The following is a 130930-nucleotide window of genomic DNA, read 5'->3' on the forward strand; positions in this document are numbered from 1 at the left end:
TTCTTAAATGCATGGTATTTTCCTTCTCTATTTCTTACACATATGCTGAAAAAAATCTCCTGTACCTAAAAAAAAGGAAAAAATCACAAGACCTTGTTTCATCTTATAATTGTCTCCCCTCCCTTGAACCAACTCCCTGAAAAAAATCTGTCTATACCTAATGCTTCCATTCCTTCAATTCTTATCATTTAACCTTGCTTTTTGCAGTTACCACTAATTGCCAAATATCAGCTCTTTTTAAAATATATATTCCTTTCATTATTTCTCAATTACTTGCCAAAAAAGTAATAAACATTTTTTTTAAATTTTGAGTTATGAACTGATGCATTCATTCTGGAGAGCAATTTAGAACTGTGCCTAAGGGTTATCAAACTGTGCATACTCTTTGATCCAGCAGTGTCTCTACTAGATCTGTATCCCAAAGAGATTATGAAAAGGACCCACATGTGGAAAACTGTTTGTAGTAGCTCTTTTTGTAATGACAACAAACTGGAAATTGAGTGAAATATCTGAATAAATTAAAGTATATGAATGCAATGGAAGATTATTGTTCTATAAGAAATGATGAGCAGCCTGATTTCTGAAAAGCTTGGAAAGACTTACATAAACTGATGCTGAGTGAAGTGAGCAGAAGAACACAGGAACAAAATTATGTTGATCAACTGTGATGGATATGGCTCTTTTCAACAATGTGGTGATTCAAGGCAATTCCAAGAGATTTGGGATGGGAAATGCCATCTGCAAACAGAGAGATAATTTAGAGAGACTGAAGGTGGATCAAAGTATAGTATTTTCAGCTTTTTTGTTGTTTATTTTCTTGTTTTTTCTTTCTCATTTTTTCCCTTTTGATCTTATTTTTCTTACACAAAATGACAAATATGAAAATATGTTTAAAATAACCACATATTTAACCTATATCAGATTACATGCTAGGGGGGATGGGGAGGTAAGAGAGGGAGGGAGAAAAATTTGCAACACAAAGTCTTATAAAAATGGATATTGAAAACTAATCTACATGTATTTGGAAAAATAAAATACTATTGAAAATTTTAAAATTTTTGAGTTCCAAATTCTCCTTCTCCCTTCTATCCCTCCCTCATCCTTGAGAAGGCAAGCAATGTGATTATTAATTACACATGTAAAGTCATGCAAAATATATTTCAATATTAACCATGTTATAAAAGAAAAAAACACAAAACATAAAAGTATCTTTCTCTTCAATTTGAACACTGTTCCATTATTTTTAAAAAATCTATTATATGATTATTAGAGTACATATTTTTTTTAAAAACTAGTAAACAATAATAATAGTTAAAATCCTTTTAGGACATCTTTGTTTGTGAGGTTCCTTGGGATGAGCCCTGAGACAGATATTGAGAAACCCTGAAGCACTGCCGTTTGAGGAACTAGGGCCTTTCCCCTCTCAAAACAGAGAAATGATACTTTTGAACAGTAAAGTAGATGTCATTTAGATCATCTGAAAACTCATGGATCTTTTAATGCTATTATTGAAATTCATTGCATATGAGGTTGTAGTGAAGAAGTAGAAATAGCAGTACAATGCTAAACAGGTCTCTTGGGTCTGGGCATCTCAGGAAGGTAAAACACTCCATTCCAGAACTTCAATTACCAGGATGGAAGTTCTTAGTTTATAAAGGGAAGTGTTTTTGTATCACATATAGAATAACAGATTTAATTAAGCAAGACTGAATTACTTCAGACACAATCCCCAATGACAATTTTGAAAGCCATTTGTCCAATTTCTATAGCTTTTAATCAGCTTGCCTTTCAAGTGACATTGACTATCTGCTAGTTTTCACCCCTCTTTGAGCATTTACAGATTATTATTGTGCCCAAGTCAGTCCTTGACCAAGGTTGAACAATTCACTAGTTCTAAGGTCAGAGCTCTCTTTGATATCATAAGGAAATGGTGCCTATCTGTCAACATAGACTCTGGAGGGAATATCATTTCATTCTCTTCCCACTGTATTCTAGAAATAGTTTGATGTTCTCTCTTTGGCTTATCTACAGAACAAGGAAGGGAATGATAATTGGAATGATGGTTGCAAATAGATGAAATTTAAGAACAGGTTTTTTTATTATAGCTTTTTATTTACAATTCCATATCCATGGGTAATTTTTCATCATCAACAATTGCAAAACCTTTTGTTCCAATTTTTCCCCTATTTCCCTCCACCCCCTCCCCCAGATGGCAAGTTGGCCAATATATGTTAAATATGTTAAAGTATAAGTTAAATACAATATATGTATACATGTCCATACAGTTATTTTGTTATAAAAAAAGAATCGGACTTTGAAATAGTGTACAATTAACCTGTGAAGGAAATCAAAAATGCATGCGGACAAAAATAGAGGGACTGGGAATTCTATGTAGTGGTTCATACTCATCCCCCAGAGTTCTTTCACTGGGTGTAGCTGGTTCAATTCATTACTGCTCTATTGGAACTGATTTGGTTCATCTCATTGTTGAAGAAGGCCACGTACATCAGAATTGATCATCATATAGTATGGCTGTTGAGGTAAGTAATGATCTCATGGTCCTGCTCATTTCACTCAGCATCAGTTCATGTAAGTCTCTCCAGGCTTTTCTAAAATCATCCTGCTGGTCATTTCTTAGAGAACAATAATATTCCATAACATTTATGAACAGTTTTAAAAAAAATTCTATTGCATATATTTAACCTGAATCAGATTATCTGCTGTGTTGGGGAGAAGGGAGGTTAGAGAAGAAGGGAGAAAAATCAGCAATCAAGGCAGCTCAGCAGGCTAATAAAACAATAGGCAGATGGTGAGGCCTCCAGCCTTAGTGCAGCAGGCTAGTGGCAGGCCTGGCAGACCCAGAGGCAGCACTGGCCACTGGACCAGATCAGGTAAGCCCATCCCAACTTAAAATCACCAGTCCTAGGAAAGGAAATTGGTGTAATCTGAAAACAGTCCGTGACCAGGTCAGACTCTGTTTTCTTCCCCTACCATTCCCCTACTCCATCATGTGCACAAAAAGTTTGGTTACAGTATTCCCTGTACCTCAGGAATGGACTTCAATTTTTAAAGTCACAAAATAGGCTGGAAAATGAGAAAAATAAAACAAAATCCCTGATCATAAAAAGCTACTATGGAGACAGGGAAGATCAAAACACAAAACTCAGAAGATAACAATGCAAAAACACTACATGTGAAGCCTTCAATAGAAATACAAATTAGTCTCAAGTTCAAAAAGTCACTCTGGAAAAGCTCAAAAAGGATTTTTAAAGTCATTTGATTTTTAGGTAGAAAAGTAAGAGAAAAACTGACAAAAGAAATGAGAGTTGTATAGAGAATCATGAAACAGACAACAGCTTAAAAAAACAAACCTTAAAAAGTAGAATTGACCAAATGGAAAATGAGGTTCAAAAGCTAACTGAAGAAAATAATTTCTTGAAAATTTGAATTGAGCAAGTAGAAGCTAATGACTCTATGAGACATCAAGAATCAATCAAACAAAATCAAAATAATGAAAAAATAGAAGAAAATGTAAAATATCTCTTTGGAAAAACAACTGACCTGAAAAATAGATCCATGAGAGAGAATTTAAGAATTTCTGGACTACTTGAAAGTCATGATCAAAAAAAAGAACCTGTACAGCAATTATCAAGGAAAACTTCGTTGATATCCTAGAATCAAAGGGTAATATAATAATCAAAAGGAATACCTATCACCTACTGAAAGAGATCCCAAAACGAAAACTCCTGCAATATTATAGCCATATTCCAAAACTCTCATGCCAAGGAGAAAATCCTGCAAACAGACAGAAAGAAACAATTCAAATATCAAAGAATCAAAGTAAGGATTACACAGGATTTAGCAGTTTCTACACTAAAGGATTTGTGGGCTTAGAAAATGAGATTCCAGAAGGAAAAGGAGCTTAGATGACAACCAAGAATCAACTACCTCCCAAAATTGAGCATAATCTTTGGGCACTCAATGAAATAGACTTTCAAACATTCCTGATAAAAAGATCAGAATTAAACAGAAGATTCAATTTTCAAATACAAGACTTAGGAGAAGCCCAAAAAGGTAAATGGGAAAGAGAAAACATGTTATTTAATAAGAGAAAATTATTTACATACCTACCTAGGAAGATGATACTTATAACTATTAACTCTGTCTTTCTCAGCTCAACAATGTAATTCAGAGAAATTCCAGTGTGCTTGTGATGGAAAGTGCCATCCACATCCAGAGAGAGAACTATGCAGATTAAATGTGGATCCAAGTACCTTTGTTGTTGTTGTTATTTGATTAGTTTTTTCCCTTTCTTATGTTTTTTTCCCTTTTGATTGGATTTTTTTGGGAACATATGAAAATATGTTTAGAAGAATTGCACATATTTAACATATCAGATTACTTGCTGTCGGGGAGGAAAGAGGGGAAAGAGAAAAGAAAAATTAGAAACACAAGGTTTTACAAAGGTAAATCTTGAAAACTATCTTTGCCTGTATTGGAAAAATAAAATACTATTAATTAAAAAAAAAATATAACTCTGTCTTGGGGCAGCTAGGTGGCACAGTGAATACAGCACCAGCCCTGAAGTCAGGAGGACCTGAGTTCAAATTTGATCTCAGACACTTAACACTTCTTAATTGTGTGATCCTGGCCAAGTCACCTAAACCTAACTGCCCCAGCAAAAAAATAAAATAAAATAACTATGTCTTTATTAGTGCAATAAGAAAGAGTATACAAAGAGGATACAGATATAAGTTGACTTTTATGGGATGAAAAAAAATTAAAGGGTATTAAAATGTACTGCACTGGGAGAATAGGAAAGGAAAGAGAATAGGCAGAATGGAGCAAATTATACCACATGAAGAGATGTGAAAAATCTATTTCAATAGAGGGGAAGAAAGGAGGAGTATGAAATTGCTTAACTCTTACTCTCATCAGATTTGGTTCAAAGAGGGAAAAAGATACACATTCAGTTGGGCACTAATCTATTTTACCCTGTAAGGAAACAGAAGGGAAGAAAAGGTGAGATAAAGAGAAAGAGGGGGAGAGGGAAAGGAAAAAAAAAGGAGAGGGAGAGGGAGTAGAGGGATAAGGAGAAAAGTATAAACAAAGAAAGAATAGGATGGAGAGAAATATACAGTTAGTAATCATAACTGTGAATGTGAATAGGATGAATTCACCCATAAAATTAAAGCTGATAGCAGAGTGGATTAAAAACTAGATTCCTCCAATATGCTATTTACAAGAAACACATTGAGAGAGAGAGAGAGAGAGAGAGAGAGAGACAGACAGACAGACAGACACAGACAGACAAGGTAAAAGACCAGAGCAGAATTTATTATGCTGCAACTGAATTTAAAAAAAAAAAAGTAGGAATAGAAATCATGAACTCAGAAAAAAGCAAAAGCAAAAATAGATCTAATCTTGCTAAAAAGTACCATAAACAATGAAGTAATATCAGTATTAAACAAGTATGTACCAAATGGTATAACATCTAAATTTCTAAAGAAGCTAAATGACTTACAGGAAAAAATAGACAGTAAAATTATACTTATGGGGGATCTCAACTTTCCTCTCTCAGAACAAGATAAATCTAACCAAAATATAAATAAGAAAGAAGGTGAGGAAGTGAATAAAATTTTAGAAAAATTAGATACCATTAGACTTTTGAGAAAACTGAATGGGTAGAGAAAGGAATCTATCTTTTTCTTAGCATTAAATGGCACCTACACAAAAACTGACCATGGATTAAACTTTGCCATAAAAAAAGCAGAAAGGCAGAAAATATTATATGGAGCTTTTTCAGACCTTGATGCAAGAAACACATACATTTAACAAGGGGCTATTGAAGGACAGATTAAAAGTTATTCAGAAACTAATCTAATCTTTTTTTTTTTTTTTTTTGCTGAGTCGATTGGGGTTAAATGAGTTGTTCAGGATCCCATAGCCAGGAAGTGTTAAGTGTCTGATGCCAGATTTGAACTCAAGTCCTCCTGACTTCAGGGCTGGTACTTTATCCATTGCACCACCTCGCTGCCCCCAAATAATCTAATCTTAAAAAATATGTGCAGAAGTCAAAATAGCATAGAGTACCTAAGCTGGTATTGGCTTCCTGGCTAGAATCAACACCAGATCAAGCCTCTGAATGGATTTTGAAGTCACAGGAAACAAAACAAACAAATACAGGAGTGTAATAAATTTCTAATAGAAGATATCTTGGAAGGACTTCAGGAAAAATGCATCTCAATTGGGCAGGAGGGGATGCAGTCCAGGACAGGCGCAAGGCAGGGAGGCCCCATATAGGGAATCTAGTGGGAGGCTGTTAGCCTAAATGCAGTAGCATTGGCTAGTCTTTCCTGGCTCAGAAGCCAGTGGATCGGCAGTCCAATTGTCCAACCACAGAAGGCAAATAACAAAACCTCTTAACCCCAGCATAACAGATGGGACTGGTTACACCCACTCAGCTCAGGAAGGAAACCCGAGGCATCAGCCCCAGAACAGCATAAAACTCCTGTTGCCAGTCCTGTAGAGGAGGCTTGGGACAATTTCCCCTTTATCCTAGGAGTAGACCTCAATATTTAAAGATGAGCAAAAAAGCAAAAAGAAGCCTGACCATGGATAGCTTTATGGAGACAGGAAAAAACAGAACTCAAACCCTTAGGACATTAAAGCCAAAACGTCTCCAAATGAAACCTCAAAGGACCTCCAATTCAAAAGGCTCTCTTGGAAGAATTCAATAAGAATCTTAAAAGAGAATTAGAAGAAAAATGGGGAAAGGAAATTAGAGCTTTGCACAAGAGTTTAGAAAAGAAAACAGAAATTTACTGAAGAAAACAACTCCTTAAAAATATATTTGATGAAATGGAAAAAAAAAATATATATATATATATTATATATATGCTGAAGAAAATCATTTCTTAAAAATATATTTGGTGAAATAGAAAAATAAAATAACTCCTTGAAAAATAGAATTGGTGAAATGGAAAAAGAACAACTACTTAAAATTAGAATTTGTAAATGAAAAAAAAATTCAATGAACAAAATAATTCCTCTAAAAGTACAACTGGACAAATTCAAAAGGAGATTTTTAAAGAGCTAACTGAAGAAAATAATTCACTAAAAATGAGAATTGGACGAATGAAAGTGAATGGCTCAATAAGGCAGTAAGAATCAGTCAGATAAAATTTTAAAAATGAAAAAAAAAAGAAAATGTAAAATACTTCATTAGAAAAAATGGAAAACAGATCCAGGAGAGACAATCTAAGAATTATTATTGGACAACCTGAAAACCAGGATGAAAGAAAGGGCTTGGACAGCATCTTTTAAGAAATCATCAAGAAAAACTGCCCTGATATCCTAGGACAAGAGGGAAAATAGCCATTGAAAGAATCCACCAATAGCCCCCTGAAAGAGATCCCAAAATGAAAACTCCAAGGACTATTGTAACTAAATTCCAGAATTATCAGATCAAAGAGAAAATATTGCAAGCAGCCAGAAAAAAAATCCAATGTCTAGGATCCACAATCAAGATTACCCAGGACCTAGCAGCTTCTACTTTAAAGCATTGAAGGAGGTAGCATATAATATTTCAAAGGGCAAAGAAGCTTGTACTTCAGCCAAGAATCAACTACCCAGCAAAACTAAGCATTATCTTTCAAGGTGAAAAGATGGACATTCATATATAATTTTCTATTATTTTTGATGGAAAAACCAGTGCTGAAGAGAATAATTTGGTCTTTAAACACAAAACTCAAGAGAAATATAAGGTAAAAAGGGAAGGGAAAAAAAACAACAAATCACATAAACAATATAATTTTATCAAAGAGAATTACAACCATGAAACAACATATCAAAACTTAGGAAATGCAGTCAAAGCAGTACTTAAGGGAAAACTTATATCTCTAAATATTTACTACAATAAAATAGAGAAAAAGCAGATAAATCAATTGGGCATGCAACTGAAAAAGCTTTAAAAAAAAAATTAAATACCAAATTAGAAATCCTGAAAAATCAAAGGAGAGATTAATGAAACTGAAAGTAAGAAAACCATCAAATAATAAAACCAAGATGATTTTATAGGGAGAAAAATCAATAAACTATTGGTTACTTTGATTAAAAAAAATTACCAATATCAAAAATGAAATGAGCAAATTCACCACTACTGAAAAAGAAATTAAAGCAATAATTGGGAGCTATTTTACTCAATTGAATACCAATAAATTTGACAATCTAAATAAAACAAATGTGCAAAAATATAAATTGATCAAATTAACAGAAGAGGAAATATAATATTTAACCTCATTGAAGAAGCCATCAATGAACTCCCCAAAAAAATCTTCAGGGCCAAATGGATTCACAAGTGAATTCTACTAAACAGTTAAAAAATGATTAATTCCAATATTATATAAATTATTTGAGAAAATAGACAAAGAAGGAGCCTAGTCGAGTTCTTTTCATAACATAAATGTGGTGTTGATACCTAAATCAGAAAGAGCCAAAACTGAGAAGTGAATGGGATCAGGTGAAGATTTCTCAAAAAGTCTATGAGATGGGGTGGGTCAGTCCCTAGGCTTAAGCTTCAGGAAGTCAGGTGATGCCTATTTTCAGAGGGCAGTAGGGCAGAAGAGATCAAATGGGCCTCTTTTGAGGCCTAATGTTCAGGAAGTTGTGTGACCTACAAGAAGTAGACATCATTGCTGACCATCAGTCAATGGTTACTTCCTTTTCAGTCTATCCAATAAACCCACATCTTTTGCTATTTAACTAATTCACTATTTCCAGCTCACTAGGCCAGGCACCATGCTGGGAGATGGGAGCTGAGAGGCTCTAAATCTGCTCTAAATCAGCTCAGCTGCTGTGCTTGGGCCTCTCCTTGTAAGGATCGAATAAATGCTTCCTCTTTGTATCTGAAGATGCCTCTGAGTAGTCACTTTGGGTAAGAGGGTCTAACTCCCATCCCTCACAGCTTATGAGGGGCTCATCTGGGATCTGTGATTTCCCAGAGAGATGACTGGGGTTCTGATAAAGGACATCCTTAAGATCAGACTCTCAGCCTCCCTCTCTGTGGACTATGGACTATGAAGAGGAGCATTCAAATACAAATAGGAGCACAAATCTCCAAAGAAGAAGAAGCTGGAGGTCAAGTAGCCAATCAGGTAATTTATGCAAACATAATTCAGGGGGAAAAGGAAGAAGCAGTTCAGAGACTGGAGCTGTTCTCCCCAGGATTGGCACTACCTATGTCCTTGGGCTGCCCTTAGGCTGAAGAGGACTCTGGAATCGTCAAGGCTTGGTGATCCAAGGTTAAGGGGTACTGCCTAGTAAGCCAGAAGGAAATCCTGATAAATAGCACAGAGCAAGAGCGCTCTGGATAACTGCTAGATGGGGGCGACCCTTTTGGGCCTGGAGATCCGAGTCGAGAGAGATCAATTCTGTCTGTTATTGGATCTCAAGCCATGAGATTGGATGCTCTCCCCAAAGGGAGAGGGGAAGAAGTAGTCCAAACCTAATCTTTGGACCAAAAGTGCACCTGATGAGATATTACTGCCTTACACAGGGAAGGAATGGTTCTCTTCCAATTTTTGTCTTTGTCTGTGTTTGTATCTTTGTACAAAATGTCTGTCATGTCTGTTCTGTGAGGTAGATTTTAGTTAAAAAAAAGAGGGGGAGGGAGGAAGGGCTGACTTTTTCCTATGGATTTTAGTTCTGGCTAAGCTGGGACAGAAATAGAAATAAAAGCAGCTAATTTTTGAGACCAATGAGTGGGGAGTTTGGCAATTGGTCATTTCAAGATTGCAAAAGTGCTTAGCATAAAACAAATGCTATATGAGTGTTAACTACTTTATTGGATTTAATTGTTTCATATTTGGAAACGATATGCGTTTTTAGATGTAAACAAAATATAACACCAATATTGAGATAAATAAATTTTGTGTGTATGTAATTTGAAAGGAAATTCAACTAAATTAAGGCTTCCAGGAGGAGCATTCTGGAGGAGGATAGTGCAAAGGATAAAGGAATACATGGAGGAAGAAAGAGAGAGAAGAAGGAAGGAAGGAAAAAAATTTTAAATACTAGCAAGGAGATTACAGGACTATATCACAAGGATCATATACTATTGATGAAGTCTAGTTTTCGGGGTTCCTGGTAAGGGAACCAAAATATGTTGAGGTCTAGATTTAGGGTGGTCAGGGAACCAAATGATGAGATTAGGGTTCCTGGTGGTCAGGGATTTAAATGAGATCTAGGGGCAAGTTTGGGGTTCAGGGAACCAAATGGAAAGGTTTGGCATCCCTTGTGATTTGGCACATGGGTAGGGAATTTTGGGGACCCCCTTTCTGGCGGTTCTGGCGGAAATTCTTCGTAAAGGAATTTACGAACCCGAAAAAGCTAGACAGATAAAAAAGTTTATTATTGGCATTGGGAAGTCAGCCTTTGCTATGTATGAATAGAAAGACTGAAACCCTTAGTGGCAAAGTCCCAGCAGAGAAGTTAAGTTTCTAGTAGAGAAATTCTGATAGAGAGGCATAAAGTCTCATTAGGGAAATAGATGAGGGTGATAAAGACAGGGTAGCACTGAAAGAGAATATTATTCCAGTGAGCAGAGGTTTCCTTGACCTAGCATGGCATAGCATGGCATCGCATGGCATATTAGGACCTCTGCAAAGAAATAAGTTTAAAATTGCCCTTTTTATAAGGAAGTTTTTGACTACAAGCCAAGACCTGCTCCCCCCCTCCCATTGAGGCTGGTGGGTGAAGTTTGAACTAGAATTGAAAAGAAAATCTTCAATTGCATGGGATTGGAATTCTCTAGCCCAGGACTCAACCAGCCCCACCTAGATAATAGAATGAAACTGTGTGTCCTTGGGTGGGGTCTTTACAGTGGTAGGATTTAAGGAGAAAGTCTCCTTGAAGGAGTTTTAGAGAGTTTCGGGGTCCCTTCACTATGACCAAATAGGATTTAAACCAGGAATTCAGGGCAGGTTCAACATTAAGAACATTCTCAGTATAATTTTTTAACATGTCTTAAGTTTACCTGTCTGTATATGTTGCTTTCCCCCAAAATAATGTATGTTCTTTAAAGATAGAGACAATTTTTTATTTTCCCCCTTTTTATTCCTAAAGCACCAGCACAAAGCCTGGTACATAGAAATCCTTTATGAAATAGTTATTGAATTGAGAAACCAAAAGCATTATGAAAATCTTAAGGCACAGAATTGTTGTTGTTATTTTAATACTTCTCTTGCCAGTGAAGGCTCACACACTCTACATTATGGAATGAATAAGCTTAGGTTTTCATGAATAGCAGATTTGCTTTCACCTATTTGTAAACTGTAAAGGACCTAAGAGATTGCCAGTCCAAGTCCTCATTTGATAAATGAGGAAAGGGAGTAACAAGTAGTATATTATAGAGCTAGATAATTTTAATCCAAATTCAGTGCTATCTCGACCACAATGGCACTCTTTTTCATGGAATCAGATGGGGCCCACAGTTAGTCTTTTTGTGTTGTTTCATCTTTACTCTGTCACTTCCTCTGTGTAGGACCTACAAAGCCCACTTCCTCCATACCCAAATATAGCCCACATCTCCTTCCTGGTCTCCTTTTCTTCAAGCCTAGCAGGGGCTGTGTTCATTTGACCAATCTTTGACTCTGCTCTCCTAGGAGCAGCAGCAGCGGCAGAAAAGGCTCCGCAATGGAATCAAATAACCTAGATGGGCTTATGCCTGTTTCCTCCCCTGGAAGGAGGAGGGGAAGTTTAAGAAAAGGATGCCACAGGATACAAAGCCCCTAGAACACCCCTAATGTTCTTTTTAAAAGAAACAGAAACTCCAATACAGAAGGATAGAATTACATCTCAAAAAGACTAGATTCGCATTGAATTGAACCCTATCGTTTTATAGATGAGAACTATAGAAATTAAGTAACAATTCAAATACACAGAAGCATTAATTTTTGAACCCAAGTCTGCTGACTCCTTCTACTTGTTTCTTCCATTGTATCATTTTAAGTCTTATTTTTTGTTAACTGGGAGTTTGTGAACTTAAAAAAAAATCCTTTGTGTTTTAATAGAATTTTCTTTATAATCCTACATATTTTATGTTGATATCAATCTGACTTTTCTTGCACAGCATACCAAAACACTTTGTGTTTTAATAGAATTTTCTTTACATATTTTACTTTATATACTTTATATACTTACTTTACTATATAATCCTACATATTTTACTTTAAGATAGTAATTTGATTTTTCTTGCACAGCATACCAAATGTGGAAATATGTTTAGAAGAATAGCACGTGTTTAACCTATATCAAATTGTTTGTTTTCTTGGTGAAGCGGGAAAGTGAGAGAAAAAATGTGGAACACAAGGTTTTGCAAAGATGAATGTTGAAAAACTACATTTGCATGTATTTCGAAAAATAAAATACTATTTAAAAATCTTTTAAAAGTAAAAAAAAAAAAAAAAGACATTAATCTGAGAAAGGGTTCATAGACTTCACCACATTGCTAGTGGGATCCATGATACAAAGTTTTAGAACCTCTGCTTTTGAGTTAGACAAAATAATAACACCCAACAACAACGAAAAACATTTGGAGTAATTAAATGTCTAAAAGTTTCTTTACCCGGGGTTTGTGAACTTTAAAAAGTTTTTTTGTTGTTTTTGTTTTTATTTTTTTATATATATATATTTTATTTAATAGCCTTTTATTTACAGGATATATGCATGGGTAACTTTACAGCATTAACAATTGCCAAACCTCTTGTTCCAATTTTTCACCTCTTACCCCCCACCCCCTCCCCTAGATGGCAGGATGACCAGTAGATGTTAAATATATTAAAATATAAATTAGATACACAATAGAACTTTTAAAAGTTGATAATAACTGGATTTCAGTATAATTGGTTTCCTTTGAATTTTATTTTATCCATAAGTTGATAATTTTCATCAGATAGCAAAAAAAAAAAAAAAAAAAAGTTAAGCTCACATTTTAGAAGTACCAAAATTACATAACAAAGGGAAATGGCATTTTTGCCCATTTTATGCCCCGGGCTGAGCAACTTTACAATGCTGCAAAGGTAACAGAAGCAGAAGGCTTTCCTCTTTTCTTAGTTTGACAAAGCCTCTCCCAAACAAGCGGCTTCTAGCAAGGATGCTCGTTACTGACAATCCAAGCCCAGGGCTTAAGCGTCAAACCTACAATTACCGGCACCGCTCAGGTCACGTCCAGATCTCTTATTTAAGGATCCAGGGTCCTGGAGATAAAAGGTGGAAAGCGAGTTGCCGGGGGGTAGAGGGGCAAGTGGAGGGGGCAGGGAGGAGGAAAAGAGGGCGACGAGTCCCCATCAGGCGAAAAGGAGTCCGATCCAAACGCCCCGAAGACTTCGAGTCGGCAGGACTTTAAGGATCATCCCCCAGAATCTGGAAACGCAATGGCTCGGCATATACCGTGCGCTAATAAAGCCTGCCCCGCAGCGAGCGAGTCCAGGCAAACTTTCCTGCCGGAGGGTCTCGGCGGGAACCGCATTTCTGAGGAGATACTCAAAAAGGGCCTTCTCTCTACCGACGCGGGACGAGATTCGGGGTTTGCGGCTTCTCAGGGGCCGTTCCCCAACCTGCAAGCATCTCCCTCACGCACAGCTAGGGGAGGGGAAAAGGACGGGATCGCCCGCCAGCGCCCCCTCGGCACACCCCCGGCACACCCCCGGCAAACTCCGTCTCTCCCCCCTTTCCCCTCCCCCTCCCCCGCCTCCGCGGCAAATCCACCCTGAAGTGCGCAGGCGCGCCTCGGAGCCGCCTGTCATTGGACGCGGTAGAGGCGCCATTTGCTCTCTGACCCTTCTCGGCCCCTTTCCCCGCCCTCTGGGGGCACGTAGTGCGCCTGCGTAGTTGCGACCGGAGCGGGCTGGTAGGCGCGGGTTGAAAGTCTCGTTCCAAGTTTGGATAGAAAGAGGGAAGCGATTGGGGTCCGAGCTGCCCCCGCGGCCCGACTGCCAGGCAGGGGACGGTGGGGGGGACGAGGAGCAGGAGGAGGAGAAAGGCGGGCGGCGGCGGAAGCGTCCGGGACTTCTGGTCCTGGGAGCGGGGTGACGCGGCAGGCTGGTGGGGCCCCGGCGGGCTGGAGTCGCGCGGCTAGGCGGGGGAGAGCGAGACGGCGCCCGAGGGGCCTGACGGCCGGCGGGGCGCGCTGCCCGACCCAAGATGGCGAATAAAGAGAGTAAGCGGGGCCGCGGCGGGGAGGCTGTGGGCTGAGAGCTTAGTCTTGGAGGAGCCCGCGCACACGTGCACGCGCGGGTCGGGGAAGGGGAGGGGGAGAGGGCAGCGCGTCGGCCCCTGAAAGGCGCGAGTAGTTCTCGCGGAGGTGCGGAGAGTAGGAGGGGGCTTTGGGGGGAAGCGGGGCGGGGACACCGGCCGGAGGTCCCTGGGCCCTTCCGAGGGGCTGGGAAATAGACAAGTGCTCGCTCCCCGTGTCTCGCCCCCACCCTCGTCCTTCTGCTCCTGTGTCCTTGGTCCTGCGGCACTCTAACACCCTTCCTGAGCCTGGGGTGCAGCCCCTGATCTCGTAGTGCCCTAGTTTTCATTTTGTTCCTGCGGGTTAGCAAAGAAGGAAGATGCATGTATTGTTTAATTAAATTTGGTTTTTAAAACTTATCATTATAAATACAACCGTATTTTCCTCTCTCCCACTCCTTCCCATTGGGAAATAAAAAACCCTTGACTCACGGTCAGGGAGGGAGGTGCGTGTCCACTCATTTGGGATAGCGCAGGGAAATATGGAAATGTCACCGAAATCTGGATTCCCCTTATCTTGTCAGAAAGCTGCTTTCTCGAAACATCAGGGCCCTACTGTGTAATTAGAGATCATCTTGCACTGCTAGGTTCCTGAGACCCAAAGATGAAATAGCAGATTTCAGCCTTTACTAAACTTGAAATCATTAACCTTGAATTATTATTGAAATTGTTAGCACTGAATCATTGCTTACATAGAGGCCAAACCATATATTTGCAAAATACTGGCTTCTTTTATGTAATAAATAAATTACTTAATATTAAAACTGCCAGGAAAGTTTTTGGGGCTATTCATCTGTAATAATTATGCAGAACTAAAAGGGCCAGAATAGGACAGATATGGTAAAAAAAAAATTTTAATCTTAAAACATTTCTCCAATAAAGTAATCTCTGTAAATTAGTACTGACTAAATATATCATTCAATAAGTAACTGTCGTAGACCTTGTATTGTGCTAAATGCTGGGGGTGAAGCTCACATTCTATCTATATTTCCCTGTTCTGAGGGTTTAGCTTCTTTGAATTCCTAGAACAGTTAAACATTTTAATTAGTGTTCTCTCCTTTTCAGTGTTTGAAGATACAGTGGAAGAACGGGTTATCAATGAAGAATATAAAATCTGGAAAAAGAATACCCCATTTTTGTATGACTTGGTTATGACACATGCTCTTGAATGGCCCAGTCTTACTGTTCAGTGGCTTCCTGATGTAACTAGGTAACTAAATTTTAAACAGTTCAATTAAATTACAAAGAGTAAAGTTACTTTTACAAAACAGATATTGGCATGAGGGGAAAGGTAATTCTTAATTTCTCATGCAAAAAATTGCATGTATTTTGTTTTAAGAATAGGGGTTAGCAGAGTTAACTAAAATTTTAGAATAAATTGGAATTGTTTCATGAGCTTATGGTTTCTTTGAGTTGTAGAGGGCAAGGTATAATATTAAACCTAGTAAGTTAGACTGTAGCATTGCATATTTTTTCAAGATGAAAGTAATTTACGAAAGAAATAGACAAAGGTGTTAAGGTTAGAGTATAAAGACAGTGTGAATAAAGATACTTTTGTAGGAAATATTTCTTAGGCAATATTTCAAAACTCCAGGTAGATGTTTTTTGGTAGGAAGCATAGAAAGAAAAGGACAAAGGTGAAGGTAAAAGTAAAGAAGAGAGGTTGCTGTTCAATGCCTTTGTAAGTAATTCAGTACTGAATATTTTAAAGTAGAATTTTTAGTTTCCTTTTAAATGCATATGAGTGTTCTTTTCAGCTAGTTCTAAAATAAGCTGAAGTACTATATATATATATATATATATATATATAAAATTGTATTATAGGTTTAGAGTTTTAGGTACTTAATCAAAATGACTAAAATTAGACCAAGGAGACTTATAATGTATTTCATAATCTAACCATTAATTTTTACTTACAGATATCTTAAATTGGTTGTTTAACATGTCAACGTGATATAAAGCTTAGATTCTTCATAGATTGTGGTTCCTTCTTATCTCCCTACCCATATTTGATTTTAAGAATATCTTGTACTTGAATATATTGTACAAACATGAAAATTGGTTCCAGAGAAAAGAATTAAATAGCATGGTATTTTTAACAAATTGTTGGATAGATGAGATTAAATCTTGAAAGTGAATTGTGATGAGTAGATTATTATTTTCAGGTTCTGCATTGGTTTATTCTACATAAGAAAATTCTGGATAGTCTTCATTGTCTTCCAGTTAATTGGTAGGAGTTTATGATATTCTTTAGCAAATAACTTGCTCTTTCCCTCTTGGAATTATTTTTCTCATTTCTTGTAGAAGTGACTCATTGTGAAAGATAAAGTGGAAGTGCCTGTGGTTTTATTTTTCAGATTTGAATAGTAAACATTTAGGAGCAGTTTTGGTGAAAGAATTCAGTATGTTTGGATGAAAGACATCTGAATATAGTCAATCCTCATATAACCATTCCCTAAGAATAATAATGATAGTCAATATTTACATAACACTTAATATTTCCCAGGTACTTTACTAATATTATCGCATCAGATCCTTATTACAACCTTGGAAGATAAGTGCTATTGTTATCCCCTTTTAAATTGAAAAGTGACTTGTCCAGAGGCACAAATGTAATGAGTGAGGCCAGATTTAAATTCAGATCTTCCTGACTCCAGGCCCAGAACTCCATCTAGTATACCATCTAGTGGATAAATGAGTTGTTATATTAATGTTTTAAAACCTAATAGAAAAATTATTTCATTCGGCTTGTTCCTTGTTTTTTCTTTACAGACAGAACTGACAAAGTAGCAAAAATCTGCTTGCTGGTAGTAAAGAGATTGTTGAGGTTATTATTTATCCATTTTAGATAATTAAGGAGATGATTGGATGGTTGATAGATAACATTGTGTGAACTATTTCTGTTACCCCCATTGACATATAATACTAGAGGTTAATTTCATACCTTTTTTCCAGCCCTAAGGAGTCTAGTTAATTTATGAGTAATTTTGAAAACAATAGCTGTCTAAAAATATCTACTAGTTCAGTGCTTGGCTAAATTAAATTTTAACAAATATTCTGTTTCAGTTTTGCCAGGTTCATTTCCTAGTATGGGGGGGGGGAGCATAATTATAAAGATAATTAGCATATATATATATATATAAAAAACCTTATTTTTTCCCTACGGACTCTTCTTGCTATTGAATACCTCCATAAAGTTTTAAGGATTGAACTGAGAGTTCAAAATACTTTGCTATCACTTTTAATCTGTTTTTATTTTTTTTAACGTCATTCTCATAAATGCAATTCAGTAGGTAGGTTATATCTTTTACCCTGGCTTAGTTACTAGGAAATTATTTTAAAACAAAAACTATTACTTTTTCATTATCCTCTTCAATGAATGTGTTTGCCAAGAAAGTCTGTTTCACTTAGGATTGGTGCTTTTCGATTAATTTCATAAGCTATATCAAATGGAGTTGGGAGCAGAGAAGAATCGTGAAGCAAGGAATGATGACCCCCTTTCTTCTTCCAGTTAGAAACTTTATGGCACCTTCATTTTTGTTTGAAGTCTTGTAAATTCCCACAATGTTAGGATGATCTGCAGTCACACAGAGAAGTAGAGTATGCTCTGTGAAGATTATCTGCTCTATTCATCGTTAAAATGACATAGAATCAACTTTTCAAAGTCATTTTCAGAAATCAATGATTAATGATATATGCTTCATTTTTTAAGATTCTTGTTAAAAATATGGGTTCTCCAATATATTTTAATATAATTTTATTCTCTTCTTTACCTGCTTCATGGTCCATTACTGGTAGTTTTTCACTTAATGGAATGGAGGGTAATGGATTTGGAAAAAATAGAAAAAACCTAGAATATTTTGAGGGGTAACTTCTTAGAACTCCACATTTTTCCTCGACATAACTCTTTAACTTATGTGTTCTGTTAATAATATCTGGGTTTGCTAAAAGTGTAGGGAAATCCTTCCTTTATCAGTACAAAACACAGCCAGGTAGCACAAGCCCTGGGGGGCTGCCAGAAACACAAAAAAATTAAAAACTTCTCTTGGGTCACATGGTTAATCATGTGAGAGGCAGGATTTGAATTCATGTCCTTTGAATAAAAGCCCAAAGTTCTGTGAGCTTGCTACAGGACCTCTTTCTGTTCATTTTTTAAGTTAAGTCGTCTGTTTCATAGTTTTGTATATCTTTAGATTTGATTTGGGGTTTTTTAAGAAATTTGGGTTTCTTGAGCCCTTATTGTGTTGTTGTACCAAAAAATAATTTTGTGACATAATCCTTGTAGGATTTTAATCTATAATGTGGTTCAGAGTATAAATTTTATAGAAGCTGCTGGGCTACCTTTATAGAAGTTTCTCACTGACAACTTTCTTCACCACTGAAATCATAGATCCATTCTCTAATGCTCTCTATTATGTGGTTAAAAAAACCTCTTAAATAAAAGAACCATGATTTCATCAGTGTCCACATTATTACATAAAAACAAAAGAAATCTTTTATCAGAGCTTTGGATATTTCAAGATTTTATGCAGTGTTTGAAAAATCACCTGCAAAGTCCAATGTTGGACTTTAAGCTTTCCTTAATGAATAGTCACAGAAAAGCCAAGAGGAAATGTTTTTTAGAAAGTAGAAGTTAATTCTTTTTAGTTCTCTACTTCTCAGGCATTGCATTGGTTAGACTTGGCATTTAAGAAGAAGTTTATTATTAATTGGCCAAATAAGTTCATATCTGTGTTATATTGAAGAAATCTTTTTTTCTTAAATCAGGGAAAATGTTTAAAAGCCTAAATATTTATAGCTAATTCTTGAAGGAACCCAATATTTTGTTATATTTCTAAAATACTGAACAACTACCTAAATGGCATTCTGTTGTCCATTGTTAAATGGGTCATGATTACTACTTTTTCACATATTGCCCTTTAACTCTTTGAAGTCATTCCCTTTAAATATTTTTCTCCCAAAATTATAAACATAAGAGAGATTGTATGCATTTTTTCACCTAAAAGTTGGAGCAAAACTTTAATTTCAACAAATCGTTTTTTAGTTTATTGCATATCATTTAATGACAGTACTAGTGGCTGCATTGATGTGGGGCATGAAGTAATTGAGTTCCCTGCACGTCTTTGCTTTTTATCCTCATCAAGATTTTTGACAGCTATCACTTAGAGAACATTAGTGCTTGATAGGATGGTCCAACTTGAAGGGAAGAGTTCCAGGTTAACTAATTTACTTTGTAATCATAAATAGCAACATTTCTCTAGATAATACAATTGTACAAACATTGTTACTATATAATGTTACAGATTTGCTTCTTGGGGAGAGAAGTACCCTTAAGTACTAGCAACATCAAAAAATGCTTCTAAATGAAACCTGTGCCACGCAACATCTTATGTGGAGTGAAATCTTACACCAGTATTACTCAAATCTTCACATCACTGCAGTGTTTTCTCATCACTGAGTTATCTCCCTTGAATTTTCAGGGTTTCTTGCTGATCTTGAAGCAAATTTAACATAAGGTTCTGTATGATACCACTGTGGGAGACAAAGGAAGTCTTGCATATATATATATGGCTTTAGCCTCCATTTTTAGAGCTAAATTGCATTTGTCAGTAATTAGATACTAGGATTTCTGTGATTTTTACTTTGCTTTTTTTTTTTTTTTTTTTTTTTAAACAGACCAGAAGGAAAAGATTATGCCCTTCATTGGCTAGTACTGGGGACTCATACTTCTGATGAGCAGAACCATTTAGTCGTTGCACGAGTACAGATTCCTAATGATGATGCACAGTTTGATGCTTCCCATTATGATAGTGAAAAAGGAGGTAGGTATCCTATAAACTTATCATAGGTATTAAAGGGATTTTCTATTTCCTGAGCACATGCTTTTGAGAGTCAAAATAGACTCTCATAAAATAAATAAACTCATAAAAACTATAAAAAATAAATAAAAACATAAAAAATAAATAACTCATAAAAATAAACTGAAGACTCTGAATTTATATAATCATCATAGTGAATGGTAATAATGATGTGATAATGTAATATAACTTAATGCTTAGACAATTGTAAGTGAATTAAAATAATATGGACAGGTTCTCTTTGTTTCCAAATAAAATCACACTATTTTATGTACTACTGTAATCCTCTATTTTGGTATTAAGTAAAAATAACTAATTTTCCAAGAAATAACAATCTTTAGCTGGAACCTGTGTGAAGCAAAACAGAGCTGAGTTTGATGATGAAAAGCAGGGCTGGGACACGGGCACCCATACAGAGGATCTTGTCTTTACATAATGTGAGTGGAAAAACACCTGAGGCTTCTATTCAGGGAACATTGCCAAGTAAATAACAAGAATATTTTTTGATATCTATAGGACAGACAGAAAGAAGCATAGTATCAGTGGAGAATCAGTATCAGATGAATGGTGAAGGGCAGTTGTAGAACTTTAAAAGGAAATAAATAAATGTGGCAAAGTGCATGAAGAATTTGGTTTTGGTTTTTGGCTCTAGTACCAGCAGAGAAAAGCTTTTAAATGAATGAAAAAGTGATGATAGTCTTATTATTTCTTAGCAAACCAAATAATCTTGTATTTGGTATATTCTAGCAGAGTAAAGCCATTTAAGATATTTTAAGTCAGGTCGACATATTACTTGTTATTCCTTAGGAAGTCACATGTTTTGTCCCTGGATTCTTCTGACAAAATCTTTTCAAATGGAATGTTTTGAGGACATAGTGAAAATTAGGATGATAGCTGTAGAAATCATTAAATTCAATTCCATTTTTAGATGGTTAAACTAAGACCTGGCATCATAGTAAGTGTTGGAAGCAAGATCTGAGCTCAGGTCTTCCTGACCACTAATTCGTCACTATACTATGCCACAAGAAAAGTTATATGAAGTTACTGTATGGAAATGAGAATTTTACTCTGATTTCCTCTACTTTCCTAAAATTAATCAGGAACTTGAATAGAAGTTATTTTGTGATTTTTTTTTCCCCCCCCATAGCTGGCCTTTAAGTTCTAGCCACTTTCTCATATCAATATTAAATTGAGATCACTTTTAAAATCTGTGCATGGGTGCACTCTTCACCATTACAGATTATATAAGTTTATCTTTTTTGATAGAGTGAGAGTTGTAATAATAAAAATGAAGAATTTACATTTTAATTGAAAGAAATTTCTCAATACACAATGATTTGTGATGTGATTTTGTATTATCTTCTTCAATGTGTACTTTTTTCTTCCCATAGATATTTTTGTTTTAGAAGTGTACTTTAAAAGGACATAATTGAAGTATGTTTCCTCTCTTCATCCCTTAGCTGCTTACTAAAGCAATATCTCACTTAGCCAGGAAACTGAACTATTTGGGGGAAAAAAAGTAAAGAACTCCAACTGAATTCTTACTTTTTTTTTTCTTTTTTTTTTTTTTTTTAAAGGTACATATATAGTTATGTTTATCAACTCACAGTGGCTTCTACAAGCATGGAATTATAGAGGTGATAGATTTTTAGAAGCAGGTTCCTTAATAGCAACAAAAACTGAGAGCTATAAGGACAGGGCAAAAACCCAAGCAAATGTAAATGATGAAGCCATTTAGTACTAATGTACAATGCTAAACTAATAACTATAAACCACATTAGCTTTGGAGAACATCAGGATATTATAGCACAGCAAAATTATGTAATCATATTGATTGCAGTAAAAAGAAGGTAAAATATATTCCTTACGCTTTGGATGAATAAAGAAGCATTGCAGTGGACCCAGTTAAAGATGGTTGCAATAAAAGGTTCTTTACATCCTGTTTCTGTATATCAGTTTGTAATTAAGAATTATGTGGCAAATGTATTCTTTGATACCTTTCACGTGCTAGACATTCACTCTAACAAAAATCCCTGACTCTACGTATCCTTGTACTGCAGGGAGAGAGAGAGGAGACTTAAAATGTAGATGAACCATGCTTTGCTCTGCCATCAAACCAAAATTGTCCTTCAGACATTGAAGTCATCTCTTCCCGCAAAAGCTGTAGAGTCCCAAAATATGCACACACAGAGGAAGAACCTTTAGGCAAGTGATTAAAGGTGTACATATAACAATCCATCATCATGTTTTGATCTTTTTCATTCAGCAAGTATTAGAGTAAATGTATTAGGCACATATCACTGTGCCAGACTGCTATAGGGGATGCAAAAGAAGTAGTATAATTAACATTGGCCTTGACAATAAAACGTGGTCTGTTTGAAAGAAAAAATAAATAATTGTACATCATTGCCATGGTAAAGATATGCTTACTGCAAGGTTTTTTTAATATTCGATTCAAACCTGTTTTCTCTATCTATAAAAGTGGCATTATAACTGTAATATGTGTCGGGGGGGGGGGGTACATGTGTACGTATATATAAACACATACATATATAAGGTTTGGGGAAAAAGTATGTTATATATTCTAATTAATATGAAATAAGATTGACTTCTGACCTCAAGGAACTGGTGTGCAAAACAAGTAATGAGTATTGCAAGACAATATATTCTAAAATGCTAAAATTTATAAAAGTAATTACTTTCTGATTTCAGAGCAAAAAAAGTTAGTGAGCATTGAATTACTTTGGGAGATTTAGATGCTATTAGGAACAAAAAGAAGAGGAATGTAAAACTTTACTAGGTTAAAACTGTACTGAAACTTCTGGGACATTCTGTATAGGACTTTAAGTAGAACTTTGATCAAAAGCAACTTTGTTAGATAGTGGGCAAAAGTAATGGCATTCCTATTTTGCAACTAGGAAAATCAAGACATAGAAGAGTAAGGACTTAGACAAGTCTTACACTTAGCAAGTATTCAAGTCAAGAATTAACCCTGTTCTAAAAATAGCATAGCAGTCCAAATTGAGCCAATTTTCATGTAAGACTTAAACTCTTGAGTTTTTAAAAAAAAAAAAAACACCGTGGCAAATAGAAGTTGAAGAGTCATGGTTAGACAGCAGTTTATGCTTAAAAAAAAAAAAAAAAAAAAAAAAAAAGATTTGTAGGTTTGTGATAAGGTGTCATAAAAAGTTAAAGCATTTCTGGGTTGAATTAAGAGACTAAAGGAGTTGATAGTCCCATTTTATTCTGCCTTGTTCAGACCACATTTGAGCACTATATGTTGGGAAGGATATTGATAAACTAGAGAGCATTCTGAGAGAGGTGGCCATAGTGGTAAAGGTCATGGAGTTCTGCTTCAGAATCATTTGAAGAAGTGGTAGGTGTTTTACTTGGGCAATAGACATGGGGATGAGGATGGAAGAAAGGTCATCATAGCTTTCATCAAATAATTGAAGACCCATTACACAAAACAGGGATCAAACTTGTCTTTCAGAAGGTAGAAATAAGAGCAGTGGTTGGAAGTCGCAAAGCAGCAATTGTAAGCTTTCTGTTGATGAGTATTGTCCAGAAGTGATTGGGATGCCTTGGACTCTGTTGAGTTTTCCTTTATTGGAAGGATGCATATAAAAGCTAATGGGCCTTGTCTAAGGTCTGTTGTAGAGAATATTCTTGTCCAGAAGAAGTGTGAGAATAGATGACTGCCAATATGCCTTCATTCTTAGACATTCTGGTGAAATAACAGTCCCTTTATTTTAGCATTAGTACTTATTAAGTTGCTATTAAGCAACTTGATCATCTATAATATATATAATTTTCACTGGGCAAAAGAGGCCCTTCTCTGCCTCATTTCTTCTCTAACTTTATTCATTGATTGGGCATTGCCTTCAAACCAAGACCTGTTAAAAGACCTTAGTTTAAAAAAAGCCACTGCATCCAGAGCCATCTCCAATCATTCTGAACTACGTCTTGCCACTGGACCAGATGGCTCCAATGGAATAAAAGGCTGATGACCTTGCACAATCCCACTTCACTTGTTTGTCGTGACAATCACCTCCCTTATGTCATAGTTATCTTCAAGAATGATGGACATACAACAGTTACAGCAACATCATCTATAATGCCCAGAAACAGGACTAAATCCTGACTGAATTTAAGAATAGATCTAGGGAATTAACGTATATATCCCTTGCTGTGGTGAAACCTTATAAATATCCCACAGACTTGAAACTTATTTATTAAGGAGCTCAACACCTGATCCTGTGTCTTCCTCTTTTGCTTACCTCCTACCCTTATATTAGGGGATTTCAAAATATATCTTCTCAAACTTCCTAAATTTTATAACCTTTGCTTCCCAGCTATCTCCATACCATGCTACCTGCATTCTAGTCATCCCTACACCTCCTCTCTTCAGAATCCTGGACACTGGGTGAGCTTTCACCTCAAATTGTATAATATTCTAAGTGTTAACTGACAAGGAAGGACAGAGAAGTCACTCTCATAAAAGGAAATCAAACATGTATGACTTGTTCCTGATGAAGCTGTACTGGCTCTTGGATGACTACATTCTTTTATCTTTTTATTTTTTTATATTTTTTCCAATCTTTTGTAAAAACAAATTTTAACATTCATTTTTTAAAGTCTTGACTCAAAATTTCTCCCTCTCCCCTACAGACAATAAGTAGTTTATAGGTTATACACATACAGTCATGTAAAACATTTACATATTAGTCAAGTAGTGAATAAAAATACAGATAAAAAAAAACCAATACCACAAAAATAAAGAAATTGAAAATTTTCTTTTTTTCAATATGATTCAGACTCCCTCAGTTCTTTCTTCAAAAGTGCGATAGTTTTTTTTTTTTTTTTTTTTATCACCACATTCTTTTTATTCCAGATGTTTACTAACTATTCTTAAATTATGGCAAGAATCAATTGTGTTTGTTGACCTGTAGTTTGCAGGGTCCATTCTTTGTCCTACTCTAGCCCTTTACTTTCTCTCCAGTATTCTCTATGACCTTTCAAAAGTGATTGCCATCATATTTGCTAGTAATTTCATTATCCCAGAATGTAATTAACTGGATTTGATACTTTAAATTCATCAAAGGCAACTGGGCAGCTAACTGCTTTCCTGCCATGCCTATTTTTCTTGAGGGTCAAGTCTTTTAGCTATTTTTGTTCTGTCCTTTCCATTTTGGGGCAAGGAAAACAAAATAAGCTACTTATTCTTCAATTGAATATTAATGTCATCCACCTCAAACATTAGTTCTGTCCCTTTTTGTTCTCAGCTTAAGTTTTTTTTTTTTTAATTTTAAGTTCCAAATGACCTTTCTCCTTTGCTCTCCTCATTAAGAACATAAGCAATTTTTGACATAATATTTTACATGATTACACATGTATAGCTTGTCATAATAGTTATGTTGTAAGAGGAAACACAAAAAAGGAAAACAGTAGTGTACTTTGATTTGCATTTACATTTCATCAGTTCTTTCTCTGGAGTTGATTCCATATTTAATTATACCTCATGTACATGCCTTTTAAAAACCTATATTTTCAGAATTTTATTCTTGAGAGCTTCCCAATCTTCCTATGCTGATTTCCTCTGTAAATTGTTAGTCTATGGCTCCAGGTTAAAAATCTTTGGGGGAAGGGGACAGCTAGGTGGCATAGTGAATAGAGCACCAGCCCTGAAACCAGGAGGACCCGAGTTCAAATCAGACCTCAGATACTTAACAATACCTAACTGTATGATCCTGAGCAAGTCGCTTAACCCCAGTTGCTTTAGGAGAATTTTTTTTTTTTTTAACAAAATTTTAAATGAAATTTAAATTATTCCTTACTTTCACAATGATGATTTCTCAAGCTTCCTAGCATTTCTACCCCAGCAGCCAGTTCCTTCTTGGTGAGAATAAAGTCCTTGAAGTTGGCATACATGAAATATCCATCAGTGATATTTTTAGTGCTAATTGGTTCAAATAATTTTGGTACATAGCACCAGATAAAATTTAAGGCAGACACAAATTAAATATTTATTTTTGAAATGTCAGTTGTGTCCTGGTTTGAGTTACTAAAGTTAAAATCTGTTGGTTGAGCTAATTGGTTTTCATCTGTTAATTCTCAGTATATTTTTCCCATTAAAAATTAGAATTTGGGGGCTTTGGATCTGTAACTGGAAAAATTGAAACTGAAATAAAAATAAATCACGAAGGAGAAGTAAATCGTGCACGTTACATGCCCCAGAATCCTTGTATTATTGCTACAAAAACACCATCTTCTGATGTATTGGTTTTTGATTATACAAAACACCCCTCTAAACCAGGTAAGTAATAATTGTTGTGTCTATACTTGTAGTGGTTTATTTGTTTTGTTTCATTTTATTTATATCCAATGCTGAATTTTTGACTATTTAAAAGGAAATTCAAATGAACATTTCTAAAAGTTAAAAAGGGGGAATGGGACAGTGTTCTTTTAAAAAATAATAATAAAAGCTATTAAATTAAATTTATGGAATTTTAGAAAATAATACTTTCAAAAGATAAATATAAGCTTATCTTACCCTCTGCCACTCAAACAACACTTGGATTATTTTGTTAGTAAAACTAGAGTGGCCCAAAGGTGGGTGATCAAGGATAGTGAAAAGACTTGAAACTTTGACGTAGGATGTATGACTGAAAGAATTGGAGACAGCTTCAAGGAGATTGGACAGACTTAGGATAACAGAATTTTAGGAATAGAAGGGATCTCAGAGGTTATTTTGTTCAGCCTCTTCCTTTGTAGAATGAAATAAACTCGGGGCCCTGGAAATTGAACTGAATTTCCTTTAGTCACATAGTAAGTTAGTGGTAGAAGCCAAACAAAATCTTCAGATATTTAAATTGTTTTGCTTTGTTTTGTTTTAAGAGGCATGTTCTTAGACAAAAATAGCCAATTTTTTTTTTTTTTTTAATACAAGCAAGGTTGTTCAGAGATGAAATAGACTGCTTTGTGAAATAATGACCTTATTTATCTGGCAGTAAGTCTCAAGTAGAGGACTACTTGACAAGGATTTTGTGGCTGGTATCTCTTGAATTGGTTAGAACATTGGACCAGATGACCTCTAAAGTCCTTGGTAACTTTTTAAAAATTCCATATAAGAGGTCTATAAGCATACTTATTTTGAAGGTTTCTGAAGTACCTGAATTTTTATTTTTGATAATAGGTGATTTCCACTAAATATTGGCAAAATAAAGTTTAAATGGGAGTGGGGAAGAAAAACAATGCTATTAAAGCATATCGCATTCAATTATAATCTGTAGTTTTTTCTTTAAACTGGTTTGTTTTGTTTTGTTTTCAAAAAGGGCACATAATTCTATTTCAATATATATCTTTTTGTTGCTGAGTTTTTTGTTTTTGTTTTTTTAATTTCAAAAAGATTTTATTTTAGGAGATTTAACCTGTATTCAGATTTGTTCAGAATGTCTTTTTTTTTTTTTTTTTTTTAATCAGTTTTCCTTCTAGGTATTAGAATAAGAATTATACATGGTCCCTATTGGAACCAGATGCAACTTTTTTTGGTGCTAGTAAGAAAGTTAATTTCAAGTCATTATTCTCACATACTTATGTAACAGGTACAATTTAATGTTTGTTTTTGTTTTTTTTTTTTTTTTTAAAGACCCAAGTGGAGAATGTAATCCTGATCTTAGATTAAGAGGTCATCAAAAGGAAGGTTATGGTCTTTCCTGGAACTCTAACTTGAGTGGACATCTCCTAAGTGCATCTGATGACCATGTGAGAAATTTGTTCTTCAAATGTTATGTTCAAATGGTTGTCTAAAGTGTTCCCTATTATAATAAATATGGGAAACATAAATGAATGATTTTTCAGGATGTACACTTAAAAATTTTTGTTGATTATCTTTAAAAAAAAAATAAATAAATAAATAAATCATTCATGCACCAGCCCTGAAGTCAGGAGGACCCGAGTTCAAAGGTGGTCTCGAACACTTCCTAACTTCCTGATTCTGGGCAAGACTGTGACTCTATGTGACTCTGGGCAAGTCACTTAACCCCAATTGCCTCGGGGGAAAAAATCATTCCTGCTGAAATCTTTATTAATAAAGGAATTGGGAAATAATTGGGGAAATTATTACATAAATTTGAAAAAAAAAATTACTGAAATGCTATTTTCTTATCAGTGGATCCTCTAGCTAAGGAATTTCTTAATCTTCTGACTGCCTAGTAAATCCTATGGACCTCTTTACAGAATGTTTTTAAGTGCAAACAATTTATAAGATTACACAAAGGAAACTGATTATAATAAAATAACATTATGTTTGACACATTATAACCATGCCTTTATCACATTTCAAAAGAAAAAAAAAAACTTTTATAACTCTGTTGCAGAATTGTGGCCATCTTCCAGATCCTGCTCTAGGAACCTTTCTGACATGTGATTGGTAGAAAGCCTTGAATTTGATACCCTAGAAATCTTAAGTGATTCCCTTTTGCCTCTAAGAGAAATATAAACTTGTCATTTAAAGCCCTCTGCAGAATGATTTCAATGTATCTTTTATTTCTGTTGGATAAATTGGGCTTCTAGACATGCTTTGAATTCAGCATTCTGTTTCGCCAAGCCCTCCTAGAGTTGTTGCTTGTTTTTGGCTGGCAAGGAGTTTCCTCCCAGAAAAAGATAAATGGCCTTCAAAGCCCAATTATGTAGTAAATTTTTAGGGATTTTTTTTTTTGAATATTTTTACTCATTTCTTGTGGATGTGTATTGTTTTCTTTTCAGACTGTCTGTTTATGGGATATAAATGCAGGCCCAAAGGAAGGGAAAATTGTTGATGCCAAAGCAATCTTTACTGGTCATTCTGCTGTTGTAGAAGATGTGGCATGGCATCTACTCCATGAATCATTGTTTGGATCTGTTGCTGATGACCAGAAACTTATGATGTAAGGTGGAAAGATCTGGTTTGGTTTGAGATTTTTTTTTTTTTCTTGTTGACAGATAATATAAATGTGAATGAACTTTTGGACTGTAGCTAAATATTTCAGTTCTGTTCAGATCACAGAACTGCTATCTGCTGCTGCATATGTGAATTTGACCAAATCTCTTAACTTTTCTACATTTTAATTTTCTTATTAAAGTAAATTGAAAAGGTAGTATTGTCATCTCTAAACTGAGCAGATTTTCTTCCAGCTCTGAATCTGTGGTCCTATCTGCTTTTGAGTAGAGATTAATGTATATAGAGAGAGGGACTAAGAAAAAAAACAAAGCACTTAAACCAAGAAGTTCATTCTACTTTCCAAGGTAGGATTTACAGTCAGGAATTAGATCTTACGATTTTTCTTTGTGATTTTCATCATCAAGTTATATATATATATGTATAAATAAGGTAAAATATAGGATCTATCTTGTGTTGAGTGGGTTCGTTAAAGTGGTAATGACAGCAAGAAATAATGGTAGTGAAGAACTAGTTTAAAATTATCCGTATTAAAATAGAAATTACTGTTTTTATTATTGTTTATTTTATTATGTGTTTATTATAATATGCTTTAAAAATGATTTTATTGTATGTATTAAGTATATACTTTATATATATATTAAGTATATATAAGTATTAAATATGTTTATATTATAGTACATGTATACTATATACTTATTTACTATATAAGTATATTATATACTTATTATATTAAGTATAATATATAATTTGTTAAAATAGAAGTGTATCATTTATATTTTGGGGCTGGGTATGTATATATATATATATATACACCCACACATACATACACACACCTTTTTTTTTTTTTCACTTTTTTTCTCCTTCTCTAAATTACAGCTGGGATACCAGGTCCAATACAACATCTAAGCCAAGTCATTCTGTAGATGCGCATACGGCTGAGGTCAACTGTCTGTCATTTAATCCATACAGTGAATTCATTTTAGCAACTGGCTCAGCTGATAAGGTTTCTAAATTTTTAAAATTTCTGTGGATGTGTAAATGCATGTCATTTTAGTGATTATCCCAAAAGCCTAAAATTGTTTTCCCATTTTTTCTCTTCAGACTGTAGCTTTGTGGGATCTGCGTAATCTAAAATTAAAACTACACTCCTTTGAATCTCATAAAGATGAAATCTTCCAGGTGATGAATTCTATCTTTTTATGTGAACATTAGACTGAAGAATTTATAAAGTCCTTTTAGTTGTATTCTCTTTTCTTTACAATATTTGAATTCACTTTGGAGCTGGCTTTGATACTGGGTTCACCTATTTAGTGGTTTGCTTACCAAGATTAATTCAGTATTAGATCAGATTTTCCTCTATTGGAATAAATGTATGATTTGTGGTAATTGAGAAACTCCAGTAATAGGTTTTTCAGGTGGTAATTCAGTGACTGACAAAGAGCTGTAATTAATTTTACAATAAAGAGAAAAACACAGTAAATTTTTGTAATCTCTTAAATTTTATTCATTATACTCTAATTGTATTTTAGTTGAGTTTTTATGGCCATTTATTGATTTTAATTAAGTTGAAACTTTGGAGAATTATTGAACTCTAAATGGAGAGATATAGTTCGGAAAGGCTTTCTGAACCTTAAGTTAAATATAAGTGGTAGAATAAATAAGCATTTGTTGGTGCTCAGTAGATTGCTTGTGTGGAAAAAATGGCTATGAGTTATCCTCAACAAACATTTAAGTGCTTACCATATATTAGGTATTGTCCAAGGCACTAGACAGTAAACTAGGATTTATAGTGACAGCCCTGCCCCTTCTTGATGTTCTCTCTGTAGTCTGATATTGCCGCAGGAGCCATTGAAGGCAAATTTGGAACTTTGAAAGCATTCCTAAGTTCAGTTGTAGAAGGAAAAAACTGTAACAAGAAAGAACAGCTTGGGGAAACTGATCAGGGGGCAGGTTCTCAAGAAACAAAAACCTTGTGTGTATGTTTATGTATTATCTCTCCCATTGTCCTTAATTTTTTTATTTTCATTTTAACTAGTTACAGTGCCTAAAATTCCCTAAATGAGAGATTTCTTTAGGTTAATTAATTCTCAAATAGAAATAAGTACTCCAGGACAAGTCAAAGAGGGATACGTAGCAGTTTGTGAAATAGACTGAGCAACTTATAAATGCACAGCATTTTCAATTTGGGAACTGACCATATTTTGCGGAGCATATCTTAGGCATTTAGACATTTTTTAATTGCTTTTCATTTTTCAAACTCTGTTGCTAGGTTCACTGGTCTCCACATAATGAAACTATCTTGGCTTCAAGTGGTACTGATCGACGTCTTAATGTATGGGACTTAAGGTAATAAGCTTGTATTATAGTGACAAGATTTGGGAACCATCTTTACCAGTGTTTTTTGCCCTGGTTTTTGCTGCAATTTTTGCTGCATAATCGTTTTAATCTTGTTTGCTTTACTTTTAAGTTCAACTTTGAATGATGTCTTTGCTTCTACATTCAGATAATTTCTGATTATATAACCCCAATCCCAGCCATCAGCCACTGAGTGCCATTCCTTTGAAATAAAGGAAAACAAAACTAACCTATGTAGTCAGTCTCAAGTTAAATGCAATCTTTTATACTCATGATCTCCATTTCACTAAGAAAAAAACAGGGAAAGAGCATGTCCTCATTTTAGCATTGATCTTAACAGTGCTTGGTTTTATTTTAGTGTCCTTTTGTTGTTTGAATCTTTGTATATACTGTTTTCCTGATTATACTTACTTCATTCTTCATCAATTCATAAAAGTCTGAAGGTTAACACTGAATTACTGTTTACAATATAATACCAATTCCCTTCTATTTTCTTACCAATGAATGTCCTTTTTTTCCACATTTTGCTACCATTCAAGTTTTTTTTGTTTAACTGTAAGAACTTTTTTTTATAGCTTCCTAGGTTATATGTCCAGCAAAGGGCATTTCTGGGTCTGATTTGGTCATTTCTTTTTTCCACATAATTCCAAATTATTTTGCAGAATAGTTGGACAAATACACAGCTCCACCAAAATTGATTACTATTTTATTTGTTAATTTGTTAAGTGTGAAAGGAAATTTTAGAGTCATTTTAATTTTATATGTCTTTTAGTTGATTGCTTTCAAGATTGTTCATTTCATTTGACCACTTACCTATTGGTTGAGAGTCCAGACTGCTTTTCCATTTAACGCTAGTATTTTCTGAGAATATTGTCAGTATTGATGACTTTTCATTTCTCCCAGTAGTGTGTCATCTCTTGTCACTAATAAAAATATTTCACTTTCAGGGTACCGTCAGTTAAATTAAGGTTTATGTAGAGAGTTATGTGATTCTTTTCACTTTATAATCTTTTTTCTCACAAGTTAGCCACTTTCACATCTTAAACCAAAGGGGAGGACACAGAAGATTGCCCCCTTTTGTATTTTCCTTGGTATTGTGGGTCACCATGGCCTCAGGAATTATTACCTAGTGTCCATCCTGCAAAAAGTTTGTTTGATGCTTAGCCAGACTGTTCCTCATAAAACAAGTGAATCATGTCATGAACAGCTTATTAGAACCTGTGCTTGAATAGCCTTCACAAAGCCACAGTCACCTTCATTTCACTCGGAGACATCAAAAGAGGACTTTGGTGGGAGGAAGAGAGAAGAGGGACATGAAGAGCAATTATATAGAGTAGGTCTTAATTTCCGCTGAAGAGAGGTCCCTGTGAGAGGAAGGTTGGCCTTTGATCACAATATCTTTATAAAATCATTTTCAAAGGAAACATCTATCAAAATTATTGTGAGTGTACTCAAGGAGCAACTGAAGGAATGAAATGAAAGGTACCAGAAACAAGGCAAGTGCTGCTATGTAGTGGAGGAAAAGGCAGCCCCAAGCACTCTGGCAAGTTGGCTTTTATGCAAAATGTTTTCTGTAAAAATTTCTTTCATTTGTGCATTTTATTATTTGATGTACTAACTGCTTTTTAGAAGTTGTCTGACATGTGGCAGCCACTAAACCTTAGCTATATTTAATAAAAATAAGGACAAAAAGGTCTAGTCTAAGCCACTTATCCCTGTTGGTCTCAGTTTCTTCATCTGCAAAATGAGCTGGAAGACATGAGACAGACCACTGGCATCTTGCCAGAAAACTCCAAATAGGGTCAGATGTGACTGAACAAGAACAGGAGGACTAAAATGGATAGTAATATATAAAGGGCCTTCAAAATAACCTATGTAGCTGTTCATAATTGTGGCATGCCCTAATTTTTCTAGAATTTGAAGCTTTTTTCCATCTTCAAAAAATAGAACCTTCTTCCTGTTCCTCTCTCTAAGGGCTTTGTGTTCATACTGCCACTCAAAGACTTATTTGCACAAACTCCATTGGCTTGGAGAGGGGACATTGTTCTTCATGGATAATTGATTTCTTAAGGAATCACATATGCAGGAAAATAAGTGTTCTATAGATTCCTTGACTAATTTTATGTAATGTTTTTGTGGCTTTATTCATTTGACAAATGAGGAAGCTGAAAATCAGAGGTTTGAAGGAAATAACAAGGTTTAGATTCATAACTGGAAACCGAATAAATATTTCCTCTTTTATACTGAACTGCTGTCTGTGAAACTCTTGTTCACTTACTAATTGTTAAGTAGTTTTTTAAAAAAATGCATATAGGTTTTGATGTCTCTTTTGGGACTTTATGTAATGTTCACCTTCTAATGAAGGTGAATTTATGTAATGAAACACCTTCTAGTGTTTGTATATTAAGAATGTCAGTGAGGCCTTTTAAAGAAATAGTTTTCACTCTGTTTTGCTCCTTGCTATACCGTTATTAACAATAACAGTTTTCTACCAGGTTCCAATATATACTATGAAAAATTAGTTCATTTGCTTCTTAGGTAAAGAACACTATTGTTCACTGTTCTAGAAGATAAAAGATAGTCTTGTAAACAACTTTTTAATAAGAGATGCATTCTGTGGTAGCTTTCCTTTTGCATTAATTCTGATTATAAGAATTTCTTTATCTTTCTTTTTCTTATAGTAAAATTGGAGAAGAACAATCAGCTGAAGATGCAGAAGATGGTCCTCCAGAACTTCTGGTATGTTTTTGGTTTTAATATACAAAAGACTTGATGTCTTTATATAGATTAAATTCCTTTATACAGGTCTTGCTTATTCTAGGAAATACTCAGAACCACAAAAATTCCTACAGGAGAATTTGGAATACACTTAGAGCAGTCACTGGTTTTTGGTACAATTGACAACAATTGACCTACAAGAGCTATGTTGTCCCTTAACAGTTGTATGTAATGGAATCATTTTCATTTACACTTAAAATTTTGTGATGTTTCTCATCATTTCTGATTATGGTCAGTAAATACATTATAAGTGGTATTTTAGGCTTAACTATATTTCATCATAACCTGTGGGATTAGTTTTTCTAGTAGTCAGTCTTTTTCTCTTTTGATAGAACAGAAACTCAGGTCAGATAACATCCTACCTCGTTTGGCAATTTAGTATTAGAGCTAGAACCAAACCCAGATTTTTGGATTCCTGGTCAGCTGTAGTCTATTTCAGGAGTAAAGTCCAAATTAATCTCGTTTTATAAATTCTTTTTTAAAAACTAAAGATCTCTTTTATTTTTCAGACTTTAAAATCCAATATCCTGAAAATTCCCAATTCCCAAATTCAGTGATCTAATGTGAACTTCTTTGGATGCCTCTCCCCATACCCAGAATTTGTTTAGCAAGTCATTATCAACTACATACATACAACATAAAGCAAGTCATATCAACTACATAAAGTCATTATCAACTACATAAACACTTAATTAGTGCAAAAAAAAAAAACTATATATGTGTATCTGTTGGCTGTTCTGAATGTACCTTGTCCTCTTCTATCTCTGCACTTGAGCTCAGGCCATTTCTCCTTAGCTGTGACTCTCTATTTAAATCTTTCAAGACTTCATTCAAATCTATTCTCAGGAAGCTTTCCAGACCATGCCAGTCTAACAGCGATTTCTTCTTCTATTTGTCTATCATTTCCTTGTAACACATTTGTTTCACTTTTCCTTTATGTATGTATACCTTCTGTCACTGTGTTGTAAGGTAAAGATTGCTCTGTGCTTTTGAACATTGTTTCCCATGTTTCTGGAAGAAACATTCACCTTCTTTGACTCATGTCTAAAATAAAATGAGGGGTTGTTGACCATTTCCAGTCCTGACTTTTGCCTTCCAGTGGTGCTGGTTACAAGTTATCAGATTGTGCTGGTGCAATACATGACATCAGAACATATCAAAGGGAAGTTCCTGGAGATTTAGGAGTATTTCATTATTTTTCTATTGTTTTGTGTGTTACTAGAACTTGAATTTTATTTCATATTAGACTATATTTAAATAGAACTTGATAGTATATAGTCTTGATGTTGAGAGCAAAATAGCATGCATGTTTTAGGAACTTCACCATAATGAAATAACATTCCCTCGGATTCTGAAACAATGTTTCTTGATAGTTTTAAAATTGTGCTTTGACTTTGACTTAGAACAGAATCATGCTGAGGTACATGTACATCATACAGCACATTAACAAAAAACTTATTCTTATGTCTATATGTTTACTAACATATAGACTAATTATTATAATAGACTAATTATTTATTATTTATTTATTACTAACAGTTTATTCATGGAGGACACACTGCCAAGATATCAGATTTTAGTTGGAATCCCAATGAACCTTGGGTAATTTGTTCTGTTTCTGAGGATAACATCATGCAAATATGGCAAATGGTGAGTACTGCTATTAATTTTTATATTTGGGAGTATCCTAGATTTCAAATGAGAGTATCTTTCATAACATAAGGCACCTGAATTATTTGGGGATCATATTTACGAGTGCTTAAAAAAATTTTGTTAAATAACTTTTCACTTCTATATGGATTTTATTTTATTTTGTTTTTCCTTCATTTACATTTTCCATTTCATCTCTCTTCTCTCTACTTGGCTTCAAAGCCAACTTCAAAAGCTTTTTTAAAAGGAGTAAAAACAATTCAGAACAATTAGCTCGTATATCATCAAAGACCTGAAGAATCTCAAATGTTCCATATTCAGCCTCCTACAGAGAAGAAATGAGGTTCATTCTCATTTCTTCTTTAAGAAATTTCTTCTTAGTCATTGGTTTTATTATCGCTGTTCTTTCATTTACAAATTATGTCTTTTCCCATATAGTCATGGTTTTCCTGATCCTGTTTAATTTGTTGTTAATCAGTTAATTTGTTGTGAATCTCATATCTTGAAGTCTTTTTATTCATTGTTATATACTTATAACAATTCCATTACATTTATATCACAGTTAGTTTAGCCATTAGCCATGTTAATTTGCTTCTTTGTTGTTTTTATTTTTAGTGTGTGCAGGATTTTTTTTGTTTTTAACCAATCTTGGGAGTCAAAAAATGGGCATTTTCTCATGTTTGCCCATATTTTTATGTCCGTAGTTACTCCCCCCAAAAAAATTTATTGGAATATGACTCTCGTTCCATTATTTGATATAATTTTTTCCAATTTTTTTCCTCTTCTGTAATTCACTCATAGGAAATGAATTTATGGCAAAATCTCATGTTTTCATGTGATGGTTTGAATTCTGATCACATTCCCCATTATCATTATGGGACTACTATAATTAACAGCTTCTCATTTCAATTCTGACATCTTAGTGCTTGAGAGTCAGACACATGTGACATTTACACAAGTACAAGCTGTACATTTGTACTGCTTGCAAGTTATACGTGGCTTCACTAAGTCATAGAATTTTTTTTTTGGAAGGCATTTTTCTATCCATAAACTTTTCTAAAAATTGGTTTCCTAAGTGCCTACAAATAAGTTTTGAGTCAAAGGAAGGAAGCTCCTAAATTTAACATACATATACATTATATTTATAAATATATTTTATTTATTTATTAGCATAGGGAACTACTTCCTAGAGAAAAAAATCCCCTCTACTGGTGAAAACAACTGCTTTGAAATAATACTTACTATAAAATGTGCGTATATTTATTTAAAAAGCTGTTATTCCTATTATTCCTTGCTTGGTGCCAAGAACCTAGTGATAAAGACCTGTCAATCTTAAGAGGTCTTCCCATTCTAATTATAAAATGTGTTGATTTGAGATGATTTTATGTATAAACTTTATGAATTATTTCCCAGGCTGAAAATATTTACAATGATGAAGAACCAGATATAGCGGCATCAGAACTGGAGGGTCAAGGATCCTAAAACCTTTTATGTCTAAGATGAAATAAAGATTGCTGGATATTTGTAAAATGGCCTAACATTCATTTAAATTATCGTTTGGGGTTTTTGACTACTATACATTCAAAATATCTTTTTTTGAATGAATGCTTGATTTCTCAAACACATACAAAAAAAAATTGTATAGTTGAATTTTAAGCATTCCTTATCCCTGATTATTTCAGCACTTTCGAAGTGAGCTTACTGTACTATTGTACTTACTATTTGGGAATAGCAACAGGTATAAAAGAGCCTGATTTGAAACTAAGTTGCAGGGTACCACCATCATTTATCCAGTATTCTCCATGTGTCTCTAAAAAACAAAACAGCTTTTTACTTTTTTTCAAAACACTTGATTGGCTTTGCATAAATAAATCTTTTTGGGAAAAAAAAAATTGCCTTGTTCTGTTTATTTACAAAGAATGTATTTAAAAAGAATATGTGGTATAATGATGGCCTCAAGAAAAAGTATATCCTTAAAACGGGTTTCACGTTTTCAATGGGACACAAAAATTTTTTTTTTAGAAATTTATGGCTGAGGTATGCCGAGTTTCTTGAATGAAGTATCTAATATAATTTAATATTCTAATTACTATTAATATATCGATTAATATTTACAATATATACATATTGTATAATATATTACATATATTATTGTATATAATTAATGTATTATATTATTAATGGAACTATTTTATCAATTGAATGAAAGCTTCAAAGCTTTCACACCTGCTTAAAAAGATTTCTTGTGCAAGTTTACAAGTCATTGTATAGCCCTTTTGGGGCTATGTGACATGAAATCTTTCTTACTTTAAACAGGTTTGCTGTTTAAAACTTAACTTAAAAGACAAGACAACTTAAGACAAGACAAAGACAAATCTCATAGTATGAATGACTTTCACGGTCACGAAATTTTCAAAAATATGATAGAAATAAGTAACAAATTTGAATGCCACCGCTACATTTGGGGAACTAAATTCACCAATGCCACCTGTTACATGTCATGTAAAGTTGTCCTGCCTACCTCCTGTGGCTGACTCCAAATCCTGCGCCACCATTGTATTTTCTAGTATTCCTATCAAAACCTTGGTTTTGAATTCACTTACTTTTGAGATTTCCAAGAAAGAAATCACTAAAAGACAGTATTTGAGGCAGTTTTAGACCTAAAACTAAAGCAGAAATTTGACATGGCGAAGAGGGGGAAAATATAGCCAATAAAAAACCTACAAAGCAGCAAACCTGGACATCTGAGCATAATTATTTTTCTTAAGAAAAAAATTACTGCTTTATTTTCTGAATCCTTGTGATCCACAGGGCAATGTTTTTTTCCTTTTCCTATTTTTGCAGTTAGCTTGAGAAAATATGCATAATATATCTACATATAATCCAATATAGAAGTCCATATAATACAATTCAATCCAAATAGAAATGTCGAAAAGGTGAAACATAGTCAACATAGCATGTATTGATGAAGCCTTTTTAGGGTAATGAATACCTTTAGGGATATGAATACCTTTTTAGGGTAAGTGAGTAGCAGAGGATTAAATAAGTATTAAATAATTTACACATTCTTCAGAACTAGAAAAAACCTGGGGTGTCTTTAGTTCTATGTTTCCCAAAACTATAAAAACCCATCTCTGTGAACCTACAAAGCTGGGTAAGTAAGCTGTTTGATTTGTTTTATTACAGCCATGAGCTAGTCAATTGGGCAACAACCTTGGTGTAATCCAAGAATCTCAATCTATGTTAAATTCCTCAGTTTTTCCTTCAGCTCCCCTGATTTAAAGATAAGTCTTAAAAGATTTCTAAATTTCCTCAAATTTTTGCTTTTATCAGAATTCTGCAGCTATTGTCTTCCCAAGGATATATGTACATATGTATATATGTTCCCAAGTACAATATTGTTGAGCCATTTATCATATCTCTGGGTATGGACCCATTTAATAGTTTAATATATAGTTTAATATAGATATATAGTTTATAGTTTAATAGTTTGCCTTACAATTTTAGATTTGATAACTATAAACTTTGTTCTAAATACAAAGAAAACACAGAGCCTGTTAAATTAAGCATACATATTTACTTAATCTATACAGAATTGAGTAGATAAAATCAGATTCACATTAGTGAAAAATCTCTACAAAATGTCTTGAAAAGCAAAACAAGACTGCCTGTTCATTAATCAATTCTTTTCCTCATGAAAGCAGATATGGGTTGTAAAAATAAAGCAGTGTTTAGCACAAACTAGATTTCTGCATCACTTTTTTTTTCACAGTTATTTCCATCTACAATCTGAAAGAGGTAGATTTTCTGCAACACCTGAGAATTGAACTGTAACAACCAGGTGTAAGTGTAGTAAAAGGACAGTTTGCACCCACACACGCACACACATACACACACACAAAATGCTTCTCTTAAAAATCAGAAAACACTTCTGTGGTCTAATGATGAAATGGTCTCTTATCCAGGGCCTAAATTTTAGAGGCCATTATCATTATAGACTACCACACCTCAATTAGTGCAAGAAATGCAATTTAAATGAACTGAATAACAATATTTTAAAGTATTAAAGTAGGGGGCCTGGCAGAAATTGCACCAACTACATGGTAAAGCTGAGTCTAAGTGTTGGGTGTGCTACTACTAGACCTGTAAATCATCTTATTGGAGAAAGAGACTAAGTAAGAGAGGCCTTCTAGTAAGCAAGCATACTTGTTTCTTTTGTTGGGATATAGGACTAAAGGAGGAAAACCCATTCAAAGGGAATCCCAGATCCTCAAAAGTACTCTTTTGTTTTTACTATCTAGAGAGCAGAGAAAGTTAAAACGAAAACAGCGGGAAAAGAATTATACATTAAAATTTTTTTCAAGTCCTTTACAAATGCACAAGATCTGAAACATTATCTTCCATGCAAAGCAAGCACCATGTAATAATGTATGGAAGATAAATAGTTGGCTCATTAAATGTTTGAGCTACATCTTCCACTGATTCAGAAATTTAGGGGTTTATCCTAATTGAAAGGGAAGCTGTTTTCATGTATGAATCTGCACTTACCCTTAAGAAAACAAGTCCCCTGGTTTCATATAACTGCAAGTCGCCACTGAAATGAAGTAGTCAACATTGCCAAGTCAAGCCATTTTGTACAGTTTTATGTGAAACTACTCCCTACACTTCCTTGCCCTTTGGTTTTTAACATGATTAACATTTTAAAGTTTAGAGGGTGGCCTGTCACCCCCTCCTTCATCTATGTCTACTTTCCTCTTATTCCCTCATCAAGCTTAACACCTCGACTGCAAATCTAGCTTGAAAGAACCATTTCTCACCTGCACAGGACAGAGTTCTTTTACACCCTACAGTTTACTGTACATCAATTTAAGGATGTTGTTCAGTAGTGTGAGCTGACTATGCATCAGATTTAAAAGAGATCTACATGATCTCAATGATTAGCTTCACATAAAGGTAAAAACCTTTTTTATCAGTGCAGTCTTAACATTCAGACTACGTGTACTGTGACAAAAGAAATTATTTAGGCAAAGAGAATCCTCAAAAGTTAAATGCTTAGTTTAGAAATCCCTCTTCAAGTTAAGTGCAAAGAAAATAAAGTTAAGTACCAGAAAATAGTACTTTTTGCATTTCTTTTAAAATGATAGCAACAAACTGAAAAATAAGCAAAAACATACTTGGGCATAAGTATCATTATTAGTCCCCTGATTACACTGTCTACTGTTTGTAAATTTAAAATATTGGTCCCAGCCTTTCTGCTTTAGGGAATTTCTTTTGAAATAAGTTTTTTTTTTTTTAAAGTCACATATAACAATCTGGCATTAACTCACAGGAAGCATAACCCCAGAATATTTGCATGTTATTTTTTTAAAGTGTAGTTACTAAATTCTACTTTTTACATGCAGGTTTTTTTGTTTTTTTTTTTTTTAAGTTTGCAACTTCGACGTAACCAAATGGTAGCATAAAGATCTTCTGCCTGGCAACTTAAAAACATTTTCACAAGTTTCCATTCAAAGGAACCATACAACATAATTCAAACATTTAACAGTGATCTCTAACAAGATACCAAGCATTGTCTGAAGTAAAGAACAGTGCATATAGGGAAATATCTGCAGTATGCATATATTTATTATTTCTCTGCAGTTATCATCTAATCTAATCAGCTCACTATATGAAACAGGCCTAATGGCTACTTTTACCATTATGTTCATTAAACCTGTTTTCACCTAGTAACACACTAGGGATACTTTTTGCAAGTTAAGCAATAAATCTCTCATGATCAAGTTAAGTATGCAAGATCAAGTATGCAAAGCTGACAAGCCAGGCCACTGCAAAATCTTGCTCCTATCCAATTCTTTTCACATAGTGGGAAAATTTGTCGTTCTTATAGGCCAGTAAATAGAAGTGTCTTCTAAAAATTGTGGGTTTTTCCTTCTTGTTTGGAGGGTGAAAAGTAAATTATGTTAATATACCAGGAAATAGTACTTTCATATTAGGAAATTAGCAGTATTCCTGCTAATGATAAGCCCATTATGTATCCCTTAACGAAAATCTTAATTATGGACTTTTGTGTGCAAGGGACAGAGAAAAGATGGACAAGGCAACACACATGCATTCTTATGAAAGGAAGGGAAAAAATGAGGCAGATGTGCAACACAGTTGTGGAAAATTTATAGATTAAAACTATTCAAAGCTGCTAGGCAACTTCCTGTACCACATAAGTCCAGTAGTTCTAAGAAAATACAGATATGGTAGAAAAAGTAAGAAATTTTTCACCACAAAACCAATAGTTACCACCAACAGAGAAAGTTATACACAAAATATATCTTCTCAATACAGTGTTTACACTTCATTTTAGTCAACGGAATCAGGGTCAGGAACAGAACTCATGGACACAGTCTCTTGAAAACCATCACTGCCTTCATCTGTTGCATTGTGCTCAGCCTCTAAGGGAATTCCCGTTTCTTTTTTAGAGGGAGTTTTCATCTTTTTGTGAGAATCAAGAAGAGTGCAAGGCTGTAACACAGGCACTGTTTGATCTACATCTGCTTCTTTTACAGAGACTTGTTCTTTAAGGACTTCCACTTTCTCATTAAGCTCATTTCTTTCTGTTTGGAGAGCTCTGCACAGCTTCTCTAAGCGCTCCAGTTTTATCTGAAATGCCTTGTAATCTTTATCTCGAACAGTTTTCTATAAATGAAATTAACAAAAGGTTATATAATCTGGTTAATAAACAGCATAATAAGCTATTATATACAGGCTTTATATATTGTTTGTTTTTCTTATGTTGTGCAAGTTTTAACCAAACCACAGTTTACTAGTAGTAGCTTCTGATATCACGCTGCCATAATTTTAACAAAGCATGCAAATAACCATTATACATTTAAACACAGTCCCCTATATTAAAACGTTTTCTCATCTCAATCAAAATAACATCAGTAGTTTCACCTCCAAGACAATCCAGCATTTTATATATCAATCTCAGCAATATTTTCTCCCTTGTATAGAGAGCTAAACATTTTAAATTATATCTATCCCTTTTGTTGAATCATTTTTCAGTCCTGACTCCATTCCTTGGGAAAGATACTGTAGTGTATCCTTCTCTAGCTCATTTCACAGACTGGGAACTAAAGGAAACAGGATTAATTAAGTTGCCCAGGTACACCCAGCATGTAAGCCCAGTTTTGAACAACTCTTTACTTCAGACCTAGCATCAGATCCACTAAACTACCTAGTTGCCCCCAGAGGCACCATCTCCCTACCCCATACACAGCAATGAATTTTGAAAATGATTGGATATAATTCTAACTCTCCTGAAGCTAATTTTACACATACACACACACCATGTACATACAAAATATTTTCACTGTTTCCTCCCCCCTTTAATCTTTTATCCACCTTTTTTTTTTTTTTTTTTTGAGACTATGTAAAGGACATTAATTAGGTTGTGACTTTCTGCTACCAAGAAGTTATTTTTATTTGGAATAAATGATAGAAAGAATTCTTAGTTCTTGTGTAATCATGTGCTTAGTGAACAGAATATTACAACTTGAATACTTTGTTCATTGGCGTCTAACATGACATAAATGGAAAAAGAAAGTATAAATATTTACATAATTAACAATGTCCACAGAAAAACATGAGTACAAAACAATGCTTTCTCTGCAGCTATGGGATAAGAATTCCCAGGCATTGAAGAAATTCCCCTGACTTTTGTAGGTATATATGGAAAAACAGGAATTAACATAAATTATATAATCTGTACTCACCTCTTCAGCCATTTGCAGAAGTGCCTTATTGTTGTTTTCCCATTTAGTACGCCAAACTATTGTTTCTTTTTCCAGTTTTTTAATTTTCTTGGTCATCTAAAAATTGTTTAATATGCAATTACTGACCACAACAAATTTTTATGGCTTTATTTCTTAAAAGTGAAGAATTTTATAAAATATTAATAATTTGGCTAATTTTCTTCTTGTGTACTTTCCCCACCCCAATTCTGAAAAGGAAAAGTTTTCTAGCAATCTCAGACATAACATCCCCTTACCTAAATATTTTGTCTCCTGTATTAAACCATTCCTGGTAACCTTGATCTTGCTAAAGTGGATTCTTTATTTCTTTATTCCCTTCACTGCAACTACTGCATCCACTCATCATACAAGTCTTCACACTTTCGCAATCTATTTTATTGAAACCCTTCCTACTCCCCCTTGGTTTTTGGGATAGTATTCTCCCTTTCTCTTACAACTCTAACCACCACTTCCTGCTCTGTGGTTTTGCTGGTTACTTCATTCTCCTAACATGGACTGCTATGGGTTTTCTCTATTTCTCACTTGGTGATATCCTCCCACTCTCAAGGCTTCATTACTACCTCTATACAGATCTTTCACCCTTCGACAGCTTCACTTATAATAATGCAATTCCCTATTTGCAAATACCTGCTAGACACTACCCTTGTATCTCCTGACCTTCATTCTCCCATGACAGTGGCAAGACTTGAAACACATCCTTTCTCCCTTAGTCCATACAGCAAATTAGTTGCCAAACTGAATGCAACTTCTGAAATCTTTCTAGAACCTGTCTTCCTTTCTCCACTAATATTCCAACCACTCTTATTTAATCCCTTATCTTTACTCTCTAATTCATCCTTCACAAGACTTTCCACTTTCTAAAATGATTTTTACACAGTGCTCTGATTCTTTTAGTCCTCTACTGAAAAACCTGTGGTGATTCCTTCTTGTGAATCAGGCATATATATATCAGGTATATTCTTAGCTTTTATACACCTACACTACTACCTGGCTCCAACTTATCCCACCAGTTTTGTCTCACACTACTTTTCTATTATAATGTGAGCGTAAGAACATCATTCTCCTTTTCTATTTATATCCCCAGTGCTTAGCACAGTGCTTTTATACATAGCAAATGTTTAATAAATGCTCGTTCTTTCATAATATCCATGTTCCAATAGAGGTTGCTCAATCTTTGTATTTGTTTCTCCATAAGTGTCTAGCAAATAATAGGCACTTAAGAACTTAATAAATGCTTTTTGATCAACTCACTGACCTCCCAATTGCATCCTGCTCTCTCTCCCAGTTCTTTGTTCCAACAACCTTCCCAACACCATTATATCCTTACTTCTGGGTCTAAATTGAATGTCATTCTCAGCTCCTTAAGAGAAGTGTCTGTGGGTCACCTTTATATAACCGGTGCCTAGCACAGTGCCTTAAACATAGTAGGTGCTTAATAATTGATGCTTGAACTGCCAAAATAATAAAGGGGTGACTATAAACTCCTAACTGTGGCAGCAGCTGGAAGTAATGTTATGAAAATACTTTCCTGAATTTCAAAAGAAACCATAAATAATAAATCAACATTCATACATGTGTATCAATATTTGTATACGCCCACATAAGTATCATAAACTACTACAGTTTAAAAGAAAATTTTTTCTTCTCCTTTTATGAAAATCTCACTAAGATGAAACTGGGAGAAAGGAAGATGGAAGTGGTAGGAGTTCTACATTACAATTAAATTGCTACTCACTGTTGTATTATTTTATAAAAAATCAACATTCTTCAGTAAATGAGGTAAGGGAAAATGTGAAGGATAGTCATAATAAGGTTAATCAAGATGGTTTTTGTTATGGAAGGAATTAAAAATGAATATATCCCTCCAACTGAGCAATCCTTAGCTTTAAACATCCTCAAGACTTTTTAGTTACAATACAACTTACCTTTCCTTATGTTATCAGTAAAACAAGATTAAAGAGACAGACTTATTCAGAAGTTCTACTTTATGGGATTGAGGAAAAATAAATGTTTATGACATGGCAAGGATAATCAATGGACAGCCTTGTGTTCCACTGATATTCTTGTGATGTCAAAAGAAATTTGAAGAATGTTCCCAGCATATTGGGTGAAGCCTCTTTGACAAACTATTGAGGAAATTATTAATATGATTATTAGCTACTGTTATCAACTTGTTTTAGGGACAAGTCACATGGTAAGACTGGCAAACACAAATGAACTTGTAATCTGCATCACTGGAAGGAATCTCCACAATGTGATCACAGATCCATGAATATAATTGATACCTAACCCTTCTAAAAAACTTGAATTTCAGTATTACAAATTTATGGACATAAGTGATTATTTCATCATCCTAATTCATCTCTAAAAGTTTTATATTTGGCTGTATGTTTCTTTGGAACACAATCCTCAAGATCCAATTTAAAGTCAAATTTTCTGGGAGTTTTTTGTTTGTTTGTTTTTGGGTCAGTGTGGCTGCTCTTTGATGTGGTACTTTGGTACTGACTGCAGCCAAAAAGGGAAAAACTAGTCCAAACAAATTATCTTAGTCACCAATGATTACAATGTTCCTATACTTTACCTCAAAACTTTCATGAGCTGAAAAGGAGATTGAGGTAAGGAAAGGGGAGATGATGATAGACAATGAGTGGATTGGAAAGACATGTTTTGTATAATGAGGCAACAACTACTGTCTATAACCAAACTTCTGAAGCAAGTCTCACACTCTATAATTGGTACCAATTTTAACATTAGTGAATGACATTCTGGGCCATAGAGTTCTCAGTATTTATCCATTCCTGCAAATGTTGGAATATGGGGAAGCAGGCAACAGAGAAAGAGAGGACAAAATGCTATATTGAGTAATAAAAGGGACAAGAATAATTTATTAAAATATTTAACTTTTATACTGTTCCAATAAGAATTAGAAAGATTATTATTCACCCATAAATTTTAACCACTATAAAAATATAAATGTACCCTGTGTTATCTACATTTAATTACACAATTAATTGAAATACTAAAGAACTACTTGATATGTTCTTTTACATAAGCAGCTCCCTTAGTGTACTGTAACTGTTAATAGATCATTAATCATTTAAGGTATTATACCTAAGATCAGTTAAATGTTGTGAGCTATTGCCAATGGAAGATCAGAAATGTAAAACATCTTTGAAATGATAATGTATGTAAAATCAATGTAAAAAAAAATGGACTCCCATAATTAGGTATGTCCATAACAAGCTATAATCATACTTAAAATAACACTAACTTAAATAAACTGTGTTTTGGGGGTAGTTAATCCTAAGAATCTACTAAAAATCCTGCTAGTACCTTTTCCATTTCCTGCCTGAAGGTTGTAAAAAGTTCATTGCTTTTTGCCATGGTAGTCTGGAATTCTTCAAACTTATCCATATAAAGAGAAAGCTATAGGGAAAAAAATATTAAATATTCTGAGTCTCAGATTAAAAAGTGCTTTAGACAAAGGCTTTTCTGAGCAATAAAGATTAAACATTATTTGCATTTTAAAAGAAATATTAGGTAAAAATGAGACTTTATAGCTATTTCTTAATTAGGGAGGCAAAATTTATCCCAAAGTTTGGATACTCCATGAATTATATATATAAACCCATATATATATCAGATCCCTTTTAGGCAATCAGTTACTGAAATGCTATTATACACATATATATGTATACATAAATTAAATCAAACACAACAAATGAAGCAAAACAATAGTTATAAACTGTGAATACAGCATTTCTGTTTTCACCACTGGGACAGGACAGTTAAACTAGTGATCCTATTACTTGCAATTAAAAAATTCCAAAAGTTTTTAAATTTTTGTCACTTATTGTTTAAAGTACTTTTAACCCCAAAGAAGCAAAACCCAACTTAACTCACTAAGGAAACTTTTTTAGGCTTACAAAATTTATATCTTGTCAAGAATGAAAATGAAGTCATTCCTAGTAAGAATTCAGAAGCAGAAGAGAAACTGAATAAGGCTAGAAGATGAAGAAATTGGACAATCTTTTACAGTGTTAATTTGTAAAAACTAGTATGAATCAACAAAACAATCAGCCAATGGATTATTTATTGACCATCTACTATGTGCCTAGCACTGTACCAAGTACTGGGGAACAGAGGAGAAATTTAACAAGGTTCCACTTTCTGCTGGTAATGTGCCAGATCTTCATTTCTTATCGTCCTGCTAAGTGGGAAGCCAGCATCTTATAAATTACCCCTGCCCATAATCCCTTACCCAAACTCAAGTGAATTGAGGGAGACAAACTACCTATTGATTTAGCCTTCTGAATAACACCCTGGGAGATGCTCATGAACTGAGCTATAGGCAAAAATAAGTAGCTGGGAGAAAGGGAATAAGACAGGTTTATACACCTGCCATGCCTCACTAAAAGTCTGCAGAAATGACTATATCCCATGATATCAATTCTACTAGCTTCATTCCTTTGGGCTTTGGAGACTTGAGTCTTTCAGAGTCCACTTTTAAAATAAAGATACTAATATTTGCAATAAGACACCAGGGGAAAGGCCCTCATTTAACTATTAATTAACTCTCAAGATTTTTAGTTACCACCAACTTGCTGACAGCTAACTAAGAATAAGAACAAGAACAAGAAACAGAACAGACAACTATAGGGTTGTGAGGTTAATATAGGCAAAAAGAGAAGGCAGAGAGAAAAAAGCTGCCCTGACATGAAAGATAACAGACTTGAGCCTATGTAACAATTATGCCCAGGGTTCATGAGCAATACTACAGCAGGTTGTTCATCATCTTCTTTACTGCTCAATACTTTTGGATTAAAAATTAGCCTACCATTCATGCCTTCTTCCAAGTTACCTGCTGTTTGAGCTGTGCTTCCTGCTGTTTCATTTGTTCACATTTGTGCCTCGACTCTGTGGCTTCTTTTAACAACTGGAAAAGATAGAAACACATCCTGGCAAATACTAATACTGATAAGATGAACAAAATGACATAATATTAATAAATGCAAATCTAAATTAAATCATACCCAAATATTTTAGGCAAGAATTGTATCTTTAGGTAAAATGTTCATTTAGAACAAATGCCACTAAAGTCTATGACCTATTGGTAAAGAACTTGGCTTACCTATCTTTATTTAGATGATGCTTGAAATATTTCATCCCTTTGAGATAAATTATAATTTATAGAATATTTTCAATTCTTAAAATGGTCAATTCTTCTTAATTTCCACCGCTAATTCAGCTTACATCATTTATCTGAACTTTTTAGGATTTAATAAATATAGGTTGATTGTTGCCATTCACTTCCTATGTCTTTCTCAAATAGCTCATATTTTAATCAGTAATTGGGTTTTGGTGACTATTAAACGACCAACGGCTAATTTTGCAATTTTTAAGGCTATTAAGTATGACATATTACTTTAAATTGGATATTCTTAAAGGCTAGCACCAAGTTGATAGTACTTCAAAAAAAAACCCATTTCATCCCTGCTCATGAAATCATCTCTAGTACTTAATTAACCATATTTTCTCATTAAGTGAATTTTCTTTTAAGAATTAATCTGACTAATCAGAGAAATGCAAATCAAGACAACTCTGAGATACCACTACATACCTATCAGACTGGCTAGAATGACAGGGAAAAATAATGCGGAATGTTGGAGGGGATGTGGGAAAACAGGGACATTTGTTGGTGCAATTGTGAATACATCCAACCATTCTGGAGAGCAATTTGGAACTATGCTGAAAAGTTATCAAGTTGTGCATACCCTTTAATCCAGCAGTGTTACTACTGGGCTAATATCCCAAAGAGATCTTAAAGAAGGGAAAAGGACCTGTATGTACAAAAATGTTTGTGGCAGCCCTGTTTGTAGTGGCTAGAAACTGGAAACTGAGTAGATACTCATCAATTGGCGAATGATTAAATAAATTGTGGTATATGAATATTATGGAATATTATTACTGTTCGGTAAGAAATGACCAACAGGATGATTTCAGAAAAGCCTGGAGAGACTTACATGAACTGATGCTGAGTGAAATGACCAGGAGATCATTATATACACTTCAAAAACAATACTATATATATGATGATCAATTTTGATGGACCTGGCCATCTTCAGCAATGAGATGAACCAAATCAGTTCCAATGGAGCAGTAATGAACTGAAGCAGCTACACCTAGCGAAAGAACTCTGGGAGATGACTATGAACCACTACATAGAATTCCCATTCCCTTTATTTTTTCCTGCCTGCATTTTTGATTTCCTTCACAGGCTAATTGTACACTATTTCAGATTCTAATTCTTTTTGTACAGCAAAATAACGGTTTGGACATGTATATTTATTTTGTATTTAATTTATACATATACATATATACACACACACATATATGTAAAATTAACTTGACAGGGCAGCTAGGTGGTGCATAGAGCACCAACCCTGAATTCAGGAGGATCCTGAGTTTTGCCTCAGGTAAAAAAAAAAAAAAACAAAAAAAAAAAAAACCTTGAAGACCAAATTAGCTATAGACCCTGATCAAGTTAAACTTCTTCTTAAGTCCTAATTTTCTAAAAATGGAAAATAAGCAGATTGGTAGAGATGTCCCTTACAGCTGATCACTGAGAAAAAAATATGGTTGCTTATGAAGAAAAGATTTCTTCAGCGTTTAAGAAAGTCATTCAGTTGCTCCATGAAAAGTTTCATTATATTCCACTTAGAAATTGTCACTTTGATATTAGATTTATACCAAAGCATATTCAGAAAGAAGAGGGGCATCCTTTGAAAAGATGAGGTGTTTACTTCTATGAAAGGTAGGGGGCAGTCTAATAGTTTGATGAGCAACAAACATCTAGCAGTCATCATTTCTAATTTATCAAGGAGGCCCTTTAACAAAATTGGCTAAAGAAGTGAAGCCTGTAAGTGCTTAATTCCTACACTAAAATCCTATCCCAATAACTAATTGTAACATGATTGAGTTCCTTAGCAAGATACAAGTTCAGGTGGATTCCCATCAAACAAGGTGAATTGTTTCTCTATAGCCACATTTATGAAGACCATCTAGACTAAGATGCATAGCTCACCCTGATGAAACCCTATAAAGTATATTTACTGTGACTTATGTCTTTACTTTCAGCCCTATGAGATCTAAAGCAGTTCAGATTATACTTCTAACTTCCAGGACACTCAGGCATCAACAGCCACCAGATAGCCTACCTTCTGTCTCAACCTGCTTTCCAACATGTATTTCCACAAGAGAAAATGGCAAATTCTCACACCCAACACCTCATTACTATAGGAGAATTCACTCCTTCAAGCTCACTTCCTGCTTTTCCCACTGATAGGGTTACCCAGTTCCTCCAGTCTGCTGCTGAACATGCCTATTAGTGTTATCTCTTCCAAAGTGTGAATTTCTTTAAGAGCAAGAACTGTCTTGCTTTTTCTATTTGTATCTCTACATCTTAGCATGACACTAGGTACATGGGTGTTTTTTTTCATTTATTCAAGGTTAATTATATAGTTTGTAAATGGAAGAATTTTAATTCAAACCTTTTGACCAATAATAATAATTATATAAATATAATTATATAATATAATTAATATATATTATATATATATATATATATATATATATATATATATATATATATATTACTATAGAGCACACTACCCATTATTGGAACTTCAAAAGTCTTATAAATTTACTAAAAATAACCTTGATAGTTTTTTATATTGTTCTAACAAATCACATTATGGTAGGACGTTTAAATAAAACCAAAGCCAGGCACTTCTTTGTACTGTATTAAGTAGTGACATACCTACACAATTAATCTGGATAGAAGAAAAACAAGGAACATTGCTCAAATGCTATTCCTAAATAACTCAAAATTGAAATTTAAATATAACAAACCAACAGATTTACCACCTCCCACCACTCCCCTTTTCCCCCCAACTCTTAGAACTTACAAATTCTCTTTCTCTTTGATGTTTTTCCTCAGCTTCTTTTATGAGCTGCGTTGTCTGCTGAAGTTTGGCATCCACAAGCTGCTGCTGTAGTTCCTTATGCTTGAACACTTTGTCAATATGCTACAGAAAAGTAAAATGTCATAGCTGTCACCTATTATTTAAATATTTACATATATTTTATATCATATTAACAAATGTCAAATATACTCTACCTACAATGCCAATTTAGTTTATTGATAATACTTTAACATTAGTGTAACTACAAAGCAATGACTAATTTTTTTTGCCTTTGCAATTAGCCTCAATGCTTTATATGCAACTGATGTGTTGAGACCAAGAGCTAATTAAGAAGCAAGACCCTTTGCAAGATCTAAGATGTGGAAACGGTACAATGGTTAAATATAGATACTAGTAAAGATAAAGCCATTGATGGAATGCTGTCAGTCCTTAGATTGCCTATTTCTGGACTTGATTAAAATTAGTTTCACACTATATCTGGAAAGGCATGGAACTGGAAGAAATGAGTAAATGACCCAAATTATTAAGCAAATTCATATGTTCCTTATATTTAGGGCAAGGTATAGATGATGTATTTCATTCTCTGCTAAACTTTCCGAACATCTTTTTAACCGTTTTACACTATAGTATTAAAAGTTTATTATGATTGGAACAAAAGGTTTGGCAATTGTCAATGCTATAAAATTACCCATCCATATAACTTGTAAATAAAAAGTTATTTAAAAAAAATTTTTTTTAAGTTTATTATATAAAATGTGGGCACAGTGTCTCAGGAAAGCCTTAGAAATGCTGATAGTACTTAATCTGATGTATTATTGAGTAAACATTGCAGAGAAACTAAATAACTAGAAATAACTGAACCAATGGCCAACAAATTAGTAATACTATCCCTGAATAATCCCCAAATCAAGAGATAAAGTACAAAGAAAATTTATTTGTCCACCATTAACATCCAAAACAAATTATAACAATTCACTCTTATACAAGCCAATAACAACACTTTAAAATTTTTGCCAATTTGTTTATCTATGATTCAAATTAAACATACCAATTTCTCCTGTCATAAAATGAAAAAATCTTAGCAAAATCAGAAGGTTCATTTAATACTAATCAGATTAAAAGTTATGCTCAAAGTAAAATATACAATTTGATTTTTTACAGTTTTAACTTCTTTCAGAATTTACTTGATTTAAGGCAATTATAAAAAAAATAGCACAGAAAATCAAGCACTGCCATTTATTATCCTAAGTTATTTTAATGAGGATATGCAATTTAAAAAATACAACAAGCCATAAACCTGAAGCATTCTTAAAAAATAATAATCATTACAGCACTTCAGAAATTTGAATACAAGAACAACTAACTGGTCCAGTTAAGTAATCTACTATAAGAAACTTTGCTCTACCTTATCCCCTGGATTTTGCTTCTGTCATTACTTACTGTGTTAAGAATGTGGATGGCCAGGGAGTGCTACTTGCCACCCCCAAGCCTTGTATTTCTTTAACTTATTACTTCAATAGGTGTGACACATTAGAAAAGCCAACTGTTATAATATTGGAAAAAGGAAGAAAAAAAGTCAAATTAAAATAAGGTAAAAAAAATCTAAATGGAAGGTACAGTACATCCTAGAGACTCTTGGCAAACCTCAGTTTGAACAAACAATTAATAAGCTATAAACAATATTTATATGAAAGCTGGGGAAGTGATCAAATAAGAACTAGGAGGGCTATATCTCATTTTTAAGAATCTATTCTACAAACTACTCTTCCAAACAAGTCCTAGACCACCTATTAATAGATTATACAATTTAATTCCATTGTGATTCCAGTCCTTTCTATTGTATATTACCTGTTGAATATATGTGATATGTATGTACTAGGTTTACAAAATTTCAATGATTAATCAGTGTAAATACAAATAAATCTTCTCATAAACCATTTCATGAATTAAAATCAATTACCTCTTCCCGCAATGCATATTGTTCAATAAGTTTTTTCAATTTCTCTCCCAATTCAATATTTTCTTGTCGAAGTTTAGCATTATGTATGTCATGTTGTTCCAGCTGAGCTTGAATTTCATTTAAAGTTATTTGAAAATGTGCAGTTGCTTCTTTACGTCTTTCTTCTTCTTCTCGTGCTTGCTGCATGTTTTCTTCCTTTATGTTCCAAAACAATTTTTATTAATAATATGTAAGCTTATTGATGATATACTCTCACATTAAGTATCTCCATTTTGATCCTGACTAAATAGGAAGAAAAGGAGTACATTGTAAAAAGCTAACACTTTAAACCAAACAGCTAAGACAACTAAGTAATGAATGCCATCTACTACAAAATTCTTACATTTGATATGAAGACTTGTGAAAATCTATATGAGCTATAATACAGATGAAGAACTATGCAATTCATGTGCTTTTCTTATACTTCATCTAGTCTCCCAGGAGACTAGTCCTGTCTCAGGACAGGAAAGGAGAATGAAGAATTGTTTTAATTCAAAAGAACTTTCCATTGTCTGCCAGATACAAGTTCTATATCAGTAACAGTAAACAAGAATTCAGGTGTACTTTACATAAACTGACTCTGCAGAGAAGCACTAATTTGTCATGTCATTCATTAGTAGAAGAAAACTGTGGTTGAGGAAAATCCTCCCACCAATTTAGGGTGGTACTTCCTCTGAAACTTACAGTCTTGAAGAAAAAAAGAGCACTGAGAAGTTAAATGCCTTACCTAGTTAGGATCATTTCAGTTCATGTTTGGCATGTTCTATAATAACAGCCAATTACCTTTTTTTTTCTTTATCGCACTACCTCTTCTCTCCAGTATTTTTTCATACAATTCCGTGTTTTCCAAGGACCAATTAAATTAGTCATACAACAATAATAGAATGATCGTAATACCTAACTAGGTAAGGGTAATAACCAATTTTGCGAAAATGAATCAAATGAGCAAGACCAAGAAGTTGAGATTTCGGTAATATGCATTGATTTTAAAAATGACCATTTCCAACACCATGTACTTAGGAATGATGAGGTTAAATATGGTACATTTTGGATAGTAGGTTAGAAAATAAGTGTGAAATTTATATGATTAAAATAGAATGCATTACTATCATTTCTTACATATTTTCTCTAAACCACTGTATTTCCTACCTACTCTTTTCATTTGCAATCAAAAAGGAAAGAGGTAAAAAAAAGAAAAATGATACTTAAATAATTTCTGAACATGGCTTGTGGTTTCTTTTCATGAAACTGAGATTAGAACTTCATCTAGTCTCTTCTTCCCCAGGCAACAATCTTAGAAAACCAGATATTATCATCCATTTCCTCACTTCATCCTCCCCCCCAAGCTGATTGTTCATAGGGAGGCTTAGAGTCAAGTGATTCTATTCAACTCAACAAACATTAAGTCTCTTTGTGTAAGGTACTGTTGAGACTTTATTAGGCACTGGGGAAACAAAGTAACTGAAGCCCAGAGAAGTTGACTTTATAAAGATGAGAGTGGTAAAAGCTAGGTTCAAACTCTTGATTTCTGAGCCAGAGATCTCTTTCTATTATTGTAAGGTACTCGTCACCTAGCTCCTTACCAGCCAGGAGATAAAGTCTACATATTAATAGAATGCAAGCTGCTTGTGATAGGGACAGTTCTTTTTTTGGTTTGGTTTGTTTCCAATATAGGCAGCTAGGTAGTGCAGCAAATAAAGCACCAGCCCCTGAAGTCAAGAGGACCTGAATTCAAATCTGGCTTCAGACACTTAATACTTCCTAGCTGTGTGATCCTGGCAAGTAACTTAACCCCAATTGCCTCAACAAAGAAAAAATGAATTTGACTGGACTAGATCAGAGGTGCCAAACACATGGTCCACAACATTTCTGAATGTGATCAAAGATTGGAAATAAAATTTAACACAATAAAATTTTAAAAGGAATAAAGATATGTGGTTTTCTAAGTTAATGTACAGCCTGTAGAAATAAATCCTTACATACACTTCAGGGGTTCTGGTTTCTATTGAGCTTGACAATGCTGAACTAATGATCTTTTAAGGTCCAAATCCAAATTCTGTGATAAACTAAAGAGGGCAAAAAATTGAGACGAGGGCGAGGCAACCAGCGATTTCTCAGGGCATAAGAAAATGTCTCTTAGAAAAGATGAAAGCCTCAATAAGAATCCTGTCCTTTACCACAAAGATTTTAAAAAATACTTTCCAAGCATAGAAATGGAATGAAATGTTGAGATCTGAGAACACTTAAACAGATCAATCCAGCTGAAACAATGTGTAAAAGGAAAGAAAATGAAATAATTCTGAAAAGGTGGCCGAATGCCAAATGATAAATGGTTTTAAATGCCAAACTTATTTTATTCCTAGAGGTAAGCAGAGCCATTGCAGGTTTTAGCTATAGTTACACTTTAAGGAAGATTATTTTGACAGTTACGTGGAGGATAGATTGGAAAAATGGAGATGGGGAAAAAACTAGAGGAAAATGAAGAAACCTCTTCATTTCCCCTTAGTTCATCACCTCTCACCTGGACTTATACCAACTGATTTTCACCTGTGAAGTCTCTCTCTTCTTGAATTCATCTTCCACACAGCTACCAAAATAATTTTCCTAAAGAACAGATCACCTCAAGTGTCCTGTTTAATAAACATAGTTCTTTGATCTCTTAGGTTGTCTAAATCCTTTAAGCTTTAATAGAACAACCTTCTACATAAGGCTTTTCTTGATCTAAAATTCCTATAGAATTCAAGTAATAAACACTTGCAAATACAATCCAGGAAGATATTACACCAACACAATAGAAAATCTGCTTGGTTCTTATGAACACACGTTTGTCAGTCAAGTCTTTATTAAAACTAAAAACCATTAAACAGATTGCCTCGCTAATTAGTAGCTCCTATTATACTCTACAGATCAATTAAGTAAAACATAGTCCTATGATCTTAATTGTAAAAATTACAAACTTACTTTCAATGTCTTATTATGACGCTGAAGTTCCCGGCAGAGTGACTCCAATTTACTTCGAGCTAGAATAGCCTTACTATGCTCACTCTGCAGATGGACCTTTTCTTTCACAATCTGGGCTTGCTTCTTCTGAAGAATCTTCATTTGCTTCTGAACATTCCGACTCTCCTCCAGCTGCAATTAAGAAGTATCTTAAATTTCATCAAGTATAAAAAAAATATGTGGTAAGAAAATGAGTATATGCTATGAAATCCACAAGAAATGCAAAATGAGAAACATTTTACAGCATGATGTCTTAGTTAAATATTTTTACCTACATTTTAAAATAATTCCTAATCACAAATAATCTACTACAATTTCTGCTTCAAAATCATCTCCTTGCTTTGAGTGTAGTAGCATGGTTTGTATTATTTAATTAGCTAGGAAACTCTTTGCAAGGTGGAGGAGGTATGTAGGAAAACATAATACATAAAAAAATTGTTAATCTCTAAAATTTATCTCTCCTAGAGAGATTCTAGATTTTTTCTAGAATTTTTACTCCTTTTTTCTATTCAGGATTCTTTCCTATTTTGTTATTAGCTACAATGTAGAGAAGTAAAAAGAGTCACAAAGAAAACAACAATGATCACACTTTGCTAATCTTTTTTTAAAGAGTGATCAACTGGACAGCCTTTTCAAGAATTGATATATTCATGCATACAAAACAACTTTACTAAAGTGGCCTCTAAAATTACATTTAGGAGAGAAATAATTAACTATTCTATGTGGATTCTATGTGGATCTCCCAGGGTACAATGCACAGGCAATGTAGAAAAGCAGAAAAACATTGGATTTATAGTCAGAAAAGTTGGGTTCCAATCCCTCTTGACCACTTATTACTACATGATCTTGGGCAAATCATATCCAAAATGAAAGGGTTAGCCAATACAAGTTCTAAAGATTGGGTTCTGCTTCTGTTTTATTTGGTTGTTTTATTGGGGAGAAGCCTAGCCAGGCAACAAATTTATTTATACTCTACATTTATACAACCATGAGAATCCTCTCCTGCCACAAAAACTAGATTCCTTTTTATGAGCCAGTATGGTAGGATTTTTAGGCTGACATATCAAAGTGAATTATTCTTGACTTTCATGTCTCAGAAAATATGAAGCTCCTAAGAGAACTAGGTTAGGCCTAAGACAGCCTTATGTTTTCTAGCTCAATTTCCTTAACAAAAGAAAGCAGGAACACTGAAAATCATAGTATCTTAATGTTACCTTTCTAAGCATGTTTAGTTACTGTCAGTCCAAGAGTATTATTTTACCAAATATTCTACTTTCTTCAATATGTGCTTCAATCCAGATGGTCTGAGCACTCATCTCTACCTTCTACTATTCTAGAATTATTTACAGAAAAGACAGCAAATTAATTTACTGCCTTCTGACATAGTAAGCTATAATGAATCTAGTATTACCTGAGAAAATTGTCTTAATTTCAGAAATTCTCTAATCATCCCATTGTTTATACCTTCTAAATTTAGTTATATAACCAAATAAGGTGAGAGAATCCAATTCTCTCCAAATCCCTGACTCCCTACCCCTTTAAAGGAAAATTTTAGGTTCAAGACTGTTCTAATTCATGCAGAATTTTTAAACATACTATGGAATTTTTTCCCCCAAAAGATAAACACTACTCACAAGATCAGCATATTTTTTACAAAGGGCTGCCAATTTTTCTTCTGGAGTTGAAAGGGTATTTAAGGCTTGCATCAACAACAAAACTTCTTTTCCTGATAAAATAAAATGAAACTAGTATTAGGAAAAAAAAGTTTGGGTATCACATCACACCAAAAGACATTCTAGTTGCAATCCAGAATACTTAATAGTGACTTTTATTTTACTATTGTATATAAAAATTAGTGACCATTAAAATTCCAATAAGAAAAATGTTTAATTCTTAAACACCACAGGCATAGAATTCAGAATTTATCCATCTAATTTTTCCTATTAATTTGGTAAATCAAAATCACACAAATGAGGAACACATACATACACACAAATCAATTTATCTTCCTAAAACTTGATATATTCAAAATAACATTCTATGTATACAAGGAATATCAAAAAGAAAAAGAAAAAGAAAGAAAGAAAGAAAAGCTACATAACCAAGTACTACATATAAAAAGCAAAACAGCTTCAGTTAGTATTCTCCATCATCAAAGAATATAGTTTAACCTCCCTCCTTTGAAAACTAATAACCAGTTGAAACAACAAAAACTCTGATGCCCAGATTCAATGATACTAATGAATAACTCTATTCATTAGAGTTATCTTTTGGGGAATCAAACCAGAATTCAAATCTGGCATCAGACATTAATAGCTGTGTGACCCTGGGCAAGTCATATAATCTGTCTGCCTTAATTTCCTCAATTGTAAATGGGGGATAATATACACCAACACCTCCCCCAGGTGGATGTAAGTATCAAATACGTTTGTCAAGTGCTTAGCATAGTGCCAAACACTATGTAAGTGCTACTGTTATTATTATTACTATCATCATCACTATCATTAAATAAAATTTTAAGTGGCAACTCTTCTCTGATCTAGGAATTGATAAATACAATAAGACTAAACATATTACTAAAGATATCAAACATTATAAGCTTAGGAAACAGAAATCTGAGCTTCACTTTACAATTATATTTGTTTCAAATCTTTACCTTATAAAAATAAACTGAGTCCATTAGATTTAAGATCATAATTAGAAGTTTTGTCTTCTTTATTTCTTTGTCAATTTAGTATACTACAGCACTAGAAAGTAGACAATGCTTATAAATTTTGTATGGAAAGAATGGTAAGCGTAAGAGTTGCAGAAAGAGTAAAAGGTCAACCGTTTCAGTGATAAGAGGAAGGTATAAAAGTCCATATTTAAGATACTATATGCCACCATTTTATTGCCAAATGACAGCACACAAAGAGGAAAACTACAAATTAGAACCTATGACTCTTTGAAAAAGTTAGGCATTTCAACAGCATATTTTTAAACAAAAATTATTTTATTACCTTCTAGACAATCAACTTCTAAGCCACTTTTTAAATAAAAGATTGAAACAAATAGCTTTAATAAAAAAAAATCAATCCTTATAATAGTGTTCATATTTTTGGTGTTCATATTATCATTATCATAGTATGTAATATATGAATGCTTTAGAAATATTTCCACAACCTGCCTCTAATTCAATGAAGAGGCTAGGTTTATCCATTTTATATTTGCCCACTACAAAGTTCATCTTTACTACACTAAATGAATTTTTTGCCTATCTGCAGAAAAAACTGCCTACACCTATGATTACATTTCAAAAGAAAAAGGGACAATCTGTTATAGCTGTTTCTAATATAAATACATCAATTCCTTTAAAATTCATGTGTGTCAATGTTAATCTGTGGCATACATCTGTAAGACACGTGCAATGACTTAACCAACCTAATCAAAGACAGTATTATACTGGTGATACCCAGACAACCTGGTTATATTCCAAAGCCAAGTCATCTTTTCTTCAGAAAATAATTTAAACATTGGAAATGGAAAGCAAATCCCTAAGGCCAAAAACATTACCTAAAGTTTTTTCTTTGTTTTTGTCACTCTCTATATCTTGCTGACCATCCGGTGGATCTGTCCGAGCTTCTCGACCAGGTATTTCCTCTCTTGATTCTCGTGTGCAGTATGTTGTACTGACTAAATTTCTATTCTTGGTTAAAAAGTTACTCTCTTCAACCTCCTCCAATGTTTTTTTGCTATTTGAACCACGGCAATTAGATTCTTGATGTTGTAAAATATCATTTCGCTGAGCATTGCTTAACATATCAGATTTTACACCTATGCCACAAAATCCAGCTTCTTCCATTGTGCCAATTATAAACTAGAGAGGAGAGAAAGATTTAAATAAATTAACAAATGAATTTGAGACACTTTACTTTCCTACTAAGAGAACCAATGTATTACTGGATGATTTTTAAAGCTGCTAGATTTTGTCAAAGCCTTGATTCAAATGCAACAGAATGACAGTTTTACCAAGGTACAAAAATCTGATTTTATTTCAATATAAAAACCTCACACTTAAAACAATAAACATACTAACCACATTTATAGAAGTCTTCCAACTTTTTTTTTTTAAAAAAGATCTTCTTCAGTGAGATTCATCAAGAGTAGTAAATCATGATTCCTTTTAACTTTTCACTTCTTTTTTCAAGTTTCAAGTCATTCCTTTTTTCCATACATAAGTAGGATCTTTTTTTTTTTCCCCATAAGTAGGATCTTAAGACTTAGAGTTGGAAATAATCCCGGGTCACATGGCCCTCATTTATTTTATTTTACTAAATAGTATTTTTTTCCAATTACATGTAAAGAGTTTTCAACATTCATTTTTTATATGATTTTGAGTTCCACATTTTTTCTTCCTCCCTCCCAACTCGTCCCTGGATGGCAGGCAATGTGATACAAGTTATACATATGTTATTGTGTTAAACATTTCCACATTAGTCATCCAAGCTATTCATTGAACAGAAACACAAAGTAATTTTACCAAGTGTTACTACCCAGTAACCCAAGTGATAAAAAGAATTAGGTCTTCTGAACCTCAAATATAATTCACTTTGCTGATTCTGAATTCTCAAATGAAAATGAAAGTTTTCCTTACCCCTTTGTTAAAAAAAAAGTCCTACAGGCCATTCCCCAATTGATAATAAAGAATTTTCTCAGATTGGCTAAGACAACAGGAAAGATAATGATAAATGTTGGAGGGGATGTGGGAAAACTGGAACACTTAATGTATTGTCGATGGAGTTCTAAATTGATCCAACTATTCTGGAAATATTCTGGAAAACAATTTGGAACTATGCCTAAGGTGCTATCGAACTGTGCATCCAGCAGTCTCTACTGGACTTTTTCCCAAAAAGATCAAAAAGGGAAAAGGACCCACATTTGCAAAAATGTTTGTAGCAACCCTTTTTGTAGTAGCAAGGGAGTAGAAATTGAGCAGGTGCCTATCAGCTGGGAAATGGTTGAATCAGTGATGGTATATTATTGTCGTATAAGAAATGATCAGCAGGATGATTTCAGAAAAGTCTGGAGAGACGTATATGAACTGATACTAAGTGAAGTGAGCAGCAACAAGATAACATTGTATACAGCAACATGTGATGATCAACTGTGATGGTTATTTTCAACAATAAGATGATTTGGGTCAATTCCAACAGACTTGTGAAGGAAAAAACCATCTGCATCCAGTGAGGACTATGGGGACTGAATGTAGTTTTTTCACCTCTCTGTTGTTGTTTCACTTCTCATCAACATAAGTTTTTTCACCTCTCTGTTGTTGTTTGTGTGCTTGTTTTCTCTTTCTCAACTTTTCCCCTTTGGATCTGATCTGATTTTTCTTCTGCAGCATGACAAATGTGGAAATATATTTAGAAGAATTGCATTGATTTAAATATATTGAATTATTTGCTGTCTAGGGGAGGGGAGAGGTGAAGAGGTAGGGAAAAAATTTGGAACGCAACATTTTGCAAAGATGAATGCTGAAAACTATCTTTGCATGTATTTTGAAAAATAATTGAAAAAGTACACTTCCCTCCCTTTGCAGATGACAGAAGCTTTAGGTATATTTATTGCATGTGCTGTAAAAATAGCTATTAAAGTGTCTACTAGTAACTACTCTTCTCCCTTTTTCTTTTTAAATCTTTAATAGATTGCTTAGGGTGGAAGAAGGTAATATTAAATAATGAAGGTAATATAAAAACAAAAGACAAAATGAGAAGAAAAAAAAATTTTAATTTCACACCTTCCCAAATCAGGAAAAAAAAGAAAAAAAAATTCACTAAAAAAAGCAAATTATCCAGTCAAGTGGTAACCTTCCCCCCTCATCCCTATATTCTACAGTGAAATCTGCTTTTAGGCAAGAAACTTTGGAATAGTATAAATAACTAAATTATGGAATAGCAATCTGCTTGCCCACTATCAAGTTGAACACATAATAGCAGATTGTGTAAAAAAATTCAGTCCAATGACAATGCATGTATTTTAAAATCATACATTCAGATAAAGCATTACCTATAATGCTCTAAGTCTCAACATATAATAATTTGGTTTTAAATCCTTAATAGAAAAGTAATTGAGGAAAATTAACCTTATGGCCTAACTATATGAGTACAGTAACAGACTTGGCCAAAAAGCCATTACTTTGATCAAACCAATATTTTCACACATTTTACTTGATCCTATTTCCTAGCATTTGAGAGGAATAAAACCCAAACCCTCCTTATTTCAAAAGTCTTCTTCAAAGAGAACTATAAAATTGAAAAATTCTCAAGTCTCCAAATTACTTTAGTATCTTCTTGAATATCTCTAAAACTAAATAAACAATTTAATGAGCATCTTCAAAATACTTTATTAAAAGTGAAAAAGAAGTAGGAGACCATAAAAGTGAAAAAGAAGTGGGAGACCATTAAGATCCTTAATTCTATTGGTAGAATAGACCTAAATCCCTACTTTGTAAAGTAATTGACTTAGAATGGCTCCTCTAAATCATTTTCTAAAAATTACTTTAGTAACACAAACTAAAGGGGTTCAAAAATAATTTTTAATAGCTTTGTTCATAATGTCATGGTTAACTGCCACTATTTAATTAAATGAGGTTTATTTTATATGTGAAGCAATACTACACATTGCACTGGATATCTGATAATATAATGCATTTCAGAATGAGAACCTAAGTTTACTATGTGCTTTTCTTATTTTTAATTATCTGGTTTTCCTATCCTCCATTTTTTCTTTGGATATTCATCATGGTTTTTTTCTCCCTGCCCCTAATAACAAAGGAAAGAAAAGAAGGGGGGCAGAGGTAGAAGAGAGTAAAAAACCACTCAGGAAAACTCACTAATCCCATCTATCCAGTCTAATAATAATATACAGTGTTCTACCTACATAATTTTTTTTCACTTCTTTTTTGTAAGAGGGAAGGGGAAGTGCACCCTTTCCTAATGTTCTAGGATAAACTTTGTTCATTGTATGTATATGACATTCAGTTTTATTTGTTGTGACACTCCATCTCCAGTGCCCTCTCTTGCAAACTACCATCTATTTAAATATTTTGTATTTTATTGAGTATATACTTAAATTTTTGCTTCCCTGTTGGTTCTTTGCAAGCAGGATTTGTTTCATTCCTTCCATTTGTATTTCACTACCTAGTACAACAGAAAACACATGGCAAGTGCTTCATACTTCTTAACTGATAAAGCTATTTGTTCAATTCTTTATATAGAGGAATTTTCTCTTAAGAAAAATTTAAATAACAGTTAGCTGTGTGACCCTGGGCAAGTCACTTAACCCAACTGCCTCAGCAAAAAAATAAACATATGAAGAAAAATAGAAAAATCATAATGTCCTTAAATCCTGATAATCCAGTAAAACAGAGTATTGTGATCAGAACAAATCACCAGCAAGCTAGGTAACAATATCTCAGTTTCTTACAAGGTTTATATTGCTTATCTGATCATTTTTTAAAAGACCTATTACTGAAGAAATTACTAGCACACAGGAATGACATTCAACAAATATGAAGGCTAGTAGAAAAAAGCCTCACCAAGACTCTTCCAGAATGAACAGGAAGCCACCAAAAGCATGAGATTGGAAATCAGGTTGTTTCATATCCAACATCCTCCACTACTAACCTTCGTATGATATCTGACAAGAAGGATAACGTCTCCAAATATTTAAATTACTCACATGCAGAAGAGGAACAACATACTTAACCTCAAAAAAGCCTAAGTAAAAGTTAATTAAAACTGTCTCATGCTTTACAGATTAAAAGACAAGAAGCTATTTATAACTATTAAACATCAGTACAAAAAGGAAGAATTTGGACACTTCAGAAGGACCATTAGCAACCACAGAATAAAGGTTGATGGAATTCAGCATCAACAAATGTACCAAGCAAGAAGAGCACATACTATCAAGAGTTCTCAAACCAAATGATATCCTAATTTTAAAACCCTCCCTGCCGCTCCAATATTCCCCTAAATATAATTTTTACATACTTTGCATAACAATCCAGATTCAGTCAAATTCCCCTTTTCTCAAATGCTGATAACCACTTGTAACCTGGATCACTAATTGATTCTTGCTTCTCAAACTAAAAAAACACCAGTCATGATTGTTCAAATCTTTTATTCAATAAACATATACCAATAGCTAAATGAAATAGCTACCATACTCAATTAAATTTCAGTACATGTTTTGAATGAAATCAATACCCAATATCAGTGCTTTTTTCAAAGTTATATTTTCATTTACCACATCCTTCCCTAATATGAAAGTTCAAAATTTCCAAAATATTCTCCTGCCTTCCTAGGTGTGATTACTAGCAGATTTATCTCTAGCCCATATATGCCTCCCCAATTCGTTCAACAGTTTCAAATATGCAGGTTATCTTCCAAAAGGCCCATTACACCATTTCCCCTTTAGATTATCCTCTTTATACTCTCCCAAAGAGATACTAAAGAAGGGAAAGGGACCTGTATGTGCCAAAATGTTTGTGGCAGTCCTGTTTGTAGTGACCAGAAACTGGAAAATGAATGGATACCCATCAATTGGAGAATGGTTGGGTAAATTGTGGTATAGGAATGTTATGGAATATTATTGTTCTGTAAGAAATAACCAGCAGGATGAATACAGAGAGAATTGAAGAGACTTACATGAACTGATGCTAAATGAAATGAGCAGAACCAAGAGATCATTATATATCTCAACAACGATACTGTATGAGGATGTATTCTGATGGAACTGGATTTCTTCGACAAAGAGAAGATCTAGCTCAGTTTCAATTGATCAAAGATGGACAGAAGCTGCTACACCCAAAGAAAGAACACTGGGAATTGAATGTAAACTGCTTGCATTTTTGTTTTTCTTCCCGGCTTATTTATACCTTCTGAATCCAATTCTTCCTATGCAACAAGAGACCTGTTCAGTTCTGCACACATATATTGTATCTAAGATATACTGTAAACTATTTAACATGTGCTTGCCATCTGGGGGAGGGGGTGGAGGGAGGGAGGGGAAAAATCGGAAAAGAAGTGAGTGCAAGGGATAATGTTGTAAAAAATTACCCTGGCATGGGTTCTGTCAATAAAAAGTTATTAAAATTAAAAAAAAAAAATAAGAGTATCCTCTTTACTGGCTACCTATTCCAAATAAAATGGGGGGAAGGGAAGGTATGTCATTATTAGATAACTTTAGTTAACAATTTTTGAAAAGGAAGTGATTAAGAGACAAGCTAGAGCACTGTTTATCAAGGAAATATTCACTTGTGTGGAAATTCAGAACTGAAACACAGAGGCAAACATGTAAGGCTCAGTAGGAAACATCACCTGGAGGAATATAAGATATTAACAAAAGACAAGTCACTTGCAATGGGAATTTTTCAAATATCTGGGCATCTATTTTAGAGTTTTTTAGAGACAAGAAAGAGAAAATTAGATATGATGCATATCAGTAGACTTATTTCAGAGTTCAGAAATTTAAGCACGATCACATGGCTTGAGACTTTTAATAGGGAACCTGGATCAAGAGGAATGGAAGGCTCTCAAAAGCAAAACCCCAGTGCCACAATCAATTCTAATTGAGGAAGGGGAGAATGTATAAAAAGCAATTATTCATAAGGACATAAGAAAGGCAAGTTAATTGAAAAGTGTTGCAGAGTGTCAGCAGGTCTGCAATTTGGGGTGGAGAAGAGAGAGAGAGACATGATTTTATTGGTACAGGGACCACCCAGTGGAAAAAAATGTACACACACATACACACTCATTCAACTGTAACTGTTCTCTATAAAGTTACCAACTATATTTTAAGTGATAAATCTGAAAGCCTTCTATAATCATATTAAAATATTTCTAACAAGTCTTTTTGTTCTAACAAAGAACTAGAAATTAATGTGCTGCCCACCTAATCAGGAATGGCTAGACTAAGTATATGAATGCAATATATTTCATTGTAAGAAACAATGAAATAGTATAAATGGTCAAAGAAAATTGCAAAGATCTCTATGAATTGAAGCAATGAAGAACCAGAACAATTCATTAAATAACATTGTAAACTTTTTGAAAAAAATTATTATAAAAAATAAAATAATGAAAATAAGAAAAAACTTCTGCCTCAATAAAAAAGGTATTCATAATAGAGACCCCCATAGTTTCATTTACAGTCCTTTTCCTATTTTATTACTTTTACAAGCGTCAATTCTATTTAGTCTTCAAAGATAAAAACAAACTATTTTTTAAATAGCTTATTTTCAAAATACATACAAAAATAGTTTTCACAACTACTTTTCAACTATCACAAAACCTTGTGTTCCAATTTTTTCTCCCTCTCCCTCCCTTCCCCTTCTCTCCTCAACAGCAAATAATTCAATATAGATTAAACATATGCAATTCTTCTATACATATTTATCAAGCTACAAAAGAAAAATAAAATCAAAAGGGGGAAAAAAAGAGAAAAAAAATTTAGCAAACAACACAAAAAGGTGAAAATATTATGTTGTGGTCCACATTCAGTCCCAACAATCCTCCTTTTGGATGTAGATGGCTCTCTCCATCACAAATCTATTAGAATTGGCCTGAATAATCTCATTTTCAAAGAAGCATGCATCAGAATTGATCATCATATTATCTTGTTGCTGTGTACAATGTTCTCTTGATTCTACTAATTTCACTTAGCATCAGTTCATGTAAGTCTCTCCAAGGCCTGGAGAGGCCCTCTGAAATCATCCTGCTGATCATTTCTTATAGAACAATAACATTCACAAACCATTAACTTACTCAGCTATTCCCCAAATAATGGGTATCCACTCAACTTTCCAGTTCCTTGCCATTACAAAAAAAACTGCTACATTTTTTGCACACACAAGTCCTTTTCCCTTTTTTATGATCTTTTTGGGATACAGACCCAATAGAAACTGCTGGATCAAAAAGTATGAATTCTTTTGATACAGTTTGATAACCTTTTGTGCATAGTTCTAAGTTGCTCTCCAGAATGGTAAGATCAGCTCATAACCTTACCACCAAATGCATTAGTTCCCAGTTTTCCCACATCCCCTCCAACATTTACCACTGTTATCCTGTCATTTTAGCCAATCTGAGAGGTGTGTAGTAGTACCTCAGAGTTGTCTTAATTTGCATTTCTCTAATCAATAGTGATTTAAAGCATTTTTTCATATGACTAGAAATAGCTTTAATTTCTTCATCTGCAAATTGTCTATTTATATCCTTTGACCTTTTATCAACTGGAAAATGGCTTAAATTCTTATAAATATGAATCAATTCTATATATAATTTTATAAACGAGGCATTTTTCAGAGCCCTTAAGTATAAAAATTTTCCCCCAGTTTTCTGCTTCCCTTCTAATCTTGGCTGCATTGGTTTTGTTTGTACAAAAACTTTTGAATTAAATGTAATCAAAATTATCTATTTTGTAAAAAGCAAAAGTTCTTTTTTTTTTAACCAGTAGATGTTAAATATATTGAAGTATAAATTAAATACAAAATAAGTATATATGACCAAACCGTTATTTTGCTGTATAAAAAGAATCGGACTCTGAATTAGTACAATTAGACTCTGTACAATTAGCCTGTTAAGGAAATCCAAAATGCCAGCAGGCAAAAATACAGGGATTGGAAATTCAATGTAATGGCTCTTAGTCATCTCCCAGAGTTCTTTCATTGGGTATAGCTGGTTCAGTTCATTACTGCTCCACTGGAACTGATTTAGTTCATGTCATTTTTGAAGATTGCCAGGTCCATCATATTTGATCATCATATAGTATTGTTGTTGAAGTATGTAATGATCTCCTGGCCCTGAAAAGCAAAAGTTCTTAAAATAGCTAATGGACTTTTCTTAATTCTTACCTTTCTTGATCTCTCTAATCACTTCCTTCTGAATATCTAATTCTGTATGGATTTTTGTGACTTTGCTTTCTCTGAGTTTTCCTATCTCAAGTTTTTTAGCATCTCTGTTGCTGTTAATCTTCATTTCCCTTGAATGTTCCCTTCAATTCAAAACATTATTTGAATTCCCCAAAGACTGTGTGTGTCCCAGTCCTCTTTCTTTTTTCTATTTATTCTTTCATTTGGTGATCCCAAGTCTCATAAGTTCATTTATCACCTTAACATATGCAGTCATTTCCTAGAGTTACATATACCTGGCATTTTTCAAAGTTCCCATAGTACATCAAAAACTGCCCAATGAACTTCTTCAAATGGATGTACCACTGGCATCTAAACTCAGCATGTCCAAAATATAACTCATTATTCCCTCATCAACCCTTCCTTCCCTATTATTGTTTAGAGTACCACCATTTTGAGTTACCCAGATTCATAACCTTGGTGTCTCATAACCTTGGTGTCATCCTCACCTCATTCCCATTCACTTCACATGTTCAATCTATTTGCCAAATCTTGCCACTTCTGATGTGGGAAAGATTCCCAAACCCCTCTAGTGAATGTAATTACCCTTTGACTCACAAATCCTGGTCCCTTTGAATTCCAATAGAAGATCCAGACCTGTCCCAGCCCCACCCCAATCTGAGCCAACTTTGGGACTACACCCAAAAGCCCCTCTAGCTAAGTCTCCTATTATAAAAGGGACAGGCTGGGAACTCCTCTTTGCAGAGATTCCAAACATGCTAGCCAGGTGAGGACCCTCTGTCCCGTGCCCTCCTTATCTCTACCTTCACCTATCTCCTTACTTCCAAACCCAATAATAAACCTCTTTTTATCAATCTAGCTCTAGACCACATTTACCACCATATCCTTGCGTCGAATCCAAGGGGGTTGCAGGGGAGCTCTGTTTGACGACGACCTGTACCCCAAACCTGCCACTAGACCTCAACTAAAAACCCAAATCTAGATCTCAACACTTCTACTTTCACAACATCTGTCACATACATCTCTTTTTCCACAGCCACTACCCTAGAGTTCATTTCATTTTGACTATTCCAATAGCCTTTTAAGGGTTCTCTCTGCCTCGTCTTTTCCACCCAGTTGCCAAAATGATTTTATATATCTTAAATTTAACCATGTTCCTATTCCTGCTCAGTAAGTTCAGTAATGCCTACTCAGTAAGTAAGGTTGTTACCTCAGAATCAAATGTAAAAAAAAAAAAGTCTTCTGCTTGGTATTTAAACTCACAACACGGGCCCTTCCTCCCTTTTCAGTCTTCATACACTTCCCTTCCCCATTAAGCATTCAACCATTTAATAGCAGTACCTGTTTTCAAATCCTCTCATATAACTCTTCATCTCTTCTTCCTTTGCCTTTACTCTTGACTTTTTCCCCATTCCTGGAGTATCTTCTCTCAGCTTCTGCCTCTCAGGTTCCTTCAGATGATAAAATGCCATCTTTTGCTCTTCCTTGTCTCTTATATTCCAGCTGCCAGTGCCTTATCTCTAAGATTATTTATTTCAATGCAATATGCCAGTTAATACTTAACATACTGTTTTCTTCTTAAAATGTAAAACTCCTTGAGGGCAAAGACTGTTTTTTGTCTTTCTTTGTAACCTTAGTACATCACAAGCACTTAATAATTAGGAAAACTGCATAGTTTTTAATGAATCCTAGCTGCTCAGCAACCCAAAAACTCACCTTTCCTTTCCAATCTAGTATAATCAACCTCTGAACAAGAATTCCTGATAGAACACTAACCACCAACAAAAGAGCACATAGAATCCAGTTGAAAACTTCTAGTTTATGTCGATACCTTTTGATTCAGCAGTATTTCTACTGAGCCAATATACCAAAGAGATCTTAAAGGAGGGAAAAGGACCCACAAGTACACAAAGGCAGTCCTTTTTGTAGTGGTAAGCAACTGGAAACTGAGTGGCTGCCCATGAGTTGGAGAATGGATGAATAAGTTATGGTATATGAATGTTACAGATTATTGTTCTATAAGAAACAATCAGGAGGATGATTTCAAAGAGGCCTGGAGAGACTTACATGAACTGATGCTAAGTGAAGTGAAGTGAATAGAACCAAAAGACCATTATACATGGTACCAGCAATATTATATGATTAATTCCGAGGTACGTGGCTCTTTCCAACAATGAAATGATTGAAGCCATATCTTGTGATGAAGAGAGCCAGCTATTCCCAGAGAGAGGACTATAGGAACTGAATGTGGATCACAACATAACATTTTTACTCTCTTTTTGTTGTTTGCTTGCTTTTTTTCCCCCTTACTCCTTTTCTTTCCTTTTTGATTTGATTTTTCTTGTGCAGCAAGACAATTGTATAAATATGTTCACATTTATTGTATGAATGTATATACACATGTATATAACATATATTGGATTGCTTGCCATGTAGGGGAGGAAGTGGGGGAAGAAGGGGAAAATTTGGAACACAAGGTTTTGCAAGGGTCGATGTTGAAAAATTATCCATGAGGGGCAGCTAGGTGGCACAGTGGATAGAGCAAAAAAAAAAAAAAAAAAAAAAAAAATTCTAGTTTAAGAGCTTCAGGGGCAAGCCCACCCCACTTTCGGTTATTTTTTAAATAACCAAATTTTTTTCTAATACCAAATCTAAATCAGATGCCTGTTCTGCCCTCTGCAAATCAGCAGAAGCCCCTATTTCTTATCTTCTTTAAGCTAAAGATCCCCAAGTCTTTCAAATATTCTTTACAGAGATATTCTAACTTCTTGACATGATACACCATTTTATTGTCTTTCCTAAAATGTGGTAGCCCAAACTAAATACAGTACTGTCATTTAACATAATACCACCACTACCAAAAATAAACTTGTTAACTTAAGAGTTAAAACTGCAGGTGGCCCAAAAAGGAATGGCATGTAGATAGGCTAAACTGATTAAGCCCCACAAAAAGGCCCTTGAAACAAGGATGACTTTACATCAAGTTGAGGAGATAGATCCTAAAGAGAATTAAAAGAATTAAAAAAAGAATTAAAAGAGTGGCATAAACTGTTGGTGTGATAAATGATCACCCCTGCTTGTCGTTGCTCTTAGAAACAATTTCATTTGATTCTCACTAACAGTCATCACCCCACTTAGTAGTTGGGAAAATTAAGTCTCATAGATAATAAATGCCTTGTTTAACCAAGACCACATAGCTAGTAATGTGGCAAAGCTTTAACTAGAATTCAGGTCCTAATGTGGTAATCTTTCTTTTACATGGTATCACTCCAATTTAACTAAAATAACAAAATTGCTTTTGATAATTAGTGTAGGGAATTCATTTCAGTGCTTTGTAGGTATACTTTGATAAATTTTAAGGGGATCTATATACTGCTAGCCAAATCCCCTAGCCTGAACAGTACAAAAACTCTGGTCTTCCTGTACTGCCAGACAACTGCAGAGAACCTTAGTACCTTGTCTGTCCAGAGATTCAGCTTCTCCCAAATACCTGTCCTTCCTACCACCAAAACTGCTTTATTGTTTGTTTACTTTTATCCGGAAGAGTCTTGAAATCATTCTTCCCTGAAGCAACTCAAATTAATCTTTTTCTAGACTCAATTTCCCTCACTAAACACCTCTAACAAGTCTCACCACAGATTATGGAGGACCTGCCTAACAAGCCACTGTTCTTAAGGATGGTGTGACACCACCTCCCCAGAACAGTATCATTTGAGGAGTGGGATGCCCATAGCAGTGTATACACTATAATTCTGAGCCTCCTCCATCTGTCTAGGGAACAGCAGGCTTCCAAGAAGAAAGTGGCAAGCTTGTGAAGTCTCTTATTTCCAGAGAGGAAGTAACACAGCACGCATTCCACCACAAATCAGGCTGTAAGCTCCTGGATGAACTAACATATTGAGGTAGTGCTGACTGCTGACATGACTGTCTTCTCATTAGGTCTGGAGAGGCTCTGGATAAAGATTTGATGCCCACGTAAAGAAAATGTTAATTTTTTTCAAAAACAAAGTTGCAGAGGCCACCTTAGCTAGTCTCCAAGATTGCCTGCAGGTCCTCCACATTCTACCAGCACAACTTGAGTCTTTGGGTCTATGACTAGGGTGTTTTGAGAAATATCTTAAAAGAGGCACTGAGGGAGAGGATATGCATGTGTATACAAATGTACACATGTGCTTCTTGGCTTCTAAGCAAAGGGCTGTATTGACACTGCTGGGGGGGGGGGGAGAGGGAGAAAGAGGGGATAGCTATATAAGCAATTTTAAGGGGCAGTGAGTGAAAAGACTGGCACAAGATGAAAAAAGACAAAGTAGGAGCAAATTCCTAAGCTTTCAAAAACATTATTAAGCTTCCCTTAATAATGTAGGATCATAATTATAAGCATCAATTACAGTAGTGTTAATATGATGCCCCTGGAAAAGAGAGATAGCCCTTACCCTCCACATTATATTGGATAAATTGTATCTTTTAAGTTGTTCTTTCTCACTGTTCTAAAGTGCTTCCCATCTACACAACAACCCACTCCCTTTAATTTGTTATGAATTCAAAAATCTAATCAAACTAAATACAAATGTGTCAGGGAACAGTTAATAGAAAAAGAGGAGCCTCCGCTTTTGTTAATGAGCTTTACTATAGGGACTTTGTGGCTGCTATTCCGAGCACTCAGGGACCTTCTTTGGCTTTTATTAGATAAGATGTTACTAAGTTTATCTTTCCCTTAAAAAACAAAAAAGGGAAAGCTTTTGCCAGATATCATCTCTTTAAATGCCAAACTTCCAAATGATTTTGTGGTTAATCCACAATATAATTTTCTGAATTTTACTCTTCTATTTTAACAAAAATGGTCATTCTATAGCCTAATCATGATCAATAAACCAGTAGTTTCGGTGGCTATTGAGACAATGTCAGAAACTCTTAATACATCTCTCAATTGCTTTCCATCAAGAGTTCAAATAGTAGAGTTACTTCTAACTAACCCAGAGTTATTAGCTAATGAGATGGTGCTCCTATCTACTGAACCCAGGCCAACTAAGTACATTGGGAAAGCTAACATATCTCCAGCCCCAGCATGGAAAAACCAGCGAGTCCCCTGTCATCCTTCCCAAAAAAAAAAAACAAAAAAAAAACACTTTGGACATTTTCCCCTGTACCCTGGGAGCAGAGCTCAACATTTAAAAATGAGCAAAAAAAGCAAAAGATGCCCTTACCAAAGAAAGTTACTATGGGGCAATAGGGAAGATCAGAACATAAACCCAGAAAAGGACAGCAAAGGTAAAACGCCTACTTATGAAGTCAAACAGGAATAGGAATTGATTTCATGCTCAAAAAAGAATTTTAAAAATCAAGTAAGGGAGGTGGAAGAAAAACTGGGAAAAGAAATAAGAGCTATGAAAGAAAATAATGGGGGAAAAGTCAACAGCTTAGAAAAGTAAATACAAAAGTTGAAGAAAAAACTCCTTAAAAATTATATTTGACGAAGTGGGAAAAAAAATACTGAAACAACTCCTTAAAAAATAAAATTGGTGAAATGAAAAAACAATCCACTGAACAAAACAACCACTTTAAAAGTAGAATTGGCGGTTCCAATAATCTTCTGATAAGAGCCAGAGAGGTCTGTGGGAACTCTATGTGGATCACAACATAGCATTTTTCATTTCTTTTGTTATTTGCTTGGATTTTATTTTCTTTCTCATTTTTTTCCCCTTTTTGATCTGATTTTTCTTGTGCAGCAAGATAACTATAAATATCTATGCCTATATAGGATTTACATTTTTTTTTTTTTTACCATGTTTAACATATACTGGATTACTTACCATCTAGGGAAGAGGGTAGAAAGGGAGGGAATTGGAACACAATTGCAAAAGTCAATAATGAAAAATATCCTTGCCTATGTTTTGAAAATAAAAATCTTCAATAAAAAATATATATATATATAGATGTATACATATACAGACATATATGTGTGTGTGTGTGTGTATAAAATAAAGTCCCATAGGTTGTTAAAAAGAAAAAAAAGAATAATTAAATTATTCAACAGAAGAAAAAAATTTTCTAAAAATTAGAATTGGACAAATGACTCAATGAAACATCAAGAATCACTCAAACAAACAAAAAAATTAAATACATCATTGGAAAAACATTCAACCTGGAAAATAGATCTGGGAAAGATAATTTAAGAATTATTTGACAACCTGAAAGTCATGATCAAAAAAAGAAACTGAACAACATCTTCAGTTTTCCTCAAGAAATCAAGGAAAACTGCCCTGATATCTGAGAACCAAGAGGGTACAATAGTCATTGAAAGAATCCACTCGTCACCTCCTGAAAGAAATCCCAAAATGAAAACTCCAAGGAATATTGTAGCTAAATTCAAGAATTAGGTCAAGGAGAAAATATTGCAAGCAGCCAGAAAGAAATAATTCAAATATCAAGGAGTCATAGGATTACAGAGGATATGGCAGCTTCTACATTAAAGAATCGAAGGACCTGGAATAAGATATTCCAGAAGGCAAAGGATCTTGGACTACTACCAAGAATCAACACCTCAGCAAAACTGAGTATTATTTTTCAGCAGAAAAGATGGACATTCAATGAAATAGGGGATTTCCAATCCCCTCATGAAAAACCAGAGGTGAATGGAAAATTTGATCTTCAAATAGAAAACTGATCTCCACATCATTACAAGAAAAGAAATCAAAAATCACCTTCCCTGACACTTTAATTAGAGTTACACACAGAGTTGTGGGTATTAACAGGTATTAGCATAAGTAATATTGAATATTCAAAATGTTCAGGATAATAATGGCTAAATAATCTAAAGGTATAAATATAAAAAAAAACTATATAAATAAACAAAAGTCCTCCCTCATCTTTCTATCTCTAATTTTTTTTTTTTGAGACAATCAGAGAAGTCTCCCCACACTTTGAAGTGTCTAAGTCCAGGGCCATTGTTCTATCTACTGAGCCATCCAGCTGCCCCTTTCCCCACCTTTTTCAAGATAGACATGAGAGAATAGACCAAGAAAAATCATAAACTTAATTCAAGTTCAATTAAATAAATTTAAAATACAAACATTAGAAATGAAGGTGTTTTATAATTTTGACCTCATCTTCTCCCAAATATTGTCTATAGGGTGTTTCCATTGAGAATGCAACAATAAAGTTGAAGATCTCTCTTTGGAGTCATTGTTCCTTCATTTTTCATTTACAAAGTGACTACAGAACCAGTAGGTAAACTAGAGCAGGTACAGAAAAAAGAATAACACAAACACCATAGAAAATATACAATAAATGAATTCATTAAAATGATTAAGGGAAGGCTTAAAAGGGTGAAATTTCAACTAGATGTTTGATCATGAACAATGTCAGAAAACTTCTGAAATTCAATGTCCTCAGCAGTGTAAGAGACATTATTCATGCTAATTTAGGAAGCTCTAAAACGATATGGCAACAAATTATTCTTATCAATATTAATTTAAAATGAAATCAGTACTGAGTTTAGGGAAAGGGACATCACACACAAAAAAAGTCATTAACAAAGATGGGGGGAGGGGAGAAAAGGAACATATGTTTGTGTATTCCAGAAATAATGAGCAATACCACTTTAGAGTGGAGGATTCGTGTGTTAACAGAACATAGAGGTCAGATTTTGGGAGTGACTTCAATGCCAATTTAAAGAGTTTATTAGGCTTTATAATACAAACAATTGTGCAACTTCAAAAATTTCTAAGCAGACTAATGATGTGTAACAAGCAACAGTTGGAAGATTTCAATAAATAAGAAACAAGTGAAAAACACCTCAACAAACTACTCTTGTTTGAACACTGAAGGAGCTGAAAGATAGGAACAAATCCCAGGCTTCAGCTCTACTTCACATTCCTCACAAATGTGTCTTCTTTTGACCTAATGCAAAAAGAATAATAGATTAGAAGTGGGAGGAAAGGAGGTTATAACTGAATATGATGCAAAAGTGCTAGTGAGCTTGTTTTGTAACTATCCCCCAGGCTAGAAGTGAAGCAGACAACATGACTGCAGTTGTCAAGGCAGCTTTGGCTTACTCTGTTTCTAAGACAGGTCTGGTGGTCCTCCTCCCTTTGGCTCCAGACAGAAGTTCCCTTATGTTCCTTGCAGTTGCCAGACTGCAAAAGATTTCTGCACTATACTACAGAAAATCATATGCATTGTTTTGTATTCATGCATATGAATTTGTATAATATATAGTGAAGAAGTTATATGAGTATTGTATAAACACAAAACAATGCATATGAATTCTAAGTGACTAAAACTATCAATCAAGAAATATATAAATTGAATAGTAGGGGTAGTGCAAAATAGAAATAGAAACAAAATAGAAAATGTACTACTGAATGTGGATCAAAGCATGGGTATTATTTTCAGGGTTTTTTTTTTTTATAGTGGTGGTGTTTAGTTTTTTTTCTCTTTTCCCCTTTGAAAAGATATTTCTTGTGATGAATATTGAATATCAGAAGTATATTTAGAACTGCGCATATCTAACCTAAGAACTGCACATGCCAAACCTATAGTGGATTGCTTGCTGTCCAGAGAAGAGGGAAGAGATGGAAGAAGGGAAAAGATTTGCAACAGGGTTTTGCAGAAGTGAATGTTAAAAACTATTTTTGCATGTTTTTGGAAAAATAAAAACTATTATCAAAAAATAAAAGAAAATATACTCCTTATTAGTAAATCTCAGGGAAACACCCAAAACAAAAAATATATAAAGCAATGTAGAAATACTTACTCATTGATAAAAATAGCATTTAAACAAGACAGAAATGCAGTATTGTTTAATGAATTGAGAACCAGCCTCAGTCAGGATGACCTGTTTTAGGATTCTCTGGATATATACTAGATTATGTAACCTTAGGCAAGGCTCTCAGTGAACCGGTAACCTCTCTTAAGACTAAGTTACATAAACAGAAGAAATTCTTCAAAAGGAACTTTACCTACACAGATGAAATCACAGGACATGCATATTGAAAGGTATAAAAACAAAGCAGGTCTGGGAATGAATAAGAGTAAATGAAGGCATCCAAAAGGAAGTGAGCTGTGAGGGAATAAGGCATCCCAGATGTGTCCAAAGGCATTTGTCAAAGGAGGTGGCACTGATGCTATATTCTTTTTAGAGGTGGCACTAGATCATCTTCAATTCCTCCCCCTTTCCCTTAAATCCAATCAGCAGACAAGTTTTGATGATTTTCTAAAAAGGTGTGCTTGAATCAGACAACAGAGCACTTAAGGTTAATTACCTATTTGCTATGAGACAATGACTATTAGCATATGCTTGGGAAAATGGCCCTTCTCACAGTTCAGTGCTTATTCAATGTTTGGTGTATACAGATAATTATGGAAAAGGATTAAGGAGTGGAATGAGAGAGATGGAGGACTTCACCAGGCAGCAGGACCAGGAAGGGAGGTTGGTAGCGAGCTTGTGGCAGTTTGTCTGTCTCCTTTCACTTCTCCCCCTGATGACCAAGGACTTTTGCTTATCCTGACATTGGCTGATCCTGAGGCCTCCAGGGAGCTAGTCCGGACTTCACACTCTGACTGCAACTCTTGTTTTCCTCTCTCTAATCTTAGGACTACCACTCTTATAGAGGATTTTTAAGCCTTGCCTGGACTACTGTAGTAATGATGAGGTTTAGATTTGGGGTACCCAAATGAAATTAGGGTTTCTGGTGGTCAGGGAGTTAAATGAGGTCTAGTGGCAGCACAAGGGTAACGAGTTCTGAGGATTCCCTTCTAGTGGAAGGGAATCTACCCTTCCCTGTAAAGGAATTTACAGACCCGAAAACCTAGATTGATAAAAGAGGTTTATTGTGAGGATTGGAAGTAAGGTTAAAGTCTAGTTAAGGAAATAGGTAAAGAGGTTGGCACTGGAAACAGTATTCCAGTGGACAGAAGCTCTTTGGGATGCCAAGCCGGTATAGCTCACATACTTGGAACCTCTGCAAAGAGAAGGTTTTAGTTTGGCTCTTTTATAATAAGGGGCTTTGGCTACAAGCTGAAGGGTTCATGGGTGGAGTCCCAGGTTGGCTTCTGCTGGGTTTCAGCTAGGGCTAGAATCTGAATTGAATTCAATGGGTTTCGGAACTGAGCCAACCCCACTCAGATAACAGAAGATGAAACTATGCTTGGGGTGGAGTCTCCTCACTGCAGCAGAGTTGAAGGTTTTCTCCTTTAAGGATTTTCAGTTTTGGGGTTCCCTCTTCATTCCCCCCTCAGTCAAAAATTCATTTAAAGGAAAAAGACTTGGGGCAGTGTCCCTTATCGAGGCATAGTTGAAGGAGATTTTATCCTTCAAGGATTTTCAGAGTTCTGGGACCAAACCCTATTTGGTCTCTTATCCTAAACTTTCAATTCATTCTCCCCAAAGCACACATCTGAACATGTAAAAAAGCTCAAGTAGTTCCCCCTTTTCTCTAGAATAAAACACAAATTCCTTGTTTCGCTTTTAAAGATGTGGTTCCAACCTACCTTTCCAAGTTTATTCTTTTCCATTTGCATTTTGTTTGGAGTAAACCAGCATTCTTACTGTTCTTCACACATTATTTTTCATTTCTTGTTTCCATGACCTGAATGCACTCCCACCTCTCTCTGTATTTCTTGTCTCCTTCAAGGCCCAGTTGAAGTGCCACTTTCTAGAGCAAGGGTTCCTGACCTGTTGTATACATTGCCATGGCACATTAAAAAGCTTGTCATAGGGTTGAGAATATTTGGAAAGTATAATTATCTGGATGAAATATTCCAAAAATTCTGAATTGATTTTTAATCAATAAATTAACAAATTCTTGGCATAGCCTAGAAGAAAAATTAGTTTTATTTCTTATATGCAAATATATAGTAAACTCTATAACAGTGGTCCTCAAACTTTTGTTTTCAATATTTTTATCCTATTAAAAATTATTGAGGACCTCTCCAAAGTGTTTTTGTTCATCTGGGTTATATTTGTAGACATTTACCATATTGGAAATAAAGACTATTTTTGAATTTGTAGACCCTGTAAAAGGGTTTCAGAGATCCCCAGGATTCTTTAGACCATACTTTAAGAACCACTGCTCTAGAATTTGTTTTCCTATCAAATAAGGAGTTCAAAATTGAAAAAAGGTTGGAAATACCCTTGTTCCAGGTCAATCCTAATCACCAGTCTCCAAGTAGAAAATATTAGCTTTTGTTTCCATACAACAGAATAGAACATTTCTGAGAACTGATAGTTTCATCTTATGTATATTCACAGTATCTTACTAAAAATCTATCATATATACTTGTTGAGTAAATGGGAGCTATAGAAGCAACAAAATGTAAAGGCAAAGACAGAAGTGATTCAGGAGAAACGGGAGGCTAATATACACAATGACCGCAATAACTTAGGAAAAAACGCATCTCCTTAGTGGTGTTGGATGGGAAGGTTGTATACAAAAATAACCTACAAGCATTTAAGTGTGTCAGGCACTATTCTAGGCATTTAGATAGAAATAAAAGAAATCAAACAATGCCTGCCTGCCAAAGGGCTTATACTAAATATGTACGTAATATAAAAGAACAAATTCAAATATATATGAAGTAGTTAAGTATAAGTAGGAATTTAAAAAAAAAATTCAGAACAACTCTTTTGGCAGGAACCAAAAAATGGGAAACTAAGTGAGGGATCTATTGGGGAATGGCTAAACAAACTATAAAATATGAATGCAATGGAATCTTTTTGTGCCATAAGAAATAATAGTTTCAGAGGAAACTGAAGACACCTTCTACGAACACCATGGGACAGAACAAAGTAAGCACAATTAGAACAATTTCTACAATGACAATATTATATTAGAAAACAATCTTGAAAATCTTTAGAACTTTAATCAATGTAATAATAAGCCAAAAAACCGAAGATGAAACATATCACTGGTCCCAGAGATGACCACCATTAAGACTGGAAAAAGTCTCAATTTTTCAGACATGAGTTAATGTGGTATTTGTTAGCCAGTTTTATTTTGTTTTGCTTTACATTTTCTCAATACAATTTTTTTTTGGGGGGAAGACGAGACAAATTACAAATATTTGTAAACAGGAATAAAGCTATTGAAGGAAAAGTAGTAAGAGCTTCATGGAGAAAGTAGTATATTCCTCAAAAACAGGGTCTGTCTCTTTCCTGCCCTAAGTAGCTACTAAAATGCAAGTGCACATCATATTACTCCACGTGCACATCATATTACTCCACGTACTCAAACTCCCAGCAGCTTCCTTTTGCCTACTTCCAGGAGTAAATACTGTTTGACATCCAAAGCCAAACATAACCTATCCCCCCTCCCCCCTTTCCAATCTTCTCACACTTCACTCCCCAACAAAAACTCTTCCATTTGAAGACACTAGCCACCTGGCTGTTAGAAGAACAAAGCACTCCCATCTCTTGGCTCTAGTATTTTTATCTGGGTGTCCCATATGCCAGCATGCTCTTTTCTTCTACTGGATCAGAATATTATTGATTTCCCTAGCTTCCTTTAAGTCCCAATTAAAATCTCACCGTTTACAGAAACCCTTCCCTAACCCTTTTAATTCCTGTGACTTCCCGCTATTAATTCCTATTTATCCTGTATATAGCTGGTTTTATATAGAGTTGCTTACATTTAGTCTTCTCCATTATAGATAGTAAGCTCCTTGAAAGCAGAGATTACCATTTGCCTCATTTTGTATCCCCAGCACTTAAATGTTTATTGACTGATTTTTATGAGGTAAAAATGCAGAATAAGTGTATTTTAGGCATAGAAAATAGCCAGCGTCAGAGCTTTGAGATGAGCAATGAAGTTAAGTATGCAATTTGAAAAGACAATTCTGCCAGTTTGGAACAACAGTGCAAAGGGTAACATTCGATAGCGTTCAATAGATTGCTATAAAGTTGTGAAGAACTGTAAAAGCTAAAAAGTTGTTTGTTTTTTTTATCCTAGAGACAGTAGAGAGTCACTGGATTGGAATAGGGGAATAACATGACCAGATCTGTATTAATGAAAGTAACTTTGGCAGCAGTGTATTGGATATAGATTGGGGGAATGGAGAAAGACTGGAGAGAGCTACTGTAATGCAGGTGAGAAGTGAATGGCTCAATATTTTCAGTAAAGTAAAAAGAGAAGTTCTTAGCTGAAAGAAAGAGGTAAGGAAGCCTGAGGGAAAAAAGAGGTTTAAAAGTTTCTGTGGGGACAGGGATGAGGAATCAATTGAGGAAGAAAAAAAAGTTATATTCCTGAAAAAAGAATTTAGTTGAAGCTCGGTAGCAACACTAAGTGAATTCTTCCAGCTCTCTCTGTTCAGCATCACATAAATGGAAATGGAGGCAGATGTTGAGAGTAATCCAGGGCTGAAGTTTAGCAAGTGCTAAAGCAGCAGCAAAACAAGGGATTGAGGGATCTGAAAGTAAAGGAAAATATGGAGTTGAACTGGCTAACTATAGGGTTCTGATCTGAAAGGAAGTAAAGGAAAGCTAGAGCAGGAACAATGGCCTGAAAAAGGACTAAAGAATTGAGATTTCAGAGGTCTTCATAAAGACAAAAAATAAATTCCAAAGGACTGATGAAATGATAAGATTATGGCAGAAGGAGAAATGGTAATTAAGTGGAATTGTTATTTGTAATGGTAACAGCCAATGTAACCATCTCTAAATGGTTTAATTTTTCCTTTACTGGTTTTTATTATAAGACAAAGTTCACTGGAAGTAGAGGTTCAAAAAACAAACATCCAAAAATTCAAGGAGAGCAGCTAGACTACTTCCAAACAATTCTATTCATGTTCCTTTCCTTCAGGAAAAAAAAAGTCCACTCATCTCACCTCCTTCACTCCCCCTCTCCCTCCACCCCCCCAAAAAAACAACATTGAGACTGTTACTATCTATAGTATGCATTTCAAAATAGTAGCATGTAGAACACCAGTACTGAATAAGTCCATGTACAGGAAGAGTCTGATCCAGGTGTTACTTGAGAACTGCTCTCAGTAAGGGCTGAACAATTCAAGGCATTGGCTTCCTTAACAATTTTTGAAAGACATACTGGGGTTAAATTTAGAATAATGTTGATGACTCTAAGATACCACTACACACCTGTCAGATTGGCTAAGATGACAGGAAAAAATAATGATGATTGTTGGAGGGGATGTGGGAAAACTGGGACATTGATTCATTGTTGGTGGAGTTGTGAACGAATCCAACCATTTTGGAGAGTAGTTTGAACTATGCTCAAAAAGTTATCAAACTGTGCATACCCTTTGATCCAGCAGTGTTACTACTGGGATTATATCCCAAAGAGATTATAAAGAAGGGAAAGGGACCTGTATGTGCACGAATGTTTGTGGCAGCCCTTTTGTAGTGGCTAGAAACTGAAACTGAATGGATGTCCATCAGTTGGAGAATGGCTGAATAAATTGTGGTATATGAAAATTATGGAATATTACTGTTCTGTAAGAAATGACCAACAGGATGATTTCAGAAAGGCCTGAGAGACTTACACTGAACTGATGCTGAGTGAAATGAGCAGGACCAGGAGATCATTATATACTTCAACAACAATACTAGATGATGACCAGTTCTGATGGATCAGGCCATCCTCAGCAACAAGATCAACCAAATCATTTCTAATGGAGCAGTAATGAACTGAACCAGCTATACCCAGAAAAAGAACTCTGGGAGATGACTAAAACCATTACATTGAATTCCTAATCCCTATATTTATGCACACCTGCATTTTTGATTTCCTTCACAAGCTAATTGTACAATAATTCAGAGTCTGATTCTTTTTGTACAGCAAAATAATGTTTTGGTCATGTATACTTATGTATCTAAGTTATATTTTAATATATTTAACATCTACTGGTCATCCTGCCATTTAGGGGGGGGTGGGGGTAAGAGGTGAAAAATTGGAATAAGAGGTTTGGCAATTGTTAATGCTGTAAAGTTACCCATGTATATATCCTGTAAATAAAAGGCTATTAAATTAAAAAAAAAAAAAATAGAATAATGTTGATGAAGAATGCATATGGCAGGAACAAGCCATCACATCTATTTATTTACAACTCTATTTTGACAAATTTCATTGCTATTGATCATTTCTGTTATTGACAATACTGTTATAATAGACTTGTTATTGCTAGTTAAGGTGAATTGAAATGTCAAAGTATGGTCTATGCATTAACCCTGGAAGGTATACACAGTCATCTGGAGGTAGTTATTAATGTAACTCTAGTTTAAAGAGTTTATAAATCCTGGTGCTCAGATAATAAAGATTGCAAAACATATCTTCCACCTGGACTCGAGTATTCATTTCAGATTCACACTCTCAATTTCCACTGGAGCTGGATTCCAACAATATCACACCTACAATTTGAAGATTTAAGAAAAGGAAGACACCAAGACACTCATTTTTGAGGGGGAGGAACTTCTGTTTTGATAAGTAATCTAAACTAATCTAAATTATCCCCCATTTTAAAAATCACTTTTTTGGGCCTCATAGCTAAATATTATAATCAGGCACTGAAAATGGAGTCTTACGTTAGGCATATTTCTTTCATTAACATCCTATTTTTATGCCATCATTTCATAGAAGCAAACTTGGCCACTTAAAGACTAAAAGAGGACAGCAGGTCCTATACCAAGTTAAAAGGCCCAAATCTGTAGGGAAAAGTGTCTCTTTTGAAAATCTACTAGACTAAATCAAAGGTAGCCACTATTAGATCACAGAATTATCCTAAGCTATGCCCCTGCTGAAGATTGCCACTTTTCTTAAGATTCCTAAAGGGAACTTCTTCACTAAAATCATGATTTAGGGATTCCTTTTTTTTAAAAATTATAACTTTTTATTGACAGAATATATACATGGATAATTTCTTACAACATTATCCCTTGCACTCACTTCTGTTTCGATTTTTCCCTTCCCTCCTTCCAACCCCCTCCCCTAGATGGCAGACAGCCTTATACATGTTAAATATGTTATAGTATATCCTAGACACAATATATGTGTGCAGAACCGTACAGTTCTCTTGTTGCACAATAAGAATTAGATTCAGAAGGTAAAAATAACCTGGGAAGAAAAACAAAAATGCAAGTAGTCTATATTCATTTTAGGGATTCCTTTTTTTATATGTTAAATTATAAATAAGGCAGACAGAGGAATCACAAGATAGATGGAAGTGTCCATACAATTACACAGTATAAATTACTCCCTATACTATTAATTATAGATTACTATCCACAGAAATTATAAATTACTCAAGTAATCTGAAAAAGTGTAGAAATTGTATAATTTGTTCATATGTCCCAATGAACTAGAGTACATGCTATTTTAAATAATGAATCCTTTTATAAAACTTTTTCAAATTTATTGTGTGTGTGTATATATATATGTGTGTGTGTGTGTGTATATATATATATATATATATATATATATATATATATATATATATATATATATATCTGGATTCTAACACCTCAGACATATCATCAGAAGATCATGTATTAAAAACACATTTTAAAAAACATAGCTTGAGAAAGTACTCCTGATTTCAAAACGTATTATTAAAGAAAATGTGTTTCCATTACATTGAATTCCCAATCCCTATATCTATGCCCACCTGCATTTTTGATTTCCTTCACAAGCTAAATGTACAATATTTCAAAGTCTGATTCTTTTTGTACAGCAAAATAATGTTGGTCATGTATACTTATTATTTATCTAATTTATATTTTAATGTATTTAACATCTACTGGTCATCCTGCCATCTGGGGGAGGGGCTGGGGGTGGGGGTAAGAGGTGAAAATTTGGAACAAGAGGTTTGGCAATTGTTAATGCTGTAAAGTTACCCATGCATATAACTTGTAAATAAAAGGCTAGTAAATTAAAAAAAAAAAAAAAAAGAAAAAAAAAAAAAGAAAGAAAGAAAATGTGTTTCTAGCTCAGATTATGCTGGGGGAGGTAGGGGTGGATAATGGAGGGTTGGTATGGGGGTGGAGAAGATCTTATTAGCTTTCATTGATTTAATTACCATCTTTATATTGATGATTCTCAAATCTACTACTTCTGCCCAAATTTCTCATCTCCAAATGCCTTTCAGACATCTAGAAGTGAAGTCCAGGAGACATATTAAATTCAATTATATTCCAAACAGAACTTATCTTTTCTTCTAAAACACCCTCCTATCCTACTTTCCCTAATATTGTAGAGGGCAACACTATACTCCGAGTCCTTCAGATTCACAAGATTCATTCTGGATTTTTTACTATCTCTTCACCCTCTATGTCCAAAATGTTGCCAAAATCTGTAGATAACATCTTTCCAACTTCTCTAGAATATGGCCCCTTCTCTCCCCTTACATGGCCACCACTCTACTATAGGCCAAGCCCTTATAAACTTCATGCTTTCATTACAGCAGTCACCTGCTAGTAGTAGATCTGCCAGTGGCAAGACTCCCTAACTCCACTCCATTTCCCATTGAATTACTAAAGTGATTTTCCTAAAATGCAAGTCTGAATGTCATCCCAAAACTCTAGTGGCTCCTTTTGCCTCTAGGAACAAATACAAAATGCTCTGTTTGGCATTCAGAGCCCTTCCTCATCTAGCCCACTTCCATCTTTCCAATGCTCTTACACCTCACTCTATTATCCTCATAAGACCATGGTCTCCAGGCTATTCCAGAATGAGACACTCTTTTAACTCTTGGCTTCAGGCTTTTTTCTAAGTGCGCTGGAATGCTCTCTCCCTCCACTCCAAATAGTAATCGTCCTTGACTTAAAGTCTAACTAAAATTCCAACTCTTACAAAACTTTCTTTATATTTGTTTGCATGTTGTTTTTCCCCCATGAGATAGTAAGCTTCTTGAAGGCAGGGGCTGTCTTCCCCCTTTTCGAATCCGTATCTTTTAGCACAATGCCTGGCATATAATAGGTGTTCAATAAATGTCAGTTACTGAGGTAAACTGAGTTAAGTTTTAAGACAAAAAGGCAAGAAACAGTCTCTCTTCTGCCCTCAAAGATCTCTCTCCACCCTTACAAGAGCATAAAGTCTAAATAAATATAAGTATAGAAGTATTATTACAATGTAGTAAGGGGTTAAAAAACTGAGGGGAGAGGTCAGAAAACAAAAAGCACCTAGAGGAGGAGGAGGAGGTTCTTGAGTACAGTTTAAAAATAAGCTAGCAGTCTGACTTTGGCTGCAAAATCTTAAATTTCTCTCATTGTCATGCTGAGATACAGGCTTTGAAATAGAGGAAAAAAGGGAATTGTTCCCCTCAGCCTCATCTCTATCCTCCCCCCCCAAAAAAATCAACTATTGAGAGACTTTAGTAATTCTAAGTTCAAGGTAAAGTAAGTTTATCGTTTTTAACACCTGGGGAAGAAGATAAGAATCCTAAAAAGGTCCACAAATAGATTTCAGAAGGTAAAATACACTTACCTGGAGAAAAAAATTTTTTTTAAATCTTCACTAACCTCTAACTGAAATTTAGCATTTCTTTCTATTATTTGTTAGACGTCAATTAGATTGCTACAGGTATCCATTCAGTTAAAAACTCCTGATCTAGTCCAACTCCCTATTTTTACAGTTAAGAAAACTGGTCTACACCTAAAGAAAAACCACTAGGAAATGAATGTAAACTGCTTGCATTTTTGTTCTTCCCGGGTTATTTATACCTTCTAAATCCAATTCTCCCTGAGCAACAAGAGAACTGTTGGTTCTGCACACATATATTGTATCCAAGATCTACTGTAACCTATTTAACATGTATAGGACTGCTTGCCATCTGGGGGAGGGAGTGGAGGAAGGGAGGGGAAACATCGGAACAGAAGTGAGTGCAAGGAATAATGTTGTAAAAAATTACCCTGGCATGGGTTCTGTCAATAAAAAGTTATTTAAAAAAAAAAAAAAGAGAAAACTGGTACTGTAAGTCCTCTCCTTTGGGACAATTCCTTGAAAAACAAGACCCTAGAAAGCAAATAGCTTTTTTCATTCTAAACGATAACAGTTGTTTTGCATATAGTTATGAAATATTACAGCAACCAAAGAAATCTGAAAGGGAAGGATCGATGGTGTATTCCCTAGAGTCAAATTCCAAGTTAAGACCACCTGAGATGTTGATTGTGCAACTAAATGCAAATGCAACTAAGACCAAGTTTTAGAAAATGAGCTGATATACAACTGTAAATTAAGTTCCTTAAAGAGTGGTGGCTGAACCACCAATAAAATCCAGATCTCATGATATTCCTGATATCAACTTTCACCACTTTAAGACCAAGAATTAAAAAAGAGGGCAGAGATGTATTGGGATGGTGGTGGCAATAAAATATACTTGTAGAAAGACCACCAGAAGATGGCCAGATCATTTTAGACTTCTTCTCATCTTTCATGCCCAAGAAAGTTCTGTGCCAAAACAGATGCTCAAAGATTTTCAGGAAAAAAAACTATTCAAAAATCTAAATGTTTAAATAGAGCTCTGAACTCCTCCACCCAACATACACTTGTCCCTCTTTCTCCCACTTTTGTTAACAATGGCATCTGCTAACTTTGCAGAAGATATACCTTTGTCTTCCCTTCCACTGTTGGGTACCCCAAAATATCAGGGTGTGACAGTGGCTAAGGGCCAGAAAGGCAGCTACATAAGGGAAGAGGTCCAGAGCAAGAGAGGTATTCTGACCCTGATTCCCCGCCCCCCCACCCCCCCCCACACACACAAAACCACTTGAATGAACTTTCTGAAAGGTTACCAATGCTCTCTTAATTGCTAAGTCAGATAGTCTTTTTTTTCCCTTTGGTCTTTTAAATCTTTTCTTGACCTTTACTGCAGCTTTAACTCTGATCATCCTTCTCCATTCATGTGTTTATCAGTAAAATCTATTAATCAATCATGTCCTTTAACTGCTCTGTCCTAGACAACTAGACTTTATTTTTATAAACTGTAACACAACCAAGCATCAAAAGGGAAATTCCATTTAATATAACTGCAGACAAAATACTTGGGTGTCCTATCTTCCAAGACAAGCCCAGAAACTAACTATATGAACACAATCATAAAACACTTTTCACACAGTCAAATCTAAACTGTATCACATCACTGTCAGCAGGATATCATCACCTGAATGTCCTGTAGGAACCTCAAATTGAGCATATTTTTAAAAATTATCTTCCCTCACAAATTTATCCTTCCCTGCATTTCCCTATTTTATGTTGAAACTATCAGCATTCTTTGATTAACCATCATCTTCCTATTTCCTCAAATTCTCTCCATTCCAAATGGTTGATTCTATTTACACAATCTCTCACACATCTGGTCATTTTTGTCCACTAACACTGCCATGACCCTATACCAGGCCTTCATCACCTTACCTGGATAATCTCATAACCCTTTTAATTAATTTGTTTGCTGCTCATCTCTCTTCCAAAATTATTTTCCTAAAGCAAATATGACCATGTCATTCCCTGCTCAAGAATTTTCAGGGGATCCCTAGTGCCTCCAAGGTAAACTTCAAACTCCTAAGCTTGATATCTAGAGTCCTTCCCCAAATCGCTGCAGTCCACCTTTTCAGACTTATTTCACATTATTTCCCTTCATACTATACTTTATATATCCTGTAAACTAATCTACTTGCCATTTGTGAAACTTGGCATTCCAATTCATACCTTTATTACAGGTTGTGTAGTCATGTCTGATCCTCTTACCTACCTATTAATGCTACTTCCCCCTCCCCAAACTATATTAAATGTAAGTATCATTTACATGTTGTATTCCCTTGGTAAACTATAACTGAAGACAGAAGTCTTTAAAAAATAAAAACAACACTATGCCTCATAACTGGCAAAAAGGAGACAACCAAAGGTAAACTATAACTGAAGACACAAGTCTTTAAAAAATAAAAACAATATTATGCCTCATACCTGGCAAAAAGGAGACAACCAAATGTTTAGTAAACTCCCAGCTCTGTCCTCTGGGGCTACAGGAGTCTACTCTTCCACATTTAATAATAATTTTTTAAAAATACCTTTAGATGTTTGTGGCAGCCCTGTTTGTAGTGTCTAGAAGCTGGAAAATGAATGGATGCCCATCAATTGGAGAATGGTTGAGTAAATTGTGGTATATGAATGTTATGGAATATTATTGTTCTGTAAGAAACGACCAGCAGGATGAATACAGAGAGGATTGGCGAGACTCACATGAGCTGATGCTGAGTGAAATGAACAGAACCAGATCATTATATACCTCAACAAAGATATTGTATAAGGATATATTTTGATGAAAGTTGATTTCTTCGACAAAGATAAGATCTAGCTCAGTTTCAACTGATCAAGGTTGGACAGAAGCAGCCACACCCAAAGAAAGAACACTAGGAAATGAATGTAAAAACTGCTTGCTTTTTGTAAAAACTGCTTTGCTTGTTTTTTGTTCTTCTTCCCAGATTATTTATACCTTCTAAATCCAATTCTCCCTGAGCAACAAGAGAACTATTCGGTTCTGCACACATATATTGTATCTAAGATCTACTGTAACCTATTTAACATGCATAGGACTGCTTGCCATCTGGGGGAGGGGGTAAAGGGAGGGAGGGGAAAAATCGGAACAGAAGTGAGTTCAAGGGATAATGTTGTAAAAAATTACCCTGGATGGGTTCTGTCAATAAAAAGTTATTTAAAAAAAATACCTTTAGACAAATATTATTAACAGCTGTAGTGTCTCAAGTTTTTTTGTCTCCATCCTCCAACTTTAAAAAAAAAAAAAAGTTTTAACATATAATCTTTAAAAAAATTAATCTTCACAGTAAACATCACTAGTCAAGAAAACTCACTGTACAACTTAACATTTTCATCAATAGTTGACAAATAACTTAATATCACAGACACTAAACCTCTAGAAAATAGTTAACATCCATGCCCATATTCCAAATAGCAAAATTTCTCCAAATTGTTTCTAAGTGTATTAAAAATGAACTATTAACCATTAAATTGCTTTTAAAACGTCATTAGAAGATAAACTCTGCCTCATAAAGTCAATTCAAAGGACCAAGAAGCATTCTAATATTCACAATGAAGAATGAATTTGATATCCTGGAAAGCTGTAAGTAAGTCCTCTCCTTTGGGACAATTCCTTGAAAAACAAGACCCTAGGAAGCAAACAGCTTTTTTCATTCTAAAAGATAACAGTTGTTTTGCATATAGCTATGAAATATTACAGCAACCAAAGAAATCTGAAAGGGAAGATTGATGGTGTATTCCCTAGAGTCAAATTCCAATTTAAGACCACCTGAGATGTTGATTGTAACCAAGACCAAGTTTTAGAAAATGAGCTGATATACAACTGTAAATTAAATTCCTTACAGAGTTCTTTTGCATAAATGAATTCACAGGACTAAACAGTGAAAACTAACAGCTCTACCTGTGTAGCAGGTTCTACCATAAAAGGAACTTTTCTTTATAACTTTTTAAAATACCCAGCTTTTTCCCCAAAAACCACCAAGGGTAAGTATCTCTTATTTCCCTATGAAGAAAATTAGGGTACCAAAATTGTTAATTTGCTTCTCCACCCTTTTTGGGAGGCTACAGATCTACATTACAGGAATACACAAAAAAAAAATTAAGGAACATAAGGAAGTAGCTTATTTATATGAGGAAACAAAAACCACTCACCTGAATAAATTAAAAAAACACACACACATTTAACCTTACTTCAAAATAATTTTATAATGGAGGGGGAAATAAGGGAGAGAAAAATTAGGCACAGAAATCGAAACAAAGGCAAATGAAGGAACAAAGTTCTAAAGTGTTCATTGGTTTGTTTTTCCAATTCACTGTCCACTGCAATAATCAGCTGCTTAACCATTGTTCCTATTAATAATAGCTAACATTTATATAATTCCTTAAGTTTTACAAAGCTTTTACACACATTATCTCACTCAATCTTCAGAACAAGAAATCTTTGAAATAGATAAAATGACCCCCATTTTAAAATGGGACAATCTCTGAGGCATAATTTCTGATTTTTAAAAAGCAATCGGTGTTATATCCCAAAGAGATTTTAAAGAAAGGAAAGGGACCTGTATGTGCAAGAATGTTTGTGGCAGCCCTCTTTGTAGTGGTCAGAAACTGGAAACTGAGTAGATGCCCATCAATTGGAGAATGGCTGAATAAATTGTGGCATATGAATATTATGGAATATTATTGTTTGGTAAGAAACGACCAACAGGATGATTTCAGAAAGGTCTGGAGAGACTTACACGAATTGATGCTGAGTGAAATGAGCAGGACCAGGAGATCATTATATACTTCAAAAACAATACTATATGATGATCAATTCTGATGGACCTGACCATCCTCAGCAACCAGATGAACCAAATCAGTTCTAATGAAGTAGTAATGAACTGAACCAGCTACACCAGCTTAAGAACTCTGGGAGATGACTAAGAACCATTACATTGAATTCCCAATCCCTATTTTTGCCTGCCTGCATTTTTTATTTCCTTCACAGGCTAACTACAATATTTCGGAGTCCGATTCTTTTTGCACAGCAAAATAATGGTTTAGACATGTATACTTATTTTGTTTTTAATTTATACTCTAATATATTTAACACGTATTGGTCATCCTACCATCTAGGGGAGGGGAAAAATTGGAACAAAAGGTTTGGCAATTGTGCAATACAGCAATTGTCAATGCTGTAAAATTACCCATGCATATAACTTGTAAATAAAAAGCTATTAAAATTTTAAAAAAATAAAAAGCAAGGGGGAGAGGGAAGGAGAAGAGAAGGGACCGGTAACCAGCTGTCTCACCTGCCCCTGACATAAGACTTCCCGATCACATCATCAATTAAATATCTGCCCAAGTCAAAAGTGGGATTTGAAGTCAGGTTTTCCTATTATTATCGGGAAGCCTTTAACTAATGTTCACAATATCTCTAATATTCAATACAACTGAGAGTTCAGATCAAAACAAAAAATAAAATTGTTCTGCTCTGGTATCGTTTGCTCCTCCCCCTCCTCACATAACCAAGTTGGCTATGAGTTTCATCTTTCCCCAACCTTTCAATTCTCCTCCCCCACTATGTGTCCATGAAAAAGTGAGGAAACAGTTCTACAGCAGAGTACATCCAGTCCTTAGGAGTTTTGGTTCTTTTTATGGTTCATTTAAGAAAAAACTTTCGAAAGATATGGAAAAAGGCATCTGAGAAATAAGATAAGAGGAAACACGGGTCTTATGGGAGGAACCCCCCCCCAAATCTCGTTTGTCTTAAAAACTTTACATACTTGATGAAAAGATCAATTTGTTTTTTCAATACGGAAGACCATAAATTGCTGTAGAAAAATGTTCTACCGAAATTTTATATAGGACTGATAAGCATTATTTAAAAGCATAATTAAAACAAACCGAACCACCCTAATTGAGAAATCAATGTAGCTGTAGACAATACAGCCTCTTAATAAATTTAACCGAAAACATTTTACTGTCAGGAAAAAGAAATAAACAATCTTTATCTGCATTTCTGGACTCTCGCTCTCATCTTTGAAAGGAACGAGTTACCTAGTCCTTACGAAAATTCGGCAACAACAAGTGGCCTGCATGAAGGTGATCTGCCTTCAATTCCGTAGGCATGAAAAAATATTTGCGGGGAATGCGTAGATAGACTGCCTTCAAGTAAATGGTAAGACAAGTTGGTTAGTTGGTTTGGGGTTTGAGAGAGGAACTAACTGAGCTTAATTCAGCTCCCCTCTTCATAAAGGCAGGGGTGGGGGAGGAGGGAACTTTAAGTTTCCTAAAGGAGCTTCAAAAGAGGTGGGAAGAAAAGAACTCAGCCGATGCGCAGTCCCCTCTTTACTTTAAACTGAACTCCAACCCGCGCCCCGACTGCAGGTCAGGAAACTGAAAGCAGCAGCCGGAACCGGCCCCAACACGTGGAGGGGATCAGCGCGGAGCGCCCGCGCGACACTCACTACAATACCCCCGCCCCCACCGCATCCTCCCGGGCCCGGCCCGTCGTAAGCGCCCTATTACCACCACCACGACCCCCCCCCCCCTTCATTCGGTGCGCAGCCGCGGCCTCCCGAGCCAGAGGGGCGAGAACGCGCAGTTCCGACGACTCCCCTCGCGCTAATCTTGCTGCGCAATAACCTCCGGGGCGCCGCGGCGCGGGCACACCCCGCAAAAGTGCACTTCGAACTAGAAAGGGGGACCGGGGGGGGGGGGGGAGCGGAATCCAGAGACCGTTAGACGGCTAGGTCGTCGGACGGTGCCGGCAGCCAGGAGAGTGGATGGGGGGGAGAGACGGACGGACGGCACCACGTGTCCCACCTGCCAGCGCCGTAGACTTCCCGGCCCCCCCAACCTAGAGCTTAGTTCGCGCACCCCATCCTCGTTCCCCTCCTGCGCGCGCCCCCTTTCTGCGCGCGCCCCGAAAACACCAACGGCCCGTGGTCGTCGACGTCGTCGTCCTCCTGCTAGCCAGCGCCCCTTCCCCTTCCCGGGAGTCCCTTTCCCGGCAGTCCCCCCCAACCACAGTCTTCCCCCGGTTCCTCCATCCCTCCCCCTCCATCCCCAGGAAGAAAACCGGACTAGCAGGTCCTCGAGATTAAAGGGGACCGGGTAGAAACCAGGAGGCCCAGGCAAGACAGCCGAGTGCCCTCCCGCGCGGCGGGGAAAAGGGTTACCTCGGAGCTCACCTTCTGCCGCGGACTGCGCCTCCGGCCGCCCCGTCCCGGCTCTAGAGGCTCTTCGCCGCCGCCTCTTCCCCGCGCTACCCCTTCTACTCGCGTCGCCATGAGGTGACGGCAGCAGCCAAACAAGCAGCCGGAGAGGGGGGCCACGGGAACCACGCAGGGCCGTTCGCCCTGCCCCCGCCTCCCGGGCAGCCAATCGCGGAGCCCCTTGGCTCCCCACGTGACCGGAGGAGGTTTCCCACCGGGGGCGGGAGTGAAGTGAAGTTGGGACGGATGGGCAGGGGTTAGGGGGAGGGAGAGATGTGAATCGGGCCCGTTGAGCCCCTGTTTGGAACCGGAAGAATCTTAAGGACAGACCGAAGCCGCGGGAGTCTGCGCTCAATCGCTACGTTTGAGAGTTGGGGGAGACCACAAATCCCGGCATGCAGCACGGCGGCCGCCCCCTTGAAAAGGAGAATACAGCCTCGAGTATTCGCTGCTGGGCTGTTGCGCGGCATGCTGGGAATTCTAGTGGTTGCAAGCTGCATCTGATACATTCCCAATTATTGGGGAGGAAGTTTCTCTCTTTCCGGGTGGGCAGGTTTGGGGAGCGTAGCTGCGTTTAGGGAAGGAGGGAGAGGACCAGGGAACTGCAGTGGCTGTTTTCTTGTTGCAACCGAGAAAGAAAATCCAGTACTTTTTCTTTGTTTGGAAATAATTGCCTTTGGCTCTAGAAAAAGATTTTGAAAAGTTGCTCCATGCCAGATTAAAAAAAAAAAATGTTTATAAAGTGCTTTGCATACGTTAAGTAGTTTACAAAGTATTGTGCTGGGTTGGCCACTTGGCGAGATGCTAGAATTCAGATCATCCCTCCCCATTACCTTGGGCTGGCCTTTGTGGGTTATACTGCCTCCCACGAGGTGTTTAAAGGTCAAAGGGTTTTCTTAGTTGAAGGTAGTGTTACCCAAGGCCACACCCGTAGTTCCACCCTTTGTGGTTTGCATAATCTGCCGATCTCTCGGGGTGGTTATGAAGTTCAAATGAGATAATGCTTTTGAGAAGTCATCAAACAATCTGCATTATTTAATTACACCTTATTCCCTATGGAGGCAGCTTTAAGAATTGAACGGTCTGGATTCAAAACCAGATAGACCTGGCTAGGGCACCTGAGCCACTACTACTCAGCTGCGGATCATTAGTCCTTCCAGCATAGACCTCAAACTAATCTAGCTGAATAATCAAGTCATCCCGAGGGAAATATGAGACAATTTGTGCCAGAAAAGTCGAACTGAGAACACTGTTGGGAAGGAGTCCTCAGTCAGCAATGCAATGAGTGGTCTATTCAGAATCAGACAGATTGTTGTTCTTAGGTTGAAAGTGTGGAAACTGAGGCAGACTCCAAAAGCAAAAGATTTAGGTTCACTGACTTGTTAGAACAGAAACCCCCTAAAATCAGGGGACCACAAAATCATATTACATCACCACCACCTCGCTTATCACCACCTGTTTTCAGATCCTGCTTTAGAGTAGCCCAGCACCCTTAGCCTATTTCTGGGAAAGAACTCCCTATGAACTTGCAGTCTGACAATTGGTCCTACTGGGCTGCAGGCAAAGCTACTGAAGACAGATAAAAATTACTGCCCCTAAAGTCCTTGGCATTGCCAAATGGTTTAAATCAGAAATATTTCATCAGCAGAAATGACAGTCAAAAAGGAAGCATCAGCTTTGTTGATATCCCCCTAAAGATCATAAAAGCCCTTTCACTTGACATTCCATCAAAATCTTCCACATTGTCTTCTACATTAGAGCATCAGCTCCTGGAAGCTGAAACTGATTGTCATATATATGACAAAACTGAACCCCCTTATATATATAACACTATATGTAGTATAACACTAAGTGATTTGCATGTACTTAGTGCTTAAGTGCTTCATTTAATAATGTCCCACCTCTTGAATTAGAAGCTTTGTGATATTAGATTAATTACCCAACTTTTCTGTATTCTAGGCAGAATGGGGACTGATCTGCACTACCTACATATGCAGTGAATAGAGGTCAGGCCTGAGTGGGAAGATAGGCTCAGCTTCAGGGATCACCCTCAAAAAAAAAAAAAAATCACTTTCCTTCCCTCAGTCTCAAATTTCCCTCAAGCCTCAAGAAGAGGACTTCTGTGTACTAACTCCTGCTTCCAAGGGTGGTTGTGGAGATAAAATGAGAATTTTTTTTTACAAATTTTATCTTGTATTAATAATAGATGGAGTTTCCTAAACTGTGCATTATCCATACCAATGAAATCACAAGATCAACACCTTTCCTTTAATTATCATTACTACTTAAATTCCATCAGAAATTTTCTTTTTTTAAAGAAAGTGCCATAAGTTACTAGCATGCTCCATGAATTACACTCTTTGACTTAGCAAAGAGTTCCAAGTTTGTTTTTTGTTTCCCCAACCACTACCATTAGATTCAATGATAAATCTAGAGACCATGCCTTTAGAGTGACAATGAATTTTAAAATGTATTAAGGGTTTATTATGAGCCAGAACAATGCTGGGGATTCAAAGGGGGGGGAGGAAGGGGAGAGAGATTGAATCTTATATTTTCATAAAATGTGGCAAGGTGGGGTTTTGGTCCCAAAATCAGAGATGGTGATTGGTAATGGTCATTTAACATCTCTTTCAGGACTTAGTATTGATTTAATGACCACAGTGACAAGTGAGGATGTCACTAGAGGTAGCCTAGCAGGAAGATGAACATAGTGAATGCTGTGAGTCTGAGAGCTTCAAAATGTGAACTCTATTAAGGAATGTAAGACTCCAAAATAGTGATTGAAATGCCTTCCATGCCTTTTTCTGTGGAATTCCTAGCAGGGGAAACAACTAGCACTAGAATAGTTTCCAACCTTATATTTAGATATTTTACTACACTATAGTCATGATGAGGTAGCATCCAGGAAGGGCCCTGGAGGCCTGGGTCCTAGCCAGATAAAGAGGTTCATCCAACTAATCAAGCTAAATTCAAGTAGGGTAGAAATGATTAGTGTAGGGCAATGATGAGATGTCCAGGAAATGCCTTGGAGGCCTACCCTCCATTTATTTCACCCCTCTGGGGTGAAAATGGGTGAAGACATGAGATCTTCAGAGGTGTTTTTTCCCTGCTGTCTGGCCAGCCTTGTAGGATGGCGTCTTGCCAAATTTTTGCTTTTGTGAGTTCCTATATGCTTCAAGTGGATCATCAGCCTAGCTGTCATTGTTCTGCCCTGAGGCCAACTTAAAAACATTTTTAAAGAAGGAGTTATTTAGGACTGCAAAATTATGGCTGCAGTTGGCAGTCCTCTGAGACTCATAACAGGCACTAAGCCAAGTAAAATATAGGTAGTAGAGTTATGCCTGCCTGACATTTGCCCTGCTGGCCAAGGATTAAGGCAAATCTTTGAAGGATTCAGATATGAAAGGGAAAACCAAGTTTCAGTAGTGCTTTTAAAGAAGGACCAGAGTGCTAGCTCACTGATTTATGGAGATGAGCAGCTGGCCAGGACACCAAAACTGAAGAAACAAAAGTAGTCACATACTAAAGTTGAAGTCAATAAAGCCCAAAGTGTGGAAGCAAGGACAAATCAAACGATAAAGAAAAAAAAGTGAAATTCAAGAACCAAAGGAAGTTGGGGTCAATACTTGTCACTTATGTTAAAGAGTATTAGGTGAAAATTACAATTCATCTGCCACCTAAGCCAACTACCTCTATGGCTAACAAATTCCCACCATTTTCTCTTCCTAGATTCTGTACCATTCAATCACTGGTCACAGGGATACTGTAGCCAAACAATTCCTCCACCTGTTCTTTCATACCTATCTTCAGCCCTATTTTCTTTCCCAAAGAGCACTTCAATCCTTCCCTATGTCTTGGAAAAACCTAAAAAGTAAATGAGCCTCTCTTCATTCTGATCTTCCTATCATATTCCTTCCATCTATTAGTCCCCACAAAGACCTTGGGCCTCCCTAATTACAATGTATCCCTGGTTATCCTCTCCAGCACTGTCTGAATCTTTCCTCAACCCTACCGCCTCCAACACACAGACAAGTCCTCGTGATGAGGTTCACCACAGGGCAGGGAATTGTGGGAACCCCCTTCTGGTTGGGGCAGGTCCTTCATAAATGAATTTACAAACCTGAAAAGTTAAAACTGGTAAAGGAAGTTTATTAAAACTGAGAAGTCAGCTTTTGCTAGGAAGACTGACTTCCTTAGTGACAGGTCCCAACAGAAAAGTAAAGATCTAGCAGAGAAATTCTGACAGAAGTAAAGAGAGATAGGGTCCTGTTAGGGAAATAGGTGAGAGAGATAAAGAGGGAGTAAAGCTGAAAAGAGAATGTCTTTCAACAGGCAGAGAGTCAAATCTTTGCCAAGGGGGGAGAGAGGTTCCTTGGCATGATTAGGTCCTCAGCAAGAAATGAGCCCCAACTTGCCTCTTTTTATAATTGAAATTTTAGCTGGAGGCTGGGGGGGTAGAGGTGAGAGGGAGTGTAGTTTGAGTTGGAATCAGATTTTGGGAATAGAAATTTCCCATTTGAATGAGTGTCCCTGGAGTAATCTCCAAGTCAATAGAGTTGGATAGAAATCTCAATCTCCAGCTCAGGATAAGTAGGAGTGGTCTTGGACTCAACTAGTCCCATCCAAATAACAGAATAAAACCACTTTATCTTGATTCCCTGGGGCAGGTCTCTCAGGGGAGAGCTTCTCTGAGGTTCTCCCCCTCCCCCCCCTCCCCCGGGCCAAAAGTTCAAGAGAGTTTCAGGGCTCTCCTTGTCACTAAGAGAGAAGGAATAATTCTTCTCCACTGTTATTTTTGAGTTTCTCCCTTTACCAATATTAAGCAAGCAATCTTTCATTTATAGTTCAGTTAAAATTTTCTACTCAAACCAGATCTTGCTTGCTAATGTGTATGTCGATTCCTTTTTAAAAATTCAAGAAATGGACAACCAACTTCCCTCTCTAATTTCTGCCTCTTATTCTAGAGGAACTGTCCTCTACCTCTGTCTTTGATTCTAACCCATTCATATGCGAAATAATCATATTCTATCTCAAATTCCCTTAACTCCCATTCCTTCAATCTATGCCATGCTGTCTTATTCCAGATATCAATTAATTCTTTCCATCAACTCCAGTTCTAAATAGTATCATTAGATATTAGTCTCTGATAGGCACTTCTTTGCTACTTCTCAGCCATCTCCACATGGTACCATTGCTCCCCTTTGAACTCCCGTGTATATGTTATCTTCTCCCATCAAAAAAATTCTTTGAGGGGAGGAAGTGACTTCCTTATATTTGTATTTTCAGGGCCCAGGATCATGCTTAGCAAATTCTCTAGTTATTTTAAATATTTCCAGCTCCTTCTCAACTAAATTTATGGCTATAGTCACATTATTGATCTTACCACAAGTCATCCACATAACAAAAAACTTTGACATAACCTTTTGTCATCTTATCTTTTCCCTAAGCCTTAATTCTCATTAACTTATTCTTGACCCCCATGAAGACCTCCAATCTCTCCATCCTTCAGCATTTTCTTATGCCATTAACCGTGTTCTAATGTACTTTTTGATTACAACCTTTTAGTTAGCCCATTTAATTCCATATTGTCATCTACTCTTAGACCTCTCAACAAATTGTTGTTAGACAACAATTCTGTTGTCATTTAATTTGTGCCCTGGATTTCTCTCACCACTTCTCCATTCCTATTCACATGCAGCTCACCAAAACTGGAGGAAGTCATTCAACCTTGCTAACTGGATATAATCCAAATTCCTTTTTCCAACTTAAATGAGTTCTCACTGCAGCAAAATTTTTAATTTTTCTTTTGATTTCCTATTTCTTTCCCCATAGGAGCCTTGTTAAACTTCTAATCTCTTCAAATCTGCCATATTTCTTTCCTTCTCCTCTTAGGGAAAGGTTTCCCTTAAAAAAAACTATGGTCATTCAGTGGTGAGCATCATCTCACAGTTTCTTCATCTGAAAATTCCTTGACATCTATTTTTTTCCTTTCCTCTAGTCTCTGACAAAGGGGTCAACCTTCTTGCTAAAGCTATCCCCTGTAACAGTACCTTTGATTCCATCCCAGCCATCCCATCTTCTCTAGCAGATTTAACCTTATTACTCTCTTACTACTCTCCAATTTTCAACCTTCCCTTTTATTCGTTTCTTTCTTACTGTTTTACTACCTCTTCTATCATCTTTAAAAAAATTTCACTAGATTTTACCATTCCCTCAAATTATGACATGTCAATTGGACTAGAAATGGTCTCTAACCTGTGAGTGGCCTGAGCTGAACAGAACAAGCTAGAGACAGGAGAGTCAGAGATCAAACAAATTTAATTTCAAAGTGAGGAAAATATTTGCAAGTAGAAGTCCTAAAAGAGGAGGACTTAACATGCTAGGGCAAAGGCAGTGCTTTCTATATATATATATATATATATATATATATATATATATATATATATATATATTAATGCCATATGATAACCATTCTTAGACCTTAATTTACAAAGCTTAAGATTATCCACTGCATCCCAGACATTGTCAGTTGTCTTGACTTTTGTCTCGATACTGGCCTCTGATGACTCTGAAGGAGAGCAAGGATGATTGTCCAGCTCTCCCCACTTATATCCAATTCACAAGCATATCAAGACATCACCCTCTTGATATCATTGTTCAAGAAGGAAAGGTGAAAAACAACCAGTTGACTATTAGATATTTCAAAATTTATCCAGTTATCTCAAACTCAACATAAAACATTATTTTCCCGAAACTCATCCATCTTTCAAACTTATTTGTTGAAAGCTTTACCATTCACTTTTCCTGGTTCTCAGACTCTTAACCTCACATTCTCTGCTCCTTACTCTTCCTTACCCCACATATGCAATCAATTGTTAAGTCTTATTTTCATCTTCACATCATATTTAATCCCTTCTACTAACATAGCTACAACTTCAGTTCAGACCTTCATTACTTCTAATTATTCCAGCAGCCTCAATTCCTTCTCCCTACCTATCCTACCTACTACTATTAAAATAGTAACTTCCCCTTATCAATTCCAATGGCTCAAAATTGCCTTTAGTATCAAATTTTTACTCTTTTAAAAATCCTTCCCAACCTGAATCCAATTGATCATTCTAGCTTTATTTGACATTACTCCTCTTACTACACTGTACAATCTAGCCAAATTGACCTTTTCTTTAGTCCTCACACCCAGCACTCAAACTTACATGACTTCTTGCTGATTGTTCCCAGTGCCTGGAATATATCCTTTCTCACCCTTACCTAATAAGAATCCTCTTTAAATTAAAACTCAAAGACCAGAATCTATATGATGCTTTTCTCTATCAGTTTGGCAACTAGACTACCCTTCCCATATATAATTGTACTTAATCACTTTTAAATTTATATGTATTCTGTGTATATATATTTGTTGCCTTTTCCTATTATAAAGTTCCTTAAAAGTAAAGGTGATTTCATTCTTTGTACCTCGAATTTCTAACACCATGCTTGACATATAAGAGTTTGATAAGTAGTTGTGATTATTTGGATTCCTTTAATTTAAAAAAATATGAAAATCAAAATAAACATTTCCAGATTGAAATCTCAAAAATATGGTAATCGAATTATATGGATTTTATATAGGTACATATATATATATATATATATATATATATATATATATATTTACACATATACTACTGTGTGTATGTGTATATTTAGATGGTAATATGAACATTGCCCTGAAAGTCTGTATCTTTGAAATAGATTCAATGAAATTCTTTATTTTTATGTTTTTGTATTATTAGTACTCTCTACTATTCTTCTCTTCAAATAAAAGTTCTCCTTTGTAGGAAATAATTGTGGTCAAGAAAAATATTTTGTACTGGTCATGATGATATCTCATTCTGCAGCCACAATCCAGCACCTCTCTCTGCCAACAGGGGGAAGACATGCTTCATCTTCAGTCTTCTGGAGTACTAATTGTTGTACTGATTTGAGTTCTTAAATCTAAAAATTGGTTTTTTTTTATGGTGTGTGATCATTATAACAATTCTGCTCACCTCATTTTGTATCAGTGCATATGTCTTCTCATATCTCTTTGAAGCCATCCTTTTTATCATTTCTTAATTATATTTTTCATAAAGCATAATTTGTCCAGTTATTCCCCAATTGATGGCATCCACTTGGTTTCTTTGTCACTACAAAAATGTGCCAGATATAATAAATGCTTATCTCCCCCTTCTTTATAAATATTTTTATGTCTATGGATCTTTTTCCTAATTTTGTTTAATCTCTTTGAGATATATGCCTAGAAGTAGTATTCCAATTGTCAATTTTCCTTTTCTATCATCTTTGCCAGTCTGATAGCGGAAGGTGAAGAGATTCAAAGTAGCTTTATATTTCTCTTATGGAGGACTTTTTCATGTGGTTGTTTAAAACCTGAATTTCTCTCTTTGAGAACTATCTAATCATAGTATAGAGTCCTTTATCAATCAGAAAATTTTTTTTTTATGTATATCAATTCCTTCTTGATTTTAGGTATTAGATTGATATGAGCAAAACTATTTGCAAAATAATTTTTCCTAGCTAACCCTTTTCTTTTTTATTTGGATTATATCTATTTTGTTCCGGCAGAAGCTATTCAGTTTAATGAAATAAAAATTATCCATTTTCAGTCTTGTGATTCCCTCTATCCATGGTTTAGATAAGAACTCTTCTCCCACTAAGAGTTGTGAAAGCTATTTTCTTCCATTCTCATTTTAATTTATGACATGATCTTTTACATCTAGACCTTATGTTCATTGAAATTGGTGATATTTTGTTCTAAAAATAACTTCTCCTAGACTATTTTCTTATTTTCCCACCAGTGTTTTTCAGATAGTGAGTGAATTCTTCTACCAGGTGTCCTTGGGTTTATCTAACATTATGCTACTATGTTTATTTGCTTCTGGCTTTTATGTCCAAAATCTGTTCCTTTTATCAAGTTTTTTTTTTTTTTTAACTTTTTAACTAGTATCAAATTGATTTTTTTAACAATTACTTCTTTGTGGCATAATTTGAGCTCTAATACTATAGGCTCTCTTCCTTACCACTTTTTTCATATTTCCCTTGAGATTATTAACTTATTCTTCCAGGTGATTCTTCTTATTTTGCATAGTTCTATAAAATAATCATTTGGTAGACAATTGGCATGGCACTGAATCTGTAAATTGATTTAGGTATAATTTTTATTATATTGGCACAACACAACCATATGTAATTAGTTCCTTTCCAGGGTCTTCTTTTGTTTCTTTAAAGTTTTTCATAGTTGTATTCACATAATTCCTATATCTATCCTCTTAAGTAAACTCCCAGATATTTTAATATATTCTTTTGTAATCTAAAGGCATTTTTGTTTCAATTTTGTTATTTTTCCATTTAAGCATTTACTTTCTCTCTTCCCCTTTCCCACTCTCACATTTTTGAACAGCAATAAATAAGAAAAAGAAAAAAACAAACAAATATACTAGGTTAAATCAAGCAGGTTCATTATCCATGGCCAGAAATGTAGGCCTCTCAGTTCCAATGGTCTTGTGATGGAGAGGGCCATCTGCACTCAGGACTACGGGGACTAAGTATGGATCATAACATAATATTTTCACTTTTTTTATTTGCATTTTGTTTTCTTATTTTTTTTTCCTTTTTGATCTGATTTTTCTTGTGTAGTGTGATAATTGTGGAAATATGTATAGAAGAATTTACATGTTTAATTTATAATGGATTGCTTGCTATCTAGGAGAGGGAGGGAAGGGGAGGAAGAAAGAAAAAAAATTGAAACAAAATGTTTTGCAAGGGTGAATGTTGAAAACTATGCATATGTTTTGAAAATAAAAAGTTTTTCTGGAAACTGAGTGGATGCCCATCAGTTGGAGAATGGCTGAATAAATTGTGGTATATGAATATTATGGAATATTATTGTTCTGTAAGAAATGATCAACAGGATGATTTCAGAAAGGCCTGGAGAGACTTAGTGAATGCTGAGTGAAATGAGCAGGACCAGGAGATCATTATATACTTCAACAACAATACTATATGATGACCAGTTCTGATGGACCTGGCTATCCTCAGCAACGAGATCAACCAAATCATTTCTAATGGAGCAGTAATGAACTGAACCAGCTATGCCCAGAAAAAGAACTCTGGGAGATGACTAAAACCATTACATTGAATTCCCAATCCCTATATTTATGCCCACCTGCATTTTTGATTTCCTTCACAAGCTAATTGTACAATATTTCAGAGTCTGATTCTTTTTGTACAGCAAAATAACGTTTTGGTCATGTATACTTATTGTGTATCTAATTTATATTTTAATATATTTAACATCTACTGGTCATCCTGCCATCTGGGGGAGGGGGTGGAGGGTAAAAGGTAAAAAATTGGAACAAGAGGTTTGGTAATTGTTAATGCTGTAAAGTTACCCATGTATATAACCTGTAAATAAAAGGCTATTAAATAAAAAATTAAAAAAAAAAAAAAAAAAAACATTTTTCCCTTAGTTTCAAATCAGGATTCTTAGACTAACCTAAGATCTACCTGACAATAATTAGCCATCAATTGATGTTTTGTTTTTGTTTTTGTTTTTTTAATCACCGCAACTGATGAAGATGGTTTATATGGGTATGGAAGAATTACCCAGATCAACTGAAGGAAATGACAACCATACCTATTTCAACATCTTAAAAATCTCACATCTCTATAACCTTAGAGCTTGGCAGAATATGACTGTTCACCTCAGGGAACTATGAATCTTGATATGGTTAATCATTAAACAGCATATCAGATATTTGAATAATATTGCTTTGCAAGATTATGTTACAAAAAACTAATGGTGACATGTATATTAGTAAATTCCTAGGAAGTGAAAAGGTTTTTAGCATAGATTAAAAAATTTTCCTTTACCAAGGAAAAAGAAAAGCTTTACCAAGGATAAAGATGTCATCTATTTCATATTTATTTAGAGTCCTTAAAAATGTTTGTCTATGGGTTAATTTGATTTAAAAAAGGAAAGAAGAAAACCAAATTACCATTATAAAAAATGAAAGGGATGAATTCACCAACAATGAAGAGGAAATTAAAACAATTATTAAGAGCTATTTTCCCCAATTATATGCCAATAAATCTAACACTCTAAGTGAAATGGGTGAATATTTGGAAAAACATAAATTGAAATGGAATGGAAAATTGGAAAAATAAAATTTGGAAAAAATATAAAATATTAACCCCATCTCAGAAGTAGAAATTGAACTCTTTAAGAAAAAATCCCCAGGGCCAAATGGATTCACACAAAAATTCTACCAAACATTTAAGGAACAACAATCCCAATATTAAATAATCTATTGGGGAAAATAGACAAAGAAGTAGCCCTACTAAATTCCTTTTTCAACACAAATGTGGTGCTGATACCTAAATTGAGGAGAGCATAGAGAAAGAAAACTATAAAATAAATCTCCTAATAAATGTTGTTATAAAAAATTTAAATAAAATATTAGCAAGTTGATTACATCAATATAGCACAAGGATATATATATATATATATATATATATATAATGACCAAATGGCATTTCATCAGGAATGCGGGGCTGGTTTAATATTAAGAAAATTATCAGCATGATTCACCATATCGATAAAAAAAGCAACAGAAATCACATAATCATCTCAATAGTTGTATAAAAAAGACTTTGGGAGAAAATAACATCCATTCGCATTTTTAAAAAATACTAGAGAGAATAGGAATAAATGGAACTTTCCTGAAAATAAGTAGTATCTATCTAAACCATCAGCAAGAATTATCTGTTACGAGGATAAGCTAGAAGTTTTCCCAATAAGATCAGGGGTGAAACAAGGATATCTATTATCACCACTATTATTTGATATTGTACTAGAAATGCTAGATAGCAATAATAGAAGAAAAAGAAATTGAAGAAATTAAAATAAGCAAAACCATCACTCTTTCCAAATATATGGTAGTATGTTTAGAGAATCCACTAAAAAAAAAAAAAAACTACTTGAAATATTTAACAACTTTAGCAAAAGTTGCAAGAACTATATAAACATAATTCACAATATACTTTTCACACAAATTAAGTCAGATCTAAACAACTCAAAACATACTAAATGTTCATGGGTAGGCATACCCAACATAATAAAAAAAGACAATTCTATCTAATTAATCTACATATTCAATGCCATACTAATCAAACTAACCAAAAATGTTTTTTTGTGGAAATAGAAAAAATAATAACAAAAAATCACCATATCAGAGGAATTAATGAAAAAAATGTGAAGGAAGCCATAACAAATCTCACACTAAATAAGTAATCATCAAAATGATCTGGTACTGGCTAAGAAATAGAGTGATGGATCAATAAAATAATTATAATAGGTGACTATAGTGATTTATTGTTTGATAAATCCAAAGATTCAAGCTTTGGGGACAAATTTTTCAATATTTGACAAAAACTGGCGAAAACTTGAAAATAGTATGGCAGAAACTAGGATAAACCAATATCTCACACCATATGCCAAGATAAAGTCAAAATGGGTATATGATTTACACATAAAGGGTTATACCCTAAACAAATTAGAAGAGTAGTTTACCTGTCAGATCTATGAATAAAGGGAGAAGTCAGGACCAAACAATATATAGAAAACATTATAAAATGGAAAATGGATGATTTTGATTTTATATATGTATATATATATCTATATATATTAGAGTTGTTTTTATTTTTTATTTTTTAAACTTTTATTATAGTATTTTATTTTTCCAATTACATGTAAAGATAGTTTTCAACATTTTTCCCTCTTTCCCTTATCTCCCCTCTCCCCAAGACAGCAAGTAATTTAACATAAGTAATATATATATATATATATATATATAATAATTTAAAACATATTAGTTATGTTGTAAAAGAAAAATCAGAACAAAAGGGTGGAAAAGTGTAGAGGGGTGAAACTCTTGAGTCGTTGCATTGAAGTCAGTTTGAGCACTTATGGCTAATTAGCAATTGGATAATACTCTATGGGCATATGCTTGGGGAATGGCCCTTCCCCCTATCTTGTGCTGGCTCGATAATTGGTGTATTACAGAGAATTGTAGGAGGGACTAGAGGGTGAAGTAAGACTATCCAGGGTCACTTTGGCGGTAGATAAGGGAGGAGAAAGATCAGGGAGATTCTGCTTCCATCCAATTCAATCCTATATCTAAAGACCAAGAATAAAGACTAAGGACTTTTGCTTATCCTGACTCTGGCTGATTCTAAGGTATCCAGGGCGCTAACACGGTCATTATAGAAAAGCAAATAAACAAAAACAAAAAAAAAAGGTGAAAATAGAATGTTTCAATCCACATTCAGTCATCATAATTCTCTTTCTATCCCAAATCTATTGGAATTGTCTTGGATCACTGTATTCCCGAAAAGAGCTAAGTCTACCATTGTTGATCATCATGTAATCTTGCTGTTACTGTGTACAATGGTCTCCTGGTTCTGCTCACTTTTTTCAGCATCAGTTCATCAACCACTGATTTTTGTAAAATTTTGAGTTCCAATTTTTTTCTTACTTCCCTCCTTATCAAGACAGCAAGCATTCTGATATAGATTATATATGTATATTCATTTTTAACATATTTCCAAATGAGTCATGTTGGAAAAGAAAAATCAGAACAAAAGGGAAAAAGCATGAGAAAGAAAAAAAAAAAAGATGAAAATAGTATGCTTCAATCTACATTAGTCTCCATAGTTCTCTCTCTAGATGTAGATGGCATTTTCCATCCAAAGTTTATTGAAATTGCCTTGAATCACCGAACTGCTGAAAAGAGACAAGTCTATCATAATTGATCATCACACAATCTTGCTGTTGCTATGTACAATGTTTTCCTAGTTCTGTACACTTAACCCAATATCAGTTTATGTAAATCTTTCCAGGCTTTTCTGAAATCAGTCTGTTCATCATTTCTTATAGAACAATAATATTCCATTACTTTCACATACCACAACTTATTCAAATATTCCCCAACTGATGAGCATACATTCATTTTCTAATTCTTTGCCACTACAAACAAAACTGCTACAAACGTTTTTGTACATGTAGGTTCTTTTCTATCTTTTATGATCTCTTTGGGATATAGGCCCAGTAATAGCACTGCTTGATCAAAGAATATGGACAGTTTGATAATCTTTTTGGGCATAGTTCCAAATTGCTCTCCAAAATGCTCTCCAGGATCAGCTAACTCCACTAACAATGTATTAGTGTTCCAGTTTTTCCATATTCCCTCCAACATGTATCATTATTTTTTCCTATCATATTAGCCAGTGTGAGGGTAGGTACCTCAGATTTTTAAAATTTGCATTTCTCTGATCTAATTTTGATTATAAATTTGATTATATCAAACTAAAAAACTTTTGCAGAAACAAAACTAGTGCAATCAAAATTATATAGAAAACAGAAAATTGGTGGAGGTGGGAGGGAGGGATGAAGGAGAAGGTCTCATTTCTCAAATTTATAGAGAACTGAGTCAAATTTATAAGAACACAAGTCCTCCAATTGATAAATGGCCAAACGATATGAATAGGCAATTTTCAGACAAAGAATTCAAAGCTATCTGTAGTCATTTAGAAAAATGTTCTAATCACTATTGATCAGAGAAATACAAATTAAAGCAATTCTGAGATCCCAGTTCACCCCTATTAGAATTACTAATATGACAGAAAAGGAATATAATAAATGTTAAAGGGGACATGGAAAAACAAGGACACTAATGCATTATTGGTGGAATTGTGAACTGATCCAATCATTCTGGAGAGCAATTTGGAACTATCCCCAAAGGGCTATTAAACTGTGCATACATTTTTTGCCCCATAAAATTCTTAGCAATTAAGGGTGTTTATTGTGTAGAAAAATAATATAGATAAATTCATTTTATTAATGAAAAATAAACATTTGCAATTATTTGTCAACGAAATAGTTTTTATAGTAAAATGTGGATTATAAGCATGACATCCGTGAACAATGAGAGATTCAAATAATTCTGAGGATCAATAACTTTAATAAAACAAGACTTTTATTTTATTAAATTACACTGTAAACAAATTCTGAAGAAAGAGTAGTTTGTATTTGGTTCCTCCAACCTTTTTTTCTTCATATGTTTTGTTCTTTCGGTATCTGTTTTGCAATATTACTGACATATATACATATATACTTTTTTTTTTTAAAAATTAAAGCTTTTTACTTTCAAAACATATGCATGGATAATTTTTCAACATTGACTCTTGGAAAATCCCTTTTTTCCCATTCCCCTCCCTTAGATGGCAAGTAATCCAATATATGTTAAACCTGGTAAAAAAAAATATTGTTAAATACAATATATGCATACATATTTATACAATTATCATGTTGCACAAGAAAAATTGGATCAAAAAGAAAAAAATGAGAAAGAAAATAAAATACAAGCAAGCAAGAATAAAAAGAGTAAAAATGCTATTGTGATCCATACTCAGTTCCCACAGTCCTCTCTCTGAGTTTAGATGGCTCTCTTCATCACAAGTTCATCATTGGAACTGGTCTGAATCATCACTGTTGAAAAGAGCATTAAGGTCCATCGGAACTGATCATTGTATAATCTTGTTCTTGCCATGTACAATGATCTCCTGGTTCTTTTTTGTCCTGGTAACATTTTTCTTACCATCTGTTCATATAAATCTCTCAAAATTTCTCTGAAATCATCCTGCTGATCATTTCTTTATAGAACAATAATATTCCATAACATTTATATACCACAACTTCTTCTGCCATTCTCCAACTAATGGGCATCCAAATTTGCTACCTTCTAATCCAGCAGTACTAATATTACTAGGCCTGTATCTCAAAGACATCAAAAGGGAAAAGGATCCACATGTACAAAAATATTTATTGCATCTCTTTTGGTGATAGTTAAGAAATTGGAAATGAGGGGATGCGCCTTAATTGTGAAGTGACTGGACAATTTTTAGGATGTGATTATAATGGAATATTATTGTGCTATAAGAAATGATAAAGTAGGGTGATTTCAGAAAAACCCTGGATTTAGATGAACTGATGCAGGGTGAAAGGATCAGAACTAGGAGAACATCATACATAATATAAGTGACTCAGATATACTCAGCAATACAATGATCCAAGACAATGCCAAAATGCTATTCTTCTCCAGAGAAAAAACTGATGACATGAATAGAGACTAAAGTATACTATTTTTCATTTTCTTTCCTACTCTCTTTTTTTCTTAGTCCAAGTTTTCTTCCACAAAATAACTAGTATGGAAATGTTTAATATGGTTACACATATATAATTTATATCAGATTGCTTTTCATCTCAGGCAGGAAGGAGGAAAAAAGTGGAAGGAATAGCATTTGGAACTCAAAATTTAAAAAAATGAACATTAAAAATTGTTTTATGTATAATTTGGGGAAAATGTTATTTTATTTTATTTTTATTTAATATTTTTATGTTCCTCAATTACATGTAAAACAATGTTTTTACATTTATTTTTTAAACTATGAGTTCCAGATTCCCTTTCTCTCCACTCCTATTAAAAAGGCACATGTGAGGTTTTGCATAAAAGTCATGCTGCAAAAGAAAACACGGATCTCTTCTCTCCCCCCCGCCAAAAAAAACCCTCAAGAAAAATAAAGTAAAAAATGCTTCAATCTGTATTCAAACACAATCGGTTCTTTCTCTGGGTATGGATAGCAAAAAATATTATTTTTTAAAAATGCTCTGGCTCATATCCTAATGAAACAGTCTATGATCCACTGAATACTTAATTTGTTCACATTCCTCTTCTTTTCTCAAAAGGAAAATTAACCGGGTTTTGTTATTTGAAAGCTCAACCACTGATTTACAGTAAGCAATAAATTTTATGAATAAAATTCATGTGAAACGCCTTATGATTTTAGTATTTGGGAATAAGAAGATTTGAAAATTATGACCTTGGCCATTAAGTAAAAGCTTTAGATGAATCAGTTTTTCTTTTCTGAAAAGGACTGAGGAAAAAATTCTTTTTCTTTTTTTTTTTATTATAGCTTTTTATTTACAAAACATATGCATGGATAGTTTTTTAACATTGACCTTTGTAAAACCTTCTATTCCAACTTTTCCCCTTCTTCCCTCCACCCTTTTCCCTAGATGGCAGGTAGTCCCATACACGTTAAATATGTTAAAGTATATGTTAAGTACAATATATGTTACAAATTTATACAGTTATCTTGCTGCTCAAGAAAGATTGGATCTAGAAAGAAGGTAAAATATACCTGAGAAGGAAACCAAAAATGCAAGCAAGGAAATACTATTGTGATCCAGACTCATTTCCTATAGTTCTCTCTCTGGGTGTAGCTGATTCTTTTCATTACTGAACAATTGGAACTGGTTTGGATCATCTCATTGTTGAAGAGAGCCCTGTCCATCAGAATTGATCCTCTTTTGTATTGTTGTTGAAATGTATAATGATCTACTGGTTCTACTCATTTGGCTTAGCATCAGTTCATGTAAGTCTCTCCACTTCTCTCTGGTTATTTTTTACAGAACAATAATATTCCATAACATTCATATACCATAATTTATCCAACCATTCTCCAATTGATGGGCATCCATTCAGTTTCCAGTTTCTAGCCACTACAAAAAGGGCTGCCACAAATATTTTTGCACATGTGGGTCCCTTTCCCTCCTTTAGTATCTCTTTGGGATATAAGCCCAGTAGTAACACTGCTGAATCAAAGGATATACACAGTTTGATAACTTTTTGAGCATAGTTCCAAACTGCTCTCCAGAATGATTAGATCTGTTCACAATTCCACCAAGAATGTATCAGTGTCCCAGTTGAGGAAAAAAATTTTAATGAGAAGTTTAAGAAACTAATAAGGTATCAGAATACAAAGTTTGATTTGAAATAAAATTTATTTCATCAAAATGTGATCTATCAAGTATTATCTAAAGAACTTATCTTCATTCTAGGGTCCTTAGAGGCTTATAAGGATTTATAATTTGGTCTTCAACAATGAGATGATTCAAATCGGTTTCAATTGTTCAGTAATGAAAAGAGCCATCTACACCCAGAGAGAGGACTGTGGGAACTGAGTGTGGACCACCACATTAGCATTTTCACTCTTTCTCTTGTTGTTTGTTTGTGTTTTGTTTTCGTTTTCAGTTTTTTTCTACTTGATCCGATTTTTCTTGTGCAGCAAGATAATTGTATAAATATATATAAATATATTGGATTAACATATATTTTAACATATTTAACATGTATTAGATTACCTGCCATCCAGAGGAGGGGGTCGGGAAGGAGGTAAAAATTCGGAACAGAAGGTTTTGCAAGAATCAATATTGAAAAATTACCCATGCATATGTTATGTAAATAAAAAGCTTTAATAAAAAAATTTTTTAAGTTGCTAACAAAAAAAAAAAAAAAAAGGTTTGGTCCATGAGTAAAACAGCTATATTCCTTGGTCCTAAGAACAGCAGGAACCAAGAAATGAAAGAACTCTTGAGTCAACAACCCAAGAAATGAGTACTTAATGGACTTCAGGACAAAGCAAGTTTATCATATAAGGGATCAAGAAAAACACAGATGTAGCATTGAATATCATATATTATTATAAGGCTAGACTTTTGGAATCCAGAAAAAGAAAGCAATCAAAAGAGAATTTTTAATAACTGACAAATTTTGCCCAAGTCAGTAAACTATAATTATTGGCCAGGCCCTATTAAAGGCTATTAATTATTGTGTTCTACAGTTTTCTCTGTAGTTCTTTGGTTTAATAAATATTTAACTATATTATTAATGTAATAAGCTCATATGTCCAATTTTAGGAAAGAAACTTCAAATGATTGTGAATTTGGTGAAAGGGAAAAGTACATACTAAATCATAAAAAAAAGGATAATTGTATATCAGGGTTGATGTCTAGCGGGGAGTAAGATAGCTCATATATCACCGTCATCCAATTATCTTTTTCCTATGGAAACATTTAACACTAACCCTCTATGAGCCAGGGCAATATGGTGGATCAGATTCAGGATATGGACAAAAAATATATATAGACCATCTGACAATTAACAAAATAGGGTTTACTTAGGCATAGTGTGGAGATGATGTTCAGAAAAGATTCAGGTAGAAATAATTCTCCTCATCTCCATACTTCTGGTCAGGAGAATATGTTGACTTATTGGATGCTAGAACACTTCTGAAGTCTGAAGGGCACTGACTTGGTGGTTCTGTCCGTTTTTGTTTTAGGTAATTGAAAAGCTTTGACAATGTTAGCCCCCTGGACCATTCAGGTCTCTGAAATAACTTCCCTACCTTTTGGGAAAAATTGGCCCAATCAACATGGTGATGAGGGCTGAGGATACCAAAGAAGAGGTGAGGCAGGAATGAGTGAGGATCAGCTGTCCAAGGCCGAGTTTGTGGCTAAACCCAAAGGCTATGATAAAAAGCTTTATTGTTAAAGAAATACCAAGTATTCTCTTAGCGGGCATATCATTCTCAAGAGAGAAGTGATCTGCAAAGGGTCATTTTCTGAAGACCCATTTTATGCATAGGTCTAAGAGAATTCTTGAGTGGATGTGAAATCTTGCCTGGAGGTCTTGCTCCAGAGGATGCAAGACCATTTGGGTTTGTAGATCAAAGGAGACATTTTGTTGGTGATTTTACATAATTTTACAGGACTGACTCAGATCAAGCAGAGTTTTGCTCTCATCTCCCTCCTCAAACAATAAGCACAAATTCTTTTGGGAAAAGGGTCGAAGGTCTCAGGTCTTCTATAGCTACTTCCTGCTGAAAATGGCTATAGAGCTGACCCTAATGGAGGAGTTGTGCTTGGAGGAGAGAAATGAGATCTGAAAACAGCAGCTGCAGCATCCAGTGGATGTTGAGTTTGCCCATCAGTTGTCTCATGATTCCCCAGGTCTCAAGAGAAGTTGGAAGTTTGCATCTTGAAGCCTAGAGGAAATAAATCTCACAAGCAATCTGAAAATGCAGGAGCCAAATATGAGCAAAAGGATAATAATTAGAAGAGGAGTTAGTATAGGGGCCAGTAGGGACCACATCCAGGAATTCCACCTAGAGAAGGACTGGGGAGGCGTGAGAAACTGCTCATAGATGTCTTGCATCCAGGAAGCTTTCTGTAAGATTCTCTCAGTTCTACTTTCCTTGAGTTGTTAATGTACATGCAGCAAGAGGTGTTGATCAGAGTACAGACACCTCACCTAGAGGCAAGAAGATAATCTAAGGCTAGATGAGGATCCAGGACCATATTGGCTAATGAGTCAAGAGATCCCTGGATCTCCTTTAGAGAATGAGCCCTTTGTGTTGGCAAGCTGGTTGATTATGGCCTGAGCCTCCAAGGGTCTAGGGAGGTGCTCATTTGCGTATTCAGAGAATGCCTTTTGAAATGCACTGAGGTGAGTAGAAAACTGAAAGATTTGTTCACAAAAATATCAGTGATTAAGGGGCTCAGCTTAATCCTCTCCCGGGGGTGAATTCTGACTCTGAGTAGCCCCAATGGGAGATTCTTTATCCATTCCTTTCCAGTCTCCAGGCAGAGTTTAGAAAGGACTCTCTTAAGCCTGTGGTTCATTTTCTTCACCTTCCCAGAGGCTTGAGGACGCCAGGCAGAGTGGAGATGATAAGAAACGTTAAGTGCCTTGGTTACCCCTTGGGTTACCCGAGAAATGAAGGCTGGCCCGTTATTGCTCTGTAAAGAGCTGGGTGAGCCAAAACACAGTATGATCTCTTTCAGCAGGCACTTAGATACTTCTTGAGTCCTGGAAAAAAAAAGCTTCTATCCAGTTAGTGAATGCGTCAACACCAGAAGCAGCTTGAAACCTCTATAAGGGGGCATATGCTGAAGTCTATTTGCCAATCCTTACCAGGGTACGTGCCTCTCCTCTGGACTAGCTTCAGGAGAGGTGGGGGCTTAACAGCTCCCTCAGGATTCCCCTGGGAACAGATTGGGCAGGCCTGGCAGACTTGTCCAATGGTTTCTTCCAGCTTGTGGCCAGTGAAAACGCGCTTCACCAGGGAATGTAGAGCATTTCTTCACAGGTGTGAGGTTTAATGGAGACCAGAGATCAGTTTCCACTGATTTGCCTCTGGGATTAAGTGGTGGTCTGAGGGCGTTTGAAACCAACCAGAGGGAGAAAGGATGTACCCCCATTCCTTTGCAAAAGCTTTTTCCTATGAACTATAGGAAGGGGTAAAAGAATCAGGGAGCTGGGGAATTAAAGGTGCCATCAGTGGCAAAAGGGCAGCTGAATCTGCCAGCCTGTTTCCCTTAGCCTGAAGTGAATCTCCTTTCTGGTGCCCTTTACAGAATATGACTGAGACCTCTCTAGGTTCACAGACAGCTTGCAATAGATGAAGAATTTCTCCTGCATGTTTAATGGGAGAGTTTTTTTGCTGTCAATAAGTCCCTTTCTTTCCAAATAGCTCCGTGAGCATGAAAAATATGAAAAGCATATTTGGAGTCAGTGTAGATGTTGACTCTCATCCCCTTCCCCAGTTCTAAAGCCCTGTTAAGGCTATGAGCTCAGCCTTCTGAGCAGAAGTCCATTCTCTTGGCGGACATATCATTCTTTTTTTTTTTTTTTTTTTTTTTAATAGCCTTTTATTTACAGGTTGTTTGTATGGGTAACTTTACAGCATTGACAATTGCCAAACCTCTTCTTCCAATTTTTCCCCTCTTACCCCCACCCTCCCCAGATGGTAGATGTTAAATATATTAAAATATAAATTAGATACACAATAAGTATACATGACCTAACCATTATTTTGCTGTACAAAAAGAATCAGACTCTGAAATATTGTACAATTAGCTTGTGAAGGAAATCAAAAATGCAGGTGTGCATAAATATAGGGATTGGGAATTCAATGTAATGGTTTTTAGTCATCTCCCAGAGTTCTTTTTCTGGGCATAGCTGGTTCAATTCATTACTGCTCCATTGGAAATGATTTGGTTGATCTCGTTGCTGAGGATGGCCAGGTCCATCAGAACTGGTCATCATATAGTATTGTTGAAGTATATAATGATCTCCTGGTCCTGCTCATTTCACTCAGCTCAGTTCGTGTAAGTCTCTCCAGGCCTTTCTGAAATCATCCTGTTGGTCATTTCTAACAGAACAATAATATTCCATAATATTCATATACCACAATTTACCCAACCATTCTCCAATTGATGGGCATCCACTCAGTTTCCAGTTTCTGGCCACTACAAAAAGGGCTGCCACAAACATTCTTGCACATACAGGTCCCTTTCCCTTCTTTATGATCTCTTTGGGATATAAGTCCAATAGAAACACTGCTGGATCAAAGGGTATGCACAGTTTGATAATTTTTTGAGCATAGTTCCAAATTGCTCTCCAGAATGGTTGGATGTATTCACAGTTCCACCAACAATGTATTAGTTTCCCTGTTTTCCCACATCCCTTCCAACACTGCACATTATCTTTCCCTGTCATTCTAGCCAATCTAACAGGTGTGTTGTGATATCTCAGAGTTGTCTTAATTTGCATTTCTCTAATTAATAATGACGGAGCATCTTTTCATATGGTTAGAAATAGTTTCAATTTCTTCATCTGAGAATGGACATATCATTCTCAAGAAAGAAGTGATCTGCAAAGGGTCATTTTCTGAAGACCCATTTTATGCATGGGTCTAAGAGAATTCTTGAGTGGATGTGTAATCTTGCCTGGAGTCGTGACTTCCTCCAAGAAGGCTTATTTTACTCCAGAGGATGCAAGACCATTTAGGTTTGTAGATCAAAGGAGACACTTTGTTGGTGATTTCACATAATTTTACAGGGCTGACAGATCAAGCAGAATTTTATTCTCATCAATGGGAGAGCCTTAGGAGATACTGTCTACCACTGGGTCAGTTGTTTTAAAATATTAAGAAATAATATTATGATAGTGTTTTGGTCATAGTCTTTGCCATCTTTTGAATCAAAATCAGTCTTCCTTGGATAGAAGACTTAGTCGGCTTCAAGAGGGAATGCTGGTTTTCTGAAAATAAGATTATTAGACAAAGGTTGTTTTATTATATGGCTAAAATTAAGAGTGTAAGAATGTGTTTCTATAATCCAAATAAGAGGGCATATTCTGTATATTTCTTGTTTGTACATAGTTTACATATTGCCTCTACCCTGTGAGTTCCTTAATTGCAGAAACTGTTATCTTTAATTATATCTACAATGCTTAACACAGTGCCTGGCACAAAGAAGTACTTGCTGACATGGATTATCATTCATATCTCGTTTCAGTTCATCAGCATTCTGTCTGTGCCTGGCTATGTGCTCTCTCTGCATGTTCTTTGTCCATTATTCATTCCCTAGCTAAAAATATTGTCTTCCCCTAGGGCATTCAAAGCTATGGAGATTTTGCATTTCTGCATATGGATTTTCCTTCTTATTTATTTTACAGTATTGGCTTTAATTAAGTGTCTTTTGTTTTATATCTGTTTCTTCTAGTTGTTTTGATAAATTATTATTTCATAAGCTCTAGTTTTGAGTACACTGTGAAACAAAATATGTCTTGAACCTTGAGTAGTAATGCAGTAGTATCAAATGTAAGAGAAGTAAATTGATTTGAAATGGCTTTACATGCACATTAATAATAACTAATATAGAAAGTTAAAGTTTTCAAAGGGCATTACTTATATTATTTGTTTGATCTTCACAATTACCCTATAATAGAGGAACTATAATTATCTCCATTTTACACATATGGAAATTGAAGTTGAGAGAGATTAAGTCACAAATCTGAGATCACACAGCCAATGTCTGGGATAGTATTTAAACTACTATGTTCCTTACTCTGAGTCTACCACTCTTTCCTCTCCACCATGCCATCTCCCTTTTGCTCTATTCCCATTTTCTGATGTTACTGTTTAAGATTCAAGATTGGCTGGAATTATGTCCAAAAAAGTTATCAAACTGTGCATACCCTTTGATCCAGCAGTGCTGCTACTGAGCTTATATCCCAAAGAGACACTAAAGAAGGGAAAGGGACCTGTATGTGCCAAAATGTTTGTGGCAGCCCTGTTTGTGGTGGCTAGAAGCTGGAAAATGAATGGATGCCCATCAATTGGAGAATGGTTGGGTAAACTGTGGTATATGAATGTTATGGAATATTATTGTTCTGTAAGAAATGACCAGCAGAATGAATACAGAGAGGATTGGAGAGACTTACATGAACTGATGCTAAGTAAAATGAGCAGAACCAGGAGATCATTATATACCTCAACAACAATAGTAGTATATGAGGATGTATTCTGATGGAAGTGGATTCCTTCAACAAAGAGAAGATCTAACTTAGTTTCAGTTGATCAAGGATGGACAGAAGCAGCTACACCCAAAGAAAGAACACTAGGAAATGAATGTAAACTGTTTGCATTTTTGTTCTTCTTCCCAGGTTATTTTTACCTTCTAAATCCAATTCTCCTTGAGCAACAAGAGAACTGTTCGGTTCTGCACACATATATTGTATCTAAGATCTACTGTAACCCATTTAACATGTATAGGACTGCTTGCCATCTGGGGAAGGGGGTGGAGGGAGGGAGGGGAAAAATTGGAACAGAAGTGAGTGCAAGGGATAATGTAAAAAATTACCAGGCATGGGTTCTGTCAATAAAAAGTTATTAAATTAAAAAAAAAGATTCAAGATTGGTTTAATACTAATATATACCAAGTAAATTTCACTATTTCTACCTCCCCCTCCCCCTTCCAGAGTTGCTGTCAGCATGTCTGCACAATTTGGGTCTAAAATTTCTTACTCATTTAATTGCACTAAATGTAGCAATATATAGTGACTGCTAAACCTACTTAAATACCATCACCACTACTTCTACAAAATAGGTGTTCAATTACTTAATTGAACAAAAGGCTCTTTATCTTCAATAGTATGCAACAAACACATGCAATTTGATGCTCTTTTTGTAAAATGCTATTTCTATTGCCTTCAAAATTAATTAAAAAACAATTTCCTACTTTGAAAATAGACTGTAGTAAAAGAAAACCATGGCATAGCTAATTAATTTATTTTCATAGTTATTATAATTAATATTGATCACTGCTGCTGGATTTACCACATAGTGATATTTTTCCTTTTTTCCTCTCTTTCCCCCCATATTGAAAATGAACAAAATGAAAATTATCAGATGAGACTTCAATTAATCAACAGACTTATTTTCAAATAAAAACTTAAGAGTGATGAGAGTAAAACTCTGTTTGATCTGAGTCAGGCCTGTAAAATTATGTAAAATCACCAACAAAGTGTCTCCTTTGATCTACAAACCCAAATGGTCTTGCATCCTCTGGATCAAGATAAGCTTTCTTGGAAGAAGTCACTACTCCCAGCAAGATTTCACTCCCCTTAGACTCCCCTTAGACTCATGTATAAAATGGGTCTTCAGAAAATGACCCTTTGCAGATCACTTCGCTCTTGAGAATGATATGCCGGTCAAGAGAATCCTTCTTGGTGTTTCTTTAACAATAAAGGTTTTCTGTATGAGGATGTATTCTGATGGAAGTGGATTTCTTCGACAAAGAGAAGATCTAACTCAGTTTCAATTGATCAAGTATGGAAAGAAGCAACTACGCCCAAAGAAAGAACATTGGGAAATGAATGTAAACTGCTTGCATTTTTGTTTTTCCTCCCGGGTTATTTTTACTTTCTGAATCCAATTCTCCCTGTGCAATAAGAGAACTGTTCGGTTCTGCAACACACATATTGTGTCTGGGATATACTGTAATCTATTCAACATGTATAGGACTGCTTGCCAATCACTAAACCACTTGGGTTTAGTGAAATTCCTTCGAAGGAATGGTGCCTTGGACAGCTGGACCTCATCCATTCCTGCCTTACCTCTTCTTTGGTACCTTTAGCCCACATCAAGAGGAAGTGTGAAATAGTGGGGAAAAGGGTAGATTTGGAGTCAGATCAACAAGGGTGGCCTACTTGTTGCCTCTGTGAACTTGGGTAAATAATCTCTTAGTAAATAACTTAGATCCTCAGTTTCTTCCTCTGTAAAATTTGAGGATTAGAGTAGATGATCTCTAATATAATTTCTCATCCTCTGATTGTATAAATATTCTTACCAAAAAGTTAGAGAGTTGCTAAAAAAAAAAAAAATATATATACTGAACTATTTACTTAAACAGTGAAAATTTAAAATTTTATTAAGAAACAATCATAGGTTTAGAGCTACAAAGAACTTAAGTCCGTGTACTCCAAATCCCATCATTTTTTTTTCTTTTAAAAAATAAAACATTATTTATATCCTTTTCACTTTAGCTATTACTTCCCAATGTTCCTCCATTTTTTTTTTGCCATCCAAAGAATTTCTCCTTATAATGGTCATAGCACACTGCCTAAAGACAGCTCAGTCTTTCTGAGGTAAATTGCCTGTTTGGTGAGCCTGCTTCTCAGTGTCAGCTAAAGAGGAATAGAAGGGAAAAAAGCAGCCTTTATTACTCTGCATACTTAGGCATTTTTTGCTTGTCTACCCTCTACTTAGTGAAGAAAAAAGCTTTTTAGTTGTCTGCTGAGTCACAGTGCATTAGCTGGCCACAATGGTTTTTCTTTCCTTGTGGTGAGCAAGGCCATACCTGCTCTTAAGCCTCTAGGTGGGAAAGAGAACACCAGGACTAAGAACCTGGTCCCACATGTAGCTCTGAATATATGATCTTTTTTTTGTTGTGTTTCTTTTTTACTTTTAGGTGAAATAGTCCAGGTTATGACCTTGTAAGCTTTGAAAGATCAGGAAAGCCAGAAATCAAACCCCATATTTTATAGATTTGGAACTCAATCCCAGAAGGTCAAGTGAATTGACCAAGTCCATAAAAGTAGTTGATGGCAAATTGAAGAATGGAACCTAGGTGCATTCCATATCCTATGTTCAAGCCATTCTTTTTTTTTTTTTTTTTAAGAAGATTCTGTGGTGGTGGCTATTTTCCCAAATTTTTTTTTAATAATTATATCTTTTTATTGACAGAATCCATGCCTGGGTAATTTTTTACAACATTATCCCTTGCACTCACTTTTATTCCGACTTCTCCCCTCCCTCCCTCCACCTCCTCCCCCAGCTGGCAAGCAGTCCTATACATGTTAAATTTGTCACAGTATGTCCTAGATATAATATATGTGTCAAGCAATTTTTTATATTTTCTACTTCCCTTCCCATTCTCATCTCTTTGTTCAGAAAAGATGCTCCTGTTTAACAGGAGCTGATGAAGTGCAGTGTTCTAAGTTCGGTTTTCTGGAGGTCTCTGAGCAGCCTTCCCTTTAAAGCCAGGTGTTAAAGTCCAAATCCTTTATTGTCTCCTTCAAAGTCTTGTCTCCTTGCCTGGGACTTCAGTTAACTTTCTTAGAGACCTCTGGAGTCTTAGATTCAGTGGAGAAGAGCAGGAGGCCAAGCCAGCCAGCAGGAGCCTGACCAAAGATGGAATTGAATTTTATCCAGTCCTTGCTGGCTGTTATATACTCCATTATCATAGGTGTGAATCTTGTGGAGTTCCACATGTACTTAGTATTTTAAATACTAAGTACATGTAACTGAACTAGAACCATTAAGCACCATGCTAAACTAGATAACCATTGTCTTTATCAATTCCAATGATTTAGCACCTTGTAAGAATCCTTGTTTCAAGTGTCAGAGTTCTGGCCCATAACAATGAAGTCCTTGAAAAATCTGACTGAAGCATAAAGAATTTAAATATTCTGCCCAATATCAGGGCTGAATTAGAACCCAAATCTCTTTACTTTTATTCAGCATCATTTTTACTCTTTCACTTTTTAAAAATATGGATTTCATTAGTATAAGGGATTCCAAATGAGCAGCTTCCTCTCCAAATGCAGAAGAACATTCTCTACAATTTCACTGAGAAGTGATTTGTTTGTTCAGAACTCTGAGAGTCTTCCCCTCACAGACTGATTATTTTATGAAGGCAAATTCAGCCATCTTTTGCCTCAGTTCTTATCTAATCTTTAATTACTGAATGGGCTTTGCTTCAGACAAAAGACCTTAGCAAAGTATTCCACTTCAACCAGGACCATCACCAGTTATATTGACCTTTATTGACCTCAATGTCTCTAGAGAAAAAAAAAAAATGAGGCTGATAACTCAACAGTTCTTGGTCAATTAAATTCAATTTGCTTGCAAGTCATGATATCATGCTCCTGATGTCCCTGATCCTCTTTGAGAATGAAGGATGAACAGTTATACTGTCAGCATGTATCAGAATCCAATTCTTCTTGACTTAGTGGTCAGTTTTCTATACATTATAACAGATTCCTCTTGATCTAAGACAAAATTTAAAATTAAAAATGTACATATTTCTATGAATCCATTTTGGAATTCTAAATTGAATTTGCAATTTTATTAATATATAAATATAGGAAATGGGGTTCTTTTAAATTTTCTGTTGAATTTATAGATACACAATTCTTTTACTAGACTTTTTTTTTCAGTGAATGAAAGGATTAAATTGATTAAATTTGAAATTGATTAAAGTTGAAACAAACATTTTTCCTTTCTACTAACCACCACTTGGCAGAAATAAATATTTTTTTAATTTAAAAGTTAATTTATTTTATTACACACTGCTTTATAAATCACGTTGGGAGAGAAAAATCAGAGCAAAAGAGAAAAACCACAGGAGAGGAAAAAAAAAAACGGAAAAAAAGAAGTGAACACAACATGTGTTGATGTACATTCAATCTCTATAGTTCCTTTTCTGGATGCATATGGCATTTTCTGTCCAAAATCTATTGGGATAGCTTAGGATTGCTGAACCACTGAGAAACCAAGCCTTTCATAGCTGATCATAGCACATTCTTGCTGTTATTTTTATACTATGTATTCCTGGTTCTGCTTGTTTCACTCAGCATTAATTCATGCAAATCTTTCTAGGCCTTTCTAAAATCAGTTTTTTTTTGTTCATCATTTTTTATAGAACAATAATATTCCATTATCTTCATATACCACCGCTGGTTCACCCATTCCATATATGATGAGACTCTATTCATTTTCCAATTCTTTGTTAACACAAAGAGAGCTACTATAAACGTTCTGCTTTCTTAATATGTTCCTTGGGTTACAGACCCAGTAGTAAGCACTGCTGAGTCAAAAGATATGTATAGTTTTATAGCCCCTTGAGCATAGTTCCAGATTGCTCTACAGAATGGTTGGATCAGTTCACACTTCCACCAACAATGCATTAGTGGACTAGTTTTCCCACATCCCTTCCAACATTTATTATTATATTTTCCTGTCATTTTAACCAATCTGAGAGGTATGAGGTGGTACCTTGGAATTGTTTTAACTTGAATTTCTCAAATTAATAGTGATTTAGAGTATTTTTTTCATATGATTATAGAGGGCTTTAATTTCATCATCTAAAAAATTGTCTGTTCATATCTTTTGATCATTTATCAATTGAGGAATGACTTGTATTCTTTTTTTTTTTTTTATTTAATAGCCTTTTATTTACAGGTTGTATGTATGGGTAACTTTACAGCATTGACAATTGCCAAACCTCTTGTTCCAATTTTTCACCTCTTATCCCCCACCTCCTCCCCCAGATGGCAGGATGATCAGTAGATGTTAAATATATTAAAATATAAATTAGATACACAATAAGTATACATGACCAAAACGTTATTTTGCTGTACAAAAAGAATCGGACTCTGAAATATTGTACAATTAGCTTGTGAAGGAAATCAAAAATGCAGGTGGGCATAAATATAGGGATTGGGAATTCAATGTAATGGTTTTTAGTCATCACCCACAGTTCTTTCTCTGGGCGTAGCTGGTTCAATTCATTACTGCTCCATTGGAAATGATTTGGTTAATCTCGTTGCTGAGGATGGCCAGGTCCATCAGAACTGATCATCATATAGTATTGTTGTTGAAGTATATAATGATCTCCTGGTCCTGCTCATTTCACTCAGCATCAGTTCGTGTAAGTCTCTCCAGGCCCTTCTGAAATCATCCTGTTGGTCATTTCTTACAGAACAATAATATTTCATAACATTCATATACCACAATTTATTCAGCCATTCTCCAACTGATGGGCATCCACTCAGTTTCCAGTTTCTAGCCACTACAAAAAGGGCTGCCACAAACATTCTTGCACATACAGGTCCCTTTCCCTTCTTTATAATCTCTTTGGGATATAATCCCAGTAGTAACACTGCTGGACCAAAGGGTATGCACAGTTTGATAACTTTTTGAGCATAGTTCCAAACTACTCTCCAGAATGGTTGGATTCGTTCACAACTCCACCAACAAGGCATCAATGTCCCAGTTTTCCCACATCCCCTCCAACACTCATCATTATTTTTTCCTGTCATCTTAGCCAATCTGACAGGTGTGTAGTGGTATCTAAGAATTGAATGACTTGTATTCTTATAAATTTTTGTCAAATAGTGAGTTTTTATTCCAGAAATTGGAGTTTGGGAGTTTATCAAATAGGAGATTACTACAGGCCTTGATTATTATGTAGTATGTATCTAATCTATTCTACTGATCCACCACTCTATTCCTTAGGCAGTACCAAATGGCAGTTTGATTGGTATCGCACTGAACAATTGTCCATTTTTATTATATTAGCTCGGCCTACAATGAGCAATTGATTTTTACAATTATTTAGATCTGATTTTATTTGTGTGAGAAGTGTTTTGTAATTGTGTTCATATGTTCATATAGTTCTTGGATATGTCTTAGCAGGTAGACACCAAATGTTTTATTTTGTCTATATTATTTTTAATGGAATTTTTCTTTCTTTCTTTTACTGTGGGCTTTGTCAGTAATATATAGAAATGCCGATGATTTGTGTGTGTTTATTTTATGTCTTGCAACTTTACTAAAGCTATTGTTTCCACTAGGTTTTTGGATGATTTTCTAGGATTCTCTAAGTATATCATCATATCATCTGCAAAGAAGGACAGTTTTATTTCCTCACTGCCTATTCTAATTCCTTTAATTTCTTTTTCTTTTCTTATTGCTAAAGCCAACATTTCTAGTACAATGTTGAATATTAGTAGTGATAATGAGCATCCTTGTTTCACCCCGATTTCATTGGGAATGCATTCAGCTTCTCCCTTTTACAAATAATGCTTGTTGTTGGTTTTAAATAGATATTGCTTATTATTTTAAGGAAAGCTCTCTTTATTCTTATGCTCTCTAGTGTTTCTAATAATAGTGTTTTCAGGTGCTGTATTTTATCAAAAGCATTTTCTGCATCTATTGAGATTATCATATGATTTCTGTTTGTTTTGTTACTGACACAGTATTATTGAACCAGTCCTGCATATAAATCCCAGTTGGTCATAGTGTATTATCTTGCTGATAAAATTATTGCAATCTTTTTGCTAACATTTTATTTTTTTGCATTAATATTCATCAGGGAGATTGGTCTATTATTTTCTTTCTCTGTTTTGGCTCTTCCTGATGTAGATATCAGTACTATATTTGTGTCATTCAAAGAATTGGCAGCACTATTTATTTACCTATTTTTCCAAATAATTTACATAGTATTGGAATTGTTCTTTAAATGTTTAGTAGAATTCAGTTGTGAATCCATCTGGCTCTGGAGATTTTTTTTTTAGGGAATTCATTAATGATTTGTTCAATTTCTTTTTCTAAATTGGGACTATTTAAGTAACTTATTTCCTGTTCTGTTAATCAAGACAATTTATGTTTTTGTAAATATTTATCCATTTCAGTTAGATTGTTGGATTTGCTGACATGCAGTTGGGCAAAATAGCTTCTAATTATTGCTTTAGTTTCTTTTTCATTGGTGGTAAGGTCACCCTTTTCATTTTTGATGCTGGTGATTTCTTTTTTTCTTTCCTTTTTCTAATCAAATTATCAAAGGTTTACCTATTTTGTTGGGGTTTTTCATAACTTCTTAGTTTTATTAATTAAAAAGTTTTCTTAGTTTCAATTTTATTAATCTCTTTTGAGTTTCAGAAGTTCTAATTTGGTATTTAATTGGGGTTTTTTAGCTTGTTCTATTTCTAGCTTTTTTTTTTTAGTTGGAAGCCCAATTCATTGGTCTCCTTTTCTCTATTTTATTCATGTAGCTATTTAGAGATATTAAAATTACTTGTAAGAACTGGTTTGGCTACATGTCATAGGTTTTGGTATGTTGTCCTATTTTTGTCATTCTCTTGGATGAAATCATGGATTGCTTCTGTGTTTTGTTGTTTAACTCAACCATTTTTTAGAATTAGATTATTTAATTTCCAATTGGTTTTTAATCTATCTTTCCCTGGCCCTTTGTTGAACATAATTTCTATTGCATTATGGTCTGAAAAGGAAACATTATTTCTGCCTTTCTGCATTTGATTATGAGGTTTTTATACTCTAATACACAGTCAGATTTTATGTAGGTGCCATGTACTGCTGAGAAAAAAAAAAAATTTATTTTATTTTAAAAGCTGGAGCCATAACCAATGGCATTACTGGTTTGTGATAGAAAGGAATAATGACTTCTCTTTGTAATAGCACTAAGACTTTGTGGATGAAAACATGGAAAAACTTGGCAGGAATCTAAGAATGGTCAAACAAGATGCTGGAGGACAAGGGTTTCAAAAAGACCTTTGAAGAAGCTCAAAACACTTGTGCCACTTTAATCATCTATGTGCCATGTACTATGCTATGCATTTAAAAAAAATTCCATCTCACTTAATCCTCACCACAACTGTGAGGTAGCTGCTATTATCCTCATTTTATAGTTGAGGAAAAATAGGGAAACATTAGTTAGGTAGTTTGACCAAGGCCATACAACTACTTTGAGGCTGAATCTGAACTCAGGACTTTCTGATCCAATTCCCTACCAAGCCTCTTCAACTGTGATCTTGTAACTGAATGTGGGAGGTTGCAAAATTATGACATTATCAGAAAATGCTTTGTATGCCTAGGGTTGCATAAAAATTGCTTAAGAGAAAAGGGATCTTGAGTGGAAAAAGTTTATGAAGTTGTCTAGCCCTAGTATTCTCAATAGTAATAGGGAAGTTAGGAAGGCAACAATAAATATTTGGGGCTTAATGATGTTTTGCAAAAGTTTTGTACATTCGATTTTAAAACAAACATCTTAAACAGGATATCCAGTTCTAGCATTAAGGGGCAGTAGGAAAGTCTTCTTGGAGAAGCTGAAACTTGAAGGAAGTCAGGATATAGAGCTAACTAGAAAGTTCCAGGCATGGGGAATAGCCAGTGAAAATGTCCACAGTCTGGTTATGAAGTGTCTTAGAAAAATAAAAGCAAAAGGAAAAATCTACTAAATTTCCTAATCTACTAATATGTGGAGGGGAGGGCAGCTAGGTGGCACAGCTGATAGAACCTGAGCCTGTAGTCAGGAAGATCATCTTCATTAATTCCAATCCAGCTTTGGACACTTACTGTGTGATCCCTCCAGCCTTTGCAGAAAGCCCTCCAAGAAAGGAATCTACAAACCCTAAAAGTAGATGATTCTGTGTTTGAGGAAGTTTAGGAAGTTTTTTTCTGACATCAAGCCTAAATTTTACTCTCTGAGGCTATTTACACTCTATAGTTTATAGCTCTCTGAGGAAAAACAAACGTTTAATACCTCATGCACATGATACCTGCCATCAAATTCTAAAAGGCAGCTATTACTATCTCCCAAGTGATGCTCATGACATGGACTCATAGTCCACCACTATTCTGTTTGCTTTCCTTTGAATATGTTCATCTTGTTAATATCCTTCAACTACAGCACCAGAATTGAAGACAATATCCCAAATAAACTTACAGTTTAATTTTCTTTTCCTATAGACTACAGTTCTCAATGCATAGCAAGATGGTTAATATATCAAACTGATGTCACTAATAATGAACTTGGAGCTCACTAAACCCACATATCTTTCTTTTTCAGAAATGCTTTCCAAGAATGCTGAACTTAACTTCTCTCTATAAGTTGGGCTTTTGGACCCAAGTCTTATAATTTTGCATCATATTATATTCTGTCCAGTATTCTATTCAATGATCCTTATTGTCATTTTGTTGGTGGTGTCCTATCTGACTCTTTGTGACCTCATTTGAAGTTTTCTTGGCAAAGATATGGGAATGATTTGCCATTTCTTTCTCCAGCTCATTTTAAAATGAGAAAACTGAGGACTGTCAACCAATGTGTCATTTCTTATATTATAAACTTGTCATTTATGTCTTTATTCAGATGGATATCAATATCAAATACCACAGACCTGGGCATAAATTTCATGTCTCCACTAGAGAGCTCCTGCTCTTAACAATCTTCTAAGTGAAATGAGCAGAACCAGATCATTATACATAGCAACAAGATTATATAATGATTAATTCTGATGGACGTAACTCTTTCCAACAGTGAGATGATTGAGGCCAGTTCCAGTGATCTCCTGATGAAGAGAGCCATCTACACGCAGAGAGAGAACTGTAGGAACTGAGTGTGGATCACAACCCAGCATATTCACTCTTTTTGTTGTTGTTTGCTGTTTGATTTGATTTTTCTTGTACAACAAGAGAATTGTATAAATATGTATACACATATTGACTTTAACATATATTTTAACATGTTTTAACATACACTGGATTACCTGACATCTAGGGGAGGGGGGGGGGGGGTGGTAAGGAGGAGAAAATTTGCAACTCAAGATTTGTTGAAAAATTATCCATGCATATGTTTTGAAAATAAAAATCTTTAATTAAAAAAAAAGATAATTAATCTTTGATTCTGTCCACCAAGCCAGTTCTGAATATAATTTATATTTCTCTGTATTCATTTCTTATAGCACAGCAATATTCCATTATATTCACATACCAGTTTGCTTTGCCATTTGACAATCAATAGACATCTCTTTCAAATATTTTGCTCTCACAAAAAGTGCATTTTTGATGTCACATTTTGATGTCAAAATATAGCAAAAAAGATTCTGTTCAAGTGGGAAAAAAGATGCCTGAGCAGTACCATATTGAAAGTATATAATGAAGCAATATTCATAAAAAACATTTATGTTAATCTTTTTAAAAGTTGTTCAACAGTAAAACAAGATTAAGTACACAAGATCCAAAAAAAAAAAAAAAAAAAAAAATCCCAATTACTGTAAGGATCCACAATTTGAGAAAAAAAACTCCTGGAAAAAGAAATCTAGAAGACATTAAGTTTAATGTCCTACTCCATAGTAAATTCTGAATGGATGTGTGAATTACATATGTCACTACATAAACAAAGGAGCAAGGGAGACAAATAAATTAGTTAGACATATGGGAAGAGATTCTGATCAAATAAAGGGAAAAGAGGATCCCAGGAGAGAATTGGAAAATTCTGAAAAGGATAGTGGTCACCTGGGTAAATTTTTACATCAAGTTTCTCTGGTCTCCTATCCAAGGTACGTAAAGAATTGATACACATATGAATGGGCAGTTCTCTTAAGGGAGAAATCCAACTGATCAATAGTCACATTTTTAAAAAAAGCTTCAAGTCTATTAATTAATCTATTAATCTAATTAATCTATCTATTAATAAGAGAAATGCAAATTAAACCAACACTAAAGTTTCACAACAAACCCAACAGACTGACAAAGATGATAAAAATGAAAACATTACATCTTTCAAAGACTGCAGAAGATAGGCACACTGGTGGAGTTGTGAGTTGCCTAGCCATTCTGAAAAACAATTTGAAACTATACTCCAAAAGTATCTGGAATCTTTTGACCCAGTTATGGCACTACTAAGCAAATATCCCATAGAGATCAAAGAAAGGACATTTATGATCAAAGTATAGCAGCATTTAAAAAATAATTTGCTTGCTTTCAACATTTACTTTGGTATTTTGATTTTTTCCCTTATCTCCTCCACTCTCCAAGATGGCAAGCAACATGATATAGTTTACACACAATCTTAGTAAACATATTTTCGTACTAGTCATGTTGTGAAAGAAGACTTAGAACAACAAAAAGAAAAAAACCTCTTTGAGAAAGAAAAAAAAACTACCAAAAAATTGAAAATGATAAACTTCTATCTGTATTGACTCCATTATTTCCTTCTCTGGATGTGGACAGTATTTTCCATCATGAGTCTTTTGGAATTGTCTTAGATCATTGTATTACTGAGAACAACTAAGTCTGTCAAAATTTATCATGCCAAATATTGCTGTAATGTTCTCCTGATTCTAAATTCTGACAAAACTAAAAAATTAAGCACAAACAAAACCATAATTCACTCAGCATCAGTTTATTTAAATCTTTCCAGGTTTTCCTGAAATCTGCCTGCTCATCATTTCTCTTCCCTTAATAGTATTTTATTTTTCCAAATACATAGTTTTCAACATTCATTTTTGTAAGGCTTTGTGTTCTCCTACTCTTTGTATTCTTCCCCCCGCCCCCACCGCCCCAAGACAGCAATCTAAATTAAACCTGTGCAATCCTTTTAAACATTATTTCCATAATTGTTGTGATACAGGAGCCACCCTACCAGTGGCTGTTAAAGGTCTAACTCAGACTTGTAGAATGGTTCTCTTCATATGAAAGGATGATGATGATATAAAGAGAAACTGCCTCTCACTCGTGTTGTCTGACCTCTCTCCTCTTCCTTCTTGCCTCCAATTTATT

General features: G+C 34.9%; 2 protein-coding genes across 6 annotated transcripts; one reads left to right on the forward strand and one right to left on the reverse strand.

Annotated features, from left to right (window-relative positions):
• Positions 1–8932: 8932 nt before the first annotated feature.
• On the forward strand, positions 8933–37759 carry RBBP7 (RB binding protein 7, chromatin remodeling factor). Of its 2 annotated transcripts, none has more exons than XM_031958945.1 (12): positions 8933–9155; positions 15358–15502; positions 19969–20114; positions 26293–26466; positions 27799–27914; positions 28917–29077; positions 29968–30094; positions 30193–30270; positions 31361–31437; positions 34128–34185; positions 35764–35874; positions 37288–37759. In XM_031958945.1, exons 1-12 carry the CDS (start codon positions 9071–9073, stop codon positions 37354–37356), a joined length of 1347 nt encoding a protein of 448 aa, XP_031814805.1. In that variant the 5' UTR covers positions 8933–9070; the 3' UTR covers positions 37357–37759. The 2 variants fall into 2 exon arrangements, with proteins under 2 accessions (XP_031814805.1, XP_031814806.1); XM_031958946.1 differs by lacking the exon at positions 8933–9155 and adding an exon at positions 13859–14218.
• A 1674-nt stretch (positions 37760–39433) lies between these two features.
• Positions 39434–94681, reverse strand: TXLNG (taxilin gamma). Of its 4 annotated transcripts, none has more exons than XM_031958948.1 (10): positions 94244–94681; positions 60216–60519; positions 58298–58389; positions 56625–56795; positions 53625–53819; positions 51647–51766; positions 48541–48615; positions 47013–47105; positions 43641–43736; positions 39434–42561 (listed from the first exon to the last, which is right to left on the reverse strand). In XM_031958948.1, the coding sequence occupies exons 1-10, from the start codon at positions 94340–94342 to the stop codon at positions 42226–42228; spliced, it is 1581 nt and encodes a 526-aa protein (XP_031814808.1). In that variant the 5' UTR covers positions 94343–94681; the 3' UTR covers positions 39434–42225. The 4 variants fall into 4 exon arrangements, with proteins under 4 accessions (XP_031814808.1, XP_031814807.1, XP_031814809.1 ...); XM_031958947.1 differs by having other exon boundaries at positions 94232–94681; XM_031958949.1 differs by lacking the exon at positions 47013–47105 and having other exon boundaries at positions 94232–94681.
• Between the last annotated feature and the right edge of the window lie 36249 nt (positions 94682–130930).

This window comes from Sarcophilus harrisii, chromosome 3, assembly GCF_902635505.1.
Source record: "Sarcophilus harrisii chromosome 3, mSarHar1.11, whole genome shotgun sequence".
Lineage (NCBI taxonomy): Eukaryota > Metazoa > Chordata > Mammalia > Dasyuromorphia > Dasyuridae > Sarcophilus > Sarcophilus harrisii.

Excerpts from the sequence above, each read along its gene's own strand:
- TXLNG (XM_031958947.1), bottom strand. The coding sequence starts at position 94,342 with ATGGCGACGCGAGTAGAAGGGGTAGCGCGGGGAAGAGGCGGCGGCGAA. Across the intron at positions 56,796-58,297 it reads GTAAAAAATATGCTGATCTT|CTGGAGGAGAGTCGGAATGT; the intron begins GTGAGTAGTGTT and ends TCTTAATTGCAG. Across the intron at positions 51,767-53,624 it reads AATATGCATTGCGGGAAGAG|CATATTGACAAAGTGTTCAA; the intron begins GTAATTGATTTT and ends ACTTTTCTGTAG.
- RBBP7 (XM_031958945.1), top strand. The coding sequence starts at position 9,071 with ATGGACTATGAAGAGGAGCATTCAAATACAAATAGGAGCACAAATCTC. Across the intron at positions 30,271-31,360 it reads ATAAAGATGAAATCTTCCAG|GTTCACTGGTCTCCACATAA; the intron begins GTGATGAATTCT and ends CTCTGTTGCTAG. Across the intron at positions 31,438-34,127 it reads CTTAATGTATGGGACTTAAG|TAAAATTGGAGAAGAACAAT; the intron begins GTAATAAGCTTG and ends TTTTTCTTATAG.